This window comes from Hibiscus syriacus, unplaced genomic scaffold (genome assembly GCF_006381635.1).
Source record: "Hibiscus syriacus cultivar Baekdansim isolate YM2019G1 unplaced genomic scaffold, ASM638163v2 tig00111504_pilon, whole genome shotgun sequence".
NCBI classification, from domain to species: Eukaryota; Viridiplantae; Streptophyta; class Magnoliopsida; order Malvales; family Malvaceae; genus Hibiscus; species Hibiscus syriacus.
In genome coordinates, this window is record NW_024063107.1 from 312633 (window position 1) to 454993 (window position 142361).

Consider the following 142361-nt stretch of genomic DNA (forward strand, 5'->3'; position numbering starts at 1 on the left):
GCAAATTTTAATAAAAAATATATAATTTTCGAAAGTCATTATTCTCACGTGACGAGTTTGAATAAAAAATATTTTTTTAAAATTCGTCATGCCCACGTGACGAGTTCGCCTTTCACTTTGGTAGATCCTAACATAAACTTTGAATTGTCCTATTAGACTAAATAATTTATCTGCCTAAATTATTGGGCTTATTTTTCGAAAATATGAATCAGATCTTATTTTTAAATGTTGGAGCCTAAATTCAACTCATAAATTATTTGAAGATGATCAAATTCTCGTCGCTTTTGAAGGTAAAATTGGCCTGATAGATTAGACCGGTAAAAGAATTGACATATTTAGTCATTTTTAAAAAATAATTTGGAATCTACAATATTTAGTCATTTACTATGATTACTTAAAATTCATCACATCAACGTGATAAATTTAAATAAAAAAAATATTATTTAAATAAATTCGTTATGTGGGTGTGACGAGTTTATATTGCATTGTAATATTTGATGTAGACCTTAAATTAAAATCTAGGTTAATCTAATAAGCTAAATATTTTACTTGCTTAACTTAGTGGGTCTATTTCACCTTTTTTGAAACTTTTTTAGCTAATTTTGTCGAGGTCAGCCCTATGACGATAATTTCACTTGGGTCTAGCTTAATAATCGAATATATATATTATTTTTTTATTTAATGAAATATGGATATAATTAAATTAATGTAGAGATATTAAAATAATTATCTCTAAATATAAATATTAATTATATTATTATTTTTATATTGGACCAGTCGGATTTTTTAATCGTAAATCTGAATCCAATATAATTTTATAGTTCCAAAAAATTTGGTCCAAACTCGTTTTTTTATAGAATTTATTTTATTCGAATAAGATGATAATCTTTATTCTGCAATAGTGCTGAGTGGATGCGGAACACGGAGACAACCCAGACCAAGAATCAACGGATGAATAAACGAGTTGAGTACTCGGACGAGCACCATGCTCGGTGGGCATATTAGTCGGTCGCGGTCTAAGTGGAGCCACACATACATAAGATAGCAACGTTGACTCCGCTATAGCCGTCTTGTTCTTCGGCAAACACGATGGTCGTGAAGCACTTTCTTACAGCGCTCGTATGGCCGAGCACTCCGGCACCATTGTCTTCTACAAAGATCGCACGGTAGAACGTTGTAGCAAGTACAACACCTCGTGAGGATCATATTACGACAATATCAGACAATAGTGAGTCCATAAATATATTTTAAAATGAGCGTATATGTACTAATAATAGAAATTTAGATTTTAAGATTAACAAATGCGCAGTCCAAATAACATATACATCCCTCACTTATGCTGAGGTGACGTCTGAATTCAAGGGGTCTAAAACAGGTCAAAGACAACTGACCTAATAAAACCGGGAAATTTAGTCCATTCGACGTTGATCCAAGTCCGAATGATGTTAAAAGAAGGATAAGTTACGACTTCGTGAGCTCTCCTGGTGGTTTCAGTAACTTTTCCTCACAGAAGCTAGGAAGTGAAGCACCCGTATTCTGATCAGTCCCTTTCTTCTACTTCGACGATTTCTCGGGGAATGCTTCAATGTACATGGAAGGGTGGGAATCCGTATTTCGTTTTCTCCTTGGATAAACAGAGGGAGGTATATGTAGCCAATACGTGGAAGGAAGGATCAAATCGAGGTAACTGTCCGGACTGTATGTTCTTGATCCATTCAAGAAAGGGTAGTCACAAGGAACATGGGATTAGTGACAACGAGTCAAACCTTCTCGGTAAGATGAAGGTATCGAGTTCGTTCTCGATATGTCCCCAAGGTTCTGGAGTTTGTTTTGTCTAGTGGTATCGAAACTTTGAATCCGGAGATTCAAACTTCGAGCCATAACCACAGGAAGAATAAGGGTCTACAGGAAAAGGTGGTGGAAGCATTCAAGAGCAGTCATTCGTCCAAGCCGAGATTGAGGTCGTCTACTTCCATAATGGAGGATTCTTCTAGGGGTCCATGCCAAGATATAGACAACAATTCCGCTTCATTCGATACGACAAATAACTCGGCGGAAGAACTTCCACCGAATCTAGAATTGATTGCTATTGTTGTTAGGAACCATTTGCCTAAATCTGCCCCATGTCGGGGGTTGGGGCTTAAAGTTTCTCCGGAGGTGGTTAAGCAACATGTTGAAACCGTGGAAGCCTCGGTTCAATGTGCTTGTTCTCTGAATACCGGTGATTGCTCAACAAGTATGGATATTCTAGTTCCTGCAGGTATTCATGGTGGTCCAAGAACCATAAATGGTGTCCCCTCTAGTCTTATCGACAGATGGAGATCCGGTGAACATTGCGACTGTGGCGGCTGGGATTTGGGCTGTCCGTTGACTCTACTTAAATCCAGATCAAGCAAAGAGACAAGTTTGCCTTCGACGTATACACTCGATGCAGGCAAGCTATTTGATTTTTCTGTTCAGGTATTGTCACCATGATTTAAACCTCAATACCGATATTAGAAAATATCGAACAACAGATAATACAACCCGAATAATCATTGCGATAACCATTGCCTCGACGTCGAAAATTTTCAGGGCTCGAAGAACGGTTCTCCTAAATTGAGGATAGCAAACGTCCACGATGGCCTGTATTACATTCATTTTCAATCAACACTCTCAGCCCCGCGGTCTTTCTCGATCGCAGTCGCGTACATCCATGCGCGAAGTCCGGATTTCCGACCGAAAAACGTAAAGCCGTCGAGGTAGCAAGATCCGGGTCCGAAGTGATTGTTAGTCGTCACCTTCTCAGCATGCCATGACAGTACCTAAGTTCGAAAATTTAGGTATTTACACACGAATCTTGATTTGTATCTTATATAGGTTGTTTATAATAGAATTGCAAATTTTATACCGAATTTCAACTCAATTTCATATGTTACAAGAATGATAATAAGTTCAAACTTCAATATATATTATAATGTTGAAAAATGGGAAAAATATATTTGGATATAATTTGTTAAATTAATCAAATTTTAAAAATAAATTTTGAGCAACATAAAAGTAAGAAGAATAAAATTAAATTCAGTTCGACTCGGATTTTAGTTTTAACATTTCCATTCATTATTTTAGGGTAAATTATATGTTTAATACTTAAACTATCAATTTTTTTCTTGTTTTAGTACCTAAATTTTTTTAATAAAAATATACCTAAAGTTTAGTACGTCGTTAAAAACTTTAGTTTTTGTTTCATTTTAGTGCACATTCAAAATTTGATATTAAGTACTAAAAGCGTTAAGTTTTTAATGGTAGGTACTAAAATGAAATAAAAACAAAATATTAGGTATGGTTTTAAAAAATTAAAAAGTTTAGTAGCTGAAACGGATAAAACTGATAGTTTGGGTACTAAATACGTAGTTTACCCTTTATTTTAAACCGAAATGTTGGGCCACGGCCCAATAGTAGGGGGAGAAATCATCAGCGCCTCCAACAATCAACACCAAAAGGAACAAACTTGAAGATGGAAACCCTAATTCGCTTTCTATATAATGCTAAAAAAACCCTACCTTCAGCAACCCGATTATCTGCAGCCGTAAAACATGTCGAAGCGAGGTCAGTATCCATCTCTCTTTTTGTAAATCTGTTGTATGTTTTATTTTATCTTAATTTTCCGCTTGTTTGTTTTGTTTATTTTATGGATTTTCATTGCTGAAAACGTGGTTTATTTTTTGTGATTAGGGCGTGGAGGTTCAGCCGGAAACAAGTTCAGAATGTCACTGGGTTTGCCGGTGGCAGCCACGGTGAACTGCGCTGATAACACTGGTGCTAAGAACCTTTATATCATCTCAGTTAAGGGAATCAAGGGCCGCCTTAACCGCCTGCCCTCTGCTTGCGTCGGAGATATGGTGATGGCCACCGTCAAGAAAGGGAAGCCCGATCTCAGGAAGAAGGTCTTGCCAGCCGTCATTGTGAGGCAGCGCAAGCCCTGGCGCCGAAAGGATGGTGTTTACATGTACTTTGAAGGTACAAATCTCTCTTGTATGTACTATGGAATATTTGGTGTTCAAATTTTATAGGCATTTTCTTCTCTGCGTGGAGGAATTTTTTTAAAGAATTAGAGCCTTTGCTGGTTTAGCGGTGTCATGATAAGCGCATTAACCTGCACTCACTACGATTTGATACTTTCTGAGACCAGAAAAATGAACACAAATGCTCGAATTTATCTAGCGAGGCTCCTCTCATTCGGACTCTCATTTTTCGCAATTCGATACATTGTGTTCTGCCTTATGTTTTATAGACTACTGTAACAATTTTGTGTCGTGATATGTGCATTAACCTGCACTTAGTATGATTGGATTCTTCCACTGATCATTGAAATGAACACAAATGGTCGATTATTTTATCGAGCAGGGTTTCTCTCATTTGAAATCTATCATTTTTTTGATTTGATATGTTGTTCTCTTTCAGCCTATTATGGGTTTTATTCTGGTGATGTAGTGTGGAGAATTTTTTTCAGGCTTTCTCCATACCTCCCATAACCAGCTAAATTGATCTGCCAACCTTAACCCAATACCAGGTGGAAACCATTGTTATCATCCCTGTCCAGGTTTGGACATTTGAAATAAAATTGTTCCTTATGATGATTCTATTGCCATTCCCTTGTTGTGTTCTTGACGTCTAGCTGGAAATTTTTAGAGTTTTGAAAGATTTGTTCATGTGAATTAGTTTAAAGGATGTTGTATTACCAGACATAAGTCGTGTATCTTCTGCAATGTTCAATGGTTGGTACAGTTACGAGTCTGGAAAATCAAGTGTGTCCATCGTTGCAGATGCGTTGAGTTTTCGAAGCTTGCATGTGCTCCATTTGGTCCGTACATTTGTTTAGAACACAAATTAGTCTTGACAGTTAGTTAAAGCAAGTTCATACCACCAGACGCAAGTCAGGTATCTACTTCAAGGTTCAATAGTCTATACCGTTACGAGTCTGGAAAACCGATTGTGCCCATCGTTGCAGATGCATTATGTTTTCGAAGCTTGCATGTGCTCCATTTGGGCTCTACATGTTATAATCTTGACTTCAAACATTGTTCATTTTGTTTTTGATGTTCATGAACATGAATCTTGTTTTATTGGCAGACAATGCTGGTGTCATTGTGAACCCGAAAGGAGAAATGAAAGGTACTTATCATGGTGACCCGAGTTCCATTTTTCGTGAAATATTCGTCTTCGACATTCGAGTCCAACTTATATTTAGATATTTGAATTGACATTTTGTTATTGGTAATTGCAGGTTCTGCCATAACTGGTCCAATTGGAAAGGAGTGTGCTGATCTATGGCCAAGGATTGCAAGTGCAGCCAATGCTATAGTTTAGGAATTGAAATTGTAGAAGCTTTTGTTTAACTGCTTTGGAGTTCGTTATACTTTGTAATATTTAGTTTTTGATTTTTCGAAATTCCTTTTGGATTGTTTTTTTGTATTTGATTTTGGGTTTGAAAATAAATGTACTTTTATGCTGACTTTTTCCATTAGTCATAAATAGATTTATTTTTATATTAAATAATTTTCATTTTAATATTTATATTTTAATATTCGATTCAAATAAATAATTGTGATAAATTATATTCTATGTAATATAATCCGAGATAAATAAAACAAGGTAAAATATAAATTAACAATTTTCAATTTCTAAAAGTAAATATAATGGTGTTAATTTAAATTAGTTTTTTTAAGGTAACATTTTTAAATTTATTTATTATTTGAATATTTAAACAAATAAAATTAATTTAGTATGAACCTTAAACACAATACAATATATATTTTATCATTTTTTAATTAATCACTGATATCTAATCTATTAACTGACTAATCTAGATCATGTACTAGAGAGGCAAGGGCGACTCTCCTAACCCAGTTTGCTCCATTCGCAAATGTCAGGATTCGAACTACTGACCTTGCTTAAGGGACCTAGTGTATCATCCCACTAGAACAACTGTTTGTTGGTATATTTTATCATTTTTTATCGGTGGTAGAAGGGAAATTTTGTTCAGTGTTACTGACAACTTAGGGGAACGGTGTCAACTGAGATAACATAAATATAATATTATTCTTTTAGTAAGTTTTAAATTTAATCTTGATCTTATTTAGAGGTAAGGGAAGAGATGCTCATTGACTCTAAGGGAAGGAATAAGAATATATTTAGTGGACTTAGGGAACTCATAATCTAAAAAAATATAATGAAATAAAGATGGTCCGTTTAACCAACTGATCAAATATATTTACTTTATAGTATTAAAAACTCATAATATAAAATTAAAATAAATAAAATATGAATAATTAGATCTACTAAATTTACTTGTAACATTAAAAAAAATTATAACTCGCAGACATTATCTATATGATTTAATTTTGAGTTAATCTTTTGTAAAAAAAAAAAGAGTTAATCTATTTTGAACCAAATTTGAACTCCATTTGCTATTATTTTACCACAAATCCGAGTATTTGTTCATTAAAAGTAAAATTATTTTGGTAAAGTACTCAAATTGTCTCTTGATTATAGGATATTATTTTATTAAGTTATTTGACTATTAAAAGTTATAAAATGATCCCTCAATTATATGGAGTTACTTTGTGGAGTCCCTAAATTATTAGAAATTATAAAATGGTCACTCGATTGTTCATTATGTTCTAAACTCATCTTTTTCTGTTAAAAAATTAACAGTAATCTAAGTTGGACGTTAACATACTGACTGAGATATGATAGTTGTTTGAGATTAAGAGATCAAATTTGATAATATCTAAGTCACTAGGTTAACGTATAGCTCAGATCGTCATCAAATTTTTAACGAGAAATGACGAGTTTGGAACATAATGAATAGTCGGATGACCATTTTGTAACTTGTAATATTTGAATTACTCAACAAAGCAACTCTCGATAGTCGGAGGACCATTTTGTAACTTTTAATAATCAGAGACTTGATAAATCAATATCATAACTTTTAAAGAATTTAGAGTTATTTGAGTTGACGAGTCATATTTTCCAACTTAAAGTTGACTTGAAACTTTTTAAAAATCGAGTAAAGTTTATAAAATTTTAGTTGAGTCGAGTCGAGTATAATTTTTGAGTTTCTATTTAACTTTGATTGTAAATATTTATAATATTATGATATTATTTCATTCCAATTTAAATGAGTTTTTATCATGGTTATCAAAACCGGACTGAACCGGTTGGTTCAACCGGTTGAACCGTGAACCGGTAGCATGTCCGGTCCAGTTACCTCACAAAACCGGTCTGGCAATGAACCGGCTGAAAACCGGTAGAACATGGGTGAACCGACTGAAAACCGGTAGAATAGGGGTGAACCGGCTGAAAATCGGCAAAACCAGTTTGAACCATCGGTTCACTTTTTTTTTTTAAATTAAACCAAACGACATCGTTTGTTCAATGAGCCGAGCATTGCTGAGCTCGACTCGAACTCGAAAACTTTAAAAGTAAGCTCAACTCGACTCAAAAACTCACAAGCTAAAAATTATCAAGTTCAACTCGAACTCGAAATATAATATTAAAACTTGAACTCGAAAAGGCTCGAACTCAAAAAAAAATTAGAAGTTCGATTGAAGCCTAAAATTTGAACTCAATTGAAGCGAAATAATAGTTCGCTATGTACTCACCAAAAGGCTCCATTATTTTGAATGTCAAATTACCTCTATTATTTATAGAAGTAAGTTGGGATGCTCTTCTATGTTTCTTAGCCATGTGAGATTGTTTTGTTCTTATATTTTTACTCTTTAAACTTTTGGGATGCTCTTCTATGTTTCTTAGCCATGTGGGATTATTTTTTAAAAAAAAAATTAAACCAAATGACATCATTTGTTATGATTTTTTTAAGCCCTAATTTTTTTTATAGTTATATAATTATATTTATTATTTAATATGTTTTACCTTAAATATTATGTTGTAGTTGATTTGAATCATTTTGTTGCACTATATTTTATGGTTTTTAATTTATACATATTATGGCTTGTGACATTTTTATACCTTTTAATATTGTAAACTTAAAAAAAGTGTTACATATATATTAATATTGCTTTGAATATCATGTAAAATTAAAAAAAAATTATATAAAATCCGGTTGAACCAGTGAATCAGTACTTTCACCGGTTCAATGTCTGGTCCGGTTTTAAAAACATTGGTTTTATAACCATATTCAATTAATTTATATTTTTTCATATGTGATATACATATATCATATAGAATCGAGAGACTCGACTCAAACTTGAAAATCAATCCAATAATTACTGAAAATTTTGAGTTATTCGAGTTGTATTTTACATCTCAATTTGAACTTGAAAATTTTAGAGTCAAGTCGAGTTTATAAAATTAAAACTCGAAGTCAATTGAATTCGAGTTTTTTCAATAGAATTAAATAAAAAAATTAATTTTTTAAGTCGAGTCCAATTTTACTGGCAATGGGTTTTTAATCTATTTATATATCAGCCTTTTTAATCATAGATAAAGACCAAAGCCCATTAATCAGTTCAAAACCCAAACCTACAATAGAAGATTCAAAACCGAAAATCCTCCTCTTTTTCCTTTTGCCCACCTTCACAAAGCTTAAATAAAGTAAAACAAGAGAGAGAGGGACACAAAAACGCATGGCAAGCGCGGCGGCGGAAGTTATCGCCGTACCGGAGGAGGTGGGAGCAGAGAAACAGCCGCATAAACTTGAGAGAAAATGGACCTTTTGGTTCGATAACCAATCAAAGCCTAAACAAGGCGCCGCTTGGGGTTCTACTCTACGCAAAGTTTACACTTTTGACACCGTTGAAGAATTTTGGTGGTACTTTTATCGAATACCCATCTCTCCTTTTCATCTATATTTTAAAGATCATTTTCAGCTGTTATTTTTATTGGGTCTTGCTCGATTTATAGGTTGGGTGGTTGATCTGAATTTATTTATTGTAGATTTGCTTTCTTTTAAAACAGAAAGGGTATTTTGTTTTTGTGTTTAAAATGAGAAATTTGTTGTTTTATAGGTCATAATTTTATCTGAATTGTTAGCTATTAGCAGCATACGATGTGAAATTCATAACGTTTGTTCATGTTTGTGTGATATTGTTGAACTTGTCCATTTTTTCTTGTGATTCAGTTTGTCTGTCGGTATCTCTCCCGGTCAGCTTCGATGGAACTTGAGTTGTTTCTGTTATTTTTCGATTGTTTAATTGAGTTTGGAAAATTCTTCTTTTTTCTTCATGTTTCAGTTTGTATGATCAAATATTCAAGCCGAGCAAGTTGCCCCCGGGAAATGCTGATTTCCACTTGTTCAAGGCCGGAGTTGAACCCAAATGGGAAGATCCCGAATGCGCTAATGGTGGAAAGTGGACTGCGATTAGCAATGGAAAGGCTAATCTCGAGACTATGTGGCTCGAAACTGTGAGTACTTTGTGCCTAACTGATATGCTTACTGCGATGTGAATCATAGATAGATACATCGGGATTTTTGGTTTACTTGTTGTCTTTTGTTTTGCAGTTGATGGCATTGATTGGGGAGCAATTTGATGAGTCGGATGAGATTTGTGGCGTAGTTGCTAGTCTACGTCAAAGGCAGAACAAACTTGCATTGTGGACCAAGACATCAACAAACGAGGCTGCTCAGGTATAGGAATATTTTGTGAGACCGTCAAAGTATCAATGTTTCCAAATGTGTTTCGTGGCTTTAATTTTTCTGCTCATTTATCCTGAAAACCCCCCGGAAATTTATGCTCATAAGGTTTTCTAAGTTCTACTTCGAACTTTAGTGATCGATCGCTGCAAAATATTGTTTATTGGTTTATGCATATGAAATTTATGCTCATACTTATTTTGATGTTTCTATGCTTTCGAATACGGTCATGACATGCTTAAATCTACCTCTGTTTGCTGATGCATTGCTTGACATGTTTATGCATATGACATTCATATCGAGTCGGAGCAACATAGGGTGTAATGTATAATTTACAAAAGTACATTGAGGTTCTGGTCACCTCTCGTCGATTATGTCACGCATTTGTGTATCGATGTATGTTTTTGAACTTATTCAATTGCACGTGTTGATGTTAATTCGAACCCTTTTTTCTAGATGGGCATCGGTAGGAAGTGGAAGGAGATAATTGATGTCAACGATAAAATTACTTATAGCTTCCATGTAAGTGTTATTCGATTGGTATTCGCGACTTCAGATGCATATTCTCTTATTGTGACCGGTTGCTTTATTCGTTGTAGGACGACTCGAGAAAGGAAAGATCGGCGAAAGGCCGATACAACGTTTGAACATCTTTGTTGTTTCTTAATTTCGGGACTCGAATTCGGATAATTGGAATATTTTGAATGTGAGTTGTTTTTTTTAATTTAATACCATCCAATATCAAAATTTTATGCTAAGAGAGATCTTTTATGTTCTACATATTGAGAAATTTATCATATTTTATGAATGTTTAATTTACCACCCCCCCATTTATTATAGATTTTGACATATTTGTATTATTTCTAAGATGATGTTTCTTAGATAACAACATACAAAGAGTGTTATTTTGAGTTCCGAGTTAGGAGTTTATAATTCGAGCAGTTGATAATTATAGTATTCTTTAAAATTTATAATCATCAAAATGGTTAAATATATTTGATATCTAATTTTAAATAATGTAACACTCTCTTATCGATGCAGGTGATCCGATCCGATCTGAGGTGTCACATTAGGGTCACCGGAGCGATCCAAACTGAAAATCTTGGAAAATTTAAAATTTTGTTTAATCCATCTAAAACTGTAAAATGATTTATAGATAAAATACAAGTTCAGAAAATCATTTACTTATTAAAAGTAGAATTTAACAATATCTAGTGATAAAACAAATTTCAGACTCGAATATAAAACAGAATTTAACCTACATGCCCCCTAATTACATGCATCGTACTCTGCAAGTAATGTCGGTGGAACTCCTTTATTGATGTCGGTAAAAGCTCAAAGTTTTAGAAAGCTCAGTAATATAGAACTATCAGATGAATGCAATAGTAGCTTCCCTTAGCGGGACAGACATCATCAGATTCTGGCAGCGATTTCAGATTCCATTAGCTGAGTTTTCAGTTACAAATAGGAATTTACGTTTTAAAGGAAGTATTCAAATAGACAAGTTCAAAAGATTGAATTGGGGAGTCTAGTGTGTTCCAACAAAACAGAGAAATGTGTACATATCCTTTAAAAACATTAGCAGTTTAAAACATATTTTAAAAGCACAGTAATACCTTTCAACCAAACACCGATATGCAGTTCCCTAGAACTGCATCCATAAGGACTTACCCTATACCCATTGAGCGTAGAAGCCAACTTAAGGGATTATCTTGGGGGTCTGAGAGTCTACCCAATAGTGTACCTTGGGGCCTAAAAACCTACTCAAGGGAATACATTGGGGCCTTAAAGCCTACCCTTAGGGCCTCAGAGCCTAGCCAAGAGTCATCTTAGGTCCGTTAGGATTCACCAGCTTGATCAGAGCTGAACCTCCATACTTCATAATCCTAATCAGACATTATCCCAATAAATCGGTTCATACAAAAATCTAGTAATTTCCATGATCCATAAATCATACATAATTATATTTTCTAGTGAAAGCAGATAACCATAGAGCACATATCAATTATCCATAGTTCATAAACAGTAAATCAATACATCAGTAAGTTAGAATATTGATCAGTTAAAATATTTAGTAATTCAGTAAGTTCAATGAATCATATTTCAGAACAGATAAAACAATCATATAATATATAAGGAATACACTAGATAATCTAATTATTTTCCAGCGGTACTTGATATTTTTCAGGTAGGGAGCCACAAAATTTCTACAAACTGATGGAATTTCATAACGAGATTTCTATAAAAAGGGAGTTTTATAACTAACAGATTCATCAGTCATTCGGGAAGTGATTTATCAAGATCATGTCGTACTCATATATATCAGCAAGGTATTCAGGAATTATTGCATCAAAATTTATTTAGGATTCATACATTCCTAAAGTGGTTCCGTCAATCAGGCTTATGAGAGCATTTTTGTCATTTAATTCCTGATAAATTTGATAACTCCATTTAATAAGGGTGTATAGTGATTTATAGAATTCCAATCGCACTGTACAATTCCCAGCAAATGCAACACTTATCAATTATGTAGGTAGATAAACTTCATGAATATTCATATATTAAAATTGGCTGCACTAAAAAACCGTCTTTAGACGAATCATGAGGAGACGAACATGTATTTAACTAATATTTATTTACTTCCCGTATTGTAATAGTGTTAGGGATTATCGACCTACTCAGGTCGTACTCTAAAAATCTAAAGGGAGTTACAACATTTAAAGCTTGACCGATATCTTCAGAAGTTTTCCAAAGGCATTTGCTTAATTCAAGTCATGAGGGTATTTAGATCATTCTGGTATTCGAGGTAGATTTATTCATTCTAGAGCTTAAGGGTATTCAGTCATTTCAGGGCTTGGGGGTATTTTAGGTTATTTCACACTTTAGGAGTATTTTGGTCATTTTATAATTCAGGGGTAGTTTTAGTATATTCCTTCCGTCCAATCTTTCCATTTAATTCAAACTTGTCATTTATTTTAGTCATTTCAAACAATTCTGACAATAAGAGTACTTTCGATAAGTTAGTCTTTGGGATAAGTTAGTCTTTGGGTGTTTGCTCATAAATCAGAAATTTTGGGTTTAGTGCCTTCTTAAAGGTTACAAACTATTTATCAGAAATCTTTCGAACGAAATAGGAACTTAACAGTTAAATCAGTAATTTATCAGATTAGATACGAATTCTCATGGTACTTTCTCAATCAGGGTCAATCTGACTATTTGTACCTCTCAAGTGTAATTTCGTAATTTCTCATCTAGGTATTTTCGGTTTTTAAATGTTTAACAAGAGTAATCAAATTTTAAGAGTTATGAGGTTAAATGCTTCACTAGTTAATCACGGAACTTGGAATTGTTCTTTATAAATCTTCTAATTTCTTATACGAACCATTAGAGTTTTATTCAGTTACTTACTTTTTACCGCATTCGAATAGAGTTTAGAAATAATTAACTATAGAGATGAGATGAAACATATTCGTCCATGCACTTGGCAATACCAACATGTACCGTAGAGCATGCATTGGGTAGTAAAGTATTACCTCGACTCTCGAGCTACACTGATCGAACATTCAACTCTATTTGATTGCTCTCAAACTTGAATCCAACGTCCAATAATATCTCGATAAATATCAACAGAAAGATAGTTTAATTACGAAAAATGGATTGAATCGAGAGGTTAATCAATGAAAACAACTTACTATGTTTGAATTTGGCGAAATAGACCTAAAAAACAAACTTATGATGTCGAAAAACATCAGGATAAGTGTTCCCGAAAAAAGTCAACGGTCGGTCAACAATGGTCAATGGTCAGTCAACGGTCGGTTAATGACTAGACAACACCCGATTAGCGCTCGGCGCGGCTCATCTCAAACAGCTCGGTTCAGACCGATTCAACGGTCAACAGACCCCCTGGTGACAGACGATGCCTATGCGCAGGGAGTGGCGCTACGGCGGCTCCAGTCGTCGGACGACAACCAAAATCTTCGGATTTGAAGCTTAAAGCTCAATGAGTCGCTTTTCAGTGTCATTTCCCGATGAAAAATGTCGGAGGATAATTTTCATGAACTGCTGAAGCATCTCCTCGCTCACCCCACTTGACAGTGACAGTAGAGTCAACGCCACTGATACTAATAGAAGCAAAACCTCAAACTGGTTCACTTGGTACAGGCGGTGAGACTCACCGATGGTTGGATGACGACGAAACGACGAAAAATAATGGTGGACGCTTGGTTTTTCGATTAGCGTTCGAATGATGATTCATGTTAAACGATGACGTCCAACGGTTAGGGGCTAGATGGGTTTTGGCCATTGGAGGTCACCGATCACTTTGGTCGGGGCGGTGACAGCCATGACAGTCGAACAACGGAGAATCGGGGAGAGTCGACGGAGAGTGGCTAGGGAATGAGGTTGAGAAATTTGGGTTTTTTTGGTGTTATCCCAAACTTAACCAATAACATATATATTTAATAAAAATATCTCAAATAGTACCTTAGCCGAAACGGCTAATGCGTGGGTTAAACCACGTAAAAAATTAGGGTTAAACCCCTAAACTTTCTAAAGCTTCTAAATCAGGCTATAAGTTTTGAAAACTTACAATTTAGTCCCCAAATTAGGCAATTAATTTATAATTTTTATTATTTTTAAAAAAATAAGGTTGTGACAATATGCCAAATAGATTTTAAACGTAAAATATTAAAAATATATTTTTAAATATACATTTATTTACATATAATATTTTATTTACTCATGATTTTTTTAAATATTTATTATGATATTTTTTGTGTTTATTAAATATATGGAGCGTCTACATACCAAATAAAATATAAATTCTTGATCAAATATATAAAGAAATAAGTCATACTTAATTAAAACTTAATTTATCAAACAGAATTAATTAAAAATGAATTATTTTTGTTTACACATTTAACAAATGCTGAGGACCAAAATATACCTTAGTCCCGTTTTATGTAATTTTTTTATTTCTAATTAATTTTATTTTGAGTTATCTTAATTGTAAGTTTAATTATACAATTTATTAGCATTTCAGTTCAGTTCTTATACTAATTAATTTAAATTAGTATTTTGGGTATTTTTTTTTAAAAAAATAACTATTTTCGTTATCAAAATCATTTCAAATAAAAAATCATAATTTGAAACTAAAAGTAGATTAAATTGTTAAAATTTTAGATTAATGTGTAGAATGTTTTATCTTTATCTTGAAAGATGATATTTGTACAGATCAACACAATATAAAAAAATGGCCGTCCCTTTTTCTCATATATATGAGGTAAGGGGAGATAAGATAATAGGTTACCCCAACATCAGGTTGAGAACAACTTCCGTAAGAGATTTCTGAATTATGAACACGTTTAAATCTCACCTTTATGCTCCAACGTTGACATCTCACCCAATAAAAAATGCTTACCTAATTGATTTTTATTTTAGAAATGATTTCAAAGATTTGTCCTTTTTTTTGATAATTTTTTTCTATATTTTATGGATGAAATTTATCATTTCATTTCAGTGTTTCTTTTTCTGTTAATGTATTTCATTGCAGGTCAAAAGCTTGCTTCTTGCTTACATTTTCCATCACTTTCCCAGGAAAATGAAACTCTTTGCTGATTGAGATTTTTTGGCCTGTTTTGAAATTCTTCCTCAAGTTTCATGCTTTCCCCCCTAGTTTCCCTCTTGGAAATTGGATTTGCATTTGATGGTTTTCATTATGCTGTAAAAAAACAATGAGTTGACTTTGTTATTGGGATTTATCAGATTGAAGGATTCCACTCTCCACCTATTGAAAACCCCAGAATAAAAATAAATTCTTGAATTTTGGGGTTAGGGTTTGACATCTCCTTTTGCTTTCTGGGTAGCTGGGGTTTTTCGAAAATCACAATCTAACCCAGATCTCTCTCTTTTCTTTTCTTTTTTTCAGCTTTGAGTTAATGGAAGTCTTGTTCTTTTTCACCTAGTTGAGTCTTGACCTAAGGAGCTTTATAATTTTAGTAGAATTGTCAATGGATGCTGTTCATAATGATGTGAAGGATGTTAATGGACATAAAAACAACAGCTCAAGTGCCATAGATTCTGCAGAAACTGAAGATCATACCGATGGAGAAGATGACAATGAATCAAATGCTTTATTGGTACCTAAAAGAGATGGAATGTCGATAAAATCGGATAAGTCGAGTCGAAAAGTCCAATGGAATGACATAAATGGGAACAAACTTGTGGAGATCATGGAATTTGAATCAAGGTAATTGGTTCATTTTGGACTCTATCTTCCAACATGGCAGTGTATTTCTGTTTGAATGTTTGAGAGTTTTGACTCTTGACTTTTGATAATATTGATCTTTTTGTTTGAAATTATTGCCAATTATGTATTTGATGAAGTGTTCTGAACATAGTTTCTTTACCATTTGAGGTATGTTTGTACACCAGAAATTTCTTATACATTTGTTTGTATCTGCAAATCCCTTGTTCTTTTATGTTCTTTTCAGTTTGTCCTTATACATGGTACAAAAACTATAACTTATGTTGCAGATAGCTTCTCTTAAGCCGATTCTCTTAAACCGATATTCGTTTCCGAGGGTTTGCTTAGGTGATATTTGTTAGACTGATCACCAGTTTGTGTCGAATTTTCATTTGTTGTTTCTTTTTCCAATTTGGTTATGACTGGTAAAGTTTTAGTTTGCAACTTTATGTTATGGTGCCGATCGGGTCTTCACAGCATGTCTTTCGGATACTTTCTCGAAGCATCGGTTTTTGTTTTGCACATTTCCTCGAAAGTTTCCATCGTGTATGCTGTGGAGACAGTATCTGAAAAATAACATGTTGAATTCTGAGGGGTGTTGTGCTTTTATGTTCTGTTTCTCTTGGCTTGTGATATACTACTTATAATGCATCGTCATCCGGGTATCCCAGTACATCATAACACTACCCGCCATAGATTAGAGAAGGCAGATCGAGCTGCTGACAGATTAGTTTTCTGTTCTTGATTCTTGAATTTAAAACATCAAGAGCTTTGCTTTAAGTGCAACGGCCTATCGTTTCTAATTACATGATTTGAATAGTTCTTGATGTAATATTTTCGATCTTTGTAAGAATTAGTACTTTTTGTATGCCGAAAAAACCGATTAAGTATGAACAAATCCTACAGAATTCTTGCATATATTGTTCGGCGGATATAACTAGGTTTCATGCATTCCCGATACAATGTCGAACTACAATAGAAAAGGATGACTCGTGTGAATTACAATCTTAACTAGCAATATCGATTAGTTGATTGTGTTTTTTTCGACGATTCATGATTGTATCGCTCTCCTCCTAATGTTCTATCTGTGCCTGCAGTGATGTGAGCGATTCGGACGATGATGAGGATTCCTGCATGTGTATAATAATGTAGATATCGGATATGTCTTGTTAGAAAAATCATCAGGAGCTTCGTTTTTCAACCTTGATTTTGATATTTGCTACCAGACAGCGCTGGCTTCAACTGGCTTTTGGAAGGATAGGTTAAATGTTCCGAAGCTGACTCGAGGCAGTCTTCTCATATTTTTGCGGTCCATCGAACTGGAGTGTTCCCCGGAGGTGGTCTGTGATGTGTTTCACCATTAACAGATGAGAATTCGTGGGAGCAGATGAAGATGACGGTTATCTTCCTTGCGTGATGTGTGTTTGGTATTCACCAATCATTAAGATCGAATGTTTTTCGCCCAGATACTCTCAGGTCGGGTCAGGTACGGATACGTTCCTTTAAAACTGCAAATGGATCCGAGGTATGGTGTAATTCTAAGTTACACGAACTCGAGTCCCGAAAATTTCTGAACCGATAACACAATGTTCTTGTAGTTGCTAGAATTATTCAATGTTGCAGAGTGTATGCATTATGCAGAGTCTGGTTGTCTCTCTTTAGAACATAAGATATCCATTATCTAGCATCTTTTATCACAAATTTGCTGCATGAATTGATTGTTACATACACCGGAATCCTGTTCCGATCCAATTTCGATCGTTAATACACATCAGAGCTCTGCAATATTTGATCGAATTTCTGTTACGATCCAATTTCGATCGATAATGGATATCGGAGCTTTGCGGTACTTGATCATATGCAAGCATACCAATGGCTTCCAGGACATGGATATCGGAGCTTTGCAGTATTTGATCGTATCGATATTCGTCTAGACATCAGAAAAACTGTTACGATAACGATATTCATGATATGCAAAAATTGAAATGCTGTCGATTCTTCATCCGGAATCGGATCATACATTTGCACATTCATATTAGACCTAAACTTAAGATTTAGTTTTCATTTCATTTTAGTACCCGTCGTTAAAAACTTAATGCATTTATTACATAAACCATCAATTTTGGTCTATTTTAGTACCTAAAGTTTTTTTTTTCAAAACTTAATGTTAAATTTTGAAGGGGTAATAAAATGAAACAAAAACTAAATTTTAGGTATGATTTTGAAAAAAAATGAAAGTTTAGGTACTAAAACGGATTAAAACTGATAGTTTATATACTAAACGCATAATTTACTCTTTTAAAAAAGTATTTGTTACATTATTTTTCATATTAAATGTACTCTGATTCGGATGTGAGTAGGGGTGTTTAATGGGTTAAGCCGTGTGTGAGTTGTTCGAGTTTGATTTGATTAATGCTCGATTTGGGTTGATTCGATTGGAGATCTTAAGATTTTATTTTATTAAAAATCTAATTAATAATTACTAATTTGCTAATAAATACTAATAAGAAAGATGTTAAATTACTAATTAGGCTTAAATATAAAATAAGTATTCAAATTATAACGTTTTTCACGAATGCGTTTAAAGTATTTTTTTGATTCATCATTGTGCTTAACGCTATAGACATTACCATTTTAGATGTTCAGACTGTCAAAGGCATTAATTTCTTTCGTTAAGTGATACATGTCACAATATGATGATTTTAAATTTATTTTTTTAAATATTAAAAATATTATTATATACATAAAGAAATACTAATTTCTCTTAAATTATAAAAAAACTCAAATCCCTAAAATCATCAAATCCTAACCTTAACCTGCCGTTGTCGTCATTTCCGAGCGCAACCACCGCCGTCAACGTAATCTCTGCCATCCTCTTAGTTATATGTCGTCGTAGTTGTTGACGATTGGTCGTCGGAATATCGTGGGATCATGATTTTCATCCTATGGTTTACGGGTATAAAACCTTGATTCACCGTCAATCGATCATGTTTTTAATATCATAATTATTTTTTATAATTATCATATCGTGATACATGTCACTTAACCGTAGAAATTAATACCATTGACGGCCTGAACACCTAAAGTGGTAACGTTTGTAACTTTAGGCACTGAGACGAATCAAAAAATACTTTAGGCACCTATTCGTGAAAGTGCTAGTTTGGACATTTATTTTACATTTAAGCGTACTACTTAATAATTATTGCTAATTTATTAATTAACTAGATTTTACATATAACTAGAAAAACAATGTAAAAATTCAAGTGAATTTATCGAACAACAAGTCGAATCAAGCAACAAGTTTTGTTATCTAACACAAACAAAGTAAAATTTTAGTGTAAATTACGCATTTAGTATATAAACTATTAATTTTGGTCTATTTTAATACATAAACTTTTAGTTTTTTCAAAATTATATCTACCGTTTAGTTTTTGTTTCGTTTTAGTATCTCCCCGTTAAAAACTTAACGGGTGATTTGCACGCGACACCTTTTTTATGGGTAAATTGCATCATTTATCACTACTCTATCTTCTCAATCTTATTTTGGTCACAAAAGTTTAATTTTTTTAATTTAATTACTTAACTTTAAAATTACTCCTAATTTAAGCTTTCAATTTTTTTTATTTTAAATTATATATTAATAAAATAATATCATGACACAAAATTATTAATAAGATAAATAGGAGTAATTTGAAAGTTGAGTAGTTAAATTAATTTTTTTAACTTTAATACAAAAATAAGATTGAGAAAATAGTTGATTGATAAAATATATAATTTACCCATAAAAAATTATAGTGCGGTTAAGTTTTTAACGTCGAAGTATTAAAATGAAATAAAATCTAAACATTATGTATGAATTTAAAATTTTTGAAAGTTTAAGTACTGAAAGAACTAAAACTATAGTTTAGATATTAAATATTTAATTTATTCAAAAAAACAATTTGAGTTAAACTTTTAATGTGTCAAATCAAATAATTTTTAATTTAACACAAATCGAGTATTACTCAATTCACGATCAATGTATTGTGAATACATATTGTTGTTTTAAAATTGTCATATAAATTCTTTTATTTTCTTAATAATTTCATAATTAATTAAACAGTCAGTTTTTAAGTTCTTTTATTTTCTTAATAATTTTAAATTTTAAAATTTATTCTATAAATTCAACTAATTTAATTTTTTTTACTTTAACTGATCGAACCAATTAATTAACCCAGACCGGCCCTAATAACCACACCGAACCCTAAATAAAACTAAAACCTAGCCCAGATGAAACCGGTCCTGTCTCACGATCAAATCACAGCCGTTAAATCCCAAAAAGAATCACAATCTTCACCGTCCAAACGGCATACAACCCGATCCCTCACAGTCTCCCTTCCTTCTTTATTCTTGACTTCCCACCCAGCAACTTCCTATCTCAAAATCGCCCCTTTCGTTTTTCTCCAAATCCCTAAAATACCCAAAAACCCTAACCTAAAATAAGATTGAAATTCGAGAAAAAAATCCGTTAGATTTCGAGAGACTAAAAGAGAAGAGAAAAGGACGGAGAATGGATTCAGATCAGGGGAAGTTGTTTATCGGCGGTATATCATGGGAAACAAACGAAGATAGGCTAAAGGAATACTTTGGTCAATACGGCGACATCTTGCAGACTGTTGTTATGAGAGATAAGCTTACTGGTAGACCTCGAGGTTTTGGATTCGTTGTCTTCTCAGATCCGTCCGTCCTCGATGCTGTTCTTCAAGAGAAGCACACCATCGATGGTAGAACGGTGAGATTCTTTCTTGTTTTTTTCTTCTTCTTTTATATGTGTTTTGGGTGTTAATGATTGTTTAGGGTTATAGTTGTCTTCGAGGAGGAAAATAAATTTGGGGTTAATGATATTTTCTATTCATTTACTGTTTGGTGATTGTGTATGGGTTATATAGCTTCATGATTTTTTTCTCAATTGTGCATTATTTATTGTTACTTATGAACTTTTTTACTTCTATTTTCTTTAGGCGCCAATTTTAGTGTTGAGGCATTGTTTGGTTAGCTTAGGGCTTTTTATTTTCTTTTAGTTCATCCAAGTTTGTGTATTTATCTGTATTGCTATTGGCCTTGCCTGGTGCAAATATAGTTCCCAATTATAAGATAACTGTTTCCCAGGTTGAGGCAAAGAGGGCTTTATCTAGAGAGGAGCAGCAAACATCTGCTAGATCTGGTAATTTTAATCAGGGTAGAAATTCTGGAGGTGATGGGAATGTCAGGACCAAGAAGATTTTCGTTGGAGGGTTGCCTCCGACCTTAACTGAAGACGGGTTTCGTGAATACTTTGAGGCTTATGGTCATGTGACCGATGTAGTAATCATGTATGACCAGAATACTCAACGGCCTCGAGGATTTGGTTTTATCTCCTTTGACACTGAAGATGCAGTTGATAGGGTTTTGCACAAAAATTTTCATGATTTGGATGGCAAATCAGTTGAAGTGAAGCGGGCTCTTCCTAAAGATGCCAATCCTGGTGGGGTTAGTCGAACTTCGAGTGGCAGTTCTGGTGGTTTTGGAGGTTACCAGAGTTATGGTTCTTCTGGTGGGAATTCAAATTCTTATGATGGTCGAATGGACTCCAACAGCTACATGCGCGCCCAGGGTACTGGAGCTGGCTTTCCACCTTATGGCTCGTCAGGATATGCACCTTGTTACGGTTACGGTCCTGCTAATAGTGGTGTTGGCTATGGTAGTTATGGCAATTATGGTGCTGCAGGTGCTGGTTATGGTGCTCCTGCAGGTGCAGCTTATGGGAATCCCAATGCTGGTTATGCAAGTGGGCCTCCTGGTGCCCCTAGGAGTTCATGGGGCGCTCAAAATCCAACTGGTTATGGTGCTATGGGTTATGAAAATGCTGCTCCTTGGGGTGCTGGTACTGGTGGCCCAGGTTCTGCAGTTACTGCCCAATCTTCCACTGGAGCAGCTAGGTACGGGAATCAAGGTTATGGATATGGTGGATATGGAGGAAGTGATGAATCGTATGGGAATGCTGGATATGGGGCTGCTGGAGGTCGTTCTGGTGGTATACCAAATAATAATGCCGGTTCGGGTGGGGGAGATCTGCAAGGGAGTGGTGGTGGTTACATGGGAAGTGGATACGGTGATGTAAATGGAAGTTCAGGGTATGGTAATGCGTCATGGAGGTCTGATTCATCCCAAGGTTCTGGAAATTATGGGGGTGCTAATGCAAATGGTACTCATGGAGGACAAGGCGGTTATGGTGGTGGGTACGGTGGTGCACAGGGCCTACAAGCTCCACAACAGTGATTATATGACTGGAAAAAACAACTTGATCTTGACCTCTTCTGTGCATAACCTTCCCTTTGCAGTTTGCTGTTGTAATTGTGATGGTTTCTTACTCCCAGAAGTGACAGGGGAGGCTCAAGCTGGATGCCAAGTTTCCTTGGGACTGGTTGGATTGCTTGAAACCCTGTAGTTTGCAGTATCTATTTTGCTAGTCATAATAAGTAGTTTTTAGGCATAATAGATGCCTTCCTTCAGTTGTGCTACTGAGTGTTGTTTTAATTTGGCTTGCTTTATATTTTCTTTTTTTCTGGCTGCTCCAGTACGTTTCATATCTATGGTAGTGTTCAAGTTATGTTAGTTTATATAACTGAAATTTGCGTTATCTTGCTATTTTGAGTATTTTATTTTTATTTATATATGTCATCTAGGGAAGCTGGATGACGGGTAATCATGCTTGATTTGATATGATTAGTAGGATATGGAGATTTACCAAGGATTTTTAATGATAGAAGTGGAGCTATGGGCCACTTGGGTTGATCACTCGTAGTGGTAGCGTTAAATGTAGTGGTAGTTGACACTTGAGGATGGTATAATCATTTTCCCCCTGTATTTGCCCTTGTGTTGTACAGGTGGAGAGATGCTCGAGAGTTCAAAGGTGGAGTCAAGTGTCCACTCATGGCTCAACCCGACCTTTGTGGTGGGGGTTGTTCAGTGTGGGATTTGTTTGGCAGAGGACTTGCTCGGTTGAAATTTTGAATTAACATGAGATGAGAGAGGCCCTTCCCCTCCCCGGAGCTGCCCCAACACTGCAAATACAAAAGCTTCCCCTATCTTCATCCAGGTTCTGTGGGGGGTTTATTCAGATCGAATTGGATTAGTGAAGCAAACTGCTTGGGGACCTGGCGGATCAAGATTGCAGTACTCGCTAATCATTGAGTGTGCTTGGAATAGACCTTATAGCATTGGGAGGGAGTATGTCCTTCGCATTAGTTTTGGAATGAATTAATTGAGTTCTTTCCAACATTTAATGCCGGGGGCCTGTCTTCCAATTTACTGGCAGTAGGTTAAATCTACTAAATTCTGCTGGGAACCTCACATTATTAGTAATTTATTCATTATTATAGGAAGTTGAACAGAGTTTTGGTTGGTGGAAGGAGTTAAGACATTGTTTTAAGGATTTTAATGATGAAAGCATTTAGTATCAAGGATTTTAGATAGAAACTCAGCCTTTTTTTCCATCTTATCAATAGAGGTATTCATTTGATGAGCTATAAGCTAATCAGGTTTGTTTAGGTAGTTGATAAATTTGCTGTTATTGCAAAGAGGGTTGAAAAGGTCGGTCGAAGGTCATTGATCGGCAATGGTTGCATAGCATCTATTAGGATTTGGCTGCCTTGCTTGGCTTATTATATATGGTGAATGAAACCTTGGGATGGATAACCGGGTGCATGGAATTGTCATGACATCCAAACATAAGAAGAAGCCATTCTAAATGCTCTCAAATCATCTTGTTGGAGTGCTTGTAAAATGGTTATGGAAGATCAACAAAATATGTAACATGTAGAATGCCAAGATTAACTTCGGTTTACAAGGATTACATTTGTCAAGAAATACATGATACATGCGTACCCTGAATTTTAATTTATTCAATAATAGGACAAAAATTAAGATGCTGAGGGGAATCCTTTGTATGGATTGCCAAGTGCAGCTACATTTCCAGGCCGAGAAAACACAATCTACAAATGCAAATATTAGCTCTAATTACTTCCATTTCTAATGATATTTGTAGGAGAAATGAAATCCATATAGATGTGCAGTTACTTGAAACTCACCTGGTAATTCCCAAGAGTATTAGTCTTGAATCCAGCAGCACAATAATCAAAATAGTATTCCCATGTCCTAATGAACTTCTCGTCGAATCCCAAGCTAAGGATTTTGCTATGAACAACAGTAAAATGCAAACTTCCGTAAAAAAAGTTTCAAATATGTACTAGTTTGTCTTACTTATCTAAATTGAATTCGTGTGCGAGTTTCGGATAAGTATGTGTCCGATAAACTAGCAGAAGATATTTTTTTCTTTGTTTTTATGTATTTGGAAGATTCTTCATATGGCAATGGCATACCTCTGCTTCTCCAAGAAGTTCTGTCTCCAGCATCTAAGGGTTTGGTAGTAATGAAGCCCTATGTTCTCCACATGCTCCACACTACAATTACACAGTTTTATCCATAATCAAATAGTTATAATAGAAATTAAAAGAGAAAAATGTATTCTTGTATACATACCAGAGTCCGGATGCAGCATCCATGGCTGTCGTTATCCTAGTCAAAGATGGTAGGCACCCACCAGGGAAGATGTATTCCTTGATAAAGTCCGAACTTCGTCTGTACTCATCGTATCGTTCTTCCGGTATTGATATGAACTGTAGTAACATGAACCAGCCGAAGCATAGTCAAAACAAATGTAGTAGTAATCTATGTTACTTGGACCCGGTAATGTTATGCAGCATTCATATCTCTATATTCAAGTCTTTAGTTACCTGTAAAACAAGAAGTCCATCTTCTGCTAATACTGATTCACAGCAACCAAAGAATTGCTCCATGTATTCATGGCCAACAGCTTCTATCATTTCACTGGAGATGGCCGCATAGAATTGAAACATTTGCTTTGGTAGGTAATGGGGTAAATTTTGGTGTTTAAAGAACTTACCAAGAGATTATTCTGTCATACTTGTAGGTGCTAGGTAGTTGTCGATAATCGCAGAGTTGAAATCTTATATTTTCCTGACAGTGAAGTGAAGAAATTCTGAATTTGAATCCATGGAAGCTAACTTTCAAGCTTATATTTTGGTCAACAATTTCCAGATTATCTGATGGGTACCTGAAGTCCAGCTTCCTTCACTCTCATTTCTGCATATTTGAGTTGCTCCTCGGATAAAGTAATGCCGGTATATTTGCATCCGGTTCGTTTGACGACTTCGATAGCTAAGCTTCCCCAACCACATCCAATCTCAAGAATTTCATGCTTGCTATCAATTCTTGCCTGGAAATTGGGAAGGAAAATTTTGATAAAAGGACTACGGCATGTGTACAAAGTACTAGTACTGTAGGGACTCACTTTTTCTATAATAAGTGATATTTTTCTCTGTTGTGCATCTTTCAAATCCTCATCTTCTGTCTTTTAAAAAATAAAAAAACCAACAATTTTATTTAATAAATAATTAAAAACAGAAGTCAAGTATTGTTTAATACTTATTGTGAGTGTGTCTTACCTTAAATACAGCACAGGAGTATGTCATAGTTTCATCCAAGAATAGTTCAAATAGATCATTACTCTGAGAATACAAAAAACCAGAGAACAATTATAAGCATTTGGTTTGTCTTAAAATCTCAAGGTTTTATAGGTCATAGCCTAATACCAGATCGTAATGGCGAGAAATGTTCCTACGAGCTTGTGTAAGAGTATTTTGCCTTGAGACATGCTTGAAGAAATACTTTGCAGATGTCAAACTGGCTGTAAGTAACAATGGTGTCCACCAGCCCCTGAACATGAGGAGTTAGATATAATATATTATCTGGGATTTAAATGAAGAGTATGCAGATACTATATTCATGTGGTTTACTGTTAAGGGTATACCTTTTCTTATTCAGTTTCGAATTGGAAGCAATCGAATCTCTGTTGCTGATAAGAATCTGCAGTTAACAAGGAAAATCTTATGAAAGTAAATGCCAGCAGTTATAATTCATTGCTATGATGTTGCCAGTTTTCTTACCATTACAAGGTTTAAAAGGCCATCTTTTTTATCAACAAAAGAAAAATCCCCATTGATATATGAGTCTGCAAGGCCTAAATCTGCCTCTGTCATAACCTGAAAAATCATGTGTGAAGAACATCATGTCCGTAAATTCCGTTCGATAGATACATTACGCATCGTTTGAAATGATAATCTGCGTTAATATATATTATTCGGTTTCAAGTGTGAGGGTCATATACAATACTTCTGAAACAGGCATCTTCAAAAAAAATTCTATATTCTTCATATATTTAGAGGAATATACCATTGTACTCATGTATGAATATGCATCGAACATGGATGGTAGAAGAAGGTCACACAAGACAATCATATGTTATTTTCATTGAATAATTGACTTCAAATGTATTTACCTTCCAATAAAAATGTGGACTGTGAACTTTAATGACAGTTTTCAGAGAACACTTTTTGCTAGTTCCTTCAAAGGTAAACATAGTGCCCCCTTCCTCCAATAAACTGTTCATGGAAGAAGTCAAAGATGTTAATTATTCAAATTATAATATATATATATAGATGATGTTCATGGTTGATTGAACTGCATAAAGTGCATTGCAGAAGTGCAAGAAAGCATAGGATACAGTAGGAACTCACGTCACGGAGCCGGTGGAGATAAAATGACTGAGGAATCGAGTAACGAAAAGACGTGCTCCAGTTTCCATCAGAGAGGGCACCATATGCTTTGGATTGCTCAGAATATTACAACTTTCTCCCAGCAAATTATTTGCAGCAGTCATCCCAGCCTGGAAATAAGTGAACCTCACTTGTGAACTGCATTGTTATACAAGCATTCTTTTGAAAGAAAAAAATAAAAACCATCAGGAAAAGATTCTAATCATATGGGATATCAAGATGTACTAGTTTCATAGCATGGTAAGATGAGAAACAATTGAAATTCATCTCGAAAACGAAGAGCAAATATAAGATAAATTATGATCAAAAGTAATCACTACCTTTAATCCATCTTCATGAAAGCCATAGCCTGAAAAATAAAATAGTTAAGTCATTATGATTAATTACTTGGAAGTAAGTATGATTAACTAAAAAAATATATATTTTATAACAGATTCTTCTCACCCTGGTATGCTCCACAGAACCAAATTCCTCTCTTCCCTTGAATCCGATCAAGCTCAAGCGAAGCTTTTGTTGCAGCCACTGATGGTACCGGATGACCAGTCGTCCACTTAAGCAAGGTGTGTTGCGGCGTATAATTCGGATTAAGAGTTACCAAAAAGGGTAGGCCTGTTTCCCCTAGATTCTGCAGATCCATAAAAATGTGAACTGATTTGGGTTGCCTTACCTAAAATTTAGTCTCAAAAGTACTAATCAACATAACATATTTCCTTCTTCAAATCAGTAGTTGCAGGCCTTGGGGCTTGGAGTCTTGGAGTGTAACATTTAAGTAAAGAGAACATAGAGGGTACCTGAAGCACATTAAGCCAGTATGTCAAACATACGTTCTTGTCGGTACTTCCGAGAAAATTCCAAGCGCTCCATGCTGCTGGATTTTTCGGCATTAAATTTTTGTCACGATGAAGATAAATATCACTGCAAATAGAGAGAGGCTCACATATGATTATGAATTATTGAATTGAGTAAAGATCACTTCTCAGAGCCATGTAAGATGCATGATCGATAAATAATGATCAGAATACTTTATTTATCGATCATTTTCGTGAATGTCTTCATCGAGAAGTTCATGTCTAAAAAACTGAAATTAGAAAAGCTGACATAAATCCTTTTCTTAGGGGGGAAAAGGGTTAAGGGTGGAATCCTTTAATGGAAGTAAAGATCTCTTCATGGTATTTGAGAACAGATTTCTGTAAACGGAAATATCTCGGACAAAAATCGCATAAAAATATCAAGTTCAGTTATATAATGTATTCAATTATTGAAGTATAAAAGCATTAGATTTTTCACAACTAGTAGTAGATAGATTGATTATTAATCCATCTGAACATGAATTGCAGAAGACAGGTACCTGTAGACATATTGAAAAGCACCAAGCACTGTCGATTCGTCATATGTTGCTTGATCCCCTAACAATCTCAAAGCATCCGGTGCATGAACAGCCATTATGCAACCTTGATATGATTCTCGAGACTCGTCTTCACAGACTACAGTGCAACCTGTAATAAAACTTTAGCATAACCAGTGGAACCACAAAAAGTTTCGGACATGAGACTACAACTGTCATATCTGCCAGAGTAGAGGTTTCTAAGGAAACAAGTTGAGAGCTTTTGAATCCAGCTATGTCGTATAAAAATTATGATCATGTCCGAGAAAATGCTCGAGTGAAGCATCGAACTTAGATACTAACCTTCTTCGTCACTCAAAACAGATTGCACCTCACAACCAGTTCTTATTTGGCAGCCTCTGCTCTCCAGCTCTTCTCTAACCTGATGACATTTTGTCGATAACCAAACCGGAAAATAACATGTTTTAGAGGTTGCATCTAAATGAATGTAACAATGGATTTGATATAGAAACGCTGCAATCTAAGCAGATGAAATGGAGAAGCACACTAGTACCTTACTGACATAACGATGCGAACGCCAACGAACAGTCATCCACTGTGGCCGTCCGAAGAGCTATAAAGATAAAAAAAAAAGTAATATTATCAAACCAAAACTAACACAGAAAACTCATAAGTATCCATGTCCACACCTATGTCCCATACATGTTCAGACAAGAGTATTGGGGCATTACCATACACATTCATGTCTAAAACTCGCTCGAGTCCGAGTCACATAGACCATGATAGATTAATTTGTAAGAGAGTGTACCTGAAGAAGATGATGGTTGCGGCAAAACGAAAGGATCGAGAAAGCTGAGAAATCCATAACTCTCTCTGTAGGGCAGGACCATATCGAACCGCATACAGGAACCTAAAAAAAATATAACTTTGTCAATGCTATTCGGTACCGACGAGACATTTCGTCGAACAAGTAGAGTTCTACATGAACAAATGCATATTAAAAAATGTGGACAGTCTCTGATCTCACCAAATAAGCCTTCTGAAAAACTTCAGAGTAACCCTTTGATGCTAGGAACTGTCCCAATGTTTCGTTGCGGTCAATATCTGGGTTGTTTTCAAGCAATTCAAGATAGCTGCACAATCAAAAACAAAACAAGATCAATAAATGTAACACATATAGATCCCACAATGACCAAAACATCAATACTTAGACCCGAGATATATTCGAACAAGAGTACGCGAGCGATATCCGTATCCGACACTTACACTCCGACTCCGAGTCACATGAAGACTTTTGATCATTGCTCACCTGATAACATCACTCTTGAACTTGATGATTTCCCTAACCATTTGCCAAAAGTATGGATTGAAGAGGTTGGATTTCTGAGCAAACAAGCTCGAGAAACCGTTCCGGCTGCCCCATTCGCAGCCTTTGCCTTCATCGAGGCTCACCGAGAACGACATATCGGATGGCTCCATTTCAATTCCTAGACTCTCAAAGAACTCCATCATGTTCGGATATGTAACCTATACATACATTGCAGAGACATCACAACTGCTAATTCATTAAACATTATATGCTTTAATGTCTCTTCTTTGACATGATACTAATATTCAACTTGTACGAAGTGCATCATTGTATAAAAATAAAGTTTAATTCTCATTTTGACTCTTGAACTATTACCTATTTTCAGTTTGGTATCTAAATTATTTTCATCTCATTTTATTATCACATGTTATATTTTTGAGAAAATAAAAACATATGTTTCCAACCTAAACCATATAATAATATACATTAAAAATAATTTGAGACAATAAACAATATATACATTAGTTAATAAACTACCAAATAAAAAAAGGGTTAAGTGCACAAATGGTCCTCTGACTATATGATATTGTTTTATTAAGTCTATCGACTAGTAAAAGTTACAAAATGATCCTTTGACTATAGGATATTGTTTTATTAAGTCTTTCGACTAGTAAAAGTTACGAAATGATCTTTTGACCATAGAATGTTGTTTTGTTGAGTCACTCGACTATTAAAAGCTATAAATGGTCACCTTACTATCCATTATGTTTCAAACTCATCATTTTCTGTTAAAAAAATTAACAATGTTTTGCGTTGAATGTTAACCTACTAACTATGTGATATGATAAAATATTATCCATGAATCTCTAATTCTCTATCATTTCTCAGTCATCATGTAACGTTCAGCTTAAACAACTGCAATTGTTTAACAGAAAAAAAGAGCTTGGAACATAATAAATAATCAGCTGATTATTTTGTAACTTTTAATATTTAAGAAAATTAATAAAACAATATCCTATAGTCGGAGACCATTAATATACTTTACCAAAAAAATAATACAAGAGACAAATGCCCAACCCCCATAACCAAACCATAGTCTAATTGGTCCAACACAATCAGAGACGGAATCATGAATTGTGATCAAAGTTTGGGAGAGATGAACTATAAATAGCAAACGAATAAAATATACAATATAATTGTTAAATCATTAGTTTAAAATTTAAATATTTAGTGATTAAAGTCTAAGTATATTAATTTTAAAATTAATAAAAAAATATATAAATTTACTTTTTAAATTTTAAATTTTAAATTAATAAAAAATAAAAAAAAAGAATATATTAAGACTTAATTTTATAAATTTTAAATTAAAAGAACCTAAAATAAATTAAACTAAAAACAATTGAGAGCTAAGACCCCGGCACCCACCATTTCTACTATTAATTTTAATTATTTTTTTGGCTCAATATTATATATCAATGTCAGTTTAGAATAAAATATTATTAGATGGAAAATTCAGTTGTCTATCCATGAATAAATTATTTTAATATAATAAAAGCAATAAGCAAAAGCATTTTTTTTTAATTTTGTCTTAGAAAAGCTTAGGATAAATTGCGTTAGTATCTAAATTATTAGTTTTAATCCAATTTAATAATTAAATTTTTAATTTTTTCAAAATCATATATAAAGTTTCATTTTTGTTTCATTTTAGTATCTGACGTTAAAAACTTTAATTTTTGTTTCATTTTAGTAATGTTTCAAAATTTAACGTTAAGCTTTGAAAAGATTAAAGATTTGAATACTAAACACGTTAAGTTTTAATATAAAAGTACTAAAATGAAATAAAAATTAAATTTTGAGTGTGATTTTTAAAAAAATTAAAAATTTATATATCATCATACCAAAACTATTGACATGCAACGTGGATATTGCATTACCATGTAGCCATTCAACAAACGAATAAAAAAATAGAAAACGGCGTTGGAAATAAATGAACCCAAGAGTTTCCACGTGTCTGAATCTCAGTCGTACAAGAAGAACCAATACTAAAACATTAAACCAAGATATTTCTCTTCAAGTGTCGCTGTTTAAAGTTATACTATTTGAGATAAAAAATTACATTTTTTGAGATAAAAAATTAGATGATAAAGGAATAAAACAAAATTAATTTGGGTGTGCGGGTCTAAACCAACACTGAATTTTATGTTAGAGAATATATTCTTAAAAATTTAAAAGGAATAAACTTATAAAATTATGAAAATAAAAAAATACGATAATTTTAAATTTTCAACCTTTCTAATCATATATATATATATATATATGGATCCATATAGGGATGGCAATGAGTCGGGTCGGGTCGGGTTTTTGGGCCACCCGACCCGACCCGAGAAGAAAGGGTTCTCCACCCGTGACCCGACCCGACCCGACAAAATTAATGTTTCACCCGACCTGACCCGACCCGAATATATGACTTAGAAACCCGACCCGACCCGACCCGACCTGAAAAAAAAAAATTTAATTCAATGAAAACAGTGACTTAATTGAAAAAAATTATATATGGAGGGATATTATTGTAATTATCCCTAAATATATAATATAAAATTATATATATTTTTCGGGTCGGGTCGGGTCGGATTTTTTTTACCCTAAACCCGACCCGAATAGTGCATTTTAAAAAAACCAGACCCGACCCGATCAGGTCGGGTCGGGTCGGAACCCGTCGGATTCGGGTTGAGTTGCCATCCCTAGATCTATACAATAATGGATCTAAATTTAGTATCAAGTGAGTTGAAGAAAATTTAATTAAGGGAACTATCATCTAGGGATGGGCAAGAGTCGGATTTCGATCAATTCGATTCGACCCGAAAATTTTACATATTTCATTTGATTCGAACTGAAAAATATATACCCTCCACCCGACTCGAACTTGATTCGATTTTTTGAGATAAAATTTGAATTCAATCTGATCCGAAATAATAAAAAATATCATTTTTATTCAATAAAAATAGTGATTTAATTAAAAATAATAATATATAGAGGATATTATTGTAATTATTTTAGGTTAAATTATATTATTTTTTCAGATCAGGTAAGATATTTTTAACCTTAAATTTAAATTTGATCCGACCCAAACATCACATTTAAAAACCCAACAAAAACTATAAATTTTTTAAAACAACCACTCTATTAGATCGAGTCGGGAAGTTCGGATCATTTACCAAACTAGAATCAATTGACCCTAATAAACTATAGGTCTTTCCCCCTAGCTCATGTAGTTTTTTTTTTTTTTGATAAATTACACGTTTTTAATGTTATGTATTAAAATAAAATAAAAAATAAATATTATATATATTTTTAAAAATAAAAATTTATATACTAAAACAGAAAAAAACAAATAGTTTAAATCCTAAATACCGTAGTTTAACCTATTTTTAATAAAGTAAAAGTGTGGAAATAATATTAAGTAGGTTAAATGAAGTGTCATAAAAGATAAAAGTACGTCTTATTTGAAGTACGTAAAATTATATATTAGATTATAAATATTAGAAAATAAATTAAGGATGTATGAACGTGAAAATATAAAATTTTAAAATCAATAAAAATACAAAAAAAATTATTTAAATTATTTTATATTTTAAATTTCTTAAGATACTCTCAATTGATTCTAAAAATGTATTACTGTATAAAATAAGATCTGATATTGAAAATCAGCTTACTCGTCTTGTTTCCATTTATAGAAAATCACAGAACAAAAGAAGGAAAACAAAGTTTTCAGCGACAGTTTCTAAAAAGCGTCTGAATATTTCCAGTGACGAAAACCTCAAAAGCGTCGGTGATAAGGAAAAAAAACTTACACGATTGAAGACCATGAAACCAAGGTCCAAATCAACGCCATCAAAGCTCACGGTCCTCGAATGGCCTCCCAAGTAGTCTTCTTTCTCGTAAAGCACCACGTTTACACCTTCTTTGGCAAGAACATAGGCGGCGACCAGCCCGCTAATCCCTCCTCCGATCACCGCCACTTTCATGGTTCTGCAAGGAAAACAAAACCAGAAGAAAGCTAGGTTGAAGATGAATCAATGCCGTCGTTTTCAGACCTTTTTTATGGTCCTAAATGAAACTGGTTTAAACTGGGATATTAAGGATAATAACATGAAGTAAATGAGGATAATGTGAGGAGTTACCTGAAAAAGAAGTTGAAATTTTTGGAAGATGAAGAAGAGAGGTAGCGAAGGGGTATGAATGGATGGCAGTATGGTGAGTGGTGGTAGATAAGCCGAATATAAAAAGACTATTTGGAATACGGTGTACGTTGGTGGTACGTAATTATCACTTTTCAGCATAAATTTACTGTTTCGAATTTTAATCGAATGTCGGTGAAAAAACAAAAGAGAGTTAATTATACGGATGATCAATCATATTTATGTTTTATCTATTTTTGGTCATTAATTCAAAAAAACATAAGATATTATCATTTTTATTTTTATCTAATTAAAATATAGTCGTTTTTATTTTTATTTAATTAAAATGTGGTCGTCACAGGTTAACTAGTGTTAACAATTAACAGAATATATGATGTAATAGTTGGTATAATCACATATTTGGTTCATGTTATTTACATATTCTCTCAGTTTAGTCATACTTTTAAATAAATTTTAACATTAAATATATATTTTTAAATAAAAATAAAATATTTTTAAATAAATTTAATAAAAAAATATATTTAATAAGTTAATATAAAAATTATTTTTTAAGTTAAAATATATAAAATATTATGAATTTAAGTATTTATACATATTCTCTCCGGTGACTATTTGTAACCTTTAATAGGTTAGGGAATCAAAAAAGTAATGAATTATAGTTAAATCGTCATTTTGTAACTTTTAATAGTTGAAAGATTCGATAAAACAATGATTAGTAGTTGGGGGACCATTTGCGTATTTTATCCTTAAATTTATGATGCTTTTATTTAGATATTATTATTGAAAATCTTATTTTTTTTAAATTAATATTCATTTATAATTAAGTGTTGAAATAGTATTTTTTTTATTAATATATGATATTTATAACTGGTATTATTTGTTCTAAATATTTTTAATCATTTAACAATAAATCTCAAACATCCTACAATTTTTAGTGTTTGAATTTAGGATCTTTAAAAATAACAATAATTTTTTTAATCGTTAAGGTAGTTTAGTTTATGTATTAAAATAATATTAAAAAGTTTATGTACTGAAATAACATTAAAAAGAAAAATGGAAACGCATTTGATATGTTGTGCCCATGTTATTTATCATATTTTCAAGATTAAAATTAAAAAGAATTTAAAAGCACCTAAGATAAAACGAATTTTTTTTGAAAAAAAAAATCATAATTTAATGTCGGAATGTTATATTAAAATTATATTTTTAACTTAAATAATTTGTTAAAAACATCTTTATCGTCGTGTTCAGACGCGCATATGAAGATTGTTCGACTATGTATTTATATATTTATTTATATATGCATTGCATTTTATCTTTATTTTTAATTTTCTAACTGTCGGAGGACTTCCACGGAAGCTGCTCTCAGCCTGGCGTTGGGAGCAGCCTACTACTCTACCTCCCCCTTATCCCATTGCATATGGGAATAGTGTTTTGTTGTTGTTGTTTTTGTCTTATCGTCGTTTTCATCAAGAAAAAAAAATCTATTTTGCCATTTAGTTTTGGATTTATTTTTAAAAAAAATTTGATCCCTGTAATTTAATTTTCTCTCAATTTGATCACTATGATTCAAACAAAAATTACAATCAAACCGAAGTCGCTAATACCTCACACCGCTTCTAACAATGTCGTAGTTAGAAATAACAAATTCGAAAATTCAAAATTAAAGGTAAAAACATTGTTTGCCCTAATTTTTTAATATTCCATTTTGGTCGATACATTTTTAATTTCTTTCAATTTGGTCCTACACATGCAAAAAAGAAAAGAAAAATATCATGTAGGGTAAAGGTGCTCCTTGTTAGTGATTCATTTGACAAACGTGGAAAAATAGTACAATGGATGGTTGCTTTTCCCTTGATGCTAAATGTTTTAATTCAAAAGACTTTTATTTCCCCATTTAAAGTTCAATAAGGTTAGCTCATAATATATTTTAGTGTTTACAAAATTATTTTTTTGTATGAATATTTATTTTCAAAACTAAATTTAAATGTTTTTTTCTTAAACGAACAATAAATTAAATCATATGAATAGAATAAAACTTTGAATAAATCTTAGTTCATCATGTTTAATATCATAAAATTGTCCAAATAATATTTTAGAAAAAAAATTACCCTATATTAAGAGAAAAATATTTTCTCATATGAGATAATCTTTATATTACCAGGTGTGTTTGGTTAACGGAATGTAAGATTAGCAGTGAGAATAAAATATTACCGGGGACTACGATTATTGGGAATGTTGTATTTTGTGTTTGGCTGGTTTAGCAAGAATGTAAGATTACAATGTTTGGTTAAAAGAATAAAAGATTATTGGAATATGTATTTTACTAAATTGTCTTTATTATATATTTATTTTTTAACTAGCCGAATTCTACTATAATATTACTATAATTAATTTATATATTTTTTTTAAAAATTTTAAATTCATAAAATTTATATAATTTTTTTTACAAAATTGAAAAGATAAATAGGTTTAATGAAAGGGTAAAATTTTATTTTAACCCCTGAACTTCATATAAAATTTTAATTATAAATTTTTTTGTAAATCTAAAATAGTTTAAGGATAAATTTATAATTTAACCTTCGTATAATTTTTATTATTCAACGACATAAGAAGAATATTTTTGGGAAAAAAAATTAAGGGCATTTTAGTCCAAAACGCCGGTAATCCAATAATACCTAAGGGAAGAGGGTAATCACATTCCCGATAATATAACCCAAAAATCTACTGTTGGTAATAAAAGATTACCGAGAGCTGAGAATATTGATCAACCAAACAGAGGAATGAGGATTTCATTTCTTCGATAATAAGATATACCTTGAATAAAAAAAACCCTAGAGAATATATTTTAGAAAAATAAATAACAATCATCTTTGAAAAAATATATGAATCATCAAACGTCTTTTCAAGATATATGCATAATTTTAAGTTATTTGATGAGAATATATTCTAAAATCGGACTATTTATTGAGGTCTGACTTTAAATAAATTATTTTAGATTGGTATGGATTCATCATGCTAAAAGTGTTATAAATATAAAATTTATAAATATTAATATGAAAATAGTAATATAAAAATGGTTTTTAAAGTTGAATAAATAAAATAAACAATTCCTCTTTGGAAGATGGGAGATGGGAGATGGGAGATGGGAGATGGGTAACGAAGGTAGGGCCAGTCCAAAATGGCGGGCAAGCAGAGTGTTGGAGTCCGCACCTTTTTCGTGCTTATTTGCAGCAGTTTTAGTCTCTACGTGGTTTACTTGCCCACCGCTCTTTTGTATCGTACAAAATTAAAATAATTTTACGCGAATTAATTTAGACAAAAGGGTAATAAAGTCTTTGTACTTTAAAAAAAATTGTAACCCTCAACTTTTTTTTACACCAAATATATGACCTTTCAAGATGCTTTAATCATAATAATTTATTTTATTAATATTTATTTATGATGTGGTATTTATTATTCTTATTTTATTAATATATGATTAAAATAATATTAATTAAATTAAAAATTATATTGAAATAAAAAATATTTTCAAAATTATAATTAAATTAAAAAATATCCCTATGATTTATATATTTCCAAATCTCCACTCTCCACTCTCCTCCTTTATCCTCTAATTTCATTTTTCTTCCATTTTAACCAAAGATTTCTTTTTTTTTTCCTTTCATTGTCGGTCAAGTAGCCCATCCTTGGTTTTTTCAATTTTTTTTACAAATTCAATTTGGGTTCACTGTATTTGGTAATTAAAGGAAAAAAATAAATCTTTGGTTGAAAAGAAAAAAATACCACATCATACATAAATATTAATAAAATAAATCATGATGATTAAAACATGAGCAATTCAAAAGTTGAGAGATTAAATTGAAAATTTATAAAGCTTAATGACCGAAATAGAAGAGAAAAAATATGAGGGCCAAATTGAGTTATTTTTTTGAGTTTGAGGGCCAAATTAAGAGAAAAAAAAGATTTTGGCATGCTTAATGTACTACATCAACACAAAGTAACATAACCGTTGGTCAAAGACATGAAATATTGGTCAAATGACCACATTGAATTTTATTCTAACTTAGAGGGCTACATTGAGTGCAAAACAAGTGGAGGATCACATTGATTTTTTAAAAAGTACGAGGGCATTTGATATTTTTTTCATTATTTTATAAATATAACTGTTCTAATTTAAATTTTTTAAAAGTAATAATATTTCTAGTTTTTATTTATTTATTTATAGTGATAAAATAATTTATCGCTATAAATGTTTAACCAAATACGTAATAATAAAATAAGTTAATAAAGTTAACTTTGTCTAGACTGATTAAAAGTTCTCCATTTGACACCTTTCCTCCATATTAGGGATGGATATTGGATCAGATCTCGACAGGTTTTGATACGACCCTATCTTATATGATCAGTTTTTTTTAATTCTGGTTGGTTCGACTTTCTTAGATATTATATTTAGGTTGGGTCAGGTTTAGAGTGAAAAATATTTAACCCGAAAAAATTATAGTTTTACCTTTTATATTTAGAGATAATTGCAATAAGACCCCTCTATATATTTAATTTTTTTAATTAAATCTATGTTTTTATTAAATAAAAAAAGATTTTTTATAAATATATTATTTCAGGTCAGATCAAATCGAGTTTATATTTTATCTCAAAGAGCAGGATGAGTTCAGGTCGGAAGGAAGGTGTACAATTTTCGGGTTGAGTTCGAATTAAGTGGAAGGTGTATAATTTTCAAATCAAGTCGAATCCCAACAGAGGCCAGAACTATATACGGAACCAGAACTAGATCTCAACAGAGACCGAATTTTTTTAGCAACTTCAAGTTATATATATAATTTTACCTTTATTATTTGTTTATTGCAAAAAATATAAATGATAACATTAAATATGCATAGTTTTACATTTATATGAAATAACAAATTAAAAATTAAATTAAAGTAAATAATAAAATATACGATTTTAAAAAAAATACAAAATATATAACTATCACATAATTACAATAAAACACGTCGTTCCTTCAAATCTTGAAATGCATCCATGAGCTATGTTGTACTAAAACTCCTTACAATATCTCTTTCAATGTTGATAAGCATGTAACTCTCAAAAAATTTATCATCCATTTTGTTACGAAATGTTGTCTTGATGATATTCATCGTAGAAAAAGCTTTTTCAGCACTTGCTGTAGAATCTGGGAGAGTCAATAGAAATTTTACCATTCAAACTATATACAGATAAGTGTCCACTTTCCTAGTATCCACCAACCATTGACTTCGGTAAGAGATTATGAACAATTTTCTTAAACCTAAATTTCAAGATAACTCCATCTCATAAAGACGCAATTTTATTCCTAAATCTTTTTTTTTAACTTCCGAGAAATCCTCTAGATAAAATTTATTCACAAGATTGCAAACATCTTCAACCTTGAAAAATTTGTCACTATCTCTTGGCTCCAAAGCACAACCAAGAGTTAATAACTCTATCGACTTCTCATTAAATCTATGTTTAACTCTTATAGATCAACTGTAGCATAAAAAAATTTCTACTCGATAATGATGTTCAACTGTAAAATGATCTTGTTGGCGACGAGCGCGACCTCATCTTTCTCTATAAATAGAACTCATATCTGGGATATATATGTTGCGACTTTCACAAAATGAGATAACCTCCACAAAAAGATTATTACATCCATCATCTCTAAATTTCTACAAAAGTATCTTCGAACTCCCAACAAGATGTAGTGAATTCAAAATATCCTGAGATTTTTGTTGTAATGATTGAGAAAGTGAATAAGCGATTTCTAATATTTTATTCATAAGATGTAAAATGAAGACAAAATCAAAGGAAATCAATGTCTCTAAAGCTGTCGCCGCTTCTCCACGTTCAGAAGATGCACTTCCTTCATCAATGAGTTTATATATAACAACATAAGTGTCACTAAATATTTTTATCAAGCTTGAAATTGTTTTCAAGTAAGAACCCCATCGAGTATCACCTGCCCTCTGCAAATTACTTGTTTAATTCAAATCAGTTCCAGTTTCAAGTTGTTATTCTTCAATCAAATGATTTATCTCGTAAGAATAAACATTTTTTAGTTCATCGATGCGCTTATATGAGGCAATAACAACATTGATAATAAATGATAACTTGGAAAAAAATTGATAAACATATATGACCTATTTCGCTGCAGCTACTAGTGTCAACTGTAAACGATGGGCAAAACAATGCACATAATAAACAAAATGACACTCATTGCTAACTAATGCTTGTAACCCATTCCACTTTCCTCGCATGTTACTTGCACTGTCATAACATTGACCTCGAATATTCTTTATGTCAAAGAAATAACGACAAAGAACGGAAAATATCTCATCTTTTAAAGTCACTACTGAAGTATTAGGAACATGAATAATGCTAAAAAACAATCATTTACCAGACAGAAATTATCAACATACCGTAAAATAATAGACATTTGTTGTTTTCTTGATACATCCCCTGCTTCATCAATAATAACACAAAATTTTTCTTCACCAATTTCTTTACGAATTGCTATTTTAATTTTCTCTGTCATAATATATAAAATCTCCTTTTGTATCTCAGGCGAAGTGTAAGAAACATTTTTTGGAGCATTTTCAAATACAACTTTTTCAATATCTTTATTATAATAGGCTAATTGTTTCACGAGTTCAAGACAATTTTCTTGGTTAGATGAATATTCACTCTCGTCACGACCTCTCATTGATAGCCCTTGTAAAGCCATCCAATGCAATGCATCTATAGAGGTTTCAAGTCTAAGCTTATTATTAGCAATTTGTAATGATATTTGCTTATGCAACACTTGAGGCAAGTGTCTAGACTGGTTAAGAAAATTCTCCAATTCTTGCTCAATAAATTTATGAGGTGAATTAGGTTTTGAACCTACATGCATTTTAAAATAACAACTTTTTCCATTTATTTTCTTTCAATTTCGAAGTCTATTCATAGTGAAAGTCTTGTGTGATGGATGACTATATGGTTTATTAAAAAGAAAGCAAATAAAACAAAAGACAACATCATTTTTAGGAGAATATTCTAACCATGAACGATTTTTTTGTACCAGGAAGCTTGAAATCGATGAGGGTAAGAAACATGTCCATATTTTTTGAATTTAGAGAGTACTGGTTGATATGGACCCTCAGCAATATAAGTTATTCGAATTGCATTTCTTTCTTGTTCAAAAGGATATTTTCATATTTGCTTGCGCTTACCAGAATCTCGCTCAAGTAATTAGAGTTGATACTTAATTTTTGATTTCTAGCTATCTTTAAAGGTCTATCTTCCGAAGGTGAAATGTCAATAGGTGTACCAGTTGAAGTTTCATTTATTGTACTTGTATTTTTCGAAGTTTTCCCGCTTTTTCTCTTAAAAACTCAATAATTGTTCGATTTTTCCCATGACAAGCTGCATTTATATAAAATTAATTCACGAACATACAAAAATCAAATTTAGTAATCACTATTCACCTTAACAATTATTAGATTAACTAAAGGAATACTAAAATTAAATATAAGATCAAATAGTTCTAATTAAAAAATAATAAATATAATATTATTTAATTACACACCTTTAAAAATCGAGTGTCGAACAATGGAGAATCAGATTAAAGCAATATTAGAGGAGTTTTAGTGGATGAGAGGGTGATTAACTCGAGATTTTTATATGAAAGATTTTAATATTTTAATCTATTTATAAGACTTTTATCAACTCCTACCATTATATTATTACTAGTGTGTTAAAAAGGATATATTGGGAGATCTTGGGGAAGATGAAAGAGGAGAGGAAAGATTGGGATTGGGACTTTTGTTCAAGTTACTGTTTTGGAGATTTATAATGAGGAAATTTATGATCGTTTGTCCAGTAATGGTGGAGGTGGTTTTGGAATTGGATGGCCTAAAGTCAATGGATCCAAGGTAATTTTGATTTTGATGTCTCTTCTTGATGACTGGAGTTCATGTTTTCCGATTTGTGGTATGTTATTGGTGATTTGATGCACATTTTGCGGTTCAAAATATAGGATTTGATTGTACTGGTGTCTCGTCTTTCGATGTCCCGACGTGTCGTTTTTGAATTGGTATCTCACTAGTGTTGCGTGCTCGTGTCCATGAACGTTTTGCAGGTGAGACTAGAAGTAATGGGGAAGAAAGCAAAGAATGCTACTTTCCTAACAGGAAGTGAACCTGGAAAGATTTCAAAAGAGATTCAGAAAGCAGAGAAGAGAAGAATTGTCAAAAGCACTCTCTGCAATGAGAGAAGCTCTAGAAGTCACTGCATGGTACATCGATTTTTCGACATCTTTTCTATTTGATGATCAAAATAATAATTTTAACATTTTGTTTCAATCTTCACAGATAATTCTTGATGTTCCAACTGTTGGAGGAAGGCTTATGCTTGTGGACATGGCAGGTTCTGAAAATATTGATCAAGCAGGTCAAGTCGGATTCGAGGCGAAACTGCAGGTAATATAGAATTCGAGTGTGTGACATTAAACTAGTTCAAATAGTTGAACTCGAAGTTTCGATTTATGATTTACATTCGATTTACTGAAAAATTGCAGACTGCAAAGATCAACCAGGGAAACATAGCACTGAAAAGAGTAGTTGAATCCATTGCTAATGGAGACTCTCATGTGCCTTTCAGAGACAGTAAATTGACAATGTTGCTCCAGGTAAAGTTCCATTCCCATGGTTATTTTCGTGTCCGACACTCTCAAGTCCGAGTGGGTTAACAAGTTTTTCTATCCCACAGAATTCATTTGAGGATGATCAGTCAAAGATTTTGAATATACTTTGTGCAAGTCCGGACCCTAAAGAGATACATAAGACAATTTGCACCCTTGAATATGGAGCAAAAGCGAAGTGCATTGTAAGGGATCCTCATACACCTTTGAATGACAAAAATGAAGATTCATCAGCTGTTAATTTAGGCTAGGCTTGCTGCAATGACCTGTTCATAAACAAACTACAAATGGAGAGCAAGCAGCGGGAAAGAGAGAAAGAAGAGGCGCGTAAAGCACTCGAAAAGAAGGAACAAGAAGTGGCGGCACTACGGTCCCTTCTGGAAGTGAAGGGTTCGGGTGTGACCGAAGACGAAATCAACATGAAGGTAAATGAGCGAACACAAATGTTAAAACTCGAGTTGGAGAGGAAACTAGACGAATGCAAACAAATGGCTGAGGAATTCGTTGACATGGAAAGGAGAAGGATGGAGGAAAGAATCCTGCAACAGCAAGAAGAAGTTGAGATGGTAAGAAAGCGGCTGCAGGAAATAGAATTTGAGCTACGCGGTTCAAGGGATGGCAATGAGGAGAATGAATCATCAAATGAGTTGGATGGAAGCAGCTTTGCCAAAAGGCTGGTTGGGATTTATGGTGATGAGGTTCCAGGGATGGTAATGTCGATGGAGCTCGACATGAATGATCCCGAACCATATATTCACGCTGCAAATCAATCCGAATCCGACATTGCCCCACAGTTTGGCGTAAAACCAGTATGAGGAAGAAGAAACAGAAGAGGATGATGAAGAAGTGGAGAAGGTGATCATAGAGGAAAAGATGATATGCTTGAACGAGAAAGCTTTTGAATCGACGACGCCTAACCACCCGGATTCTGATACTTTGAGACTATTAAGGATCCAAAACATCTTCACCCTTTGTGGGAACCAAAGAGAGCTTTCACAACAAACCAGAATACCTGCAAAATCATGCATTGATCCTCATTGGTCCTCTGTTGCTTCAGATGTTATTGTTGTGAAAAGTTTGAAAAAGGAAAACCAAATCCCTGCTGATGAATGCACTGATGGTCAGGTTGATGTCTATGTGAAATGGGAATCATCCAAGGAAAATCCTGGAAAGTTCATCACAACACTCAAGGTTACGAATGATGCAACACTCGCGGATCTCCGGAAGTTGATCGATATCTATCTCGATGTAGCTAATCAAGCTTTCTCTTTTCTTGTGCTTGGGGTAAGTTATTGTTAGAACTCAATTCATACAAACTGTTTCTGAACTACAAAAGTATGAGCTTATACTTTAGCAACGTGCAGGATCCGACCGGGGCGACCGGGCCGAAAGAGAATGAAGCCATTGTTAAAGCCAGTACGCTGCCAATATGCAACAATGGTTACCTGGCTTGCTTAAGACCAGCAAAGGGTCTTCAGATAACAAATCATCTGCCATTGAGTCCACTGCAATTGACTCCATTACCATCGACTTCACTGGAAAACAAGCTTACACTTGCCGCAAGCACTTGCTTGTCGAACCAAGATGATGACTTATCGCCTCACCTCAGTACCACTCCATTTATCAATGCTCGAAGAAGATGGTAAGATCGATAATTGCTCGGTTTACAAAAATATGTAAATGTTTTTATTTGCTTAATAACTAAATAAGCAAAAATCATTCAAGACATCATTCGAGTAACAAAATAACTAAATGATTAACACTGTGTTTAGTCATTAATTATTTCACGGTTTAGAAGCCAAAAGCAGATGCTGGAAATTCAAACATACGAGTAAAACTACAAGCCATCTCTCCTGTACTCGTTGAACTCGTTCCATCATCAAGCCTTCAGATCATCCAAACCGAAATTCGCCTGCATAAACGGATTATAATTTGGCTGGTCGATTCTCACCGCGCAAAATCGTTATGATAACAGAACATACAATACGTTTGGCATGAAAAAGAACCATGTTCTCATGAACTTTGCTTAATAGTCCATTATCTACATATTTATATCCTTTCAAAGTCATATTCAAGTGCGAAATCGTTAGAATTGCTTATGTTATTATTTGCGACTAAGAAACGTAAGTTTCTCCATAAACAGACGGGATGCACAGAACGGCGGCATAGCAAAAATTTATTTCGTAGGACGGTTCTTACCAGGAATTTGTGGTTCTCCTCAAGAAACTGAGGGAAAGTCGAACAAAACTTCTCCATGTCAGCGTTAACATCTCCAGAGCCAGCTATCACTTCCATGAACTTCTTCCTATCCGGAGCCAGCTTCATTGCAATCTGCAATCCAACAATTCACATAGTGATGTAGGACAAGTGACTTGATACTCGAAATATCCAGAAAATCAAAATAACTCGTTCATTAAAGCCTAATTCAAACATTAAGTATCGAACGCCCTGCAAATCACAGGTTATTATTGGGAAAGAGAGATTATCAATGAAAAAGAAACTTAATCAAACGAGAACAAAATATTCACCGTGAAACTGGAACTAGCAATCCAGCCATGAAACTTCTTCAGGGTTTTGCCATAGGAGTCAGTGCAACATTCTGTCATAGTCCAATCTGGATGTGAAAGCAAATTGCGGAACAGTTCTACGAGGAAATCCATCGCTCTGAAAATCATTTAAATTGTAAATTACAAATCGCTAAACAGAAGGCAATGGAACATATGAAAGCGAGATTTCTGCCATTGCCAGGCAATGTTATGTACCGTGTCAACCAAAGAAGACCATTGGTACAGCTAGATGAACCTGTTGCGGTTTTACACTCGACCTCTTCTTTCACCATATTGTACAAGTATTTGTATTTAGTGGGATCAGTTTCGTATTTCTTTTCCAACCTCTGAAAACAGAATCAACCGAAAACAATAATTTACGAGTTGTAAAGTAACGCTTTTCAGAAAACCAATATCTGTTTTATTAGACAGTCATGAATGGTGTTAAAATGCCTTCGAGATTGAAGGGCAGAAAAGGTTAAACAGATACGATGACCACCTAGATACCCATATGCATCTGTTTTCAGAAATTAAATCAGTAGCATACTTGAAAAGTTAATCAAGATAAATATCTTACCGATATGTTACCACCGACATCACTCTTTACAAGAGCCATAGCAGACCCAAACTTATCTGTAAAAATACAAAATGGAGAGATTAAGTTTTCCCTATAAATAATGTATCAACATTGTATCGACTGCATATCATAGGCCTTCTCCGAAGACATCAGCCTTTCGTTATCCATCACACACATGCACAAACCGATCAGATCCAGTTTGAAATGCAATCTTAGACAATCCTACATAAAGACTGTTAGCCAAAACTATCAAGCATTCTGTCGATTATCATCAAAGAGTATTTTCGTATCAAATCTAGCATACAATCATAATCATTTTGACCTTACCATGCTTTCCAAATCTAAAAAATTTGCAGCCATAAGGTCAGCTTCTCCACAAACAGAAATGAAGAAAGATTATTAACTCGAATTAGATGCTAAAAGACCAATCTAATCTAACAAGCTTAACAAAAGAAAATCAACCCATTATCAGAAATCCTCCAAGATTACCAAAGGCATAAACAAAACAAACCTATAACTGGCAAAATCATCTTGCAGACTTCCAAAAAGGGCTTAGCAAGCATTTCTCCTTCTGGAGATTTGATATGCTTCATCCCTTCCAGTGATGGAGTGAAAACTGATCCTTCCATTGCTCAAAGAAACCTTTCAACTTTTGTTCTTCTTTTTCCTTCACTGCAAAAATCAAATTGAAATCCCCAAGATTTAATTTAACCACAATAAGATCCAATAAATAAAAAAGGCAGCCACTTTGATGTCTAAAAATCACTAAAGTTGTAGCCTTTTTACTCTATAATAAAAAACACAATTCAACAATCATATAAAAAGTGTGGATTTTAACCAGATCTATCCAAAAAAAAAAAAGATAGGGAGATCAATACATGGAACTTCACTGCTCTTAAAACTGAAAAATCAAGAGAAAAATGGAGAATTCAGAGGAATTAAACAATAAACACAGGATTTAAAATATGGGTATAATGTTGTGATTCGATACAGATAAAGAACAAAAAAGGTACCTGGAGATTTTTTTCTTGGAGAATTGGATTCAGTTGAAATGTTGAAGACGAAAGAGAGACTGAATTGAAGTAAAAGCGGAAACAACTGGGCTCTGGTCGGTTGCACATCTACACGTTTCAGTGTGTACACGTGGCTTCTTTTAATTGGAAGGACTAACTGGTTCCCAAAGGTAAGATCTTGATGGACCACGAGCAAGTATTTGGGTCGGGTACCCGAATTCGAATTTTCATGGGCTAGATTTGGATGGGTTAAACTTGAAATCCACTAAGATCATCATCACCCAAATTAGAAAATGAAAAGCCCTAGATCCGACGCTTGTAAACACCCTATAAAACCCCACAAATCTGTTGTTGGCACCTTCATTGGTTTCCTCTCCGCCTCTTAGCTCCAACATCTGCAAAAATGGTGAGTTTTTTTGTTTTATCTTCTAATGGATTATATCATTCATGACTCTCAGTCATATCTATGGGTTTTAATTGTTTTTTTTTCTTATTGTCTTTTAGCCGTTCAAGAGGTACGTTGAGATCGGAAGAGTGGCTCTCGTTAACTACGGCAAAGACTACGGCAAGTTGGTTGTCATCGTCGATGTCGTTGATCAGAATAGAGTATGCCTTTTTTCAGATTTAATACAGTATCTGTTTAATTTTTCCTTATCATTTTTCTTAGCTGTTTAGTGGGTTTTACAGTAATGAAATATCCGACTGGTTCAGCGTAAAGTTGTATGATTAAGGGGTATTTTCAGGGGAGGATGAAGGGTGGGGAGCAACGTTAGGCAAGCATTTCTTTTAATGTGTGTATTTTTCTTTGCCTTTATTAATATGCAACTTATGTTACGACTTGATTGTAGCATATACGCATGCTATTTGAGATCAAAATTGTAGTTTTAGTGGCCGTAAGGATAGAATAACGAGCCTAGTTAAAGTAAACGTAATGATTGCATGATGAGTGAAAGCTTATTTTTGCTTAATTTGGTAATGCAGGCTCTTGTTGATGCCCCGGATATGGTTAGAGGCCAAATGAACTTCAAGAGACTTACATTGACAGATATCACAATTGACATTCCCCGAGTTCCTAAGAAGAAGACACTGATTGAAGCTATGGAGAAGGCCGGTAAGGATGATAATTTTCACTTACATTATCATACCATTGTTTCTCAAAGTGATGTTTCCTTTCTATTTGGCTTTATGCGATTGTAACAGATGTTAAGAACAAGTGGGAGAATAGCTCATGGGGTAGAAAGCTGATTGTCCAGAAGAGAAGGGCATCCCTCAACGACTTCGATAGGTTCAAGCTTATGTTAGCTAAGATCAAGGTCAGTTTATCGAACCAGTAATCTCTTTACCGTTTGTTATGCCTAATTTATTTTGCCAACATCTGAATGTTCTCTCAAAACTTTGACACGAGCAGAAGGCTGGAGTCGTCAGGCAAGAGCTTGCTAAGCTTAAAAAGGAGAATGCATCTTGAAGTGAAAGCTAGGTTATTGGAATTTTGCTTGGCTTTTCATCAACATTCCTCGAGTTCTTTTGATGTGAGTTTGTTGCTATATATTGGTTTTCTATTTTCGATTGCTTTCTGCAATTTTCATTCGAACGTTCTCTGGTATCTTTGCTCCAAAATCAAAAGTCATTCTCTCATTTACAGTAAACAATGGCAGACTAACCAAATTGTTGGTCATTCTGAAGAAGTAAAAGCATGTAATCTACGTTAGGAAGGAGAGAGCTCAAGAAGTGTTTCCTTTATCTTTCTTGTTGGGTGAAGAGTGACAATATTCTACGTGTGCCTTTGCATCTTCGACTCATACACACTTGTCTTGGTATCTAAACTTTTAATTTTTTTTTTCAAAATCATATTAAAGTTTAATTTTTGTTTCATTAAGAATTTAACGTTGAATTTTAAAAGTTTAGGTACCAAAATGGATCAAAATTGATATTTTTAATAGTTTAATAGTAAAATAACTGTCTAAATTATACATCAAAATATGATTTGGTGTCTTTTTTTTTTGTAAAAAATAGGTGTCTAACATTTTTTTTACATTTTAGGTGTGTCCTGTAATGTTTTTATTTTTTTAATAATAAAAATATTATTTTTAAAAAAAGGAAAAATTAAAAAAAAATCAAACCCTATTTTCCCTTTGTCGTCCTACTACCTCTCATCACCTTACCTTTGACGACAAACAATTACCATCAGTCAAGTTTTGTTCGGAGCATGAGTATTTCATGTATTGTACTGTACGATTGGTTGTGGCTGTTGAAATCATCGGAAAACATAAACGAAAAACCTAAATATTCAGTGACTTGTTGTGATGTTTTTTCGCGACGATCGACACAATTTCACGGTAGGTGGGGATAAGATTTTGGTTGCAGTGGCGAGACAGTGATGATGACGTCAACGATGGCCACGGGTTGATCGGTGACAAAAAAATATAAAATTTTGGGGTTTTTATTTATTTTTAATTATAATATTATTTTTTAAAATAAAATAATTTTTGAAATTTTATTTGTGCGACATGTGTAAAATTTGGGGTTTTTATTTATTTTTATTTGCCTTTGATCAGTGAAAACTAAATATATGTGATTAAATGGTGCTTGCTTGGATCCTAGTTTTACCAATTCTGCTACATGCATCCATGAGGAAAAATAAAACAAAGACAATTTTGTAGGGTAAGAATTAATCGATATCGACCCATCCATCAAAATTAAATTTGATTTATTCTATTTTGAAATTAATTTATGTGACTTTAATATTTTATTCATTTAAAATGTATAATAAAATCAACTTAATTCATTGATTTTTTATTTTTAAATGCAAGTTGAATAATATAAATGAAAATATTTATATTTTCAACTACCAAAAACTTTTAAGACCAAAAAACAAACTTTAGGTCAATTCAACTACCAAACATTTCTTTGTTTGTGAACTAATGAAAGCTATATTGCATATTTTTTGACATGCAAATATGCACCAACTCAGTAAAATCTGATTAATTTAAAGAAATATTGTAAAAGAAAAGGAGAATTGTTAACATTTAGATAAAAGGTACGCCTTGTACTTTTAAAAAAATCAATGTGGTTCTCATACTGTTTTTCTTTTAATGTGGTCTTCTAATTAAAAAAAAACTCAATGTGATCATTTTACGACGTTTTCCGTTATTGACCGACAGTTCTCAAATATGTTACGAAGGGAATACTGCTTATAGAGAGAAAATAATCAGTTTTCGGTTGCTTGGGGTAGTTGTTGTATGGGAAAGAAAAGAATCATGGAGATCGTTTTTGCATAAACTTATGGTTGACTTAAAGCATCCTAATCAGGGACAGAACTATCATGACGGGGTTAAAATATTTTTTATTTTTCATAAATACAATTTTTTAATTAAGAGTTTTGATAATTTTTTAATTTTTCAAAAATATTTAAAAAAAATAATTGATGGGGGTCCAAGGTTCTCCTTTACCCTCAAGGTGTGTTTGGTTCACGGAATATAAGATTACCAGTGGGAATAAAAGATTACCAGGGAATAGATTACTGAGAATGTTGTATTTTGTGTTTGGTTGGTTTAGCAGGAATGTAAGATTACCGTCTTTGGTTAAAGGAATAAAAGATTATTGGAATGTATATTTGACCAAATTGTCATTATTATATATTTGTATAATATTACAAATTGTAAAATATTTATATATTTTCTTTAAAAAATTAAATTCACAATATTTATATAATTTTTTTTAAATTAAAAATATAAAAAAGGTTTAATGAAAGGGTAAATTTTTTTTAACCCCTGAACTTCATATAAAATTTTAATTATAGACTTTTTTTATAAATCTAAAATAATTTAAGGATAAATTTGTAATTTAACCTTCGTAGAATTTTTATTATTCAATGACAGAAGAATGATATTTTTGAAAGAAAAAAAAATTTAAGGGCATTTTAGTCCAAAACGCCGAAATGTTACAATACCCAAGGGAAGGGAGGTAATGACATTCCCGATAATATATCCCAAAAAATCTACTATTGGTAATAAAATATTACGGTAATGAGATTCCCGGCCAACCAAACATGGGAATATGAGATTCCTATCCCACAATCTTTGAACCAAACACCTCCTCATAATGTTATGCCATGGATCTTAACAACAAATAACTTACTTTAATGCTGGTAATGACGGAAAATGTTGATCAAAGGCATTAAATTCTTTTTTGATTTAGAGGCAGTAAAAATTAATACGATGATCAAATTATTTTTTTAAAAAAATTACAAGAATTTCCCGTTGCCTAAAATTTACATTGTTTGGTAAAGAGGCTTTATGAACACAAATTATTTAATGTGTTTATATATTTTTATCTATTATAATTATAATTAAGATATTAAATATACATTTTAATAGTTTAATAACTAATATTATATGATTTTAATTCACGTAATAATATAAGAGAGTTGTACTTTCTCAATCATGTCTCTCCTACTCCCACCATTAACACATACTTTAATTTTTTTTAAAAGAAAGATAGATATTATCATAGCAAAACCTAATCAAATGTATTTTAAAATAATAAAAATATTTCAAACATAAAAACAATTAGTTTATCATAATTTAAAGCTTAACAAGTTACCACCTAACGAAAACAACAGCAGCCAACAAAAGTTAACCTTTTCATTATTTTAATACATAGTTATCTGAAAATTATATATTCTATATCTGACCTGAATCCGACCTTATTTTTTGAGATAAAATTCGAACTCGATCCGACATGACCCAAATAATAATACAAACAGTGATTTAATTGGAAAAAAATATAGAGAGGTATTATTGTAATTATTCTTAAATATATAAGGTAAAATTATATTTTTTTGGGTCGGGTCGGTATTTTTACCCTAAATCCCAATCCGACCCGAACATCGCCTTTAAAAAAATCCGACCCGGACCCGAATTTTTTTGAAAAACCTAACTCGATCGAGTCGGGTTCGGGTTTCATGCACATCCTTAATCTGGTGGGATGAGACATTATATCTTAAGTAAGGTCATAGATTCAAATCCTTAACACTTAAGGTGAAACAATGTATTTTTTAGTGTTTCGTCTCACTACCAATTAGTTATTAATTTATAATGTTTTTTACTGTAATATGGATGTGATAAAATTTTATTATGATATTATACTATAATTAAGTAAAAATAATATTATATTTTACATAAATCTTAATAAATTAATCATTTATATTATATAAACTTAAAACATTTGTATTTGTATTTTATGATGTTTTAATTAATTATTTTTTATGATACAAAGATGGCCTCAATCATAGACATAGTAAACCTAATCAAATATTAAAATGTGAGAGATTAATTATTGTTTAAAAAAAATACTAAAATCTACCTACTAATATAATATCAATTATCTATTTTCTTGGTTTGATAATATAATCATCAATTACATCACCTTTCTCTCCAATCATCCGCTTTTAATTCTCTCTTAGCAAGCGAAGGAAAAAAGATTTTCCTTCTTGTTCGTTCAAAAGAGTTTTCCCGAGAAAATTAAATCCTTGTCTTATAACCCAGATCTAAGGATCATCGCCCGAAATTCTTGCCCATGAATTTGTTCCTTTTGGATTCTCTTCCCTATCTTTTATATTCCTAAAACTTTGATTTCCTAAAAAAAATTATTTCCTTTATCCTACCTAGAAAATGCAGCTTGATGGTCCCAAAATGTTTGTTTTGGTTCACTGGTTAATGGGTATTCCGTAGTTTCTCAGTCAAGTTTTATCCTTTGTTTATCCCTTCAGTCACCACAGAAGTTAACGATTTTTTCTCTCTAAAAAGGGTGGTTTTGTAAGGATTTTAGAACTGGGTTTTGATCTTTGGAATCGATAGATTAGAATTTTAATGGATCTGGTAGCTACTTTAAAGAAAAGAGTATTAAGTCAAATTGACAATATTAGTAAAGTGAAATAAGAAGGCAGGGGTGTTTTTATTTCCCTTTATTGTGTCATAGTTGAGTGTAAAAGGTTTATTAAGATTAGAGCATGGAACATATTATTGGAGGAAAATTCAAGCTTGGTCGGAAGATCGGGAATGGATCGTTTGGTGAACTTTATTTAGGTATTATGATAACGGCGTGTTTATTCTCTCTTTGTGTTTTTATTTCCATTTGTTTCATTGAGTTCCGTTTTTTTTTGGGCAGGAGTTAATGTGCAAAGTGGAGAGGAAGTGGCTGTTAAGCTGGTAAAGTTTGAAGCTGGTGGAATTTTTCTTATTTTTTAGATTGTATTGGTTGATCAGTAGATATATAATATGGTTGTTTAGCCAAGCTTGTTGCTCTTGTGTTTGATGTTATGGTGTGATGCATTTCCTTGTGTTTCACTTGGATGACTAGTACTTTAGATCGTGCCTTTGCTTTTAGAGTGTGTAAAAGTATTTCATTAATTCATATATATACATTTGTTATGATGGAGATGCTAGATTTAGTGTTTGTAGGGTTACATTGTCAAAGGAGATCAGGTGGCACCTGGGATTGTTTAAACCCAAGCAGTTCTTTTTATGCCATTGAAATCTAAGAAAACCAAATGGTGAACTTTCTGATTCTACTAAGTAGTTCACCGAGTTGGAGTTTAGGGGTATGCAAGTTCAAGTACATGTGAAGATAATAATATTCAACTATAAAGGCATTTCGGGAGAGTTTCTTTACACGTTTACTTTTGTAATATGATAAAGGAATTAAGCTCAGAATTTGTCTGACCGTGGTTTATTTTGAATATTCTTAGAATTGTAGCGTGCGATACTTGTTGCTCATATAGGGATGGATCCGTCAATTATTTAAGCTGATAGCTTTAGATTACCTGTTCAAGTGCTTACAAAATTACTCTAGAACTTGTGTCTTTAGGTTGTAATTATGCATCCATTATTCCATTTGATAATCTAATTGAGCTTCATGATATTGTCTCTTCTTGAAGTCTTAAGTTGGTTATCAACATATGCTCTATTGCTCTCCTGTGTTTGCCCAGGAACCTGTCAAGACCAAGCACCCTCAACTTCACTATGAGTCAAAGTTGTACATGCTTCTTCAAGGAGGGAGTGAGTTTTCAGTTTTGTTTTACTCGCTCACTCTGTAATGTGTCTATCTATACTTTATGGTAACACGGAGCCTGTAAGTCGTTTATTTAATTTCTTTTCATGTGCAGCGGGTATTCCTCATTTAAAATGGTTTGGAGTTGAGGGTGAATACAATGTTATGGTTATTGATCTTCTTGGGCCAAGTCTGGAAGATTTATTCAACTATTGCAATCGGAAGTTTTCTTTAAAAACGGTTTTAATGCTTGCAGATCAGATGGTGAGTATTCTACTTTTTTTCAGGTAACTTTAATATTGTTAGCTGGCTACCTTACTAATAATTGTTCTTTCATTGTTGGTAATTCAGTTAAATAGAGTTGAGTATATGCACTCTCGTGGTTTTCTTCACCGCGACATAAAGCCTGATAACTTTTTGATGGGTTTAGGGCGCAAAGCAAATCAGGCATGTTCTTCTGTTTATTCCCCACGTTTAATGGCACATGCATTTTCATGGATTACGTGGCATGAAATTGTTTTGATAAGATTTGCACACAATTTTATATACCATTTGAAATATTGTTTTTCCTTAACTAATATTTTAGTTTGATATAACTGTATCGAACTTATTCAACAAAGATGTCCTAGTACGCATTGCTTATCTCTATTGTTTTCCACCTTTTTCACAGCAGGTATATATAATTGATTATGGCCTTGCAAAAAAGTATAGGGATCTTCAAACACACAAGCACATACCATACAGGTAATACTTTTGATGTGTTTATGTGTAGAATTTGATATTTGCTCTTATAGGCTGATCCTCAATTGACCCAACGTAAGGAGCTCAAAGCTTGACTTAAATCTGTAATTGATTTAAAGACCATGAGTTTTCTAAGAAAGGCTATTTAGCTTAGCAAACAGAAGATAGTTAAAATTTTCATTGGTTATGCTTGTAGCTCATCAACTTGCCTAAGACGTCCATTTACGATCCTAGACTTATAGTGCCTCAAACAATTGGGTTTCATAATTAACTATTATTAGAAAATCTTCATACTTAATTCTGATTTTACCTGTAGTATAAATTGTCAATTCTTTCGATAAGTATAGCTCATATGTTGCATATATGTTTCTCTGGTGAAGTTATTTAATATATGCCACACTGACTTCTTCTTGTACTATTTTATTCTTTCTTTATTAACCCTTTTACTGCCCATGGACTCACATTTCAGTTAACCATTTTTTTCTATAGGGAAAACAAGAATCTTACGGGGACAGCTCGATATGCAAGTGTTAACACTCACCTTGGAGTTGGTGAGACTTCCTGCATTTTATATTAATATGGCTTTTGCTTTCAGCCAACAGCAGCCACTTTGAACTATTTTGGCTTAGATGTATGATCCACTGTGCTTTACATAACTTGCAGAGCAAAGCAGGAGGGATGATCTCGAATCTCTTGGTTATGTGCTTATGTACTTCCTTAGGGGAAGGTTGGTTTAACACACATCGGTTGCTTACTTCGCAAACCTTTTAAATGCCTGGTCACACTGTTAACTTAGTTTCTTGTTATCTTCCTCAGCCTTCCATGGCAGGGCTTGAAAGCTGGCACCAAAAAGCAGAAGTATGACAAGATCAGTGAAAAGAAGATGCTTACCCCCATAGAGGTAGCATTACTTGCATCTGATACATGTGAATTCTTTTATTCAAATAAATAGTTGATCTGTTCAAAATGTTTTCTTTCTAGTTCTCTTAATGTTCGAGAAATCAAAGATTGATTGTATGTCTGATGAGTTATATTCTGTTTTCAGGTCCTTTGCAAATCATATCCTTCTGAGTTCACATCATACTTCCATTATTGTCGATCATTACGGTTTGAAGATAAACCGGATTTTTCATACCTGAAGAGGCTGTTCCGGGACCTTTTTATTCGAGAAGGTTCTCTTGCTATTCTATTTCTTTCTGTTCAAATTTTACTTGACTTTTTTAATTTTGTTTAATTTTGAATATTGAATCAGTCTTACAAGTAGTTCGTCATCATAAATTTTCTATAGAACTTTTATCATCGAATCTGCTTTTTGAACTCTCAAAAGTATTGATTTTGACAGCAAACCGATGCAGGTTATCAGTTTGACTACGTATTTGATTGGACTATGCTGAGATATCCGCAAGTTGGCTCTAGCTCAAGAGCACGGGTCGGGGATCCATTAACTTGCTGGACTTGATTACCATGGAAAAATTAATTTTGTTTCTTCATTAAAGATGCTTATAATATGTTTCGTTTTATTTTTCAACAGCCAAGCCCAAAGCGGGGTTTAAATCCCCCAGGAGTATCTGCTGAAAGAACCGAGAGGCCTTCAGGTCTGTTCCTTTTCACAACCTGATTCGAGAATATAGGAGAATTTAACTATTTGTATTTAACACACCTAAATTTGTCCATGTTCTGACCTTGATTTCCTTAAGTTAACTTACGGTTTTAGCACATTTCTTTATTTGCTCTAGTTGGCCAAGAGATTCGTGAAAGATTCTCTGGTGCTGTTGAGGCTTCTGCAAGACGGAATGGACCTGGGCATGGTGATCAGTCTCGATACAGATCTTCAGATGATGTGCCATCATCCAAAGACGTGGTGAGCGATCTTGTTTCTACAAAAAAAAAATCAATTTCATCTATTATTTATTGATGAATGCCACTTTGCAAGTTTTCTTTTGATTTTGGCTTAAACTTTCTCTCCCTCAGCAACCTGATTCAGATAGGGCTCAGTCTTCCTCGAGAAACGGTAGTACTTCAAAGAGGCCTGTTGTTTCAGGCAGCCGGCCTGGCTCCTCTGGCGAGCCTAGTGAAAACCGTTCTAGCAGATTGGTCTCAAGCGGCAGTCGCCTGTCAACCACTCAGAGAGTTCAACCCGGATTTGAATCCAAATCATCATCTTTCACTCGTGCTGCAGCCACGAAAGGTGGTCGCATTGATGCCCTTCGGAGCTTTGACTTCTTAACAATCGGAAGCGGGAAAAGAAAATAAATGGTAAACACATCTAGTACTCAAGGATTTGCTTATTATGAAGATCTCGGCGCAATAACTGTATTTACAAACAGTTTACTCTGTATATCTGTGTCCTCGATTTGGTTTCATCCGCAACTGCAACAATCTCCCCCAAAGAAGTTCCTACCCGGGGAAAAACTCGTCAAACTTCTTCCTCGTGCACCCTTAATCAGGTATTCTTGCCATTTCCATGTTTCTAGAGTGTCATTAAAGAAAGAAATGATATCATGGTCATCACCTCAGTAAATTGTTCGTATATTACGAAGTTCCAACTATTAATTCTAGCTGTAATAAACACTTGATGTTTCCTTTATTTCATTAGAAGCAAACAAGAAGAATGCCTACAATGTACATTTTGTGTCATCTCCTTACACTTTATATATCTTCGCATTCTGTTCGAGTATCGACGGATCGTTTTAAGGCATTGTCCCTTGGTAAGTTCGTGTCCCTTGGTAAGAGCTGAAGTTTGTACTAATTGTTGTTGTTATCATCAATTTAATATGGGGGTATGTTGTTAATCATTGCTTCTTTCTTGGACTTCACTATTATTGTCATTATTATTTGTCAACTTTAGGTTAAAGTGAGAAAAGAGGTTGTTTAATCACCATCCAGCTCAGTTGGTAGAGCACAAGGTTTTTAATCTTGAGGTCGTGGGATCTAGTCCCACAGAGGGCATTTCATAATTTCGGAGGTCTCTTACGAAAGTTGCTCTCAACCTGGTGTTGGAGGTAGCCTACTATCTTACCTCCCTTTTATCCCATATATATGGGAAAAAGAGAGTCATTTTTTGGTAGCCATTAACGAGTAAGCAACATAGCTTATGATTCAAAAGTGAAGGTGTAGGGCACCAATAGCTGTCCTTAATTTTGGTGTTTCCTTTTACCTCGCCTAGGAGGATTTTTTTTTAAAATAATTTGAGATAATTATAAGATAGTATTTGTTTAAAATTGAACAATTTTTCTTAATTATTGATAATATTACCTTTTAATCCTTAATAATAAATATTAAGGCGTTTCGAAATACAAAACACAGATATAACATGAATACATGAATTGCAAGAGCCGATGGCAAATGGTAAAGGCACTTGTATGTATTGTATACCTGAGAACAAGTTATCAAATTACATGCAGAATGACAAACAATGTGGGCCTTGTACAGGAAATTCATTTTGCTTTGACAATTGGCATGATGTGGAGAGGGAAAATACACAACAAATATAAAAGAATATTTACTTTCGGAAATCATTTTTACTAAAAGAAACAATCTACTGGCTCAAGAAGGAGCCAAATCCCATATCTCAGACAACTTTTGTTTTGGGGGGACATTTGCCCCTAAAACTTCACTGGAGCTTCGAATCAGCAAACACACTCCACCAAGAACTGTCCGGTATAACGAGGATACTGTGTGTTCATTTTCTTGTACGATTCTCGGGGGCTTCTTTTTGCCTACGCAAGAGGTTTGTAAAGCTACCTTGAACAGGTTGACTGGCAGCTTCAGCTGACTCGTCCTCTGCAAAACATAGACCGAGATTGTGACGACCGAACAGCAATCGCACTGCACCCACCAAAAGCATATAATAGCGAAAATATCTTACCGAAAAGGGATTTGATGGAGGGTCGCTTGGGTTTCGTGCTCTTCTTCTTTAATTCAGCTGCACCAAGGAACAAGGCAGAACCAGTCAAATACAAATATAGTTGCTAGGTTAGAAATTTGGAGATGATAGAGGTGTGTTCAAAATAACTAGACCGAGCTTTGATCGAGAAAGACATGCATCGGTGATCATCGAAAAGATGCATAAAGTATTTGAGTTAAATATAGTTCGGGTATGGAAATCACAAGCAGCAAAGGAGAAAAATAAATCGAGGGAGGAGGAAAAATACCGATGCCAGGTAACTGGTTATCATTTACAATTTCAAAGTTCTTGTATGTGTAACCCACAAAGTTTACATCTTTGGATGGAAGCATCTGCATCAAAGGGAAAAATAAATAAATGTGCACGTGAGCAATAGAAACATCATTTATCACTTAACCATGTTATGATATATTAAAGCCAGTAGACCAGAAAATGCTGCGTATAAATTTTCACATGAAAATGGTTCTGGTATTTAAGGAAGAGCAGATTTTCAAAGAATTTCATTTGATGAAACATTAGTATAGCTTCAACAAATGAGCCGAAAGAAATCACCACACCACCCCAAACTAATGGTGCCATTTAATTTTGAATACTTCGGTAAAAGAAAATTTCCTAGCAAACTTGGCTAAGAAACAGTTACTCCTCGAGGCTAAAGGTAGCAGCAGAATTTAGAATATATATAAAAAGAATCTCTATGATATCAATCTTGGTTCACAACATTTTTAATTGAAAATACATGAAATTGTCCTAACCTTTCTCCAAGGACCTGATTTTGCGGCAGACGGAATTTGGTTGTCAGCCTGGTGCATCAAAGAAAGTAAAGCAATAAGAAAATGTCAAAATAGGCCGTTTTGCAATATATATAATCATCAAAACACTAACCTACCTCTTCAAACTTCTCAAAATTTTGCGTGTCCAACTCATCATTGACTTCAGGAATGAATGCAGCTTTCATTTGATATAAGTTGTCCCATTCAATACCTTTAAACCATGGGTGAGACTAGAAAAAAATAACAGATAAAAGCCAGTTAGTTTAGTAGTTTGCATTCTAATTTTTAAACAACGTCAAAGAATCCAGAACAGGACACACCACACAACACCTTAATTTCATGGGCGCCTTTTGTGCCAAGCCTCTGCTCGACATTACATAAAAGTTTACGGATAAGATCTTTTGCTTCTGGTGATAGTTTTGCTTCTTCCGGAAATTTTAAGTGTGTTCTCCAATTTACTATCTGGAAAATGGAGAAAGTAGGTAAGAAGTACAATAAAGGAACATAAAAATATAAACAATAACACAAAACGAAGACACCACCATAACTTAATTGTAAAAGTTACCTTCCGACAGGTTGACATTGGCTCATCTGAATAAAAAGGCGGATATCCAACAAGCATTTCATACATGATAGCACCAAGAGACCACCTAGAGAAATATCCAATAAAATTATCATTACAACCCCACCTCTAGAAATAGATAGAGAAATATCATGTTCAATATACAAACCAATCGCATTCCATCCCGTATCCTTTTTTCAGCAAAACCTCTGGAGCAATATAGTCAGGTGTACCAACTGTAGAGTAAGCCTGCAGCATCACAATATTTAAGTGTTCAAGAAACATTACTTTTCAATTTCAAAAATAGCAAACTCTTAACAAAACCAAACAAGGCCTGAACTGCGGAAAATGGAGAAAGAAGTTGGGAACTTTCTTACTTTGTAAACCCAAATTAGCATCAGTAATAAAAATGCATAATGTTGCATTAGTTACATCATGGTCGTCAAGTACTTACAAGCATCCTCCTGTTCCTCTGCCAGTGCTGTAACTGCTCTTGTTGTGTGCGTTTTGGTGCCACAGGTCGTCCATCACTTTGAAGAGCCCCACTGAGACTCTTTGCCATAGAAAAATCCTTTTCCTGAAGATTACTGCAATCTAATGGTTTACATAATCCAAAATCTGATAATTTCATATGACCATTTCTATCGAGTAGTAGGTTGTCAGGCTTGATATCCCTGCAACATGTGACAGAATGGGATCATCACTTAGTCCAAACTCAAGAAAGCCATTATATATAAGTGTGCAAAGGTTTACCCTATGTCTGGATAAATAATAATAATAAAGGAAAAGAAAGGAAAGGAAAGCTAAAGAAAAGAGAGGAAGGCCAAAGACAGGAAATGACATTTATTTCTTGTTTGGGTAATTAAAATTAATAAAGAAAAGAAAGGGAAGGGAAGGGAATTTAACATTGGTTAAAAACTGGAAAGGAAAGGAACTGTTTTAATAAAATTTTCAATTATCATCTTTATATAAGTAACATATAATAACAAATATGAAACTATAACTAACCTTAAGGCACATAAATTTCATGATATATGAGTCAAATAAACATATATCTATATTTAAAATAGAGGTTGCTAAGCAGAATATAATTATATATACCAAAATATTATAGTCCCAGACTCAAAAGCAAAATATCTAATAACACGCATTTTTAAAGAAATTAGCGGAATATAAAAAAACTCGAACATAAAAAAATTATAGTTCAAAAAATTAAAATTTAAAACCCAATATTTAGTCCATAATATTATTTAAGAAAATTTAGAAAATAAAATGTAAGAAAAGAAAAGAAATTATAGTAAAATATACATATGGCAAAATGGACATTTTAAAAATTAAAATATTTCTACCTTTCCTTTCCTCCAAATTGGGGTTTTAAAAAATAGGGTAAAACAAGCGAAAGTAAGGGAATCTCAACTCCCCTTTACTTCCCCTCATATGTAAATTTTCTCCCAAACAAGGGAATGGATTGTCCTTTCCCTCACTTTACTTACCTTTCCTCACCCTTATCCAATCCAAACATAGTGTTAATGTCATTCCGACTCACCTGTGAATGTAATTATGTTTGTGGATTGATTCAATCGCCAAGACAGTTTCTCCAACATAAAACCTGGCTACATCTTCAGTTAGTATATCTTTTCGCATTAGTAAAGTCATCATGTCTCCCCCGGGCAAATATTCCATAATAAGATATAGGTATTCTTCATCTTGGAAGGAGCAATATAGTTTAACTATGCAATTACTGTCAACCTCAGCAAGTAGATTTCTCTCAGCTTTCACATGTTCAACCTGAATATCAGAAATGCAAGCTAACAAGTTAGCATCATGGCGCAAGACAAGACAAGGAAAATACATAGGCAGTTCAAAATTGTGTACCTGGCCTCTACGAAGCATCTCTGACTTTTTGAGCTTCTTCATAGCATAAACATGACCAGTTGCCTTCTCCCTACAGACTCTAACCTGTAATGAGAAAAGGTTGCGTTAAAAGTAATTCTGGCAAAACAGATCAAGATGTTCAGAAGGATTATTATTTAGTAACAAGCAAACCATGCAACTAAAGCAGTAATAAATAGAAGGCTGTCCTTCCATAAATTCCCTAGACGCATTGTCCGGGAAAAACGGTTTAATAATCTAGTGATAATCATAACTCATCAATTTTTCTAAACATTGGCAAGCAGATTAAAGCAGGATCAGATATAGAAGCAAAAGAAACACCTATGTACGATGTACAATTTAACAAGGATATAATTACCTCTCCAAATGCACCCTTGCCAATCATGATCAATGGCTCAAAATCATCAGCTCCCATCTTATGCCTCTGGATACGCATGTATTCTCTCTCCTTCTTCTCCAAATATTTAAGTAAGTTGTTTTGTTCTTCTTCAGAGACTTCAGCATCAGCCAACTTCTTTTCTAGAATATCACGTCTGCAGAAAATCATAATTAACCAAAACCATTATCCCCTTTCTTCAAAAAGAAAAAAATAAAAAGGACCACAAATTTCGCAGTGTTCCCTTGATCACAAATACATTTTAGCATATTATATTTTTGCAGATAATATGGAACAAAATAACAGCATTAAGTACTCTTGCATAAATTTCTTGAACCAAAACCTGCTACAAAGCATCTCAACATGTGATAACTCTGCCAAATTGCCAGTCCATAATATAGAGCACGGTTACATTGCACATTATATCACAGTTATGTGAGCATAACAGTAACTATTACATGGGGAAATATCCAATAGAGGAAGAATTTAAATCATACCGCTCCTTCCTTTCCTGTAGGCTTTTCATCTGCTTCTTGTAATGGTCTTCAATATACTGTTTTGCAGCTGCTACCCGCTGTTTGGTGACATTTGACGGTGCCTCTTCACTTGCTGGCGGTTTAGACCCCTCTTTTGCATTACCTGCACCTTCTTTATTCTTTGAAGGCCTTAACTTATCTTTTGATTTCAACTTGTTGAACCAAGACCTTGTCGCTTCCATTGGTTTACTTGGTAAATACAACAGCTTGTAAATTTAAACTCCTAAATGCACATTACAGTTATGCAGGAATAATCTTGTTCCGACTATCTCATGCTCGCAGACAGAAATCTTATCGACTTCAACACACCATTGTTTACCAAAATATCCAACAAACAGATTCTGCAAAGAAAAACAAAAGTGAAATGAGAATACATACACAAAGAGAAACCAATCAACATTTGAAACATAATTTTAAGTTCTTATCAGCTGTCAAAGGATACGAACAAATAAAAAAACAAAAAAATGAGATACCTGGGCAGAAAATTCTAATTATCAGAAACTTCACGATCCACTGGAGATTAGTAATTTCTCCCCAAAGATTCAGTTACAGTGTTAGCTTAATTAGTACAAAATAGAATGATGCTGCGAGTGCGATCCTTGCCAAAAACAAGAACTAGTTGCAAGTAATTTAAGTCGATCAATAAATTCAAAGCAATTCAAGGTAGATGTTGCGGAATAAAGAGGCAATGATGCCTTATATTTAAAACACAAATCCATCATTTCGCTAACTTCCTCAGCAACCAAACAGAAACTCAAAACGAATCTAAGAACTAATAAAAATCACAAAGCACTGCGATACTCAAGACAGTTTAAAGCTCAAATCATTGAAGGAAAATCTAATAATTAAACAAACATACCAAAGACGCTCAGCCGGATGAATTTGTAGAAGCAAAGAGAGAGAAGGGCCAAAACGACAGCGTATTAATTGTATAAAAAAGTAGAGGAAAACCCTGAATCGAAAGAAAGAAGATGAAGATGATGAAATTGAAGTCTCATTGATTAGGATTTTATGGAAGCTTTGCCCCTCTTACTTTACCTTTGCTTTTTTTTTCATTCTTATTTTTTTATTTGATATTTTTTTTACTGTAAAATTAGTTCAATCTCAATTATATTTTGTTTTCATGTAATTATTAATATTTAATTAATTGATTGATAAATTTAAAATATATTTTATATTAAATAATTTATTTAATTATATGTAATTCAATAAATAAAAAAATATGTATAAATTATATGGATATGAGGTGGACCACTTGAAAACAATTGGATTGGAAAAGTGTCAATATTTAATTAATTGGACAAATAATAGTAACTTCTCCGTTATAAATAAATAAAGTGTAAATTACATATTTAATACCTAAATTATCAATTTTAGTTCGTTATAATATTTAAAATTTACAAAATCATACATAAAGTTTAATCTTTGTTTCATTTTAGTGCTCTGTCATAAAAAAACGTTAGTTTTGATTTCATTTTAGTATCATCGTTTAAAATTTAACGTTTAGTTTTGAAAAAATTAAAAATTTAGATACTAAAACATATCAAAACTGATAGTAAGAGTATTAAACGCGTTAAGTTTTTAACGACGATATATTAAAATTAAATAAAAATAAATTGTTAGGTATGATTTTAAAAAAATTGAAAGTTTAGGTACTAAAAAAGATAAATTGATGTTTAAGTATTAAAACAGACTAAAACTTATAGTTTAGGTACTAATTGCGTAGTTTACCCTAAATAAATTCAAACCCTTGATGTCCGCCTTACACACTACCGCGTTATTCACACGTGTCCCTTGCCTAATGTTGAGTTGTCCCCCGCACACGTTTTTTTCCTTTTCATACTAATTTGAAATTATTTTAGATTTTCAGATATTATTACTAAAAAATTAATTTGATCTTGAATTTATAATTAAATATGAGTAAAATATACGAATTAAATTATAAATATGTATATATTTATTATAATATTAATTTAGATATATTACATTATTGGTATTAAAAATGTTTGTAATAAAGGCTGCTGAGTTTGATCATTAATTTTTAATTCTGAAAAAATTTAACAGTATCATCAATAATAGTATTTAAATATTAAAGGAATATATTTATCTTGTCTAATAAAAAAATTATATAAAAAATTAACCTAAAATTTATGTTAAAAGTATACATTTTAAAAAACTTATATTAAAAATTTAAAGATATAAAATTATAAAATCTAATAATATAAAACTGAAACAACAACAAAAAAATAATATAAATATATATAAATTATCGATTTATATAAATTAAATAATTATCTTTATAATATAAACTTATTACAATATAGATTTAACTTCTTGTTATTTTTAAAAGAATATAACTAAAGATGGATCGAAGGTGTTGGGTGCGATTATACTCTAAAAAATTTTAAATTCTTATTAAGTATAAATATTTTCTTTATATTTTCTATCGATATCTAATTCCGCTACCTCCAAAATTTTGTAATTATACACTCTTTAAATTTTAATATAACTTCCTAAGTCCGGACCTATTGACATTAGATCTTACTCCCTTCCCTAAATATAATAATAAATTTATCATTATAATTAATTTTTAAAGGAATTTATAGAGTTTTAGATCATATTTGTTGAGTTCGGGATGTTTTCTGGTGAAACAAATACGAAATTTACGTTCAGGAAGTCAAAAGGGAGTGAACTGTAAATTTTGAAGTCCAATGATCATTGACGATGACTGGTGACAAAAATCATCGGTGATGAGCGATAATTGAGTATTTTACAAAATTTAAACTATTTTACTAATGCGTATCACGTCAGTAACGACATTCAACGTCCAAGTGATTAAGTTTAAGCTTTTTAAATTTGTTGAGTAGAAATGTATAAATATAAAAGGAAAATGACCAATCGAGTAGTTTACCCATCTTTTACCCATCTTTCAGATACAAACCCGAGTACTTTGGATGCCTCTATAGCTTACCACCAAGTAGCAAGAAAACAAGAGGGCACACAACAAAGAACAAAAGTAAATCTCTTTTGGGTCAATTTTAGATGTAGACGTTTGGCAAAGAATGAAGAACAACATAAAAGCACATCAGTCGGACATTGGTCCCCAAAGAAAAAGAAAACAACAGAAGCAACAATTTACCATTACTAATGGCGTATCCGAGATCTGAAATCCGATATGTTTCGACACAAATATGCTTCTTTCCCATACGCTTTATACCTATGTTCGAATACGCATCGTATCCGACACAGATACTTCATGTAAAACAAAGGGTCGATATAACGTAACATTTCGTAAATCTTTGAATGAAGAATGGTAATCAATTCGTGGTTTGTCATGTAACTCATTACAAGTTGCAAACAAAATGAAATTGTTCGATGGATTAGTAATGGGAGAGCTTCTTGATACCTTTGGAACTGCAGGAGAAGATATATATGGAGAGAGTACATGGAAAATCGTAAGCCACAATTTCTTTTGGACGATAAACACGGCATCGTCCCCTTCATGTTCTGAATCCGAACTGGAATCAGCTGCTGCTACTGCTTCCCAGTGCAAAGCTGATAAATACTTCCTTACTGAACTATAACTCGTTGTTTGTCCCGAATGATTATGAAGCCAGTGGGGCGGAGGATGCGAACCATCTCGAGTAATAAATCCTCAGCACTGCAGCCTTTCTTCTCAATGTCCGAAAAGACTGTCCAAGCGTGGAGTCATAGGTTCGAGGGTACGTGAAAAAGGCTTCACACCTGCCAAAATGATCAAAACGGGGGATGAAAATGCACATAAATAAGTTAAATATTTCGGACTACGATAAGCAGGCTTTGTAGGTGAATTTGTGCATACCAGTCATGAGTAGTGCCAATGAGGCCTCTGTCGTATATCAACTTAAGTGTGTTCGGTCCGTCCTTGGGGATGACATTCATCACCCAAACATTCTTGTCTTTTAGAGCAACCGCAAAAGATCCCATGTGTACTTTCATGTCCATCAAATTCCTCAAAGTATCATCCTCAATCTTAGGACTCAAGAGATTCCAATAGCTCTCTACCCGACGACGCCAAGTTTCCTATGAAATTGTGAAAGCTATATTAGCATCCATACCCTCGGTCAGGGTCGCATATATCACAATACAAGCACAAGGAAATAATCACAAATAAAGGCATGGATGATACAATGCTGCCTTCATTACCGTGTCTTTTTCGAACATTTCATTTGATTAACCAAAATCAGAAAGTCTTGGAGGAGGAGATGTCAAGCTGGCCGGCCACGGAGCCAAACCACTTCCCTTGGCTTTCTGGTCATCTGAAACAAAGAGACGATTTAGTTAAGATAAATTTGAAAGCTCCGATCTTTTAAACCTGTCAACTCGGAAGAAAGAGTTAGGTTCAACTTCCAAATCGATAATAATAATAATAATATATAAATAGAAACGGAGAAAGATATCAACTAAAGGTGGGGAAAAGGCTTTGACATTGGTAACAACGACATATATACTCACGATCAGAATAAGAAGTGATACAAGCTTCCATTCGTACACCCCAAACTGCATCTGGATCATCATCAGAACGACCGGGGGGGGGATTTGTACCAGGTTCTCCTTCGATATAACAATCATTTGTTAAAGGCTTTTGCCAAATGACAGTTTGGTTCCTCTTTGCAGCTATTCTCCAACACATACGTCCCTCCATATCCGGAGATCCTCCTCATCTTGTGCATAAGCTTCTGAAGACGAGTAGGAAAAATAGCCTCCTGGTCTAAGTAACCGGTCTAGCTCAAGAAGAAGAATACCATCCCTTTGAAGCCAATCAATCCTACAGCGAGAACAGTGAGCAAGTTCGAATGATCTGCTCGGGTAAGGGAGCCTTTTGGTCCCTCGAACACCAAGATATGCAGGAATTCATCTTTCCAGGGCAAATTGGATTTGATTTTGATGCACAACATTGGGTGCTAATGACATTGCTATGATATCCGAAGAAAGAAGATACGCTCCAAAACTTGCAACACCACAACCCACATCGAGAACTGTTCGAAGTCTCCCTTCATTATTTAAATTGTGCGAAAAGTTGAGCATCTGTCAATTCAAAACCATAGAAACCAAATTCATAGCTTGTTCCCTAGGTTTGAGAAGTTTAATTAGAAACATTATATACGAAGCCAATCAGTAAATAAGGAACCAAAAAATGATGCAGAAAACTCAAAGACACAAATATATCATTCCTTAATAGCTGTTCAAGACTATTGCACGCGTGTTTCACAATATTTTCTTCAGAGCAGGGACGGACCTCCATGGAGCCCGGGGTATCCTAGGCAACCCTCGTCCAGGGGTGGACCTCCATGGTGTCCGGGGTATCCCAAGCAACCCCTCCACAAGTGTCACCCCTAATCCAAGTGCCACCCCTGGGGCTCTTGCAACCCCTGGGTCCGCCTTTGCTTCAAAGCCAAAATGGGTATTCATCAGCAATCTTAATTTGCGATTGAAGCAATATACTTGTCAGCTCCATAGTGAAAATGGGTGCCTCCCCCTGGAAAAACGATCTTTTCACCTTGTACAACCATCCAATTCTGGTCAGACTTTTCATGTGCAAGGTGAGAGTATGGGGAATATTTGCCTTCCACACTTCATCTCTGCTTTGAGGCCACTTAATAGGAACCTCTAATTTCACATGAATTAGAACACTTTCGGACTACGACAAATATTACAATGGCCAACAATATAACACATAAACGCAACGACTATCACTATATATGACAAATTCACTATATACACTTCATCAGCACCTTGTATCCTGGAGGAGGAGGAATCAAGCAATTGTATCTCCTTTCAGGAGGGGGACAATGGCGTTCGTAGTGCTCCATCACCGACAAGTCGAGCTTTAATCTCATTTGGTATATGATATTTCTGTCTAAGCATGGAATCAATTCCGAATGTCGATCATCGCAGACCTACAGAAGTTATAAGCAGATAAGTTAAATGCCAGGGGAACTAATCAATATGGAATGATTCAACAATAAGCAACTTACCGGGAACGTTTTTGGCGCAACTTCTCCTCCATCCTCCAGTCCAACTTTTGTTGAAGATTCATATTGCTTGCCATCAGCTTCATCATCTCCACCCAGATAAGAAGATCCAAACTTTCTCAGAGATTTGCTGCCATATTCTAGAGCTGAAGCACCATTACTTGAAGACCCGAAAATAGATCCATAATATACATAGAGAAAACCAAGAAAGATCGCCGCAACAACGACAGAGGTGATTAATCTATTCTTTTGGCCTCCATTAGATCTTCCCCTCATCCTTCTTTAGCACAGTGATTCTTCACAAATTGTTTTCACTTTTCACGCAAATCTCCTTATCCTAGTCAATCTCGCATCAAGTTTCGTATTCAAAATAAATCGGTTTTCGTTGCTACCATCGGGGTGGGGTCTATTCAATTGAATGAATAACACTAAACACTTCAAAATTGATCAAACCTGCAATAAGCCATCAGGCGATTAATGCTCTTGAACCAACCAACAGACTAACTTCAACAATTCAGATCCTTATATTCCAAATCTATGGGAAGCATACATTAACTGCCTACACTTGTAATCACTTGATTGCCATCCATGAAAAAGCAATAAAATCATGTAACTAATTCTCTTTTTACTGTGAATTGAAACAATGGGAATCATGAAAATGACGGCTAGATTGTAAGATTATTGGCGGTAATAAGTTACTGAAAATATTGTATTTTGTGTTTGATTCGTTTAACAGAAATGTAAGATTACAGTGTATGATTAAAGGAATAAAATATTATTTGAATGTATATTTTACCAAATTATCCTTATTATATATTTATTTTTTAACAAATTAAATTCTACTATAATATTACTATAATTAATTTATATATTTTATTTAAAATTTAAATTCATAAAATTTATATAATTTTTTTATAAAATTGAAAATATAAATAGATTTAATAAAAGAGTTAAATTTTATTTTAATCTATGAAATTCATATAAAATTATAATTATTTACTTTTTTTTTAATCTAAAATAATTTAAGGATAAATTTATAATTTAACTTTCGTAAAAAAAATTTATTCAACGACAGAAGAAATATATTTTTGGAAAAAAATTTAAGGGCATTTTAATCTAAAACACCGGAAATAACAATACCTAAAAAAATGAGTAATCACATTCTTGATAATATATCTCAAAATACTACTGTTAGGAATAACTTATTAGCGGGTTGAAAATGTTTGACAACGAATGACATTTCATTCCCGATAATGTGAGATACCCTAAACCAAACACCCTAAAGGCATTAAAAACTAACCAAATTCAACCATCAAGAATCAAACTTGGATTCCAAAGGAATCAATAATACTAACATTCTTGAAGTAAAGATATGAAACTGGAAGCGACCCATTAAAACTACCACAAAAACAAGCAAACCCCATAAATCAGATCCCTTAAAAGAAAATAAACAGGGTTTTAATGAAAACCCAGAAATGTATTCACAACAAAACAAGCTTGAAGTGAAAAAGTACAAATAAAAGCTTACTGGGTTTCAATGAAAAACCCCGAAATGGGCAAAGTCCAATTGATATATAAGAAAAGATAGAACAGAAAGAAAGTGAGAGGGATTAGATCTCAAAGAATCTGCTTCTTTTCAATTGAACTGTGAGTTTCACACGTTGTTTCTCAAGGAATCTGTGTAAACATCTCTCTGTCCAAGACTGGATTTTTAGATGACTAGAATTTGACATTGGGTGGTTTCTTTCCCCTTGATTATAATTAAAATTAAGGGGAAAGTATACAAATAGTCCTTGATTATATTGTTTATTTTGTTGAGCGTTCGATTATTAAAAATTATAAAATAATTCACCGATTATTGGATATTATTTTGTTGATTCCATCGATTATTAAAAGTTATAAAATGATCAATTAACTATTTATATATTCTAAACTCCGTCATTTTTCATTAAAATTTTAACATTCATCTGAGTTCGACGTTAACTTATTGATTAGAATATGCTAAAATCTAATCCTAGAACCGCTTAAGTTGTATTTTGTGGATAGATCTTTAAATTTTTAATGGCGGATACTACAATGAAATGAAAAACTAAATATTATGTAAGGTTTGAAAAGAATTAAAAGTTTATATACTAAAATAAATTAAAACTGACAGTTTAAGTACTAAATATATAATTTAACCTAAAATTTATTAAATTAGGGTTTTGATGGATTTTGCAAGTTGCATCCATTTATTATTATTATTATATATAATGGGCCATCTTTCTGCCTGCGAAGGAGGTAAAAGCATAGTCTTCCCATTTCAAGGGTAAATAATTGCCATTTGCCATCTTTTTCATCCTCTTGAACAAATACGGTAAAAAGTTATTATTTTAGGTTTGACTGTTGAATAGTTAATTTTAGATATACTTAGTATATTGTTTATAAATATCAAAATATAATATTGGACTAGATTGATGGTTAATTTAAATTATAAATTTATCCGTTCAAATTCGATACAATTGGAATTGTGGGTTTAGTTTCATTTTTATTTTCTTTTGGATGTGTTATTCCGATGTGTTTTAATCTATCTCAATTAATATTAGATTTTATTGATGGCATTGGTTTGAATGTTATATATTGGATCAAATTTTAATGGGTAAAGTACACAAATGATCCCCGAATATAGGGTATTATTTTATTACGTCTCTCGACTATTAAAATTTATAAGATGGTCTTCCGACTATAGAGTGTTACTTTGTTGAGTCCCTTGACAATCAAAAGTTACAAATGATCACCCACTATTTATATGTTTCAAACCCTTCCTTTTCTGTTAAAAAATTGGTGATTGTCTAAGTTGGTCGTTAACATTAGGGTGTTAAAAAATACCGGGCCCGTTGACACGACGACCCGAACTTAAAAAACTGGATAATTTTCTAAAAAATATTACTCGAACGGTACTTGACCATGATTTTTCCCATGTAGTTGGGTCGGGTCCATGCAAAAAATTTAATAATCGGGTACCTAGCCCGACCCGGTAGTTTTAATATATATATACATATTAGTTTAAATTATATTTTTTATTTTAGGTTACTTAATATTTTTAATTTAAAATAAAAATAAAATCCCTAATTTTTTAGGTTTGTATTATGTACATTTAAATTTTAATATTTTTAAAAAATAAAATTTATTTGAGAATCAAAGGAAAAATCACATTTGATATTAATTTTTTTAATTTTTTTAGAAATAAACTTTAATATATATACATATATCTAAATATTTATCCTTAAAACTAACTTCAATCACTAATTATTGTATATGATTGTGTATATAAACTTTTTATGGACACTAGGGTTTTAAGAGTACCCGAAGAACCGAGTACCTAGTACTTTGGGTACCTAGAAATGCAGGTACCCGAATTTGAACACCCCTAGTTAACATGATGATTGGATGTGATAATCGTTTGAGATTATGAGATAATATTTTATCATATCATAGTCAGCAAGTTAACGTTTAACTCATAATACCGTCAAATTTTTAACATAAAATGAAAATTTAGAACATAATGAATAATCAGGCGATTACTTTGTAACTTTTGAAAGTCAAGTGACTCAACAAAATAATACTCTATAGTCGGAGGATCATTTTATAACTTTAATAGTCGATGACTTGATAAGGCAGTATCATAGAGTCGAGGACCATTTATGTACTTTACCTAATTTTAATTGATAATTAATTTTTTTATTATAATTTTAGTAGTTAAAGATTATTTGGTGATTAAATTTCATCTAAAGATTCTTTGTGATCTATTTTGTTTGCTTTATATATTTATCTATAAATAGAGAGTAAGCCTTAGCCTTTAATATTATATAAGAGTGAAATGTTTTTTAGAAATGTAATTATTTTATTATCTTTATAACTTTTAGGGTGCATGTTGTATATATAGGTTTTATATGGATGTTAAAAGAGTGTTTTGTGATATACTTAATTTTTTTATTCATATCAGATTATGAGATACGAGATAATTTCATGTACATGTACTCTTTTTTATTTATACGTTTATAATAAATTATTATTTTTTTCGTTCGTGGATTACAACATCGACCTAATCCTTTTTTAGAATCATTAGTTGATCAGTAAATTATCATGAGGTCGGACTCACATGTAAAAAGAAGTCTTATCGTTCGAAGTCGAAGTTGATAATTTAACCCTAAATTATGACTAAACTTAAACTTCATTAATTTTTTACATAATATGATTATAATATATTATATATTTATAATTTTTTAATAATAATATGTATCTTACAAAGACAACTGCTCGAATATGAAACTTAAAAAAAACTAATCCAACAACCCTAAATGTTTGAAAAGAGAGGAAATCACTGACTTTGACAAGTTTGACAAAACCTTTTCCGACTGTCACCACTCATGGCCCCACTTCACCAAGTGGGAGGGGATGTGAAATGCACAAGGGTTGAAATGTCCTCCACGTGGCATAATCACAGAGGCTGTCAAGCTGCAAGAATGACAGGGAAGCACGTGCGAGGGCTGAGTAGGCACAGTAGGGAATTGTTCGATTCTCGTGCACCCTTCCGACTATGGCGACTGCCTCGTATTCATTTGTCGAAATTGTGCTGACGTCAAATAAGATCATTTAAAAAAGATTTATTTAATTTTCTACGATCTTTATTTGTATTATTTAAATGGAATGACAAAATACACTGTTAAAAATATAATTATACATTTTAAATGTAAACTATAAAATAGACAAAAAAATATATCTAATTTTTTCATAACGATTTATGTATAATAAAATATTATAATTTATTAAAAATTTAGAAATATTAATAAATTAATTATTGAATTTAATAATACAATCATATATAGCATATAAGTAAAATTTTAAGTCAATAATTCAAGATATATTTTTTATGATTTATTATCATATGATACATATCAAACATATTATATTACATATCTATATTAGCGAAATGTACGACTCTTTAGCCATCAATTGATGTCCTTGATTATTTGAATTGATTTTTTTCATTCAACTTTATTCTCCTATTTTGATTAATATGTCGTTAAATAGTTAACGACATTAAAATCGATGTCATTCTAAAACAACAAAACTTTTACAAAAATGAAGTCGTTTTGCATCTATATAACAACCCATTTTAAAGCTGTTAACTACTTAATTGCCGAGCAACCAAAAAACTCAATGTATTAAGTTCATGAAGAAATTGAAATGATTTAAAGTATAGTGAGTGAAATAGGAAAGATAATAAAGTTCAGTTACCAGATTTGTATTTTACCCTAATTTTTAATGACTAATGGGAAAAGTTCAAATGATGGATGAAATAAAAGTAAAAAAATGACAGTCATCGAAAAAAATAGTAAAAATTTCATTCCGGTACATGAACCAAAATATATATTTTTTATGAAATAAAGATATAATAAGGTTAGTCAATCAAGTTTTACAAAATTTTACACATTCATATTTCTTCTTATTATTTTTTTGAATTAATCAGTGGTAACCAATCTATTGACCGACGAATTCAGATCGGGTATTGCAAAGACGAGAGCGATCATTCTAATCCAATTTGCTCCATTCGCAAACATTAGATTGAACCATTGACCTTGCTTAAGAGACCTAATGCCTCATCCCACTAGATATTCTTCGTATATTATTAAATTTCCAATTTTTTCTTATTAATTAATTAAGAAATAAAGTCAATACCAGAAATATCTTTTTCGGTTAAGTTTCGTCTTGGTTAATCCAGATCGACAAAACCGATCTCTTCGTGTATTAGAATACGAACCACTAATGTGCTACATTTGGGTAAGATTACTGTTAAAGCACATAATTTCCTTAATTTATCCTCTTCACAATTCGAAGACGAATCAAACAATATGTTTCATTTACTGATAAATTTTCTGATCGATCTTTCCACAACCAATATTAGAGAGTAACATCTTTTAAATTATAAATCTTAATTAAATCTTAAAAATTAAATATAAATATCTTCAAAAATATAATATTAAACGTGTAATAAGTTCCAAAGGCCCTTGACACCTTTAAAAATTAATTATTATTTTTATTTTTATTATATAAAATCATTTCCATCACGTTATTTATATAAATATCCAATTATATCACGTAATTCATCATACTTTTTTAATGTTTAATTTATTAAAATCTGAAACTCGTGCATACTTTTGTTGAGTTTGCGTGAGACTCGTACCATCTCTACCTTGTTTATGTTTCAATGACATGAAATGATTTTAACCTTAACACGTATACTTTATATATATATTTATTGGCGGATCCAAAATATATTTTAGGATAAGCATGTATGTATAAATAACAAAAAAATTCGTATGAGACGAGCGCAAATAAAAGTTTTGTATGGACAATTTCAGTAAAATGAAAAACTATCAGTCAGATAATGTATAAATTTATACCCGAATAAAGTTAAAGAAATGAATTTATCAAACATAACTTCATGTTGGCTATTAGGGTTCAAATGAGGACTAAGAATATCTTACTGTTGATTAGGGTTCATGTATATGGCTATGGACTGCCACATGATAACTTATAATTGCATGCACAGATGAATTGGTGCCCAAATCAAGTAATCTAAAGACTATTCAAGACAGAGACCCTATCCCCCATTATTAAAGGCTGATATGTGGGGAAAAAATGGAAAACTCCAATATCTACAACTGTTTTAAGTGTTTGATGCAGCTTTTGGTTTACATGTTTAGTCTTTTCCTACATGCTCATATATATACCATGCATATACATACATACATGCATATACATACACGCATGCATAGGATAGAATCAAGCACATAAAAGGCCAGCAAGAGATAAGATAAGAAAGAAGGAAGGAACATAAATGATACTAAAACAGGAATGCTTCTGTTTGCCCACCTGACGCATGATCCCCTTATCAGTACTTGATTGATTTGTCAAATTCCCCATAGCTATATATTCTATTAAGTGTTTGATTAGAATCCCGTAATCCACCTCAGAGATAAAACGGAGTCTCGTTTTTCTTAGAATTCTTGAGTTCTGACAGTTTCGTCTTCGGTGTGTGGTTTCATTGTAAATGACTAGGAAAATTATGAACATATACAAATGTACACGGCAACGACTACTGTTTTGATCATAGTAAAAGAAATGAAGTCATTAAAATGTAGGGTAATATCCATTAATGGAGATGAAATGCAGAAGGGAAAGGTCTTTAAGACAAAACGATCTAGTAATTGCAGATTAAAGTAATTAAGATGAGATGACTGATTATTAAGAAAAAAAACATTGGAGAAACCCTTTTGCCATGCAGATAGATGATAACGTCTTTTCATTTTTATGTTTTTGCTTACTGGTTTTGGCTGGGAGCCGGCGGAAGAGACGGTGGCTGTGGTGGTGGAGGAGGGGGAGCTTGAGGTGGTCGCTTTCGTTTCTTCTTCTCATAGCTTATGCCTCTTGCTTTAGCCTGTGAATCACGAACCTCACGTAGGTAAAGCCTAATAGCCTGGCACCGAAAGGGTTAGCTTCGGGTTTGCCGCCGTGTTCTTCGAAGGCGGCACGGAGGCGTCCGATGAGAGCATCGAGGCTTCCCCAAGCTTGCCGGAGAGGACAAGGGCATGGAGCCGGAGGGTTAGGGTGACCGAAGAAAGGACAAAGCTGGGTGTGCACTTTGGTTTTCCCGAACTGGTCAAGGTACCGGAGGAACTCCAGGACGTGGGCGCCGCTGCAGCGGGAAAGCGAGAGCGGCGGGCGGTGGTTCCGGAGGTACTGCCCGAAAGTGTTCCAGTCACGCCGCTTTTGGTTCTCGTAGCGGCTGAGAGTCGAAGGAGAAGCCGATGATGATGAAGAAGAAGAAGCCGCAGCTGGTAAAGGGTTCGCGTTGGCGTTGGAGGTCATAGTGATGGTGGTGTTCACGGTGGTGCTTACGGTGGCGATGGAGAGGTCTGCAGGGAAACATGGGGTCAAAATGGTGGCGGAAGAAGGGCTTGAATTCGAGGGTTCGAAACCCTGAAGGGAATCCATTCAAAGAAAATTATCCAGATCGATAGATGACTGAAAATAGAGAATTTTACATAGCAAAGGAAGACTCAATAATGGCAGGAGAAAGAAGATGATGATGAGAAGGGTATATAGGGAGTTTTTTTTAAGAACAATAATTATTTACGAGAGATGAAATATATAGGGAATTCAGGGGAGAAAAGAATAGTGTAGTGAAAGGTAGGGTATAATGATAGTCCCATTGCTTTTCTTTGAGGTTTCAATCTTTTGTTTGATCAATCCTAGATAACTTCTCATCATGCATACACACATATGTAAATATAAATAAAATATAATATTTTTTATAATTAAGTGTAATTATTTATAATCAATAATTATAGATGAGTGATATATGGAATAAAATATAATCAAATGATAACTATAACACCAACGAAGGTTGACATAAGTATTTGGGATTCAGGAATTTGAGCATGTAAGGTCAGGTTCGAATTCAACCACTATTACTCTTTATGGACAATCTGTAAAGTCCTATATAAATCCCAATTGAGTCTTAGGTACACCCTGGTCCTGGATTGAAAGAGCCACCCTTGACCTAAACTTTGTGTACCAAAAAAAGAAGAAGAAGATGATAACTATAATTAAGTATGTTTATTTGAATGCCATGTGATATATTCGTATAATCTAAACCATAAACTCTAATTTTATATATAAAAATCTTAAACCCCAACTGAGTTATAAAGAAGTAATTAACAATACACACTACAAACGTAACTATTTGAATATGACATATTTAGAGAGAAGTACTCTTTTTTATCATCTATTTAATAATTAATACTTAAACATTTCTTAGAGATGATGTGCTCGAATCTAAATTTTTTAACAATAATTACATTAATTATTGAGAAGTTGAATGAATTATGAGCAACACATTAGTATATTAAAAGTGTTTTTTTTTTTCAAAATGAAAAAAATATATTTTTTATGAATATTTAGTCCTTGAAAATGGGTGAAGTAAACTATCACTTCACCGAGAAAGAGAGAGAGAGAGAGTGAGAATAAGAATGAGGAAATATTACCGCGATCTTAATATACATATAAGAAAATACGTTATCGATTTTGTTATTATTATTTTTTTTTGTAAAATTAATCGGAAATTTTATTATTTTTACCTAAAACATTAATGTTTTTAATATTTCTGGTAAAATGTCCAATAATAACAAAACTAGTAAAAAAATAATGTTTTAGATAACGATTTAACAAACCCAATAAAACGACCAATAATAACAAAAACAGGTAGAAATAATAATATTTTCGATAAATTTTTATCAATTTTATTAAAAAAATAATAAAAAAATCAATAACATTTTTTTTAATCGTATATTAAGATCACTACACGTAAGAAATTCTCACAGAACGGGGGCTTTACTTGGAAATGGAGTGAGGTTTTCTACAGTTTAGGAAAGAGATGATGGAGACATGATAAAGCCATTTAGGGTGGAATAACATGATTCAGTTTCTTCCCCCTTTGATTGACATTTGACATCTCCTTTCCCCATTTCACTACTTTACCCTCCCCACTTTCACAATAATTAAGGGCAAATATGTAATTTACATAGAAATTTCATATTTATTTATTTTTCTCGAATCAAACGATCTATGTAATAAATGAATCTTTATTATTTTTTAAGAATTTATGTTCGAGCATCATAAATATCAGGATTGTGAGTCTTTTAATGTGAAAAAAAGTTGAGAATAATATTTGAATAGATATTATCTTATAATTACCTAAATTAATCATAAAAAATATTTGATTTAATTTTAAAGGTTAATTTTAGAGGTTTTAGATTGAAACGTGATCCTAAATATATTTAAGCTTCCGTTATCAAATAAATAAAACTTGAAATTTTTTCAAATAAATATTATTTTATAATAAATTTCATATTAATAAAATGAAATGAAATTCGAAAATAAATAATTTAAATTCAAATATTTAATTGCACTAATAGTTCACGTACGCGTGTTGGTATTTATGGATTTAGGAAAGCAAAAGCTTGAAGTATAGGCGTAACTTGCATCACCCGGAAGCACGAGTCAATCAAGCAAACAGTTCATGTGACCAACAGTTCCAAACCCTATTTCTTGGTCCAATTTAGGAAAACTTTCGATTTGTCAAAATAAACGAGACGGACACGTAATTTTATGTTAAGGGATAAATTTAAATTTTTAAAATTTTACGGATCTAATTTAAATTTATAAAATTATAGAAAACAAAAATAAATTTTCAATAAAATGACATAAAAAATTAAAATTTCAAAGGGCGACTATCCTACCCGTCCCCTCGATCCTTCTCGGATTTATTTATCCTCAGTAGACATCACTTACTTTTTACAGATAAGATTAGATCAAATTTTTAAAAATTTTTGATCTTTTATATGCAATGATAATTGATGTATCAATAATAGTCGAGTTAATATATTTATATGTTATTTTTTTAATAAATTAGTATTATTTATTAAGCCACTAACGTATATTATTGGTAAGAAAATGAGAAAATATGAATACTTTGCATAAGAGTAAAGTATGAGACTTTTATAAAAGGATTTAAGACTTAATTACTGAATTAAATTAAGCATTTGTTACATTTTATGGAGCTTAAATAAAATTAATTTCTATTACGTTTTACCCAAATTCTATTTTTTTAACGATTTTACTTTTTTTTTTTCATTTTGATCAAACTTATCCTTAAATTATAACAAATAATATATTTAAGTTAAAAATGTATTTTCCTCTTTCTTTTCTAGTTGCTTATTCTTCTTCTTAAATTTAATTTATTTATTGGAAAAAATATGAAATTAATGATTAAATCACTATAATAAATCAATGATCAAACCCAAATTTAATCATAATTAAGTTATATAATTCTTGTAACAGGTATAGATTTTTAAAGTTCAAAATTTAATCTACGTGCCCTTCAATCAAATAGTTATAGATATTCATGCACTTGAAAGCGAGACCAGGGGCTGGCAGGAGACTTGCCTCTTAGTTTTGGTAAAATACTCATTTCAATCCTCTAAAATTTCAAAATTTTAGTAAATAAAATGATAAAATTTCTCTTTGCACCCTTAAAAAGATTCATTTGTTCTAAACATGGTAAATATCTTTGAAGTAATATTGGGAATAATCCAGGCGGAGAAGAAATTTTGAAAAATAGAGGTGTTTTAGAATTATTATAGAATCTAATACATTTGTTACGGTGCACGTGAAATTCGTCACGTCAACGTGATGAATTTCATAAAAATTTATTAAAAGAGTTGAAATTTGTCGTATGAAATGGTAAAATTGTATGAAATTCATTATGTCCACGTGACAAGTATCAATTTTTTTAATATATTTTTTTAAACTTGTTACATCAACGTGACGAATTTCACGAGCATCGTAACAAATGTCTTAAGGCCCAAAATAATTCTCAAACACCCTCAGCCAACAAAGCCAAATAGTAAAACTATTATATTGTCCTCATAAAAATTTATAATTTAATCTTAGCCCTAATAACTATTTATTAATTAGTGTTGAAAGTACAATACCAAATAAGGTAAATTCAGTACTACTAAAAAAGAATCAAAACGTGGACAAAATATAAACTCCGACACCTCTCATAACTCATATTTTGACTAAAAAAACTAGAAATAAACAAAAAGAGAGGGACTGAAAAAGATTATATTGGCATCTTTCCTTATTCTGAAAACAAAAAATCATATTCCAGATAAACAAAAAGAATATCTTTTCCTAAATATATATGCTTTGTCCAAATGATGTTTAATTAGTGGCTTTTAATTAAGGCAAGGAGATTAGATTAGCTTGGAATTCACTAGTAAAAATGGAGGATCAAAATCCATACCAAAAGCAAAGCCTACCCGAATTTGTCTCCCCACTCTGCTTTTTCACTTTAATTATCAAAAAGCAAGTCCTCAATCTTCCTTTTCTCGACCATTAGGAGCTCTTTTTGAGATTTTATGTTCCTAATACGACGCTTTAAACCCAATCAAAATCTTAATTATTCTAATTACATTGATGCTAATCAGATTTCATGAGGAAGCTCACTGCTCGTCATTGAAATCTAATAATACATCTCAGTGCATCATACAAACAAAACAGAACCAGACTTGATGAGAAAATCATAAAGCATGCATTTTTGTTTGTTATTACAACATTTAAGTTGAGTTTCAATTTAGGAAATCTTTCATTGGATCGTCGTGGTGTACCCTCTTCATTCGATACGCCTCCATTTCCTCGGCGGTAACTTCATTGTTCCACTTGACGTTGTACTTACGCTTTCTTTCGTCTTTCTCTTCTCTCCTCCTCTCATCCTCCTGTCAAGATTAAGCATGAATAGATATATAAGTACACAATCGTTTTGGTACACAACGTGATAGAAGTCGTGTTGTACATCATGTTTACCTTCTTCAGAGCATCGGCGAGACGCTTCTCATCGAGAACAAGGTCCTCGGGTACATCAGTACCCCACGTAACATGTTTCTTCTCCTCTGCAGGAGGAGGAGCATCTGTGCAGAGAATAGAGATGCAAGGATTAAAAACATGAAAGTACTAAACTCTGCGAAAATCATGGAACTAGAAACAGCAGAGGATTCTCTAAAGTTCAGGGATATAAAAATATAAGTCAGCTCACTATCTAGACCCCATTAGATGAATTTATGTAAAACCAAAATTACCTGCAACAAAAAATATGAACTTTAAAGATCATAACTTAGAAGAATGCGTCTCAACTTAAAGAAATAGTTTGAAGTGTGTAAGAACTCACCTTCAGACACTTTACGTGCAATATTTGCCTTCATCAAGTCTGTTGATGCTTCTGCAGCCTCAATTCCGGCTGCACCAGTACAGTAACTATTGCGTATTGTCTGTCTACAGCACTTGTAACCCCACTGGTGATCCTTCCACCATGAACCCCAAACAGTGGTGTGGTTATTAATGAAGACGTCCTCTTCATACTTGCTTTTCGGAAGGGATGTTTCCTGTGGAAGAAAGTTCACAAACAAAATTAACCAACTTAAATAATGAAAATGAAGGGGAAAAAAGAGAGCAAGATGACATGTGTTCCCAATATTTTCCAGAAGTCTAGATTTTAAAAGACAATAACACTTAAAATGGTTTATATATATTGGCATGCATCTTAGTTTTACCAAACCATGATTCATGATGAAATCACACCACCTTTAGCACAGAAACCCTTAAAAGTGATGTGACGGAAGAGACAAATCACAAATTAACTACAATAAGCAGAAACTTAGTTTCATACGTACCATTCCCTTTATAATCCTTCCAGCACGATCATACTCCACTTGCCTCTCGCTTTGTCCCAATAGAAGCTCCATTGGGATCTCTTCTTCAGTTGCTGCATTACCATACTTCTCCATAATTGTATCCTTGGTCTTTGATTTCAACTTCTCTTTAATGACCTTATAATTCCTGAAGAGAAGTTCAGCTTGGGATGGAGCAGCCTGCATATGGACATCTTGGCCTTTATCAAATGCTTCCCATGCATGAATATTGAGCTGCTTGAACTCTAATGCTTGGCCACTCTGTCTATATTGATTATCACCCTGCAAGGTAACACATAAACAAATTAGAATTGCATAATTAATTAACTTTATGGCATAAAATATGAAAAAAATCTAAGGGGAAAGAATTCTGCACAGCACTCACTCCATAAAACTTTTCGTTTGGATCTGCATCAGGAAGCGGATCTTCGCGCATAGACCGCGTCTTGGGGTCATAATAAGCCGAGTTTACATCCAGATTTAGAAGATACTTCGCTGTGTCTTCCCGAATACGCAAATTTCTAAAAGAGAGAGGCAAATATGAAGTGAGAATATTTGTTTTAATTATTGCACAGAAGAAACATTGATATTTAAAACCAAAATAATAAAATAATGCGTAAAAAAGGATGTAACAATGAGTTATAATAGATGTACCTGACAGTTCCCGTGCTCCCTCCACCAGTGGTACGAACACGCTTCTCAACCTTAGCGAAGTCCATTTGTTTGCTCTCGTCAACCTTAGCTTCATCAACTTTCAGAGCATCATCATCATCTTCTTCTTCTTCCTCCTCTTCACTAACCTTCCCACCCTCTCCATCATTTTTACTGTTTTTTTCCTCCAACTTTTTCAGCTGTTGTTCCTTCAAATACTTCCTTCTAGCCTCATCCCTCGCCTCATACCTTTCAATTACACGAGCATATGTAGATGCATCATAACCATTCCACCTATCCCTCTTCCCATCATAATCCAGTTCAAATGTCTCTATCTTTTCATCGGGCGCAATGTGCATGCTTGTCCATTTTGCTCCCTTTTTACGAGGCCTCTCCATGCACGACTTTGCATCATGCGTCATGGCTCCACAGCTACAACAAACAATAAAAGGAATTCAAACACAATTTCAGTATATATATATATATATATATGATTTTGAATCATAAAAGACAAAAAACAGGTATTCTCATCTAAAGTAAAACTATTTAATCCCACATAAGAAGTTTAGAGGGCATAAGCTACAGAATTAAGACGTACTTCCAAATTGGTCTATTAATAAACCTTCCTCCATGATGCATGGATAAATTTCAAGTATCTCTGTTTAAAAGAAAACATGAATTTCAATAGCCAACAGCCTAACACAATCCAGCTATTGTCTAATATGGCAGTAAAAATTCCCATCACTGGAGTCCAACTGTGTTCTATCTCAACATGTCAACAAACTTGATAGTCAATAAATAGATTGATAACTTATACACAAGAAATCCCATTTATTAGGACAACAAAACATCTCTTTCATTGCCGCCAATTCAACAGTTAGAAACCTAACAGGTATGTGACCCTATTGCCTAAATTTGAAAGAATAAAACGCACTGCAAGCACTAAATCATATTGCCTAAATTTGAACATACAACTCTTGGTTCAATTAACCAAGAATCCATCTCTATCAATCAAAATTCTAATTCATTTTTCTATCACATATGATTAAAATTTTCATATATAATTCGACCTGAAATCTTAATGATCCCCATTAACACACAAAACAAGGCATTCCTAGAACCGCAGACAAGTACGGATTAACATAATAGAAGAAGAAACAGAAGGTTGACTTACTTTTCGCATGCTCCTTTTCGATATTTTTCAGCCTGAAATATCTTCGCACCCCTATCGTACCAGGATTTGGTGTAATTAGGATCCGATTTCCACTTCCTTTGATGCTTTAAACTTGGTCTTTCAGCGTTAAGATACCACGGCGCCGATGACATATACTGGGGAATATGAGGGTTAATCTCTTTCCCATCCTCATCGACTCCGCCGGCGCAAGCCCCGCTTTTCTAGCTTCCTCTAATTCAAGCTGTTTTCGGTGATCCTCCCTTGATTTAAACGCCACTGAAATTTCCCAAACGAACAATTATATTAGATAAAATTTGAAAAGAATCCCACTTTTGGCATCGAAAGAAACAAAACGGATAAATCGGATGAGAAGGAACAGAGAGCGTACCTGATGCCGTAGCCATGGTCGAATCAAGAGAATTTTAGCACAAATTAGGGTTTCAAAGATGAAAATTTCACCGATTTCAACAGGTATGTTGATTGATTATTTTTGTCCTTCGGATAGTTATCTGTATATATATCTCCATCCGCCAAATAAACCGACATTATAGACCTATTGCTAAATGATCAAGCTTGGCCCATATTGTCAATGGTATTATTGGGTCCGGTCCAGTTTACCCAAAGTCTTATATAGAGGGATGACAACAATTCGGGTTAGGGTCGGCTTTTTGGTCAAACTGAGCCAACTTAAAAATATGTATCATTCACCCGAAATCGACCTAATCCGATCCAACCTGAATAATATATATATGTCACTCGACTTTGACTTAATCTAACTTTTAAGAGTATAAATATGACCCGATATAAAATAAGGATTTAACTAAATGGTAATAATTTTAAAGAAAATATCTTATATATTTAGGGATAATTACAATAACAATCATTTATATATTATTTTTCAATTAGATCTATGTTTTTATTGAACAAAAACAATATTTTTATAAATATATTTATTTTGAGTTGGATTAGGTCAAATTTTATGTCAAAAGACCGGATCGTATTCAGGTAAATTAAAGTCACCTCTAAACTCGAACTATCGCACCCGACCGAATTTTGAGTGGATGATTTATATTTTTAGATTTGGTCGGATTGACCCAAAACCCGACTTGACCCATGCTCGTCTTTAAACATAGGGATAAAGCATCCCAAGACAATTAACTTCTCGTGGGATTGAGATGGAGTCAAGTACCCATCCACATCATCTGAACCATGAGATAACGTGGACTAGAGCTAATAAGCTAGAGTGAGCACGAGTTTCATTGAGAGTTAATATGACTCAAAAACAATTCGATTATAACTGTACCAATTCAAAATCATATTATCAAGCAAGACAAATCATCACTCACACACACACACACTCACACACACATATATATATATAGCCTAGAGTTCTGTCTGAAGAACATCCGAGATACTAATGAGACCCAAAATCAAGAATCCAAGATCCAATACTAATACGAAAGAGGCCATCGATAGTAACATTATCTGTAGATGAAAATATTAACTAGTATTATTGAGTCCGATCCATCAAGAAGATAATAAGATTCATTGGATATGTGTGAAGGTCTTGGGCAAAGATATTTGTTGTACAAATTGACTTTTAGAAGCCGTGCTTCGTCCATATGATGCTATGTTGGGTAATAAAAGTATCATCTAACTCATCTAGTTCAAAGTCATATACATTTGATGAGTTGCAAGATGCATATGATGAACTAGCTTTAGAATGTGAAGTTATGATCTCAAAATACAAAAAGATTCATTCAAAGTTGAAAATAAAAAATGACCCACGTTCTAAGACTAATAGTGAACTTGAAAGACAAGTCAATGATTTGCAAGAAAAATTAAATGTTTTTGAGAAAAAGAATTCAGACTTGTAAAACTTGCTTTTTAAAGTTCATGAGGATCATCAAAGGAAAATTGATGATCTTAAGAAAGAAAAGGCTAATTTTGACAAAATTAAAGTAAATCTGAAAGAGGAGATTGCTCCAAATCAAATTTTGTCAAAAAATGACTTTTATAATAAACATACTTATTCCCTCAAATTTTACAAAGGAAAAATGGTTAGAAGTATATGGGTCCCTGAAGGACTCATTGCCATCGAAAATTTGGATATCCTATCTTCATGGATACCTAAGGGGACTAGATTGTTAAAAACTAACATGAATGGACCCAAAAAGATTTGGGTACCAAAAATTGCATAATTATCTATTGTAGATGTGTTGGAGCTATGGTGAGCAAAGTTAGCTATTTTGGAGTTCCAAAAACACACTAAGGAAGAAAACTTGAAGAAAGGAAGAGTTAACCAATCAACCTTACTTCAAGTGGTAAAATATTTCAATTTCATGCAATTTTATGTTTTTATGTAATTATACTTATTTTTGTGCTTGATTGTATGTCTCCTCCTAGTGACTTGTTACATTTAGTAAAGTGGAGTTAATATTGCATGAATTAGATTCTTGTGGCTTTATATGCTTAGTTTGATATCTTATGGCCTTAAATCCTTTTTGGTATGTTTTGGACCTTGTTTGATATAAATAATAATTTCTTCAAAAATCCATAACATACACTTTAGTAAATTACCTATCAAAACATTAAATTTAGTATCAAATCTTTATCTATAGTGCCTTAATAGGTTTCTAAAGATTCTTATAGTCTTAAAATAATCAGGTGCTTATTTCAGGAATGCTTTGAGGGTTTAAAATGTTATTTTTGGCATTTTTAGGTTGTTGGTATCGAGACTGAAATTCCAGTAGCCAAAATCGGTATCGATATCTCTTTTCAGTATTGATACTAGTAGGAGAGTCTCGAGACCGCCTGTCTTGGCATTGAGACCGAGGTCCCTGTACGTGTTAAAATAGGGTATTTCCCCCTAAAAACTCATATTTTTAAAAGTTTCAAAACCATAACCAAACCCCTTTCAAAATCTCTATTCTCCGCTCCGATTAATCGTAATTTTGTGCCAAATTTCTTGTTCCTTTATCATATAGAGTGGATTAGCATTATCATTATCATTATCATCATCATCGTAATTTCTCTTCAAAAAGTTGAGGTAGTCAATTTTTAAACTCATTTTTTATTTTTCAAAATTTATGTTAAAAATTACTTTTAATTCATGTTGTTAAGTTCTTTTTGAATCTAGAAATGTTTTATAAGTTCTTTGAACAAATATTCTTTGCTTTAACAACATGTCTCAATAAAAAAAATTCAATTTTTTTTTATATGTATTAGTTTCTATTTTTTTAAATTTGTAAAAAATTGTCTTAATTGGTTGCAATTGGCTTTCTTATTGGATACATATATACATGTTTTTCTTGCAGGAGGTTAACCCATTCACAATTTCTCACATAAAACCATTGTTTTATGTTTGTCCTCCAAGTGTTCGATAAAATTCCTAAAAGAGTTCTCTCTTGTCTTTTGGCAATGTTTTTGTCAAAAATGCCTCCTAGAACTAATTTGAAACGTCTTAGGACTAGTGGCACTACCAAATTTGGTTAAACCTCAAATACCGCTAGTTTTGAAAATACATTCTTTCGTAATTCTAATGCCCTTGAACTCTTCAATAGCCTTTTTCAAAACAAAACCTCTTCGAATTGAACGAACCATCTATCCAAAAAAAATTATGTATAGGGATTATCAATTTTCTATTTTTGAAATCTTCGTCATTTGGTGTTGGTTGGATTTGTTTAGCATTCCTCCTGTAGTTAATCCTAACCTCGTTTGAGTTTTATTCTCAAATGCTATTCTTATTCACGAGGAGGAGGATGTAAACAAAGTTGTAGGGATAGAGTCATACCTCATGGGAAAAACTTTCACTCTTAGTTCCACTTCAATTGTCTTTTTTTTTAAATCGATAAAGATGATAGTCCTTTTAAAACAATGTACATGTTTTAATGGAGCGATTTCCAAATGATAGCTCTACCTCTCTCGATTTCCTTAATCGTCTCCTCATTACATAGTTTTTTGTCCTTCCAACGACAAAGCTACCTATATGTGTGCTTGCAATTATTGGTGGTTTTATCATATTAAGAATGACATCCGTTCTAATTTTGCCATGATCATTTTCCTTGAGCTTGTTGATGTTGTGTCTAAAGGGACAAACTATGCCAAAACTCTTCCCTATAGTCATATCATTAGTTATATCTTTAGGGATAAGCTTAAAATTTCCACTATGTATGACCCCTCTATTCCTCTTGTTAGTATCATCGACCTCAAATCAACCCACAAGGGCAATTGGGATTTCGATATAAGAACCTGTGCGTGGCGTGTTTTTAGACAACATCTCGAGGACGTCGTTGAGGAACAAGAAAATGAAATGGATGAGCCACCGATGCCCCCACCTCAAGAGGAGATTTCGATGAAGAACATGTATGATTATATGGTTCAAAACTTCAGGAACATAAATGCTCGTTTGGACACGTTCGAGTCTACTGTGGATCGTTGCTTGAATGCTCTTGAGCGTGACGTTCGTTCGATACATCATCATTTGATGCCTCCCTCTCTTTCTCCACCACATCCGTAAGAATAGGCATATTTATGATGCTTTTAGGATTATTGCATTAAGACTTGTTTTCATGCACTTTAAGGATTTTATTTTAGCACTTTATGTTGCTTTATCTTTAATACTATTTTATTTTGGTACTTTATGTTTGAACTACTCTTGTGATGAATTTATGCTTATTCAATCTTTTAAACTTGTTTATTTTATGTTAAACATGAATTTGATCTTATGTTTATTGTTGAATATTTGAGTTCCCTATTACACTAACATATTTTCTATCTTACAGCTAAATTTAATTTTGTTATAACAAAAAGGGGAGAAATATGTGAAAGTGTAAAATTTTCTAGCCAAAAATTGTTTTAGCCAAAAAATATTTTACTTAGGGGGAGATTTTATTTTTCATAAAACTAAATTGACAAATCATTTTAAAAGCTAAAGCAAATTTTCACAAAGGGTTTTGTTATATCAAAAAGGGGGAGATTGTTAAACTAACTTTTGATTTTGATATAACATCAATTTTTAAATGATCTAAGTTGTTAAAATTTGCATTTCACAATTTTATAAAGAATGTCATAAACGATTTTAAAGTGTTTTTAAGTTTGAAGAATAATCATAAGTGTTCTTGAGTAATTTCACAAATTATAAGTTTTGTTTCAAAGCTTAAAACACTTGTATTTTATCCAAAATCCCTCATAGTCTCGAGACTAGGGTGTTAGTCTCGATACCAAAATCCTAGAAGGCTTTTCAGTCTCGAGACTAGTGGTTGAGTATCGATACCAAGTGTTCAACTGTTATAAATTTGACCGTTAGGATGCTCGGTCTCAATACCAACATCCTGATATCAATACCAAATGTGCAAGTGAGCATTAAATGCTCAAAATTAATGATTCCAACGGCTCAAATCAATCCTCAACGGCTCAAATCAATCATTAACGGCACCAAACAGCTATATTGTTGTTAGAAGACATAAAAGGGATTAAGATTTAAATGGAGAACAACGAAAGTCAATTACAAGATCAAACCAACATCAATAGAGTTTTAGAGCAAAAATTATCAAATTCTTTGTAACACACTTGTGAGCTACACTGTTAAATTTGCTCAAGTGTGATTTTTGGTGAGTGCTTAATTTGTGCAAACATATTTGCCTTGAGAGGTTTTCTCTTTGTTTGCTTCATTTGTATTTACTCTTTGGGAGAGTGTGTATTTAAGGTTTTGGGGTATAAATCTTGAAGTGTTTGTAAGGTTACACATTGTCCTTAAAGGTAAGCAAATCTAGTGGATTTGAGAAATCCTTAGTGTGGATGCTAAGGTAATAGATGTGGACTTTGTTTGCGAAAGTCGAATCACTCTAAATCGATGTTGAAAAAGTTTATTTTTTCGATTGCTTACACCAAATTCTTAAAAAGGCCAATTCACTCCCTTTCTTGGCGTTATTCGATTGATCGATGAAGCTAACAAATGTAATTATCTGTGAAATAAATTAAATAATGTAATTGAATATTTTTAATTGTACACAATTTAAAAAATTTAAAACTATGATGATTGTTTAAATATATCATAATTATATAATTGTACATAATTTTAATTGCATGGTGACTTTCTAAAAGAATCCTAAGTAAGTATCATATTTGATAAATGCAATATAATTACATATTAATTATCTATATATATTTTATTGTACAAATTATACTTTAACTTTTTATTATGCATATTAGTTATATTAGGGAGGTTCAAAATATTTGAATCCGATAGGTCTTGACTCGACTTAATCCTATAAAGATATATTACTTTTAAAATTTTGGCATTTGGGGCGGGGCGAGTTATATGGTATAAAATTTCGAGACGGGGCAGGGTCGAGTTTAAGATGAAAAATCACCTACCCAGTCTGACCCGATTTATTTATATATATATATTATATTTATTATTTTAAGAATTTTTCTTTTTTATATTATTAAAATATATTATTTAATTGTTTAAAATATAATAAATAACTGTAAATATATTATTATTATTATTATTATTAAAAAATATATTATTTTAATTATTTTAAAATATTAATATAGTCAAATAAAATTAGGTCGGGATTTAGAGTTTAATCTAAAAATCGGGACAACCCAAAATAAGAAAAACCCTAAAATCCATTGGAACAACCGAGACGGGTTTATATAAGTATATATATATATATATATTTTGGGGGTGGGAGTGGGGATCGAGACCATAAAAGTATCAGTCCCGTACTCTCTCTCTCTATATATACACCTAATTTTTTTAATCAAATATATACACCTAATTTTAACTTTTAAATAAATATCAAATTTGACATTTGTGATTTGTGGCAGTAATTTAATTTAGGGTAAATTGCAAATTTATCAATTAAATTTTATTTTCTCTCTTATTTTACTTATTGTACTTTAAATTTTTTTAATTTTTTTCACTGAATTTAATGAATTAGGTTTTTTATCACTCGACCGTTAAGTAGTTAACGACGTTAAAATAAGTTGTTGTATAGATGCAAAATGATGTCGTTTTGGTAAAAATTTTATTTTTTAGAACAACATCATTTTTAACGCCGTTAACTATTTAACGAGAATTGACCAAAATAGGAGAGAGAATAAAGTTCAATGACAAAAAAACTCAATTTATTAAATTCAGTGAGAAAATTGAAAACTTTTATAGTTAAGTGAGCAAAATAGAAGAGAAAATAAAATTTAGTTGTGAAATTTGTAATTTACCCTTTAATCAGTTTCAAGCCACCACTTTTTTACTTTAAAAAAATAAAAAGGGTTATTTATTTGGTAAACTATATTTTTGGTACTTAAACTATCACTTTTGTTCAGTGTTAGTACCTAAATTATTAATTATTTTTAAAATCATATCTAACGTTTATTTTTATTTCATTTTAATACCCACAATTAACTTTTTATTTCATCTTAGTACCCAACAGTTAACTTTTTGTTTCAGTTTAGTACTTAAATTTTAACAGTAGAGTACTAAAATGAAATAAAAAGTAAACATTAGGTATGATTTAAAAAATTTTATATACTAAAACATAATAAAAGTGATAGTTTAGGTACTGAATATGTAATTTGCTCTATTTATTTTATATTTAAAATCATATATGAGTTATATGACCTTCAAACGGCATCAAGCATGATGCTGCCCACTTATCGCATGCATCCCAACGTCATTTATCCTCTCTCTCACTTTCAAACGACGACGTTCCATATGCAGTTTTGCAAAAACTCAAACCCTTTTTTTAAAATCTAAATTGTGATTGTAGTACCCATCTTATGTTAAAATTTGAATTCAGTCCTTATACTTCAATTTATCATAATCTAGTCTTTCTACTTTGAAATATTATTATTAGGTTTGAATCTATAGCATCAATAATTACAATCATTAAAGTGATTCCATTCAATAATCCATTAAACGACCTTAGTGGTAATAATAGAATATTATTCTTCATAGATGTCATAAGCTTAAGTACTACGTCATCAAATGCAATGATGTGATATGTGACACATCAACAATTAAACATATATATAAATACCATATTAATAATATGCGTCGATCATTATTCAATAATGATTTGACATAATACCAAAATTAGTCTCCAACATTTACCAAAATGGTTATTTTGGCTCTTATTCAGTTTTTTGAAGCATTTTGTCCATAACATTTCACTTTCTGGCAAAAATCTCTTATATATATGAAAATCATTAGTTAACACACGATTAATGTTCCACAATAGGAGCCTTTTTAACATAAAATGACACGTTGAGGGCTTAAACGCAAAAAAAAAAGAATAAGAGACAAAGTGATTATTCTGTCGAATGTTAAGGATCTTTTGTCCTAAAATAAAATGTCGAGGGCCAAAATACTTCAAAAAATAGAACAACAAACCAAATAACCATTTTAGAAAATATTGGGGCTAATTTTGCCATTTTTGCCAATGACTTTCATCCAATAGAGTAACACAAAATTGAAACATTGGGCTAAAATGATAAAAAACAAAAGAATAGGCTAAAAGGATCATTTGGAAAATATTAGGGGTCTAGTTTTGGTATTATACCAATGAAAAATATAAGTTATGAATTTTAGCATAGTAGAGAGACTAAAACTGTAATTAGACCATTGTTTTTATCACCTTTTCCCCTTGAAAATATCATCTCTTGGCTTACAAAATGGGATAGTCTAAATGTACCAAGTGTTTTACTAAACATACCAATTCTTTTAATAAAATAATAAAAAAGGAATGCTTTGTCACCATTTGGAAATCAACTCACCTTTTTATGTTTCACGTGCGCTGAACTCAACGTACCCAACCGCCTCCCATTCATTCCAACCGGATCTTGCATAATATATTTTCATAAATTAAATATTATAAAACATTATTACATATAATTTTAGCTTTTTTTTATTCATTATATCGGATTTCAATCTTTAATTCCAATTAAAGAAATCAATATTATTTATAACATTGATAATTTAAATTAGGATAAGTCTACAACGTATGTTGTATACCACTATATATTATTAAAGCGACATATTAAAATATATTATTAACTAAAATGTTCTTATTAAGTAAATAATAAATTATACGTGTAGTATTTACGCTATTATTTAATTATACATACATGTATAAAAAAACAAATATTAAAACATTCATTGATAAATATCAAATTATTTTAAAAGTTTCGATGTTTGAATAGTTTTATATTATATTGCAAATTTTTTACGTAATTGCCCACGACTCCCTTGGTAGGTCGTAAGCAGACTTCTTTGTCGGTACGATTTGTCGAGCTGTTGATATCAGTGGTAGGGATGGACATGGGTCGGATAGGGTGGTCCAACCAAACCTGAACTTTGTCCTTACAAAAATCTGACACGATCTGAACCCAACTTTTTTAAAAAAAGCCCGACCCGATAGTTTGAATTAAATTTGTCCAAATATGATTTGAATCAAACATCAATCTAGTTTTAATCTGGTAATTAAATTAAATCAATGAATATTTTTTTATTTATATTTTTAGTAAAATGATAGTGAAATGATAGTAACACGATAAACAAAGTCAGCAACAAAACGCCACGTGTAGTCTAGTAGGGCCTGGGAAAATAAAACTGAAAAAGGGTTAGTCCACTAATTGTTGTTTTCAACATGACTAAATTTTTTATTATTTTTTTAATTAAATAATTTGGTGGAATTTGAGGATTAAATTAAAAGTTTTTAAAACTTGTAGCCTATTTTAGAGTTGAAGTAAATTCAAGGATCAAACCTTGAATTTATCCTAAAAGTGTTTGCAGGTTTTGGGTTATATATGCGTGCAATTGGTTTCTCTGCTCATAATTTGTCTTCCCAACGCCAACTTTCAAACCTGATCCCGAAGTCGTCTGATCTCTGATTGTCGTTTTGAAACCACCATCGTGTTCGTCATCGAGCGATGAACAAAACCCTTAAAGAAATTGAAGTGAAACGCTGCCAAACGTCGTGAATTTCAAGTCAAAGTCTCGACTTTTTTTAGCACCACCGTCGAGAAAATCTTAAATTCATCGTCGATCGTTGCTCCGTTTTCAATACCTCCCGCACCATCGTGTTCCTTGTATCGTTTCGTGTTCGCCGGTGTATCCTTGTCTCCGTCGGCGCAGCGCGTGAGGAGGTGAAGCGGTCAAAGTTCGGATTTATTGAAATCGAGCTCTCCACGTTCAAAATTTGAACCGAGATTGTAAGTATCTTCAAATCGTTTAAAATAATTTTTAGAAAATTTTCCCGATTTTTAAGACCCCGAAAAAATCGTAGCACGTGCCCCCACGAGCCACATGCGCGTAAGGAGCTCCGAATGTTAGACCAAAACCTAAACAGTCACATATCCCATTGAGAGATTCCCATTATATTCGAAACAATTTATAAAACATTAGAGGTAATACGGAACAAAATATCGATAGTACAGATAAATCCAAAATGATAACAAAATACATGTCACCAAATATAACTGGAAAACACATAGAGATATACGTTCATACAAAGTAAAAGTAATTGATATCCCTTGATGCCAAATCTGTTAGATCACGGTTTGCTGTTATCTGAAAGGGTAAATTTTACAGAATGAGCTAAAAAGTCAGTGTGCTTCATACAGTGTATAAAAACATACAGATCAAATAATTCAGATAAAAAAACTAAATTAATTTATCAAATACATTTTAAAAATATGCACACTACCTCCATCCAATCACCAGAATGTATAGGTTCACCCGAACTATACACCAGTAAAGTTTAACATGTGCACAAAGCATAGGAACCTAGGAAAACCGTAAGGCTTACCCTTGCACACAGCACAAAAAAACCTGGGAAACTGTAAGGCTTACCCTTGCACACAACAAAGGGACTTGGGAAATTGTAAGGCTTACTTTTGCACACAACAAAGCTTACCTTTGCACACAACAAAGGAACCTGAGAAACTGTAAAGTTTACCCTTGCACACAGCAAAGGAACCTGTGAAACTGTAAGGCTTACCTTTTCGCACACAACAAAAGGACCTGAGAAATTTCCTTCAATCATACCCCCAATGACAATAATAAACATGTATGTATTGGAGTAAAAACGGTAATTAATCCATTAAATATGGAAATGTTCCATATTAGAAATCATGTATAAAAATACTGTAACTATAAATCATATCAAAAATATACGGTAAATCAGACATTAAATAAACATTATTCAGAACACCAGATATTTTCTCATAAAAATATTTAATATACTCATAATGTAAAACAATTCAGATAAATAGTTTAAAACTGTAAGATAACACCGTCAGGAAACACACCTATAACAGTATGAGAAATCAGATAGGAAAGCCTACTATTGGGTCTGTCGATTACGCTTTGCTGCAGCGCTAGATCCTACGAATTGGAAAAAAAAATCCATATTGGAATCCTGACATAAATAATCTTAATATTTATTAAATAATTTACGGAAACCTACGGGTAAATCTCGTAGTACGCGGTTCGGACTTATCTGATAAACGGACAACTCCGGACCTAATTGATCCTCGCTCAAAACAGAGTACCTTCATAAAATATCTTATTGAATTCCATAATCATATCTGAAATAAATAATCAAAAATGCTAAAATACTAAGCATTTTGGGTTAATAAGCTTGATTCGGGGATTTCAAATCAAAAATTTGGCAAAACGGATTTCGAAATCAGATTCAGGACGTCAAAAACATAAAATATGACATTTTAAAATTTAAATTTGTCAAAGTCAAAGTCAACGGGTTTGACTGACGATTTAGAGACTTTCGGGTTTGAATTTGGCGAAACGGACCTCAAAAACGGATTCGGAACGTCAAAAAATGTCAGGATGAGTATACTCAGAAAAAGTCAAGGTCGTTTAATGGCCGGTCAACGCTGGTCAAAGTTGTGGTCAATTGTTTACACAATTATCACGCTAAACAGAAATTAATTACAAAACTAACACCCTTTTTAAAAATATTTACGAAATTAACACCCTTTTAAAATATTTACGAAACTAACACCTTTTAAAAATATTTACGAAACTCACACCCTTTAAAAATATTTACGAAACTAACACCCGAGTCAACGATTGGGTCGTGTCGGATCGCTTCGGATCGGTCAAACCGGTCAACTGCATTAAACCAACATTCGGAGCTCCCCCACGCGCATGTGGCGGCGCGTGCGACAGTTTCCGGGGTCCTAAAAATCAGGGAATTTTTTTAAAAATTATTTTAAGCGCTTTTAAGGCACTTACAAATCTCGGTTCAAAATTTTAAACGGTAGAGAGCTCGATTTCAATAAATTCGAAACTTTGACCGCTTCATCCTCACGCGGCGTCGCCGCCGGACAAGGATGACACTGGCGGACTCGAAACGACACAAGGAACACGATGGTGCGGGAGGTGTCGAAAACGGAGCAACGATCGGCGATGAATTTAAGATTTTCTCAGCGGTGGTGCTAAAGAAAAGTCGAGACTTTGACTTGAAATTCACGGCATTTGACAGCGTTTCACTTCAATTGATTTAAGAGTTTTGTTCATCGCTCGATGACGAAATGACGAACACGATGGTGGTTTCAAAACGACGATCGGAGATCGGACGGCTTGGGGATCGAGTTTGGAAGTTGGCGTTGGGGAAGGCAAATTATGAGAATCAGAAACTAATTGCACGCATATATAACCCAAAACCTTTCGACACTTCTAGGGTAAATTAAGAGTTTGGTCCTTGAATTTCCTTTAACTCTAAAATATGCTACATGTTTTAAAAACTTTCAATTTAATTATCAAATTCCGTCAAATTACTTAATTAATTTTTTTCTTTTCCAATTTTCCGGGTTATTACAAATTGGGTATGCACTTGTACCCATGATCGCTAGGGGAATCATGTTGGGTGACGACCAGCCCGTGATCCTTCACTTGCTCGATATCCCACCTGCAGCAGAGGCTTTGAATGGTGTCAAATTGGAGTTGGTGGATGCAGCATTTCCTCTTCTAAAAGGTATATTTGTTCATTATCATCGATCATATTGTTCGAGTTTTTAATGCTGTTTGTTGTCGAGCTGTATTTAAAATTCTACTGAATTTGCATGAATATACCTTTTGTTGTTTTGGTCAGGTGTTGTTGCTACAACCGATGTTGTCGAGGCATGCACTGGAGTCAATGTTGCTGTCATGGTTGGTGGTTTCCCAAGGAAGGAAGGAATGGAAAGGAAAGATGTTATGTCGAAGAATGTCTCTATTTACAAGTCTCAGGCATCTGCCTTGGAACAGCATGCAGCTCCAAACTGCAAGGTGAGATAAATATTGTTTCAACGCTAAATTTCTAGTATTTTGGTCACATGTGAAATGAAAAATCCCAGTTTACGTTTTTAACTCTAGTTGTACAAAATGTTTGAAATAAGTCTTAAAATTTCTTATCCACACCAATATAGATCGGGGCAAATATAATTTGCTGAAATGAAGCTGTGTTTTTAAACCTTCGAAGTGTCTACTGTATTTTTTGATTTGTTACTGATTTGGCTGGAATGGAAAAACAATATTATCTTATAAGTTCTTAAAATTGTAAATGAGATACATTGCTTTCTAGCAATATGCAATGGCATACATAATCTTTCATGGGTTCTTTGATGGCAATGTAAAGTGGCAAAATTGTGGAAAATATTTCATATACTGTTGACCTTGCATGCTTTCATGTATTTGTTTGTTTCAGGTTCTTGTTGTTGCTAACCCTGCAAACACCAATGCCTTAATCCTGAAGGAATTCACACCTTCAATTCCTGCAAAGAACTTACCTGTTTGACAAGGCTGGATCATAACAGGGCATTAGGTCAAATCTCAGAGAGACTAAATGTCCAAGTTTCTGATGTTAAGAATGTGATTATTTGGGGTAATCATTCATCAACTCAATATCCCGATGTCAATCATGCAACTGTTGGAGACAAGCCTGTACGTGAGCTTGTAAGGATGATGAATGGTAAGTAGAGTAATACTAAAAGAGTGGTTATCTGATGAAACAGATATTCGAACCAAGATTTTTGAGACTCATTTTGAAATTATTGATTCGTTGTTGGGTTGAATGGAGAATTCATCACCACCTTCAACAGCGTGGTGCTGCAATCATCAAGGCTAGGAAACTCTCAAGTGCACTATCTGCTGCTAGTGCTGCTTGTGATCACATACGTGATTGGGTCCTTGGAAACTCTGAGGTTGGCAATTTTGGTTAATCGGTTCTTTTTAATGATATTTGATACGGTCACTGTTATTTTTCCCCCCGCTTTGTTTGGTTGTACTGGCAGGGCATTTTTTCTATGGGGGTCGACTCTGATGGATCATACAATGTACCAGATGGGTCATTTATTCCTTTCCTGTTACTTGTAAGAATGGAGAATGGACAATTGTCCAAGGTAAGAATACAACAAAAATATGAGCCAGTATCTCTGTGACCTGTGGCTAGTTTTATGCCGGCATCTGTTAAATTAATATGAATACGGATCCCATACCAAAGTGCTGCCACATTTTGTTGAAATCTTGTCGTTGCTATACTTCTAATCTTACTTCAATTTCTTAGGAAGTTTGGAGATTTACCAATACCATATGCATCAGCAGCTTCTCTATTGTTCAATTGCGAGTTTCTTTCCTCATTTAACCTTTTTAACTTTGTCTTGGGGCTGGCTATTGATGAATTCTCGAGGAAGAAGTTGGACTTGACCGGAGCGGAGCTCGTCGAGGAGGAGTTGGCATACTCGTGCTCTTGAATGTGTTTGAAAGAAGTGTGTTCTTCCGCCTTAATAGGGTTTAGCTGGAGTTTTGCATAAAAAGCCATTCTATATGAACTGTTAATGATCGGTAAGCTACATCCCGATTCCCCGGGTCTATGTCATCGTGCATGTACTCGATCGGGATATTTTGGATCTTTTATTCGGTCATCCCTGATTTTAGCTTCGATATTAACTGGGAATAAGCAGTTTATGTATGTTGCTGCGAATACTGGTGTTTGTGTTTGTAGTTACTTAAGATGAGAGATTCATATTTAGATAAATATGAATACGTTCATGATTGTCTTCATTCATTCTGTTTGATGCTTAGATTATAGTTATTGTTAATTTTTCTCTCTTGTAGTCCAAAATCAACAATGTTATCATTTTAAATTTTTAGTTAAAAAATAAAATGATGTAACTCGAAGGATTTGATAACTAAATTGTTGAAACTAAAAATGAGGGATAATAGTTTATAACCTTTCTTTGCATTTGATCCGCTTAAAATAAGGCTTAATTATAAAGTAAGTGTTCAACTATACGTTTTATTCAAAAGGGTGTTTAATTTCTTTTTTGAATCATCCAAATATCTAATGTACAAACTTATCATTTTAGAAGCTCGGGACGTAACGATTGTTAAAAATATCGTTAAGTGACATTTGTCGTGTTTTGGTTTGTAACATCTTAAATTATAGGTAGTGATTAAATTAAAATTTTAGAATTTGAGGATAAAAGTAGAATAGTTGAATAGGTCAATGATTTATTTCAAAATATTTCATGAAAGTGTAGTAATTCAAAGGAATTAAAGAGTAAAATGGTCATTTAGAAAAGAAAGATATTTTTCCCCATTATATGAATTGATTATATGAAAAGATACATGATATCCAGAAATGGTAAATACAAAATCACATGATAAATGAGTTAATGATCATGATAAAGATGGTATATGTGCATGTATACATTTTGTTATATGAAATGTTTTATGTTTTCATTATATGTTTAAATGTCTCACTAAGTCTATGATTTAGCGTGTGATTGTTTCATACGTAGGTTTGAAAGCGAAAAAAGAGAAGTAAAAAGTTATGCAAGACAAGTCAATTCTCATTTCCAAAGATCAGATCAGAAAAGAAGTTAATAGTATGTATTTTGTAATACTTATAGTGGTTGGCATGTAAACAAAGATTTGAATCGATATGTTAATCGGTTTTTAAAAATATGGTTGAATTTGTAATGTTTTAAAGTGTATATGTAAATGGAAATTTATACAGATGAAACCTTAGATTTTTATGAATTTATATGTATTATACGGAAGCACTGTATCAGGGTATCGGTTCCCTGTAGCAGGGGAATCGGTTCCTAGCAGAACTCTGGAAAATTTAACATTTGGTGTTTACGACACTGTTCACGCCGTATTTTACTGTTTATAAATACAATTTTGCCTCAAAATTTTATAACAACACAATTCAACAATATATGATCGTATTTTCTTGATATAAGTTCAAATGTTTTGTAATTTTGCAAGAATAAAGGTTTTGAAATGTCAATGACATCGGTCTCGTATCCGTGTCGGAACGGGTTGGGGTGTTACATGGTAATTTGATTTTTAATTTTTTTAAAAACTATTATATTATAAAAAAAATCTTATATTGTAAAATTACAAATATTCTCAAACCTAATCTTTAACCCTAACTCCCTTGTCAGCCATAGTCGCCCTTGTCATCTCTTGGTTGATCGTTGTTCCCTTACCGTTGTGCGTGTAGTTGGATCGCTTGGGTGTCACAAATTTGAGGGTTGAGTTAGTTAGAGACACGGTTTGGGTTGCGATTTTTTGTTTCCTTCGTAGGAGATGTGTCTTTATGGTTGAGTTTGGCTTGTCATAGGGTGGAGGTTCTAGTGTGGGTCGACGTCAAACGATGCCGCCCACGTGAGTTTAAGGTGACATTGGGGTTTCTAAAATTTTGAGATTTTTATAAAGTTTTTGGAAAATTTTGGATATATATATATATTATTAATATATATATAATATTATAATTTTTTTTTTAAAATTACCAGAACATGACATATGTTATTTAACGGTTGAATTAACAATCATTACGGTCTAGACACCTAAAATGACAACACTCGTAACATTAGACATCTAGATGATTAAAAACAAATTGGACACCTACTTAAAAAAAGAGTCTAGTTTGATTACTTATTTATAATTAAGCCAAAAATAATGTGCATTTGATATCTAAACATTTCATTTAGTACAAAAAGAAAAAGATAATATTTAAAATATGCTACGCCAACGCATCAAATCAGGTCTAAAAGATACAATACAATTGAAGCTAAACTAGCAATTTACATTTATAATTCTATGCATTACAAAGAACATAATACAATCAAAGTTTTAAGTAGCTATCTAACCTATCTCAAGCTCATATCAGGATCATCTTCGTCATCGAAATCTTGTTCACTCGATGGCCTGGTTCTCTTTCTGTCCCTCGCCGATGATGCGGTTCTTCCCTTCTTTGGTTTCCCTCTGAAAGAACAAAATAAAGATCCATGTATTAATAGATAAGTAAAAAGTTTCACTTGGGTAATGCCAAAAACTCACTGGCCATTGGCAGCTAAGCCTCCACCCTTAGACCGGTCGGATCTTCCATCTGCCACAGAGCGGATGCCAAATCAAAGGGCGTCTAAAAATAGGGTATGATTAGTATAGTAACGAACAATGCTTACCATCCTGTCGAACTCCGAGTTCTTCAGCCTGGAACATAAAGAAGCAAAGTGAACAAAAGCAGTCTTTGTTAAATCTGAATAACTGATCTCGACTGCATGTAGTTTTGAGACACAGTCTGGCGTGACCATTTTGCGCAATTGATTTCTGCTAAAACAAATGGAAGTTGCAGCACAATTGCACAATCATGGTGAAACCGGAGAAATGCATTATTAAGTGGTTCTCAAGATGAGCACCGAGGTACTGACTTACGTTTCGTAACTCGGTTAAATGCTTTCATTATATAATATGATCATTGATGCATACAAGCGGTTCAAAGAAGCATATTACCGGGAAAAAAACACATTATTCTTCGATTTTAATCAAGTGCAGAAGGAAACCTAATACAGAACTTCAGCTAACCATCTCAACATGCATCGATGTTATCATATTAGGATACAGGACAAAATTTTCATGTCTCACCATGAAATAAACATGATATCCAACTACTTAATATCATCACATGCGAATGTGGCGATGACTCAAAGATGCTCTTCAGGAAGTCGATAGTTCCAATACCTGATTTCAATTCTCTTTAACAAGAATAAAATAAATATTAATCATACTAAAACATACTAGCCTTCATGAGCTCAAGCAGAGTGGTTGCTACCCAATCTGTTAGAAATCTTATTCGAAACTTCAGTTTCGGGATCACCAAGACATTTTTGCCTCTATCCATGATAAAGAACTACAAAGTGATAAAAGAACAGTTATGTATAGAAAACCGAAGCTTATTCATCTCATACCTGGAGACGTGACCGATGACAAAGAAAACAATCTATCTTCAGGCTGAAACTTCCTAGATCTCTTCAAGTACATAAAAAAAAATACAAATTGCCATGAATTTCATTCAAAAAAGATCGAACATGAAGTACTTTAATAATAACAGTGTTCAGTAGAAGTCTCAATTACAGACATGAATATGCTGTGGATTCCATTATGTGCTACTTCGAATCCAACTATGTTAATTTCGGGTACGGATATGATCAGGGAAAGTATTGTAATTGTAAACTAAGGTAACAGGGAAATATGTAAAAAATTATCATTCATTTTCTATGAAACTAAAAGTTTACAGTAAAGATTTTTATTCATACAGATGATGATAATTGCATACAGCCAGAAGTTTAGAAACTGCAAACTGGGAATTCAATGACTGAAAATGAATTCAGATGTAGAAGTCCCAACAATTAATAAGAACAACAAATGGTAAAGAGAATAGTTACTTTGCAGTGTTCTTGGATGAAGAAAGAAACCCTTCGAATCCTTTCAAAACATGCCCGAAATGGCTTGAATCTTGTAAATAATTAGTCTCTAACTCTAAACCTGCAACAAAATATGAATCAAATTGAGTAATTGAATTAACTGAGAAATTCCTGAAATTTGTACTCCTTTACTAAAACATACACATAAAAGAAAGCAAAAAGTAAGGGCAAAGTGGAGGGCATTGCTTTTCTCTTGTGGAGTTGCTCCAGCTCTGCATCAAGGTCTTGGATTTGGAGATATTTTGGAAAATATTATGTTCCTCATTGTTGGTCGAACCGAAGGATCGATGAGGTAAGTAGAGAACGTTCAATTGAAAGTTAGGTTTAGGGGTTATTTGTTTACTTCATAATGATTAAGCGTTGAATGATTCAGAGGCTCTGAATGAATTAGCTCTGAATGTGACATGTTGTTTGATAATGACTCTAAATCATTCAGAATATACTTCTGTGCTGAATCATTCAACACTATTTTGTTAAATCAGTCAGCACTGAATCATTCAGAGGTGCGAAACAAACGCGCTGAATGTTGAACGGTTCAACATTCAACGCTGAATGGTTCTATTAAGAGGCAAACAAACATCCCCTTAGTCTCGTTTCAGAATTGCAACAATTGAACTCCAAAGTTCAAAGTTCATCATGTGTTAAATTCAATTTATAGTTTCACTGATATTTAAAATATAAAAATAAAAAGAAAAGAAAAACCAAGTAAACAAGCTTAAAATCGAGTCAATAAACAAACTTTCAATGAGTTTGTTCATGAACATAAACAAATCAAACACACTTTTATTCGTGTATGTTCGTTTATTAAACGAACACAATTTTCTTGTTCATTCTTGTTTATTTAGCTTAATAATCGAACACAAAAGAAAATTAAACGAATGGTTCACAAATAGTTCATGAACAATTCATCAAACAATCTATTCATTTTAATAGGGGTGTATCTGGGCTTGGGCAGGAGGGGCACCTGCTTAGGACCCATAATTTTTATTATGTATTATACTTGTAAAAAATAGTTTTATTTTAATTTTTTCTCAAAATTTATTATTATGGGTCCAAAAATTTTCAAATATTTATTAATAGGACCTACTCTTATAATTCAGTTTTTCCTATATTTGTATAAGTATTGATTGTTTATCCAATATTTTTTTTTCTAACATTTGTTGTTAAAGGCCCAATTGTTTTCAATATTTATTATCAGTGGTCTAATTTTTGTCAATATTTGTTATTAGGGTGCCACATTTATTGTTAAAGGCCCAATTATTTTCAATACTTGTCAATATTTTTTACTATCGGTGTAGTGGTTTTTTGGCAATATTATTAAGTGTGCCTAGTTTTGTGTACTATTTTCCTCCATATAGGACTGAGGAGGTTTTTAATGAGACACATAAGTAAGTTTATGTGTATGGTTTATATCTTTCTGATAAAATCATATTGTCGAGAAAAAAATGCATTTTTATAATTCAACCCTTATAAAGGTTTTTAGAATTGTTCAACTTAACATTGATTAAGAATTTAATTAGATTAATTAGTCTGGTTTGAATATAAAGTAATTTCGTCCATTTATACCTCTACTTGTAATATCCTTGATAAAGTCAATATCATAATATAACAATTTGAGATGAAAACGAAAATAAAATAAGTATTTTATTAATAATTGAAGAAAACAATTTAGAATGAAAAATTCGATTTTTGACAGATTAAATGACTGGAAATAATTAGAGGTATGTCACCACAAAGTTTCCTTAAGGTAAATTTTTTACTACTCATTGGTGTTCGAGATCTTTAGTCACATGTCTCTCAGAATATAACAACGAGATGATCAGCGTACAGTAACACAACTATAGAGATCACAAACTATATATTGCCTGAGACAATAAATCACCCTATCAACACCAAACATGTATGACACTCTCCTATCATTAGGCCCGAGCCTTGAATGTCTCTACTAGGATCAGCCGCCAAGCTTTAAACATCAAATATCAAGATTTCGAAACTCGAACAAAGAACTGAGAAGATCAAACATTTACAGAAGATTTAAATGCATTCAAGTATTCATCGCAACATCCCAAATCTGGTTTAAAAAGATCATCATGTTGTGTTTATGAACATATCAGTCAGCAGCAGCTTCAACAAACAAGTCATGGGGTGTCAAATTCAGAACATTTTCAGTGATAAGACAAACCAAAAACAACTAATTTTCCAAGTTCAAACACATAAAAAGAAAGCAACCCACATAAAAAAGAATCAAACTTTAAACATGAAGGAAAGGAGAATACCATAGATCTTAATATATAGGAGCTTCAAGATTTAACAAAATGGGGTGCATCAAGAAGATATCTTTAGAAACAAGACAAAGTTGTTGTTGACGAAAACGGGTAAAGAAAACAAAAGAACACGAGAATTTTACGAGGTTCGGCAATGTGCTTACGTCCTCGGTGCCTAGGCGGCGCTAGAAGTTTTATTCAATGATATTTTAGGTCTAGGTTACATCTCTATTTATAATAGAAAACCCTGGTACATAATTACAAAATCAACCCTGTACCGTACCGCTGGGGCTATGCCCCCGCACCCCCAACCCACATAATTCGTAACCCAATAACGAGACTTTCTTTGTAAGGACAGTTGATGTTCACTCCGCTCCATCTCCTGTCCTCTTTACTGGTATATTTATGAGCCATACCTAACAGTTGTCTCATTTCATTCAGAAAGCTAGACTTGCTTTCCTCCAACTCCAAGTAATCTATTAACAATACTATTGAAGTTAGAGGTAAACCAGAGAAAAAGTCCAGCATCGTATGATTTAAAAAGGGATAATGTTAGATTAAAATCCATAATTATGGGCATATATTATAATGTATATTATCATAAAATATGAATAAATTAAGTGACCAATTATGTTATAAATCATAAGGTATTAGAAGTGTCATGGAAAAAAACTGTATATACTATTAAAGTTGTATTTATAATTTGATGAGGGGCAGAGTTATAATTATAGACAATACTGATTCAATCAGCTACATAAAGGGGTTATGTCCTCAAGAAATAGATATCTCGTATTCCTCTTATCCCATCAGAGAGTTAATATTAAAAGAATTCTATCTTCTTGAAAATCTCAACCTTCTATGTAATCTTCAATAATGGATTCAGGTACGCTTCTGCAAATCTTATATTTATTTTATTCTTGATGGTTTGACATCTAATATCTTCAAGATCTCAGCCTTCTAGGTAATTTTCAACAATGAATTTAGGTACGCTTCCGCAAATCTTATATTTATTTTGTCTTGATGGTTTGACATGATTAGATTTTGGTTAGATTTTTCATATTTATTTATAGTTTGAGTCTAACAAGTGGTATCATCACCTGTCACGTTGATTCATTGGGAATAAATTAATTTTAGGGTTATAATTTTGAGACTAAAGTTTTGACTAAAATTATAGGATAATACTTTCTCTTTGCGATTAACACTCTTACGTTTATTTGCGTTAAAATTCTTAATTTGCTTCAATTTCTGTCGCGTCTGGAAAATAATTGAATTTATTTAATTCTTTACTTTGTTTTATGGAATATATATATATATATATATTAATTCAGTTGGATAGAAATTTTTAATTTTGATCATAGGTTATTAAGTAAATTATTCAAGAATAAATAAATTCATATTTTGGCTATGTCTAGTATTTTAGTAAATTATTGAAACAAAATGTTGTCAAAGTGACATCTTTGCGTAGATTAATTATTTAAATATCAAGATGATTATGTGTTCTTGTAATTCGTGTGTTATTAATTGACCCAAAGGAAAATTAATATTTGGCCGGATTTCAAGTGACACATGTGGTAATAAATATGTGACAATTATAAGGTAATTTTTATGAGAGCATTACATTAGTCCAAAGATTAGTCTTTTGTTCGTCATAGTTTATTGTCGATGTTTGATTACTACAACAAGAGTATCGTTCACTCTTAGTATTATTGTCCAAGACTTGGTATTAATGTAGTGTTTGGTATCTTGTGATGAGAATTAGCCATTATTTCGAATTTATTGTTTGCTTATGTGAGCTTGTTATTTATTTTGTTTAGCTAGTTTTTCTGTCACAGTTTCTGCTAACACAATTCTATTCCCATGCTTAATGGGACAAATTTCAAGGAATGGAAAAGACACTTACTTATATGCTTGGTTGTATGAACATAGACGTTGCATTAAGGGAAGAACAACCTACACCTCTCACTGCGGAAAGCAATCCTGATGCGAAAAGGGATTTTGAGAGGTGGGATCGTTCAAATCGCATGAGTCTAATTATCATGAAACACATCATTCCGGAAGCCTTTAGGGGCATAAAATCTAAAGAGATTACTTAGGCTAAGATTCTTCTTGACGAAATTGAGAATTTTTTTGCTAAAAACGATAAGGTTGAGATGACATCACTTCTGACTTCTTGATGTCTATGAAGTATAAGGGTCAAGGAAATGTGAGGAGTACATTATGTGAATGTTCCATATTCTTCAAAACTTAAGACACTTAAGATCGATCTTTTTGAAGATACTTGTTCTTATGGTTTTGGTATCGATTCCTACGCAATTTAACCAATTTAAAAAAATCAATTATAATTGCAAAAAGGAGAAATGAACTCTAAATGAGCTCATATCTCATTGTGTTCAGAGGAAGAAAGGTTGGAGCAAGATAACACTAAAAGTGCTCATTTGGCCTGTGACTCTAAAGATAAGGGCAAGAAAAGGAAAAATCAAAGTGAAGCTACTAAGGGTCCAACTCAAAAGAAACAAAAACAAGATAAAGAAAGTTGTTTATTTTATAATAAGTTTGGACATGTGAAGAAAGATTGTACCAAATATCACGCTTGGTGTGCAAATAAAGATATGATTCTTACTTTGGTCTGTTCTGGGGTTAATTTAACTTCAGTACCTAGAAACACTTAGTGAATAGATTCTGGTGCTACTACTCACATAAGTGTTTCTATGCAGGGTTGTCTGAACTACCCAAAGTCAAATGATGGTGAAAGACACAATTTTGTGGGCGATGAAGATTGGTAGAGGTGGAAGCAATTGGAAAATTTAGGTTGTTATTAGGAACTTATTATTATTTGGATTTAAAAGACACTTTCGTTGTACCGTCTTTTAGGAGAAATTTGGTTTATGTTTTTTTATAGGACAAATCTGGATATTATTGTTCATTTGGAAATAATCAGTTTACTTTCGTTGTACCTTTATTTACCAGATGCAATTGCATCCTATAACGAAACCTTGCACGTGGAATCACATGGTACTAAGCAAAAATTAAATAAGGAACATTTGGCATCATTGTGGCATAAGCCCTTAGGTCATATCTCAAAAGGTAGAATTGAGCGCTTAGTGTCTAATGGTATTTTAGGGTCCCTTGATTTTATAGACTTTAATGTATATGTTGACTGTATCAAAGGAAAACATACCAAAACTAAGAGATTAGGTTCCAACAGATCTACAAACGTCTTAGAATTATTTCATATGGATATTTGTGGGCCATTCCATATGGCATCCTAGAATGATCAAACATACTTTATAACATTCATAAATGACTACTCACGTTATAGGTACCTATATCTCATTCATGAGAAATCTCAGTCTTTAGACGTGTTCAAAGCTTATACAGATGAAGTTTAGAATCAACACAACAAAAGAAATAAGAAAGTAAGATCTGATTGCGGTGGTGAGTACTACGGTAGATATGATGACTCAAATGAATATGGTATTTTCCCACAATACACTATGCCAAGATCACCTAGTATGAATGGTGTAGCTAAGAGATATAACAAGACTCTTAAAGATATGGTAAGGAGTATGATTGCTCATTCTACCTTACTTGAGTCTCTCTGGGGAGAAGCATTACATGTAACGATTTACATTCTGAATAGTGTGCCTACTAAAGCAGCTGTAAAATTACCTTATTAGCTTTGGACAAGTTAAAAGCATGGTTTAAAGTATTTTCACATTTGAGGATGTCCAGCTAAGGCAAGGCCTTATAGGCCACATGAAGATAAATTGGACTCCAAATTCTAAGCGATCTATGGGCTATAAATTTTATGATCCCGCAATTAAGAAAATTTTTGAGACTGGAATTGCAACTTTTTTTAGGATGTTGAGTTTGAAGGGATAAATAAGGTTAAAGATGTTGCTTTTGAGGAGGAATTGAATTCCAATTCAATTTTTACTATCATTTTTGATGTTGTTTAGGTTTCTCTACCTATTAATCAAGAAGTGAATCCAGAACCTCAACAAGACAATGTTGAACAACTCATTGAAAGTTTGTTTATTGACTCATTTATAAGTTATATAAACAAACTAAACACACCTATTATTCGTTTAGGTCACTTTATATTGTCATGAACAAGGATGACCGGTCACCCTTGAAAATTTGAAATTTAGAAGTATATAAGCTATATCATAAGGTTTAAAAATGGATGGAAATGAGAGTGGTGGTTGAAGCTTATACCTCCAATATTGACAATTATGTTCCCACAAATTCATTTCAACAACTAACCCAAAGCTATTGAGTTCCTTCCTTAAAGAAAACTATGACATTTGGAAGTGTTAGGCATGCACTGGAATGTGTAATATTTCTTAAAAATTCATATGGTTTAACATAAAGAAAATATTATTGCTGACTTTAAGTTGGGAATTCATTCATATTGAAACGTTAATAATATTTTATATTAATCTAAAAGTGATTCTAAGATAGTATTTGTTCGAAAACTCTCAAGTCATCTGACAATGAGCATTTAAACACCCTTAACTTGTGATATGCTCGAAGCTGAAATCTCTAGAGATAACAATCATCTCTTTAACCACTGATATCGTTTGATTCATGCAAAACGTAATAATAAAATGGTTGTCCCTTGTTTCCATATGTAATGGGATAAGGGAGAGGTAATAATCTACGGGAATGGCTTTTCGTTTTTCATTTATGTCCAAGGATATAGATACAGAATACGATATTCTGTATTTAATACATAAATGTATGAGACAATGATACACAAATTCCAATTACGTAGATGATGAGCGTGGTGCTAATTTATACATTTAAAAATTTAAAATATGTATTAATTTAATACCTCTGAAGAGATGACTGCACCATTCATCTCCTTCGATCCATTTCTATGTACATAAATATTTATATATTTAAAATTTTCTAAAGTTATAATGTACAACTTCTTATTATAGTAAATATTTTCTTTACACTTGATTTTTCATCTAAATTTTTTTACATAAAATTATATTCTTAACTTATAATTTCTTATTATTATCTTAATTTTGTAATAAATATCTTTATTTTTTTATTAATCTAAAATGATTATGATGAGAGTAATTATTATAAAGACTTTCAACTATTTGAGAATAAACATTTAAATATTTTATAATTGTTTATGCTCGGACCTAAAAACTTTACAGATAACAATAATTTATTTAATCATTAAGATTATTGATTAGGACAATTATTACTTAAACGGTTTTCTTTTATTTACTTCTACAGAACCGACAAGTTGGAAGAGATTATGATGACTTCTCATGTATGCAGTGATGCAGATTTGGCTGGTGGAAACTATTTTATTTGGATTAACCCTTGAGTTAAAGGGTAAATTAAATGTTTGGTAATTGAAGTTTATTCTCTCCTATTTCACTTATCGTACTTTTAATTTTTTTTATTTTACTCATTAAACTTTAATGGTTCAATTTTTTGTCACTTTGTCGGTAAATAATTAACAACATTTTGAAATGGTCGTATGTTAATCAAAACGATGTCGTTTTAGTCTATGTTTCTTTTTCAGGAATTCAAAACGACATCGGTTTTATGTAAGTTGTCATGTCTTAACGTCATTTAATTATTTAACGGCAGATTGAAAAAAAATTCAATCTATAAGGCTCAGTGAGTAAATTGAAAGTAATGAAAGTACAGTGAATGAAATAAGAGAGAGTAAAATTAAATTATCAAATGTGTAGTTTACCCTAAGTTAAAAGCGCACATTTACTCTTATGTATTAATTAGTTGTACCAAATCCAATATATTAGCTAAAAGTAAAAGGATTATACCTCTCATTAGTCATTACCGACAAATAAGTTATTTGTAAATAACAACATTTAATAATGAATAAAACTAAACCCTAAACCCTAAATTTAAAAACTATTTTTAATAAATTTTTACAATATTTTATTTAAATTAATTGATAAATAAATATAATATTATAATTATGAAAAAATATATTATATACCCTTAAAAAATATATTATATACCCTTTTTGATATATTTTTCATGTCTTAACTTGTTGAAGAAACTTCGTAGAAAGAAGTAAAAATATACCTATTAAAAGGGATGGACCGAGGGGTAAGTGAGCAGTCGTCCCATTGAAAATTTAAAATTATAATATATTTTTAGATTTTTTATATATTTTATATTAAAATGTGTTTTCGTCTAATTCACCCATAAATTTAAATTCGCCTCTAATATAAAATTGTGCATCCATCCCTAGATACTAAAATTTATTCCGAACTTTAACAAAATAAATCCATGAATCATATCCTTATACGATTTCGGACATCAACCTCTATAGTTTTCTTTTGTATTTCCCGTCGAACACTGCAACCAGACTTGTTTAGTTTTTCTTCAATCATGACTAAGGGACTCGCATCGTATCCACAAGGTTCAAAATTTCAACCAAGTGGGACCTGAATGGACCAAATTACATTATGAATTACTCAGAATTCAAAAAACCTAGCTGATTATTTAATTTATTTCCAATGGTGTGAAAACAAGAAAACTGTGGGACACTTGGGCTAACCATAAGGTTCCTTTAGCACTATAAAAGGGGCACTTCTGATTGCACCATGCAAAGCAAAGTGCTCCACAATGTCTACTACATACTTGTTGGTTCTACTACTTGGAGTGGTGGCTCTCACCACTCCTACTTTTGGTACCTATGAATCACCCAACTATGGCAAATCACCTCCAACTTATGAACCACCAAAGAAAGAGAAACCTGAGCCTAAGCCTAAGCCACCTGTCTATGAACCTCCAAAGAAAGAGAAGCCTGAACCCAAACCACCGGTCTATGAACCTCCAAAGAAGCCACCAACGTATGAACCTAAACCACCGGTTTATACACCACCGAAGAAAGAGAAGCCTGAACCCAAACCACCGGTCTATGAACCACCAAAGAAGCCTCCAACGTATGAGCCTAAGCCACCAAAGCCACCAGTTTATGCACCACCGAAGAAAGAGAAACCTGAACCCAAACCCCCAGTCTATGAGGCCCCAAAGAAGCCACCAACGTATGAGCCTAAGCCACCAAAGCCACCAGTCTATACACCACCGAAAAGAAAAGCCTGAACCAAAACCACCAGTCTATGAGCATCCAAAGAAGCCTCCAACGTATGAACCAAAGCCACCAGTCTATACACCACCAAAGAAAGAGAAACCTGAACCCAAACCACCAGTCCATGAGACTCCAAAGAAGCCTCCAGTGTATGAGCCACCTTATGGTCACTATCCAGGACACCCTCCCATGGGGAAGCCTTAATTGAATGGTCCCATCAGCCGGCTGCTAGCCATACCCAACAACTGAACTACTATGGCTATTTAGATAGATGAGTATCGATACAATAAGAGTTGCTACCGACTCATTTCATGTTTCCTTGTTTGCAATGTTTTCTTTAATGTCATGCCTGATGTGAGACCAGTTGCATTGTCGATCCAGTACTTGTTTTTCAGTGAAAATTTATTCTGAATTCAACATATATTCCCAATTTCTTCTGAAAATCATTAGACGAATGAAAATAAATTATTGATACTAACAAAAAATAAAAAATTATTTAAAATAATTTTAATCATTTATCTCGCTCATCTTACTATCTTTTAAGTAAAATTGTCAGTCCAGTTCAGTTGGTAGAGCGCAAGGCTATTAATTTTGTGGTCGTGAGATCGAGTCTCACGGTGGGTAATTTATAATTGGAGGTTTTTCACGGAAGTTGTTCTCAACTTGATGTTGGGGCAGCCTACTATCTTATCTCCCTATATCTTACTATCTTTTAAGTCAATATGTTATACTTTATATATAGTATCAAATCATATTTATTTTGTGTCAGAAATATTCAATTCCCATCTTGACCATGAAATCGTGTTTACCTAACCATGGGCACCTAATCCATGCAAGGTTCTCCACGTCCCCACCATCCTGTTCGAGAATATGCTTGAAAAATTCCATCATAGTTAAATAATTAGAGGTTTAAATTGACAAACAGGATTGGTGTCAACGTCACCCTACAACTGTCAAATCTTTGAAATAATTGGTCTTTTACTTTTATTGTCTTGTAACGTGTTTTACCCTGTTCCTGTATTCAAAAGCTAAGCAATATTATTATCTTGCCTGCTCAAGATCCTTGTTTTAAACTGTGTTCCATTTTGATAGTGTATTTAGGGTGTAAGTCAATCCAAATTAAATAAATAAAGATATATTCGTGTTTATTTTTTTTTAAATAATTATGTTTGATTCGTGTTCGTTTAAATTTTTAATAATATATTCATGTTTCTTTTTGTTTGGCAAGAAATAATTTATTCATTAAAATCAAAGACGTGAAGAACTTCTCAATTAAAACCTTCCTATACCTAAATAGAGGAGAATAGTATATTCTTCCCAAAAAATAAAGAAAAAGAGGGTCATAATACCTAATGCAATACACGAAATTTTTGAAGGTGTTTGTATTTGTTCATTTAGTATTCACGTACATGTTCATTTAACGTTCATTCAATGTTGGGCAACCAACGCATTTTTTTTTTTTTGTTTCATTTGTAAGCCAAAGAAAAATGGTGGAATTACACCATAATTTCATTCAATAGATTATTATTTTTCTCGTCCGTGGAGATAGACAAGACTGAATCACATTAAATCTTTTATCTTTTGTGTATGTCTTATTTTATGTTGATATCATTTTTGATATTTTTACTTACAAGATATTAACAAAAATCATTTAAATATGGGTAAAGTATATAAATGTTCCCTTGACTATAGAATATTGCTTTATTAAGTTCATCGACTATTAAAAGTTACAAAATAGTCCTCCGACAATAGGGAGTTACTTTTTTAAGTCCATTAACTATTAAAAGTTACAAAATGGTCACTCGACTATTCATTATGTTTCAAACTCATCCTTTTCCGTTAAAAAATTGACGGTAGTCTGAGTTGTACGTTAATTTGTTGACTGAGATATGATGGAATTTGATCTCATAATTCCAAACGACTATCATATCTCAATCAACATACTAACGTCTAACTCAAATGTCCATTAATTTTTTTAACGAAAAAGGACGGGTTTGGAACATAATGACTAGTCGAGTGGCCATTTTGTAACTTTTAATAATCGATGGATTCAATAAAGCAACTCTCTATAGTCGAGAGGGACAATTTTGTAATTTTTAATAGTCAAAGAACTCAACAAAACAATATCCTATAGTCGGTGGATCATTTATGTACTTTACCCTATAAATATATACATATATAATAAATTATTTCATGGTAAGATGGATTATTCAAATCCACCTAAACTTGATCTACTTTTAGCTCATCCAAATTATAAAATATAAGGACGAGATTCAATTACACATTTTATTTTTGTCACCGACGGACATCTAAACATGCATGTCATGGTGATATAAGATGACGAGGAATTCAATGCTTTCTAACAACTTATTTTATCTTCTTCACAAGTCCATACCTAATTTGACCATATGTTGCCAAGTTTATTTATGAATGCTTTGACCTTTAACTACTACTTCCATCCTGTTGAAGAATCGGGAAAAGTAAACGAAAGAACACAAGAATTTTAACAAGGTTCGGCAATGTGCTTACGTCCTCGGTGCCTAGACGGCGCTAGAAATTTTATTCAATATCTCATAGGTTTAGGTTACATCTCTATTTATAATAGAAAACCATGTCCTCTTTACTGATATATTTATGAGTCATACCTTACACATCCACTATGAAAACGAAAGAGATAGATTAAGAACGATAGATGTTTGAATATTTGTGCAGCTTCTGATACTCGAAATTAGGACCTCTAGGAATAACAACGATTTTTTTAATAACGAGAGATTACGTTTTAAGGTGTAATTCGGTGTTTGATTATGTATTCTTGTTTCTTTGAAGCACCTACAGGCAATCTTTCGGAATGTATAGTTAGGATTTCAAAGTAGAAATGAGAGTGGTTGTTGAAGTTTACACCTCCATTTTTGACAATTTTGTACCTACAAACAAACAATTCGTCCAAACCTATTGTCTTCCAAAAAGAAAATGGATAAATCGCATATTTAGTACCTAAACTATTAGTTTTAGTCTGTTTTAGTACATAAACTTTCATTTTTTTTTCAAAATCATAACTAATGTTTAGTTTTCTTTTTTATTTTAGTACCCAACTGTCAAAAACTTAACGCATTTAGTACCTAAACTATCAATTTTGATTCGTTTTAGTATCTAAACTTTCAATCTTTTCAAAACTTAATATTAAATGTTGAACGTGATACTAAAAAAACAAAACTAAAATTTTTAACGGTATGGTACTAAAATGAAACAAAAGCTAAACTTTAGTGTATTATTTAAAAAAAATGAAAGTTTAGGTACTAAAATAACCCACAATTGATAATTTAGGTAGTAAACATATAATTTACCCAAACAAAATAAACTATAAAATGACGATAATAATAATAATAATATATTACTAAATCTGGGATAAGTACAAGATAATATCTGTTTTAAAGATAACTTTCACCCTATTGACATTTAAGGTCCACGCTCCTAGCATTTATGGTGCTCGAATCTGAATCTTTAAAAAATAATTACAATTCATTTATCACATATGACACTTAGTTCGTGGAATTACCATTTAAATCATTTCGTTTTATTTACTTCTAGAGAACCGACAAAAGAGACTATGATGTCATTTCATGCATGGAGATTTGGTTGGTGGAAACTTGTTGAATCCATGTGAATTAAGTTTAAGGGCTCATTTTTCCTCATAATTAGTTATACCAAATCCAATGAGAGTTAATTGTATCGCATATTATTAAAATATAACGTTCACTCAAAATTAATCTTTAAAATTTTAAATACTTTAATTTTATCCTTAGATTATAATATTTTAAAATTGAATCCCAATTTCTTTATTATTCTAATTTATTTCTAAATTATATATTTATCTTTCTATCTATCTATATATATAATAATCAAATTCATTGTTAATAAAATCGTTAAAAAAATATTTGATGTCTTATAAACCCTGACGTGTAAACTTATTCAATTTTGTTTCAAAAAATTATTTTAACTATTTATTTATGATTCTTTCTATCTTTTAAAGTCAAATTATTATTTTATGCAAATTCAATATTAATTATTATTTATGTCACATTATATTATTATATAATACATATTAATGTCTATATGAGAGAACAAATTTTATAACGATTTTATCAAAATTTGATGTGATTAACATGTATCGATGATTTAAAAAATAAAATCTGTTCTAGAACACTTTCCGATGCTCCATTCAGTATTTTGGTCTTTGAAAAGTTATAATAGAATGTAACATTCATAATTGATTTGTAGGCTGCACATGTGCTGTCTACTTTTTCGAGAAGTTCTACGGTGCGACATGCTTAAAAACGGCTAAAATAAGGTGTTATTGGTTTTGTTATCGTTTAAATAATAAAACCGGTAAAAATTACCTAAAATTTTCAGGTAAATACCTAAAATATTATGTTAATTCGGTCATTTTTTAAGCTTAATAATGTTTTCGGTATTTTTTTTTCTCGAAAATCCGATAAAAAACATCGAATAATAACAAAACCGATAGCGCTTAATAATGTTTTCGGTAATTTTTACCGATTTTATTATTTAACACAATAACAAAATCGATAACACTTTATTTTAGTCGTTTTTTAGTCTGCCGCACCGGAGTTATCCTTACTTTTTTCACCTACTGTAATTTTTTATTATTACTAAATGTCAATAACGATCATTCGGTGAAAAAATCAGCTTTATGTCCCAAGTACCAACCGGACAGAATTAGGTAACGATAAGCAAATTGAAGGGGGAAAAAACAGTATTCAGCCACATCTCATTAGTTATTACCGACAAATATATTAGAGATAAAAATTTTGACAACAAAAGTCCTCGTTAGTTTTTTTAAATTTTAATTTTTGTGATATATGATGGTAATATTTTATTAATTCTCGATTCTCGATATTTATTATTTTTTTTACTTTATTATAGTGTATTTTTATTATTTTATTATCTTATAATGGTGTAAGTATATGTTAAGTATTATATTTTCTTAGTATGAATTATAAAAAATTGACAAATAATTGTAATAGGCTAACCGTACGTTAACCTACAACCGAACCGTTAATAACGATTAATCATTAGCAGTTAACCGTTTTTTAATAGTTAGGTTACGGTTAGAAAAATCTCATAACCATTTATAACAGTTAACCGACCGTTTAGGCTAAACAGTACAGTTAACCGTCCATGAACAATCCTAATACGAACATATCTGATTGCATCGAAAAATTAACCATAATAAGGGATCATACTATTGAAAGACCACATATAATCACAAATCAGAGTCAAACATCGTGAGAGAACTCTCTCTTAACACAATCCGTGTATCCAAATCCAATATGAGGATCTAAAAGGAAAGATCAATAAAATAACAAATAAGCGTCATCTTGATCAATCAATGTGTCATCATATCAAACTCTGAGAAAAAAATAATCAAACAACTGAAAATGTGCCAACATACAAATACAAATATAGCATAAATATAGAAAAAACGTGCTATTAGACATAATCATGCTTATATATTTTAAAAATAATATTAATTAAATTAAATTAAATTCAATCAATGTGAATATATATATATATATATATAGTATCAAATCCTATTTATTTTTATGTATTTCCTATCTTGACCATGAAATTGTGTTTACCTATGGGCACCTAATCCATTCAAGGTTCCCTGAAATTATTATTTCTTAGGCACCGACAGACACACGTAGACATGCATGTCATGATGAGATACGTGGTGACGTGGAAATCTCCTTTTGTTACTTTCAGTAAGAATTTGGTGACAGTAAATCCATAGAAATTCAATGATTTCTAACAACTTATTTTATATTCCAAAAAAATATATAAGAACAGAAGGAGTTGGATATCTTTAATTTTTAAATTATTTAATTCATAAATTTATAAATTACTCTTTTAGTACTTAAACTATTAGTTTTGGTTCGTTTTAATACTTAAATTTTTAATTTTTAAAAAAAATTATACTTAAGTTTAGTTTTTGTTTCATTTAGTATCCATGTTCAAAATTAACTTTAAATTCTGATTTTTTTAAAGTTTAGGTACTTAAACGGATCAAAATTGACAGTTTAGATACTAAATGTGTTAAGCTTTTAACAGTATGTTACTAAAATGAAATAAAAACTAAATATTAAGTATATTTTTAAAAAATTAAAAGTTTAGGTATTAAAGTAGTCCAAAATTAATAGTACTTTAGGTACTAAATGTGTAGTTTACCATATTTTTTTTATCAAGGTATTAAAGTTAAAATGATGTATCGATGTTGGCACTTGGAGATGAGAGTGGTAGTTGAAGTATACACCTCCATTTTTGACAATTTGGTACCTACAAACAATTCATCCGAACCTATTGTCTTCCAAAAATAAAATATACTATAAAATAAGGACAATAATAATAATATATTGCATCATCATTTACATCGTTTTCTTTTCTTTACTTCTAGAGAACCAACATGTTGAAACAGATTATGATGTCTTTGCATGCATGCAGATTTGGTCCAAATCTACATTTTTTTTATAATTTTTACAGTGAACTTGTATAGCCACTTCTGTTCAATCGTGAGTAAGGCCTTGTATGCACATGGTTCAAAAATTCAACCAAGTGGGACCTGATTGGACCAAATTACATTTATGAATTACGCGGAAGATTTAATAATACCTAGCTTATATTTCCAAAGGTGTAAAAACTAACACAATGGCTAACCATAAGGCTCCTTTGGCACTATAAAAAGGGCACTTCTCATTGCACCATGGAAAGCAAAGAGACCCAAGATGTCTACTACATACTTGTTGGTTTTACTACTTGGAGTGGTGGCTCTCACCACTCCCTCTTTCGGTACCTATGAGTCACCCAACTACGGTAAACCACCTTCTCCTGTTTACAAACCTCCCTATGGCAAATCACCACCTACTTACGAGCCACCAAAGAAAGAGAAACCCGAGCCTAAGCCCCCGGTCTATGAACCACCAAAGAAAGAGAAGCCTGAACCCAAACCACCTGTCTATGAGCCCCAAAGAAAGATAAACCTGAGCCTAAACCACCTGTCTATGAACCACCAAAGAAAGAGAAACCTGAGCCCAAACCACCTGTCTATGAGCATCCAAAGAAGCCACCGACGTATGAGCCTAAACCACCAAAGCCACCGGTTTACACACCACCAAAGAAAGAGAAGCCTGAACCCAAACCACCCGTCTATGAGACTCCAAAGAAGCCTCCAACGTATGAACCTAAACCACCAGTTTATACACCACCAAAGAAAGAGAAGCCTGAACCCAAACCACCAGTCTATGAACCTCCAAAGAAGCCACCAACATATGAGCCTAAACCACCAAAGCCACCAGTCTATGAGCATCCAAAGAAACCACCAACGTATGAGCCTAAGCCACCAAAGCCACCAGTCTATACACCACCAAAGAGAGAGAAACCTGAACCCAAACCACCGGTCTATGAGACTCCAAAGAAGCCTCCAACGTATGAGCCTAAGCCACCGGTCTATGAGACTCCAAAGAAGCCTCCAGTGTATGAACCACCTTATGGTCACTATCCAGGACACCCTCCAATGGGGAAGCCCTAATTGAATGGTCCCATCAGCTAATACCCAACAACTGAGCATCTATGGCTCTTTAGATAGATGAGTACCATGCAAAAGAGTTGCTACCGACTCATTTCATGTTTTCTTGTAGTAATGTTTTCTTTCATGTCATCGTTTGATGAAAGATCAGTTGCATTGTTGATGGCAGTAATTGTTGGATTTCCTATTCTGTATCTTCTTGTTTTTCAAAGAATATATCCCGAATTCAAAATTTATTCCAAACGTGCCAACTAAAGTTTATTTTCCTTTGATATTATCATGCATCTGCATGCTTTTTTGGTCATCCAACATAGCTCCATATCAACTCAGTTATCTTAACACAGATGTTATAAAAATTGATCATTCCACTGAACAATGAGAATATTTGTCTTCATTATGTTAGCAAACTTCTCATGGTCTCCTCATAAAAGCAAGAAAAAAACTATATTAATGTCTTATAATTATATAAAATTTCACGTATCTAGCTATATTATATATTTAAATATAGTACAAATCATATTTAATGTTCTGTGACAAAAGTTTCAATTCCAATCTTGACCACGAAATTTTGTTTTGTACGTTTAACTAACTATGTATACCTAATCCATGCAAGGGCCTGTTTGAGAATATGCTGAAAAATTCCACATTAATAAATAATTAAGAGGTAATTAAATGTCAAATGTTTGAAATAATTATTATTTTACTTTAATTTCCCTGTACTGTGTTTTGCCCTCTTGTATTCAAAAGCTAAGCAATCCTATCTACCTTCTCAATATCTTGTTTTAAAACCCACATTAAAAAATAAATTTTCCCTTTGCTGATCAATATATATATATATATATATATATATATATATATATCACACAAATAATACAGATTCAAATAATGAATATCTGAAAGAATTTATATTTATTTACTCTGAATCTCTGATGAATAACAATTTTAAAATCCAGAAACTTAAATTTTTTGAATCCTCAGTCTGAATTAACATCCCTTATTGATATTATCTTCGATTTTTTTGAGGAGGAGAAGATATGTCTAAGTACATAGTGAAAGAACACTAAGGTAAGTACATGATGGGTTTATTGAGAAAACATCCCTAAAACTATAGGTGTTTAACCACCTTTATTCACCCAAAAATGCAATTGGGTCCTTTTTGGGGTTTTGGGATGGAAAAGCCAAGCCTAAAGCCTATACACGAACTGGGTTTAATTTTGGATCATATTATAATATTTTAAGATAGGCATTCATAGGGGCAAAATTCGCTTATGATAAGTATAACTAATAAGTTTTACACTAATTTATAGTCATTATATTTAAATAAATGATTTAGGTGCCGATTTCATCTTGATCTCCAGCAGATTTGAACCATGTGGTCTCATCCAGCTGCACGCTATGCGATATGGAACCGTAAATGCTTATCGCCATTTATTTTCTGCAACCAACTGATTTGGCTTCATGAATTTGCATAAGCAATCTCTGTGCTACAGGTGCAGATAGTTGCCTCGACCGGTGGACTCGTCGACACTGTGAAGGAAGGATTCACAGGGTTTCAAATGGGAGCATTCAATGTTGATGTAATTAGAATTGACTTGGACTCGAGCTTGACACTATGCATTGGTGGCTTGTCACTATGTTGTGCATTGCTTATCTTATCTTGGCTGGATGTCGATTGCTCATTACCTCTCTGCATAAGAGTTGTGGCGGTGATAAGGCTTAAGTGTGACATAAAACCGAGGTGATAGGAAGACTATAACACCGGTTCAATCTGTCCGAGCGATTAAAGGACTGCGCTGAGCGTTTTTATGGAGGTGCACAACCAAGTTGTATTGGCTCAGGTGGGGGCTTTACTGGAGGAATCTGTTACGAGCAAGAAGCAATCCAGGCTTTGGTTCAAAACAAATGGGGTCTTTGTAGTTCTCGGTGGAAGCTCAAGTAGCATGAGCCCTTATATGGTGGATTGGTGTCTTAATTATTTTGATATCGATGGTGTTATTCTGTCAGTTTTGCCATGAAGTTTAAGCAGACTGTCGACTTGGTCACTAGAGATGGATGATTGGTGCCGAAGGATTGCCTCAAAATACTCTTTGTCTGTATCTACATTATAGGAATGGTGCTGTTAGGCCCCTAGGGTTTTACTTGTGTTAATACCCCATATAGCTATGTAGTCAATGGTTTCTTTGAATATCGTTGGTGCTGTCTGTCGATTTGGAAGAGACCCATGTGTAAAGGAATGTAGTTCTTTTTTACTTGTATCAACGTGAGTATACAACACTCCATTTCCTCTAATTAGGTTAAGGGAGGTTTTTTTAATGAAGCCTTGTTTTCGTATGTTTTTCGATTAATGGGAACATATGAAATGCCCCTTTCAGAAAAGAAAAAAAACTTTCAACATGTTTCTGTCTTGGTGTCTTCTAACTTTTAGAATTTTTAATTTTATCACTAAAACTTTTAATTTTGCTCTTTTTTCATCATTCTATCGTTAAGGGTTTACCGCAAACACATATACATTGTGTTTTAGGACTTCTTCTGAAATTGACATAAATTTTTCACCTTTTATTTTTTTTATGACCGACATCCTTCTGTATAACTATTAGATTATCATTAACCATTGTTTGTTGCGTAATTGGTATTAAAGCATCAATCTTTCTCTTGATCTTTTCTCTTCTAAGATGGTTTTCCTTGAATCCCCAAAAACTAATAAAACTTAAATCCAAAATCCAAGTTCAATCCAAATGTTTCATGTAAATACAATTAATCAGAATTTAAATGAAGCATTCATAATTCGATAAAAAAAATTGACCATTTTGTAATAGTTTAATAATTTGATGACCATTTTATAACTTTTGAAACATTTAATAACCATTTTGTAATATCAAAAAGTCCGGTGATCAATAAATGCTCATACCCCAATATACGTGCTTGAACTCGAGACCTTAAGGATAACAACAATTCCTTAATCACTAGGGTTGTTTGGTTCATGCTGAATTTCAAGTTTAAATACCTAATAAGTCTTTATATTTTTCTTAAATAGTCTAATATTTCGGCCCATGTCAATATTTAATTTTGGCTCCGTCCCTGAGTTATAGGTTCGAATATCAACAATAGAGTGATTGAGCGTTCATTATCAAATAATAGAACATATAATACTTTGTAATAACTTTAGCCGTAAATAAATATGGGAACCTGATCCTAAACTTGCAAACTTAAAATAATGCAAGGTTGAGAAGGGGGGGGGGGAGAATGGCACTTCTTGGAACGATTCAAGAGATAATTTTATATAAGCTTTACTTTGTCGACAAGGAAAATAATTAAGTTTGGATTGCTTTTGTTTCTTTATCTTTAATGAAAGCAATAGAATCAACTGATTTAATTACTGATTGTTGTTAGATACAAAGATGGGAAAGAATAATTGGTTATGAAAGTATAAAGTCATAGCTTATGCCTTCTCAAATGCATTTTCCTCTTGCCTTGCTACATACTTCAAAAGTTCGAGACACGGAGATGGACATGGAGATGGGATCACAAAGCTTCGGGCACGACCATCCGATGGTGTTCAACGATGTGCAGAGCAATCAAACCAAAGAAGTTACTTGCTCAAGGTGTGGGGAGATGGTGTTTGGTTCGAGCTTTAGCTGCTCGGAATGTGAGTTTTATCTCCACAAGAAATGTGCTGAGGCACCTCCGGAGATTCGCCACCCTTACCATCGCGATCACCCTCTTGTTCTCTTACCAAAGTCACCATACGAGAAAGGAAGAGCCATCTGCAATTTCTGCGGCAAGACCTGTGAGAAATTTATTTATCATTGCTCTTGTGAGTTAGACCTTCATGTCAAATGTGCTTTATTGTCCTTTGATATTGCTGAAAAGGTACTTGGAGAGCTTAAACGTGTACCTCTCAAAGTTCCGTTGGTCTCCGCAGACGACAACGATGAAGAGCTTGAGAGGGCCAAATGTTTTGTGTGTCGGGAACCATTATTAGGATCTATGCACTTTTCTCCTGATTGTGGGTTTAACCTACATAAGAAATGCGTTGAGCTACCTCCTAAAATCAATTACCCTCTTCATAAGGACCATCCTCTGTTTTTACAGATGCGTATTCAAGGATTGTCTTGCAATTTGTGTCATCGAAGGCTACCTGTATTTGGATTTAACTATTCTTGTTCACCTTGTAAATTTGCACTTCATATAACATGTGCAGAGTTACCTCCTACACTCGATCTCCCCTGCCACCGTAAACATCCTCTCGTTCTAGCATTCCAAAACAATCCATCTTGTGATGCATGCAAAGAAACCCAACGCGGTAAATTTGTTTATCGTTGTTCATCTTGCAACTTTTACCTTCATTCCGACTGTGCATCACCACCACTTACCATTAAAGAAAAAACACATGAACACCCTTTCACTTTGTTTTGGAGACAAGCCTCATTCATTTGTGATGCATGTGGTCTTGAGGGAAATTCTGTTTCCTATACATGTTCTACATACAGCCTTGTACTCCATAAACAATGCATTTCTCTGCCACCCATAATCTCAATCCCACGACATGAACACCCGATTTTCCACAAATATTCCTTCAACCTCGTGTGTTTAGGGACAGTGAGTGCAAAATTTGTTATGAAGAAGTGAAAGTAGAGTATGGGAGTTACTCTTGCTCCAATTGCAAGTTTATTGTCCATGTGAACTGTGCTTTGGAGAAAGGGTGGTACAAGGTGATTGAGGCAAGGAGTCTTGATGATTTGGCAATGGTTCCCAGAAGGTCTGTTGATCCCATCATTTGCATTGAGAAAAACAAAGATGGAGAAATGACAGAAATAAAACATTTCAGCCATGCACATAATCTGATATTACAGGTCAATCTCATGAAGGAACATCGTGAAGGGTCCAATCTCATGGAGAAATACTGTGATGGGTGTGTCCTACCCGTCTCGAATCCATTTTATCATTGCTCGCAATGTGATTTCTTTCTGCACAAGGAATGCGCTGAATTGCCTATGGAGAAACAGTTGTGGTTTCACATCTGTCAACGGTTTCTCATCCTTGTTGCAGATCATATTTTCAGATGTGGTCTTTGTCGAAGTGAGTGCAACGGCTTCTCCTATCGATGCAAGGAGTGTGATATTTATTATTGCCTCCATTGTGCAACGAGGAGCTACACGATTGAACATCCTTCACATGAACATCCTCTTTATTATGATCGTAATCACAAAGGACGGTGCAGTGCTTGCGATGTTACAAGGCGTGGTCTCTTCAGATGTAAGCATTGCAAAATCAGTTTGCATATCCAATGTTTGAGACAACCGCTCACGGCTTGGCACGGATGCGATGAACACCTGCTTGCACTTACTTACAAAGAGGTCAGTACATATTCACAGTATCTGTATTGTGATATATGTGAAAGAAAGAGAGACTCGAACCGTTGGTTCTATTGTTGTGCGAGCTGTGATGTTTCTGTTCATCTTGATTGTGCCCTCGGAAGGTATCCGTTTATCAAACCAGGAAGCATTTACAGGGGATTAGAGGATCACCCGCATCCTCTAACTTTTGTGAAGAAGACATTTTCTTGTCCCGGATGTCACAAATGTGGTATACCTTGTCGAGATTTGTGTCTTGAATGTGAAGATTCTACCTGTGGTTATGTTGTCCATTGGGATTGTGCAAAACCTTCTCATCTGAAGAACCAAAAGATTGTACTTGATACAACCGAAACAGATGAAAGTATTCCGAAGGGAAGTGTCCCGAATTCGTCTTGCGTAGTTCTGGTACGTTCTTTTGCTAATTTCTAAATATAGAACTCTTCCCTTTTCTTGTTAATATGAACCCTTTATCAACATCACTGACACTTTAATATGTCGTATGATTTCTCGTAATATTGGGCAGTGAAATCATCTGAAGAAGTAGAAAAGAAAGAAGAGAAGACGTGCCATGCATTAGTACTGTGTAATGCTCATTTCTAGATTGATTGTGATACATTAATAGTGTGTTCGTTTCTAGATTCATGCAATTTAATAACGAGTTCCAAAACACGTTCCGCGACCGCAATTTCGTCCGCGATATAACGGTTTTGTCGCCGTCCGAGTTACCCGCTACACCCGCAATAGCACCCAATAGCGCTCGCGACGGCCACAATCACGGTAAACCCGAAATGACCAAAAACGAGACCACGACCGCGATTTGAAACCTTGGTTATGGCTCTGATATAACAATTCATGTCCCCAATTCCTGGTGAATGACAAACAAGGGAACTAAAATAAATATGGTGGGGAAGTGAAAGGATAGCAACAAAAAAAGTGATGGGGACTAGAGATAATCTAAACAAAGAAAATCCTATTATTTTATGTAAATATTCAAACATGGAACAATAGTTTCAAGGACCGTAGCAACAAAACACTAAATTCAACAATCAACACTGCATGCATGGATGTATATAAAAAGCTACATGCATGGATGCATGCATGCATATACATAATAACAATCTATTTGTGTGCTGGGTTGAAGACCGATGGAGTCATGGCGGTCTGTAGTGTTTAGCAGGTTTGGTGAACCTGGTTCTTGCTGCTGTTCGGTCACTCTCTATTGCCGCTGTGTTCGCTTACATTCAGTTGTTGTTGTCCATTCTGTTCTTAGTCTCTTTATGCCTCTTCTCAAATGCATTTTCCTCTTGCCTTGCAACATACTTCAAAAGTTCGAGACATGGAGATGGAGATGGGATCACAACGCTTCGGGCACGACCACCCGATGGTGTTCAACGATGTGCCGAGCAATCAAACCAAAAAAGTTACTTGCTCAAGGTGTGGGGAGATGGTGTCTGGTTCGAGCTTTAGCTGCGCGGAATGCGAGTTTTACCTCCACAAGAAATGTGCCGAGGCACCTCCGGAGATTCGCCACCCTTACCATCGCGATCACCCTCTTGTTCTCTTACCAAAGTCACCATACGAGAAAGGAAGAGCCATCTGCAATTTCTGCGGCAAGACCTGTGAGAAATTTCTCTATCATTGCTCTTGTAATTTGGACCTTCATGTCAAATGTGCTTTATTGTCCTTCAACATTGGTAAAAAGAGACTTAGAGAGCTTAAACGTGTAGCTCTCAAAGTTCCTTAGGTCTCCGCTGAAGACATTGATAAAAAACTTAAGAGGGTCAAATGTTGTGTGTGTTGGGAACCATTGTTAGGATCTATGCATTTTTCTCCTGATTGTGTGTTTAACCTACATAAAAAATGTGTTGAACTACCTCCTAAAATCAATTACCCCATTCATAAGAACCATCCTATTGTTTACAGTTTCGTTTTCAAGGTTTGAGTTTCTCTTGCAATCTATGTCGTCAAAAGCTACCTCCATATGGATTAAGCTATTCTTGTTCACCTTGTAAACTTCCTCTTCATATAATATGTATAGGGTTAACTCCTACACTCGATCTCCCCTGCCACCGTAAACATCCTCTCGTTCTAGCATTCCAAAACAATCCATCTTGCAATGCATGTAAAGAAACCCAACGCGATAAATTTATTTATCGTTGTTCATCTTGCAATTAGTTTAACCTTCATTCCGAGTGTGCATCACCATCTCTAACCATTAAAGAAAACACCCATGAACACCCTTTCACATTGTTGTGGAGACAAGTCTCATTCATTTGTGATGCATGTGGTCTTGAGGGAAATTCTGTTTCCTATACATGTTCTACATGCAGCCTTGTGAGTTTAGGGATTGTGATTGCAGAATTTGTTATAAAGAAGTGAAAGTGGAGTATGGGAGTTACTCTTGCTCCAATTGTAAGTTTATTGTCCATGTGAACTGTGCTTTAGAGAAGAAAGGGTGGTACAAGGTGATTGAGGCAAAGAGTCTTGATGATTTGGCAATGGTTCCCAGAAGGTCTGTTGATCCCATCATTTGCATTGAGAAAAACAAAGATGGAGAAATGACAGAAATAAAACATTTCAGCCATTTACATGATCTGATATTACAGGTCAATCTCATGAAGGAACATCGTGAAGGGTCCAATCTCATGGAGAAATACTGTGATGGGTGTGTCCTACCGTCTCGGGTCCATTTTATCGTTGTTTGCAATGCGATTTCTTTCTCCACAAAACATGTGCCGAATCGCCTATGGAGAAATGGCTGTGGTTTCACAGATGTCAACAGTTTCTTATCCTTGTTTTAGATCATATTTTTAGATGTGGTCTCTGTCAAAGCGAGTGTAACGGATTCTCCTATAGGTGCGAGGAGTGTGATATTCATTATTGCCTCCATTGTGCAACGAGGAGCTACAGGATCAAACATCCTGCACATAAACACCCTATGCACTATGATTGTAAGTGTGAAGGACGGTGCGACGCATGCAATGTCGAAAGGCGCAGTCTCTTCCAATGTAAGAGTTGCACCATCAGTCTGCATATCCAATATTTAAGGCAACCGCTCACGGCTTGGCACAGATGTGAGGAACACATTTGCACTTACTTATAAAGAGGTCAATACATATTCAAAATATCTGTATTGCGACATCTGTGAGAAAAAAGAGGGACCGGAGTAGTTGGTTCTATCGTTGTTCGACCTGTGATGTTTCTGCTCATACCGGTTGTGCTCTCGGAAGGTATCCGTTTATCAAATCAGGAAGCATTTACACGGGATCAGAGGATCACCCGCATCCTCTAACTTTTGTAAAGAAGACATTTTCTTGTCCTATTTGCCACAAATCACAATTGTGGTAAGTCTTGTCGAGATTTGTCTCTTGAATGTGCAGATTCTGCCTGTGATTATATTGTCCATTGGGATTGTGCAAAGCCTGATTATCATACGATTTCTTGTAATTTTGGGCAGTGAAATGAAGAGGAGGAGGAGCAGCAGCAGAAGAAGAACATTGACCCTTTTAATATATCATATGATTTCTTGTAATATTGGGCAGTGAAATGCAGAGCAGCAGCAGAAGAAGAAGATCAAGATCGTCATGCATTAGTAGTGTACTTATTTCTAGATCCATTCTATTTACTAATAATATAACAATTATTCAACTTAGCTATTAATAAAGCATTAGTTATCATTACAAAGGTAATGATTCTTAAATATGTTTATGTTTATTTCTAAACTTGATTTTTTTTTTATAAAAAAAATTTGATTTTTATTTCCTTTATTCTAGGTGCTAGAGAAGGTGTTGTTTTAGAAATTAATAAAAAATTAATATTAATTTAAAAATTAATATGTTGAAATGATGGGGTGACTTGAAAATTTGGAAAGTAAAGAAGAAAAATAGGAAAATTTTAAGTATTTAAGTGAAAAGGAAAGATTTGGTTTATATTGTACGAACTTTTAGACCAAATTAACAAAGTTTGTAAATTTAGAGGTCAAATTTATTGAAATTGTAAATTTAATAGACTAATTGTGTTCTTGTACATATTTTAAAACTGTCATGTTAATTTCGTGATTTGATTGATGTCAGAATGAAAATAATAATGACTTAATGTCTAGTTTGTCCTACAAATTATAATATTTATGTACTTTAAATGATTGAGTACACAAATGGTCTCCCGACTATATGGTAATATTTTATTAAGTCATTTGATTATCAAAAATTATAAAATAGTCTTATGACTATAGATTTTTGCTTTTTTAGTCATTCGACTAGTAAAAGTCACACAATGGTCACCCGACTATTTATTATGTTCCAAACTCGTCATTTTTCATTAAAAATTAGAGGTTTTCTAACCTAGTTGTTAACATGATGACTATGATGTGATAGTTATTTGAGATTCTAAATCAAATTTTATCATATCAGTCAGCAAGTTAATGTTCAGCTCAGAATAGTGTCAATTTCTTAACGGAAAAATGATTAATTTAGAACATAATGAATAGTTGGATGATCATTTTGTAACTTTTGATAGTCAAGGGACTCCAAAAGCAATACTCTATAGTTAGAGGATCATTTTGTAACTTTTAATAGTCGAGGGACTTAATAAAGAAGCACCTTATAGTTGTAGGACTATTTATGTACTTAATCCTATTTTAAAATAGATTAGGGCACGTGGAAATGCACTGAAATCAGAATCAAACTGATCCGGATCTTTGATGACCCGATTTGAGTACATCGGATCCGAACCGACAATCCAATTTAGTCATTTACTGATCTCGTCTCCCTTTCAGACGGTGGTTTATTTTGTTTCTCAAAAACCAACCTTTTTGTTTTTCCCGATTGTTTTTCGTCGAATTTTGAGGTTTTTTAATCGAAAAAGAATGGGGTTTGTTTCTTTCGTCGGAAGAGTGCTTTTCGCTTCGATATTTATCCTCTCCGCTTGGCAAGAGTAAGTTTCACTTCAGATCTAAACTTCTTTTCCTTTTCCTTTTTTTTCCTTTTTTGTGTTTTGCTGATGGTGACTGTTCGGTTCTCGAGAAAATAAAAGAAGAGGGGTAGTTTGAGTTTGGATCTTGATTCTGATTTGGAACTCAGAGCTGTTCCAACCTGTTAAAACTGGAATTAGAGTTTAATTTATGTCGATTTAATGATTTTCCTTTAGAAGGATTGATAATTGTTAGGGTTTTAGGGTGTCTTTTAGGGTAATTTCTTTATATAAAGTGTGAAATTATATGATGATGTTCCTGTTGAATTGCTTAGATGTTTAAGCCTTGTGGCAGTTGTACATATACAAATATACTTATATTTATATATCAGGGATTTAAATTGCGGTTTCTAGTTTTTGGTTGCGCTGTTCTTATCGTGGTCGTAGACCTAGTGGAAGCAATTGCGGTCATTGTGTGTACTGCGGTCGTGCGATAGTTTCGGATGGCATTGCTACCGTCATATATATGCTTGCTGAATTCCCCTTTGTAACGCAGAAATATCATTGATTAAGTGCTTAATGATGTCTTATAAGATTTTTAAATTATAAGTTATAGGTCTCATAAATACCACGAGCTTAGCTCATGTGGTTGGTGCATGATTTTAAAGAGTAGGAGTATATGAGCCGAAGCATTCGGCTCTAGTGGGCCATGATCACTTGCTCAAAGAGCAAAGCTCGAATCTCCTTTTACCCAAATCAAAGAGTTAGGAGTATACGGGAATTAGGGTGACAAAACCTTGAGGGACTCGTGGGGCCCAAAGAAGACGATACTGGATTACGCCGGAAATGAGCCACGTTGACAGGTAAGTCGGATTGTGGTATCGTGATGCCTGCGCGACGAGGCATGGTACCCATCGAATGGCGATGGATCATGACACCTTGCTTAACTTCGTGTTGTAAGGCATGCCTAGGCGTTGTTCTAGACAACATAAGTGCCTCAAGCAATTTATCATTCAACAACTAATACGAGGCCATAAGGAAATTATGCATATCGGCCGGCAAAATTCATGTTTTTAAGATAAACTGGACTGTTCTTTAGAAGCTTAACTGTACTCAGATTAGACGTTGTTTTTATACTTTCTGCCCTTGACAACGCTTGCTCAAAGCAGGGTTTCCATCCCTTTCCCAAATCAAAGGACTTTTAGGGGTATCGAGTTTTATTGTTTGACACATTCTTCGTTCTCTCTATAGTAATAAGTTTCTAGTTTATATTTTTTGCCTAGTATAGTTTCGAGATTATTATCCTATCCAATGATGGTGGAGTTTAAAATTCCAAAAGCCTTTCGAATAATTGACATGTGTCCGTTTAATTGTAAAAAGCAGGAATTAATACATGGAGTGTTATTTGAGATAATGAAACCAATATGTTTAACTAAATGGACACATGGAAATCAAGCTAAGTTGCATGCGAGTTGTGACGTTTTTGAGTATGAACCTTCAGTCTGTATGATGATAACCCTTAGTTCTGTTGACCTAAGTACTGGCCTATATTGGATATGATGCGATACATTACGATACATTAGCAGTTTTTGAAGAAAATTTTTGTCAGACATATGCTAGAGATATAAGAGCTGCAGAGGATAGAGGTTTGGGCTTTGGGCCTTCTTTTTCGATCACAATCATACTGTTTTCTAAGTTTGAGCTTAAAATATGGAGTCAGTAATTTTGAACTTGGTCTAAGTTGTGTCCTGCTTGTTTCTACTCTTACATTAAGTGTTCATGTGTATAGGTTCAATGAATTTGGAGTTGATGGAGGGCCAGCAGCAAAGGTATTGAAACCAAAATTTAACGTCTTCGCAAAGACTGTGTCAGTTCATACAGGGGTGCAAGTGCCAGAATTCGATGTAAGAATTCCTTTATTTCACCACTGATAAACATATTTATATATCATGTTTTTCTAAAGTCGTATCACTTGGAGCTGTTATTTACAGATTAAGTACCTAGTTGCTGCTTCTGTAGCCTTTAAAGGTGTCGGGGGCATCCTTTTCACGTTTGGCAGCAGTATTGGAGCTTATCTCCTGGTTCGTTTATGGATTTATGTATTCTTTTGAGTTAGTAATTCAATTATCAACGAAATTAACTGATGTATTACACTATTCTACTCGTGTAGGTTCTGCAACAGCTTATTGTTACTCCTATTTTGTATGACTTCTACAACTACGACACTGAAAAGAAAGAATTTGGCATACTTTTCACCAAATTCACACAGGTTAGTAGTTCATAGCATTTTTGTCGGCGATTCATTTCAAATTATATTTTTCTGATAAACTTCCGCTCCCAGAACTTGGCGCTGTTAGGGGCGTTATTCTTCTTCATCGGCATGAAGAACTCGATCCCTAGGATACAACACAAGAAAAAGGCTCCAAAAACAAAGACATTTTGAAAAGGAACATCTAGTTTTTTCATTCGATCTCTGTCTTCCTGGGTGAACCCACATATCTATTTATATAAATGTGCTTGTATCATGGCTCTGATTTGTCAAGATTAGGGTAAAAAGAGCATATTACTTGGACTGTTCGATACCGTTAACTACGAAGTTAAGTTCATTGCTATTTAGTTTTCAGAAAGGGTTTGACAATTTTGCTTATAAATCTGCAGCATCTTTCGGTTTCGCTTCAATCCTGGATTTGTAGTGCCTGTTTATGTCAATGTATGAGAAAGATACCAAACCAAGTTAACTTTGGGGTCATTTCGATGCCCTGAATCACTTTCTGTGAGTCAGCTTACGATCGAGAACACGAAAACTGTTCTCTATAATGGTTTAATGTCGAGGACTTTTATCGCATCTGATCTTCGGGGTAAGACGTGAGAGAAGTTTCAGTCGATTTAGGTGCGTTCCGAAGCAATCTCCGTCCTTCGAAAATGAACCCTTGGTGGATGCTCCTGGATTGTTTGTTCTTCATTGATAAGCATTTTGAGGTGAGCATTGCTTGTAATTAGTGCATCACGGATTAGTTACTGAAAATGATCGACTCGATGAACTTGCTTTGAAATTTCTTTGGTTTTTCCAAATATCCCAAATTGGTTGGACCATTTAGACTTGTTCAATGGTCGAATTATTACAAAATAATTATTAAACTTAGTGAATTATTACAACGTAATAGTTAAACTTACTAAAGTTTATTATTATTTAAAGGGTTAATTGCATCACCTCTTAAAATTATGACTATCGTTTTAAATTAGTCCCTAAACTTTTAAAGGTTCTCATTTCATCCCTAAACATGACTATCATTCTAAATTTGTCCTTAAACTTTTGAACATTTCATTTTATCTTCAAATTATGACCTTCATCCAAATCGGTCCCTAAACTTTTTGAACATTTCAATTTCGTCCCAAACTATACATATATATTAGTCACATGCTTTGTTAATAAAACCGTTAGGCCAAGTTATATTATTATATGTTTGAAGAAAATAAAATTTAGGTTAAACTATGCCTGAAACTAATTGCATATTTGGATGACTTGGCGGATGAAATTGTAAGATTCAAAAGTTTGGGGGACCAATTTAAAATGAGAGCCATGGTTTGGACATGAAATTAGAATATTCAAAAGTTTAAGGACCAATATAAAATAATAATCATAGCTTTAGGATATATAATGTAATTAACTCTTATTTAAATCTTTTCTTTTCTTTCCCATCTATTTATTCACATTCCCTTGCTTACCATTCGCCAAAGATTGTTTCTACAAAGAAGATACCTTGAGAAACAAGAAAGGAACGCAGGTGAAGTCCAATTCGAACTGAAATATGATCGAGTGAGTGAAGTCAAAGCTTTCGATGGGACGAAAGCTGGTGTCAAAGGACTCGTAGATGCCGGAATTTCGGAGGTTCCCCGAATATTGCATGTGCCACCGGATACCTTTGGGGAAACAGATGTTCCAAGTGCCACCCTGTTTCGTATCCTTGTTATAGATCTTCAAGGAGCGAGGGACGATCCTGGTACTCGCAACGAGATCGCTAAAAAAGTCCTTAATGCATCATAGGAATGGGGTTTTTTCCAAATCATTAACCATGGAATTCCTGTGAGTACTCTAGAGGAGATGAAGGTTCGTGTACGTACGTTTTTCGAGCAAGATGACGAGCTCAAAAAACAGTACTACACTCGTGATAATACGGAAAAGGTGGTCTATAAGAGCAATTTCGATCTCCCTACTGCCCCTGCAGCTAACTGGAGAGACTCTGTTTATTGCGACATGGCTCCTGATCCTCCTAAGCCAGAAGAGTTGCCTGCACCGTTCAGGTAATGCATACATACATACATACATACATATATGCATAGATATGATGAACTGTAACTTGTATGTATAACTTTGGTATAGGGACATATATACATACAAGGACTTTGATTGAGCCCTGATCATCTGCTGAAGTTAGACTGTGCAAAGGGTCTCGGTCAGCTGTGCCATTACTGTCCGGCATGTCCGCAGCCGGATTTGACTATGGGGGCGAGCAAACATGCCGACAGTAGCTTCCTCACGGTGCTTCTACAAGACCATATTGGTGGCCTCCAAGTTGTTCATGAAAATCAATGGATTGATGTGCCTCCAGTACCTGGGACTTTGGTTGTTAACATTGGAGATCTTTTGCAGGCAAGTCAGGTAGAAATGTACATTAAACAATTATCATATGCTACTTATAATTACTTAATTTTATAATATGTAAATATAATAATTAATTTTAAAGTAAAATATTGGAACCTCTTATTATTTTATTTAAAAAATTATATAATTTTGATTTAGTTAATATCTCGTACCAAAATTTTTATTATGAATAATGAATTTTAATGATTTGTTATTAAAGTTGATATAAAAATATTAGTATATTAATAAAAATTATATAAAAATATCATTGCGTAAATAACTTTTAATAGGATAAAGTACACAAATGGTCCGCTGAGTATAGGATATTGTTTTAGTAAGTCTATCGACTATTAAAAGCTACAAAATTGTCATTCGACTATATAATGTTGCTTTGTTAAGTCCCTTAACTATCAAAAGTTACAAAAAGGTCACTCAACTTCAACTATTCATTATGTTCCAAACTCGTACTTTTCCATTAAAAATGGACGATATTATGAGTTGAATGTTAATTTATTGACAGTGTTATGATAAAACTCGATCCTAAAATCTCAAACGAGTATCATATCGTAGTCATCATGTTAACGTCCAGCTTAAACAACAGTCAATTTTTAAAGGAAAAGGGTGGGTTTGGAACATAACGAATAGTCGGGTGACTATTTTGTAACTTATAATAGTGGAGGGGCTTAATAAAGCAATATCCTATAATCGTGGACCATTTGCGCACTTTACCCTTTTTAATATTATAATTATATAATATTCTATTTTCATAAATTCATCATATTTATAAAAAGAACTGTTAAATAATTATAAAAATAGTTTTTTTATTCTTGTTTATTTATATGTTAAATATTTATATCTTAATTACATTCTTTTATTCCGTTTATTATATTAATTTAATATATTAAATATATCTGTATAGAATTTCGATTTGGTTTCTCTTGCTCTATCACTATCAGTAGTGGAAATTGTGGTCCAATTATGTCATGTTTTGATATTTTAAAAACAAAATAATGGGATTTTCTCTGTTTAGGATAACTCTCGTCGCCATCACTCATTTTGTTGCTATCGTTGCTCTCTTCCCCACCATTTTTATTTTAATTCCCTTGTTTGTCATCCTCCATGGTTGTTTACATTCAAATACAAGAGAGAACAAAAAATGGTTGCAGGTGAAGCCCAGTTCGAACAGAAATACGATCGAGCGAGTGAAATCAAAGCTTTCGACGAGACAAAAGCCGGTGTCAAAGGCCTCGTAGATGCCGGAGTTTCGGAGGTTCCTCGAATGTTTCATCGGCCACCTGATGCCTTCGGGGAAGCCTATGTTCCAGGCGCCTCCCAGTTCAGTATCCCTGTTATAGATCTTCAAGGAGTGCAGGGGGATCGTGGTGCTCGGAAATCGATCGTTGAACAAGTCCGTAATGCTTCCAAGGAATGGGGTTTCTTTCAGATCATTAACCATGGAATTCCTGTGAGTTTTCTCGAGGAGATGAAGGTTCGTGTACGTCGGTTTTTCGAGCAAGACGTTGAGCTCAAAAAACAGTACTACACTCGTGATAATATGAAGAAAGTTGTCCATAATTCCAATTTCGATCTCCTTACTGCTCCTGCAGCTAATTGGAGGGACTCTGTTTACTGCAAAATGACTCCTGATCCTCCTAGGCCGGAAGAGTTGCCCGAACCATTCAGGTATACCCATATACATATACATATACATACATATACATATACATACATATACATATACATATACATATACATATACATATACATATACATATACATATACATATACATATACATATACATATACATATACATATACATATACATATACATATACATATACATATACATATACATATACATATACATATACATATACATATACATATACATATACATATACATATACATATACATATACATATACATATACATATACATATACATATACATATACATATACATATACATATACATATACATATACATATACATATACATATACATATACATATACATATACATATACATATACATATAAAGTGTAAAATGTATGAATTTTGGCATAGGGATATTATGTTCGAGTACACAGACGGAGTGATGAGTTTGGGTCATTTGCTCTTCGAGTTGATATCAGAAGCTCTGGGATTGAATCCTGATCATCTGTTGAAGATAGACTGCGCAAAGGGTCTAGGTCATCTGTGCAACTACTATCCGGCATGTCCGCAGCCGGAATCGACAATCGGGGCAAGCAAGCATGCTGATAGTACCTTCATCACGGTGCTTCTGCAAGACCATATAGGTGGTCTCCAAGTTCTTCATGAAAATCAATGGATCGATGTGCCTCCAGTCCCTGGAGCTTTGGTAGTTAACATTGGAGACCTTTTACAGGCAAGTCCTATGAGAATTACATTAATCAATTAGATTCATAACTATGTGACCGATTGATTTTTTTGTTGCAGCTTATATCGAACGACAGTCTTGTGAGCGTGGAGCATCGGGTGCTGGCGAACTCTGTCGGACCTAGAGTGTCGGTGGCGAGCTTTTTCGTCACAGGTTCTCATCTGAACCCGAGATTGTATGGACCAATTAAGGAGTTGTTGTCAGAAGATAATCCTCCCAAATACAGGGAAACTACTGTGATGGAATATGTGGCTCACTTCCAAAACAAGGGCCTTGATGGAAACTCTGCACTGCTGCATTTCAGGATATGAACTAGCTCCCTCTAAATAAAAATGAAGCATTTAGTCTTTGCATGTTTAGCTAGAGTCAGAGAAAAAGAATAGATTCTATGAATGTATGTATGCATGTATGCATGCATGTTTTCATATTTATGGTATCTTTTGCATCCATCTTTGGTCCATAGTTCTGGTCTCTATTGATTTGGATTCTTCTTGTTGTCTTTCCCCCCCTATTTTGGTGTTTTGTGGTCTGTGGGATTGAGTCCATATATGTCGAAGGGTTTGAATTAGAGATGGCAATGGGTCGGGTCGGGTTTTTGGGCCACCCGACCTGACCCGAGAAGAAAGGGTCCTCCACCCGTGACCGACCCGACCCGACGAAATTAAGATTTCACCCGACCCGAATATATGACTTAGAAACCCAACCAGAAATAATAAAAAAAATATTTTTATTCAATAAAAACAGTGACTTAATTGAAAAAAATTATATATAGAGGGGTATTATTGTAATTATCCCTAAATATATAGGGTAAAATTATATATATTTTCGGGTCGGGTCGGGCCGGATTTTTTCCACCCTAAACCCGACCCCGACCCGAACAGTACATAAAAAACCGACCCGACCCGAACCCGAATATTTTTAAAAAAATCTTACCCGATCGGGTCGGGTTCGGGTTGAGTTGCTATCCCTAGTTTGAATCCCTCTTTTTCCCTCTTCATATCTCATATCTCAGTCAGTAAATTAAGGTTCATTTCAAACAACCGTCAATTTTTTAATAGAAAAAGAATATATAAATAGTTAGATGATCATTTTCTAATTTTTAATAGTATGGACAAAACAACAACTAAAATTGAAGAATATTTTATAATTTTTAATAGTTAAAATACTCGATAAAGAAATACAACTGCTGTTAAATGCAACTTAGACGTTTAAATTTTATTTTACATTTAGAATATGCTTTATTGGCTCAAAGCATCGATTATAAATATTTTTTTTATTGTTCTCCTGGTTTTAAGATTTCACTATGATTAATCTAGATCGACTCGTGTTGTATGTCTGGCGTCGGTGGATGAGTTTCTCAACGGAGACTTTTTGTATATATAAGGTCTCAAACTCAAAACATACTTAAACAATATCAAACTGTTTATCACTTGAATTGACCCTCAATCACTATAAATATTATTAATAAGGACAACGCCTTTCAACATCTGAGACATTGGATGCGTAAACTGAAAGAGCAACTCTTACACCTGAAGAGACCACGCCTTTCAACAACGCAAGCATCACATATTCCTTCATAATTACGATCATAGTAAAGAGGGTGTTCATGTGCAGGATGTTTGACCGAGTTGCTCCTCGTTGCACAATATAGGCAGTACTGAACATCGCACTCCTCGCATCTGTAGGAGAAGCCGTTGCACTCGCTTCGACAAAGACCACCTCTAAAAATATGATCTGCAACAAGGATGAGAAACGAGAAATCACATTGCGAGCAACGATAGAGTGGACCCGAGACGGGTGGACACACCCATTACAGTATTTCTACATGAGATTGACCCCATCACAATGTTCCAACATGAGATTATGTACATGGCTGAAATGTTTTATTTTTGTCATTTCTCCATCTTTGTTTTTCTCAATGCAGATTATGGGATTGGTAGACCTTCTGGGAACCATTGCCAAATCATCAAGAAGCTTTGCCTCAATCACCTTGTACCACCTTTTCTCCAAAGCACAGTTCACATGGACAATGAACTTGCAATTGGAGAACTTTCACTTCTTCATAACAAAATTTCCACTCCCAATCTCTAAACTCATGAGGTTGAAGGAAATATTTGTGGAAAATCGGGTGTTCATGTCGAGGGATTGAGATTATGGGTGGCACGGAAATACATTGTTTACGGACTACAAGGCTGCATGTAGAACATGTATAGGAAATAGAATTTTCCTCAAGACCACATGCATCACAAATGAATGAAGCTTGTCTCCAAAACAAAGTGAAAGGGTGTTCATGTGTTTTTCCTTTAATGGTAAGCGGTGGTGATGCCCACTCGGAATGAAGTTTAAAGTTGCAAGATGAACAACGATAAACAAGATTACTGCGTTGGGTTTCTTTGCATGCATCACAAGATGGATTCTTTCTGAATTCTAGAATGAGAGGATGTTTACGGTGGCAGGGGAGATCGAGTGTAGGAGGTAACTCTGCACATGTTATATGAAGTGCAAATTTACAAGGTGAACAAGAATAGTTAAATCCAAATACAGGTAGCCTTCGATGACACAAATTGCAAGACAAACCTTGAATGCGCAACTGTAAAAACAGAGGATGGTCCTTATGAAGGGGGTGATTGATTTTAGTAGGTAACTCAACACATTTTTTATGTAGGTTAAACCCACAATAAGGAGAAAAGTGCATAGATCCTAACAATGGTTCCCGACACACAAAACATTTGACCCTATTAAGTTCTTCATCCTTGTCTTCAGCGGAGACCAACGGAGCTTTGAGAGTTACACGTTTAAGCTCTCCAAGTTTCTTTTCAGCAATGTCAAAAGACAAGAAAGTACATTTTGTTGGGAAATAAACCGAGTAACAAGTAATTTCCCTATAACCAGATTAGTGAGAATGCGAAATAAAAGTGGAAAAATAATACCCGAAATTGATAACGGAGTTCAGCCAATTTTGCTTACGTCTCCGGACTGTTGCAGATCTTTTATTAAGAGAGAAAATTTACAGGTGTTTACAAAACACTCACTACTCACAAGAAAACTCTCTAGTATTGGGAGAAAGAAATGATTTGAGGGATGATTTTGAAGCTAAATGGGCTAGGGTATTTATAGTTGAGCCTTATGGACTAATCTTGTAATTAACCCTATTTTCATTTTAATTAAAAAATCGATGCCCCCTTTGTTGAAAATCTTCAGCCCCTTGAATCTTCAGCCCCCTATTTTTGAAAAAACAAGCCTCCTTTGCTGACTTTTCTAACAATCTCCCACTTGAAGACTGATTTTAATCTTTCTTCACACCTCGATCAATGAAGCATCATTTCAAGTCTTGTTATTCTAGCATGCCAACTGAAGCTGAACACAACTTCAGTTTGTCCATGGTCACTGTCTTTGTCAACATGTCTGCTGGATTTTGAGCTCCACTAATCTTTTCAAGTTTCAAAATCCCATCTTCCAGAAGAGACAGGATGTGCTTCGTCCTGGAATGAAAAAACGGATTCTTCGCTAGATGGATAGCACTTTGAGTGTCACAATACAAGACATTTTTTCTTGTTTCTTGCCTAACTCTTCCAAGAAACTTTGGAGCCAAACCATCTCCTTGCTAGCTTCCGTAACAGCGACATATTTTGCTTCAGTTGTGGAGAGAGCAACTATCTTCTGTAGTTGAGAAACCCAACTCACTGCAGTTCCTCCTAGAGTATAGACATACCCTGTAGTGCTCCTTTTGATGTCAACATTTCCGGCTAAGTCAGCATCTACATAGCCTGTCAGTATAGTATCTCCACCTTTGAAACAAAGTGCTTTGTTTGTGGTACCCCGCAGATATCTGAGGATCCATTTGACTGCTTCCCAGTGTACTTTGCCCGGATTATTCATGTACCTGCTTACAACTCCTACTGCATGAGCAATATCTGGTCTGGTACAAACCATGGCATACATCAGACTTCCAATTGTTGAGGCGTACGACACCTTCACCATGTGTGCACGTTCTTCCTCCGTCTTTGGTGACTGTTCTTTGGAGAGTCTAAAATGAACACCTAAAGGTGTACTTACTGGTTTAGCATCTTGCATGTTGAACCTGGAGAGTACTTTGTTGATGTACTCAGCCTGTGATAACATCAAAGTCCCCGACTTTGTGTCTCTCTTAATCCTCATCCCAAGAATCTGCTTTGCAGCGCCCAGATCCTTCATAGCAAACTGCTTCGACAATTTTTGGTTCAAGTTTATAATCTCTTGCATGTTTGAGCCTGCAACGAGCATGTCATCAACGTACAACAATAAAATAATGAAGTTATTGTCGAACCTCTTGATGTAGCAACAATAATTTGCTTGTCATCTGGTAAAAGCACTGCTACTCATGAAGCTATCGAACTTCTTGTACCACTGTCTAGAAGCTTGTTTTAAACCATACAAGCTCTTCTTCAACTTGCATACCAGGTTTTTCTTGCCTACCTCTATGAAGCCTTCTGGCTGCCTCATATAGATTTCTTCCTCCAAATCACCATGAAGGAAAGTTGTCTTTACATCTAACTGCTCAAGATGTAAATTCTCTGCAGCTACAATTTTCAACACCAGTCTGATTGTAGACAATTTTACGACTGTAGAGAAAATTTCATTGTAGTCAATACCTTCTTTTTGCTGAAAGCCTTTGACGACCAATCTTGCTTTGTAGCGTTTGCTCCCATCGTGCTCTTCTTTGATCCTGTAAATCCACTTGTTATGGAGCGCTTTCTTTTCTAGTGGTAATTCAGCTAATTCCCACATCTGATTTGACATAAGCGAGTCCATCTCATTTTTCATGGAAGACTCCCACTTGACTGAATCCTCCACCTGTATTGATTCATCATAGCACTCTGGTTCACCATTGTCAGTCAGCAACAAGTAGTGCAAAGAATGTGAATAACGCTGGGTTGGTTTAGGAATTTTGGAGGAGCGTCTTAGTTCTGGTGTGCCTGGTTCTTCTTGAACTGCTTTAGGACTGATCTGAACATCATTTCCAGAAATCTCCTCGAACTCGGAAAATTCCTTTGTTTCAGCTTCGACATTGGAGCTACTTGATTCTACGGTTGACATGTCTTTGTATATCACATTCCCATTGAAAATGACGTCTCTGCTTCTGATGATCTTTCGATTTTCATAGTCCCAAAACCGGTAACCGAACTCATCGCCACCATAACCAATAAAGGCACATTTTTTGAACTTAGCATCAAGTTTACTTCTTTCAGCAGAGTCTATGTGTACATAAGAAATACAACCAAACACTCTTAAGTGTGAAAGGTTTATTTCTTTCTTGCTCTAAACTTCCTCTGGTATTCTGACATCCAAAGGAACTTAGGGTCAACGGTTGATCAGGTAAACTGCGGTGTTGATAGCTTCAGCCCATAGAAATTTGGGCAATCCGGCATGTATCATCATGCTTCTGGCACGTTCATTCAGAGTTCTGTTCATGCGCTCTGCTATGCCATTCTGATGCGGAGTCATGGGAACTGTTGTCTCCATTTTGATCCCATTATTTGCGCATAAATCTCTGAATCTTCTATTTTTGTAATCTCCTCCATTATCAGACCTCAACTGCTTGACTTTCAAACCAGTCTTATTTTCCACCATGGCTTTCCATTTTTTGAAGGTATCAAAGACTTTTGATTTCTTCTTTAGAAAATAAACCCACACCTTCCTTGTTGAATCATCGATGAAGGTGACATAATATAATGACCCTGCAAGAGATGGAACTGGAGATGGTCCCCATACGTCAGTATGAACCAACTCTAACTTTTCTGCCTTGGGTGTCTTGCCAATATTTGCAAAACTAACTTTCTTTTGTTTGCCAAAGATGCAATCTTCACATAGTCCGACATCTACATTCTTTAGATCCGGCAGCTTCCCTTTTGACAAAAGTGTCTTCATCCCTTTCTCGCTCATATGGTCAAGCCTTTGGTGCCATAGATTTGATTTTCTATCAGCATCTGCTGTAG

The 142361-nt window shown here is 33.4% G+C and overlaps 14 protein-coding genes, 2 long non-coding RNA genes and 5 pseudogenes across 21 annotated transcripts; 13 read left to right on the top strand and 8 right to left on the bottom strand.

Annotated features, from left to right (window-relative positions):
- Nucleotides 1-3495: 3495 nt before the first annotated feature.
- LOC120164093 (60S ribosomal protein L23-like) lies at nucleotides 3496-16324 on the top strand. Of its 2 annotated transcripts, XM_039173855.1 has the most exons (6): nucleotides 3496-3588; nucleotides 3715-3999; nucleotides 5113-5154; nucleotides 5267-5388; nucleotides 15564-15569; nucleotides 16313-16324. In XM_039173855.1, exons 1-4 carry the CDS (start codon nucleotides 3576-3578, stop codon nucleotides 5347-5349), a joined length of 423 nt encoding a protein of 140 aa, XP_039029786.1. In that variant the 5' UTR covers nucleotides 3496-3575; the 3' UTR covers nucleotides 5350-5388; nucleotides 15564-15569; nucleotides 16313-16324. The 2 variants fall into 2 exon arrangements, with proteins under 2 accessions (XP_039029786.1, XP_039029785.1); XM_039173854.1 differs by lacking the exons at nucleotides 15564-15569; nucleotides 16313-16324 and having other exon boundaries at nucleotides 5267-5491.
- On the top strand, nucleotides 8580-10373 carry LOC120164092 (eukaryotic translation initiation factor-like). The gene is made up of 5 exons (XM_039173853.1): nucleotides 8580-8815; nucleotides 9237-9408; nucleotides 9506-9631; nucleotides 10094-10159; nucleotides 10237-10373. Exons 1-5 carry the CDS (start codon nucleotides 8631-8633, stop codon nucleotides 10282-10284), a joined length of 597 nt encoding a protein of 198 aa, XP_039029784.1. The 5' UTR covers nucleotides 8580-8630; the 3' UTR covers nucleotides 10285-10373.
- A 3940-nt stretch (nucleotides 16325-20264) lies between the features above and the next one.
- LOC120164091 (heterogeneous nuclear ribonucleoprotein 1-like) lies at nucleotides 20265-23792 on the top strand. 2 transcript variants are annotated; one of them, XR_005519707.1, is made up of 3 exons: nucleotides 20265-20652; nucleotides 21030-22323; nucleotides 22787-23792. XR_005519707.1 is itself a non-coding variant. In XM_039173852.1 (2 exons), exons 1-2 carry the CDS (start codon nucleotides 20431-20433, stop codon nucleotides 22176-22178), a joined length of 1371 nt encoding a protein of 456 aa, XP_039029783.1. In that variant the 5' UTR covers nucleotides 20265-20430; the 3' UTR covers nucleotides 22179-22556. The 2 variants fall into 2 exon arrangements, 1 of the variants encoding a protein (XP_039029783.1); XM_039173852.1 differs by lacking the exon at nucleotides 22787-23792 and having other exon boundaries at nucleotides 21030-22556.
- LOC120164090 (tuberculostearic acid methyltransferase UfaA1-like) lies at nucleotides 23792-33498 on the bottom strand. Of its 2 annotated transcripts, XM_039173850.1 has the most exons (25): nucleotides 33432-33498; nucleotides 33102-33279; nucleotides 29251-29468; nucleotides 28969-29074; nucleotides 28750-28851; nucleotides 28495-28554; nucleotides 28284-28362; nucleotides 27945-28092; nucleotides 27388-27511; nucleotides 27041-27221; nucleotides 26917-26945; nucleotides 26558-26706; nucleotides 26320-26422; nucleotides 25928-26023; nucleotides 25792-25847; nucleotides 25574-25697; nucleotides 25427-25489; nucleotides 25273-25332; nucleotides 25036-25197; nucleotides 24865-24938; nucleotides 24695-24788; nucleotides 24441-24577; nucleotides 24281-24361; nucleotides 23990-24095; nucleotides 23792-23893 (listed from the first exon to the last, which is right to left on the bottom strand). In XM_039173850.1, the coding sequence occupies exons 2-25, from the start codon at nucleotides 33273-33275 to the stop codon at nucleotides 23822-23824; spliced, it is 2598 nt and encodes an 865-aa protein (XP_039029781.1). In that variant the 5' UTR covers nucleotides 33276-33279; nucleotides 33432-33498; the 3' UTR covers nucleotides 23792-23821. The 2 variants fall into 2 exon arrangements, with proteins under 2 accessions (XP_039029781.1, XP_039029782.1); XM_039173851.1 differs by lacking the exons at nucleotides 27388-27511; nucleotides 27945-28092; nucleotides 28284-28362; ... (4 more) ...; nucleotides 33102-33279; nucleotides 33432-33498 and having other exon boundaries at nucleotides 26558-26734; nucleotides 27041-27152.
- A 7117-nt stretch (nucleotides 33499-40615) lies between these two features.
- Nucleotides 40616-43811, top strand: LOC120163998 (annotated as a pseudogene).
- LOC120164053 (serine/threonine-protein kinase tricornered-like) lies at nucleotides 42183-63079 on the bottom strand. Its single transcript, XM_039173817.1, has 15 exons — nucleotides 62996-63079; nucleotides 62098-62477; nucleotides 61583-61757; nucleotides 61207-61290; nucleotides 60878-61119; nucleotides 59786-60005; nucleotides 59501-59580; nucleotides 59335-59419; nucleotides 59100-59231; nucleotides 58886-58999; nucleotides 58752-58799; nucleotides 58247-58331; nucleotides 57961-58017; nucleotides 57760-57875; nucleotides 42183-42193 (listed from the first exon to the last, which is right to left on the bottom strand). The coding sequence occupies exons 2-14, from the start codon at nucleotides 62316-62318 to the stop codon at nucleotides 57775-57777; spliced, it is 1644 nt and encodes a 547-aa protein (XP_039029748.1). The 5' UTR covers nucleotides 62319-62477; nucleotides 62996-63079; the 3' UTR covers nucleotides 42183-42193; nucleotides 57760-57774.
- LOC120164056 (glycolipid transfer protein 1-like) lies at nucleotides 43904-46396 on the bottom strand. Its single transcript, XM_039173820.1, has 7 exons — nucleotides 46302-46396; nucleotides 45800-45960; nucleotides 45289-45344; nucleotides 44928-45058; nucleotides 44694-44829; nucleotides 44365-44496; nucleotides 43904-44077 (listed from the first exon to the last, which is right to left on the bottom strand). Exons 2-7 carry the CDS (start codon nucleotides 45915-45917, stop codon nucleotides 44045-44047), a joined length of 606 nt encoding a protein of 201 aa, XP_039029751.1. The 5' UTR covers nucleotides 45918-45960; nucleotides 46302-46396; the 3' UTR covers nucleotides 43904-44044.
- On the top strand, nucleotides 46602-47845 carry LOC120164057 (60S ribosomal protein L14-2-like). Its single transcript, XM_039173822.1, has 5 exons — nucleotides 46602-46707; nucleotides 46806-46907; nucleotides 47283-47412; nucleotides 47502-47614; nucleotides 47710-47845. The coding sequence occupies exons 1-5, from the start codon at nucleotides 46705-46707 to the stop codon at nucleotides 47764-47766; spliced, it is 405 nt and encodes a 134-aa protein (XP_039029753.1). The 5' UTR covers nucleotides 46602-46704; the 3' UTR covers nucleotides 47767-47845.
- On the top strand, nucleotides 52242-56725 carry LOC120164055 (casein kinase 1-like protein 10). Of its 2 annotated transcripts, XM_039173819.1 has the most exons (15): nucleotides 52242-52387; nucleotides 52470-52510; nucleotides 53290-53359; nucleotides 53467-53615; nucleotides 53703-53798; nucleotides 54025-54095; nucleotides 54582-54643; nucleotides 54756-54819; nucleotides 54909-54993; nucleotides 55138-55264; nucleotides 55448-55521; nucleotides 55624-55687; nucleotides 55829-55900; nucleotides 55934-55953; nucleotides 56064-56725. In XM_039173819.1, the coding sequence occupies exons 1-15, from the start codon at nucleotides 52312-52314 to the stop codon at nucleotides 56343-56345; spliced, it is 1353 nt and encodes a 450-aa protein (XP_039029750.1). In that variant the 5' UTR covers nucleotides 52242-52311; the 3' UTR covers nucleotides 56346-56725. The 2 variants fall into 2 exon arrangements, with proteins under 2 accessions (XP_039029750.1, XP_039029749.1); XM_039173818.1 differs by having other exon boundaries at nucleotides 55829-55953.
- Nucleotides 62352-68591, bottom strand: LOC120163999 (annotated as a pseudogene).
- Nucleotides 68592-75480: 6889 nt separating this feature from the next.
- LOC120164040 (protein LIGHT-DEPENDENT SHORT HYPOCOTYLS 4-like) lies at nucleotides 75481-76227 on the bottom strand. Its single transcript, XM_039173808.1, is given in 3 exon segments — nucleotides 75481-75671; nucleotides 75674-76044; nucleotides 76081-76227. Coding segments are annotated over 3 exon segments (636 nt in total). The 5' UTR covers nucleotides 76191-76227; the 3' UTR covers nucleotides 75481-75516.
- Nucleotides 76228-80211: 3984 nt separating this feature from the next.
- Nucleotides 80212-83749, bottom strand: LOC120164101 (annotated as a pseudogene).
- A 12427-nt stretch (nucleotides 83750-96176) lies between these two features.
- Nucleotides 96177-97335, top strand: LOC120164045 (annotated as a pseudogene).
- A 500-nt stretch (nucleotides 97336-97835) lies between these two features.
- LOC120164046 lies at nucleotides 97836-98334 on the top strand. Its single transcript, XR_005519703.1, has 2 exons — nucleotides 97836-97868; nucleotides 97968-98334. It is a non-coding gene; the product is annotated as an uncharacterized LOC120164046 (long non-coding RNA).
- Nucleotides 98335-100379: 2045 nt separating this feature from the next.
- On the bottom strand, nucleotides 100380-102464 carry LOC120164000 (chromatin modification-related protein eaf6-like). Its single transcript, XM_039173775.1, has 6 exons — nucleotides 102460-102464; nucleotides 102079-102242; nucleotides 101601-101669; nucleotides 100818-100847; nucleotides 100693-100741; nucleotides 100380-100617 (listed from the first exon to the last, which is right to left on the bottom strand). The coding sequence occupies exons 1-6, from the start codon at nucleotides 102462-102464 to the stop codon at nucleotides 100503-100505; spliced, it is 432 nt and encodes a 143-aa protein (XP_039029706.1). The 3' UTR covers nucleotides 100380-100502.
- Nucleotides 102465-111001: 8537 nt separating this feature from the next.
- LOC120164030 lies at nucleotides 111002-111853 on the top strand (annotated as a pseudogene).
- Nucleotides 111854-118403: 6550 nt separating this feature from the next.
- LOC120164032 lies at nucleotides 118404-119137 on the bottom strand. Its single transcript, XR_005519700.1, has 4 exons — nucleotides 119033-119137; nucleotides 118868-118984; nucleotides 118547-118717; nucleotides 118404-118502 (listed from the first exon to the last, which is right to left on the bottom strand). It is a non-coding gene; the product is annotated as an uncharacterized LOC120164032 (long non-coding RNA).
- A 3443-nt stretch (nucleotides 119138-122580) lies between these two features.
- On the top strand, nucleotides 122581-124862 carry LOC120164001. The gene is made up of 2 exons (XM_039173776.1): nucleotides 122581-123379; nucleotides 123778-124862. Exons 1-2 carry the CDS (start codon nucleotides 122581-122583, stop codon nucleotides 124860-124862), a joined length of 1884 nt encoding a protein of 627 aa, XP_039029707.1.
- Nucleotides 124863-129194: 4332 nt separating this feature from the next.
- Nucleotides 129195-131927, top strand: LOC120164031. Its single transcript, XM_039173800.1, has 5 exons — nucleotides 129195-129365; nucleotides 131131-131245; nucleotides 131333-131422; nucleotides 131512-131610; nucleotides 131683-131927. Exons 1-5 carry the CDS (start codon nucleotides 129298-129300, stop codon nucleotides 131782-131784), a joined length of 474 nt encoding a protein of 157 aa, XP_039029731.1. The 5' UTR covers nucleotides 129195-129297; the 3' UTR covers nucleotides 131785-131927.
- A 238-nt stretch (nucleotides 131928-132165) lies between these two features.
- Nucleotides 132166-133871, top strand: LOC120164002 (1-aminocyclopropane-1-carboxylate oxidase homolog). Its single transcript, XM_039173777.1, has 4 exons — nucleotides 132166-132206; nucleotides 133098-133342; nucleotides 133439-133643; nucleotides 133778-133871. The coding sequence occupies exons 1-4, from the start codon at nucleotides 132166-132168 to the stop codon at nucleotides 133869-133871; spliced, it is 585 nt and encodes a 194-aa protein (XP_039029708.1).
- A 1157-nt stretch (nucleotides 133872-135028) lies between these two features.
- LOC120164029 (1-aminocyclopropane-1-carboxylate oxidase homolog 1-like) lies at nucleotides 135029-137021 on the top strand. Of its 2 annotated transcripts, none has more exons than XM_039173799.1 (5): nucleotides 135029-135666; nucleotides 136053-136374; nucleotides 136446-136717; nucleotides 136764-136808; nucleotides 136841-137021. In XM_039173799.1, the coding sequence occupies exons 1-3, from the start codon at nucleotides 135140-135142 to the stop codon at nucleotides 136695-136697; spliced, it is 1101 nt and encodes a 366-aa protein (XP_039029730.1). In that variant the 5' UTR covers nucleotides 135029-135139; the 3' UTR covers nucleotides 136698-136717; nucleotides 136764-136808; nucleotides 136841-137021. The 2 variants fall into 2 exon arrangements, with proteins under 2 accessions (XP_039029730.1, XP_039029729.1); XM_039173798.1 differs by having other exon boundaries at nucleotides 136446-136714; nucleotides 136761-136805; nucleotides 136838-137020.
- Nucleotides 137022-142361: the final 5340 nt, after the last annotated feature.

Excerpts from the sequence above, each read along its gene's own strand:
- LOC120164092 (XM_039173853.1), top strand. The coding sequence starts at position 8,631 with ATGGCAAGCGCGGCGGCGGAAGTTATCGCCGTACCGGAGGAGGTGGGA. Across the intron at positions 8,816-9,236 it reads ACCGTTGAAGAATTTTGGTG|TTTGTATGATCAAATATTCA; the intron begins GTACTTTTATCG and ends TTCATGTTTCAG. Across the intron at positions 10,160-10,236 it reads AAATTACTTATAGCTTCCAT|GACGACTCGAGAAAGGAAAG; the intron begins GTAAGTGTTATT and ends TATTCGTTGTAG.
- LOC120164053 (XM_039173817.1), bottom strand. The coding sequence starts at position 62,318 with ATGGAAGCGACAAGGTCTTGGTTCAACAAGTTGAAATCAAAAGATAAG. Across the intron at positions 59,232-59,334 it reads CAATGTCAACCTGTCGGAAG|ATAGTAAATTGGAGAACACA; the intron begins GTAACTTTTACA and ends TCCATTTTCCAG. Across the intron at positions 59,000-59,099 it reads AAGGCGCCCATGAAATTAAG|TCTCACCCATGGTTTAAAGG; the intron begins GTGTTGTGTGGT and ends ATTTTTTTCTAG.
- LOC120164057 (XM_039173822.1), top strand. Across the intron at positions 46,908-47,282 it reads ATGTCGTTGATCAGAATAGA|GCTCTTGTTGATGCCCCGGA; the intron begins GTATGCCTTTTT and ends TTGGTAATGCAG. Across the intron at positions 47,615-47,709 it reads TTATGTTAGCTAAGATCAAG|AAGGCTGGAGTCGTCAGGCA; the intron begins GTCAGTTTATCG and ends TGACACGAGCAG.
- LOC120164001 (XM_039173776.1), top strand. The coding sequence starts at position 122,581 with ATGGACATGGAGATGGGATCACAAAGCTTCGGGCACGACCATCCGATG. Across the intron at positions 123,380-123,777 it reads ATGCAAAGAAACCCAACGCG|GGTGGTACAAGGTGATTGAG; the intron begins GTAAATTTGTTT and ends CTTTGGAGAAAG.
- LOC120164055 (XM_039173818.1), top strand. The coding sequence starts at position 52,312 with ATGGAACATATTATTGGAGGAAAATTCAAGCTTGGTCGGAAGATCGGG. Across the intron at positions 54,820-54,908 it reads ATGTACTTCCTTAGGGGAAG|CCTTCCATGGCAGGGCTTGA; the intron begins GTTGGTTTAACA and ends TATCTTCCTCAG. Across the intron at positions 55,688-55,828 it reads AAGAACCGAGAGGCCTTCAG|TTGGCCAAGAGATTCGTGAA; the intron begins GTCTGTTCCTTT and ends TATTTGCTCTAG.
- LOC120164093 (XM_039173855.1), top strand. Across the intron at positions 4,000-5,112 it reads TGTTTACATGTACTTTGAAG|ACAATGCTGGTGTCATTGTG; the intron begins GTACAAATCTCT and ends TTTTATTGGCAG. Across the intron at positions 5,155-5,266 it reads CCCGAAAGGAGAAATGAAAG|GTTCTGCCATAACTGGTCCA; the intron begins GTACTTATCATG and ends TGGTAATTGCAG.
- LOC120164029 (XM_039173799.1), top strand. The coding sequence starts at position 135,140 with ATGGTTGCAGGTGAAGCCCAGTTCGAACAGAAATACGATCGAGCGAGT. Across the intron at positions 135,667-136,052 it reads GAGTTGCCCGAACCATTCAG|GGATATTATGTTCGAGTACA; the intron begins GTATACCCATAT and ends ATTTTGGCATAG. Across the intron at positions 136,375-136,445 it reads ACATTGGAGACCTTTTACAG|CTTATATCGAACGACAGTCT; the intron begins GCAAGTCCTATG and ends TTTTTGTTGCAG.
- LOC120164091 (XM_039173852.1), top strand. The coding sequence starts at position 20,431 with ATGGATTCAGATCAGGGGAAGTTGTTTATCGGCGGTATATCATGGGAA. Across the intron at positions 20,653-21,029 it reads ACACCATCGATGGTAGAACG|GTTGAGGCAAAGAGGGCTTT; the intron begins GTGAGATTCTTT and ends ACTGTTTCCCAG.
- LOC120164000 (XM_039173775.1), bottom strand. Across the intron at positions 101,670-102,078 it reads TTCATCCAAGAACACTGCAA|ACTTGAAGAGATCTAGGAAG; the intron begins AGTAACTATTCT and ends TTTTTTTTATGT. Across the intron at positions 100,742-100,817 it reads ACTCGGAGTTCGACAGGATG|ATGGAAGATCCGACCGGTCT; the intron begins GTAAGCATTGTT and ends GCTCTGTGGCAG.
- LOC120164031 (XM_039173800.1), top strand. The coding sequence starts at position 129,298 with ATGGGGTTTGTTTCTTTCGTCGGAAGAGTGCTTTTCGCTTCGATATTT. Across the intron at positions 131,246-131,332 it reads TGCAAGTGCCAGAATTCGAT|ATTAAGTACCTAGTTGCTGC; the intron begins GTAAGAATTCCT and ends TGTTATTTACAG. Across the intron at positions 131,423-131,511 it reads GTATTGGAGCTTATCTCCTG|GTTCTGCAACAGCTTATTGT; the intron begins GTTCGTTTATGG and ends CTACTCGTGTAG.
- LOC120164090 (XM_039173850.1), bottom strand. The coding sequence starts at position 33,275 with ATGAAAGTGGCGGTGATCGGAGGAGGGATTAGCGGGCTGGTCGCCGCC. Across the intron at positions 28,093-28,283 it reads TGTTTTGAGTGACGAAGAAG|GTTGCACTGTAGTCTGTGAA; the intron begins GTTAGTATCTAA and ends GTTTTATTACAG. Across the intron at positions 26,707-26,916 it reads TTCATGAAGATGGATTAAAG|GCTGGGATGACTGCTGCAAA; the intron begins GTAGTGATTACT and ends ACTTATTTCCAG.
- LOC120164056 (XM_039173820.1), bottom strand. The coding sequence starts at position 45,917 with ATGGAAGGATCAGTTTTCACTCCATCACTGGAAGGGATGAAGCATATC. Across the intron at positions 45,345-45,799 it reads GATGATTTTGCCAGTTATAG|ATAAGTTTGGGTCTGCTATG; the intron begins GTTTGTTTTGTT and ends GTATTTTTACAG. Across the intron at positions 45,059-45,288 it reads ATGTCGGTGGTAACATATCG|AGGTTGGAAAAGAAATACGA; the intron begins GTAAGATATTTA and ends TTCTGTTTTCAG.
- LOC120164002 (XM_039173777.1), top strand. The coding sequence starts at position 132,166 with ATGTCGAGGACTTTTATCGCATCTGATCTTCGGGGTAAGAC. Across the intron at positions 132,207-133,097 it reads TCTGATCTTCGGGGTAAGAC|ATACCTTGAGAAACAAGAAA; the intron begins GTGAGAGAAGTT and ends TCTACAAAGAAG. Across the intron at positions 133,644-133,777 it reads GAGTTGCCTGCACCGTTCAG|ACTGTGCAAAGGGTCTCGGT; the intron begins GTAATGCATACA and ends TGCTGAAGTTAG.